The sequence below is a fragment of the Leptosomus discolor genome, chromosome 23 (assembly GCF_034619465.1).
Source record: "Leptosomus discolor isolate bLepDis1 chromosome 23, bLepDis1.hap2, whole genome shotgun sequence".
In the NCBI taxonomy this organism is placed as follows: Eukaryota; Metazoa; Chordata; class Aves; order Leptosomiformes; family Leptosomidae; genus Leptosomus; species Leptosomus discolor.
Window position 1 is genome coordinate 5,622,552 of NC_141413.1, and position 144,179 is coordinate 5,766,730.

At 44.5% G+C, this 144,179-nt stretch overlaps 3 protein-coding genes across 4 annotated transcripts in view; 1 reads left to right on the plus strand and 2 right to left on the minus strand.

Annotated features, from left to right (window-relative positions):
* Positions 1 to 12,963, plus strand: part of ADRA1A (adrenoceptor alpha 1A) — a 14,633-nt gene extending 1,670 nt beyond the window's left edge. Inside the window, exon 2 of the mRNA XM_009959756.1 lies at positions 12,452 to 12,963. Within this exon, the coding sequence (XP_009958058.1) occupies positions 12,452 to 12,963 (512 nt within the window). The remainder of the gene's footprint in view (positions 1 to 12,451) is intronic.
* A 33,079-nt stretch (positions 12,964 to 46,042) lies between these two features.
* DPYSL2 (dihydropyrimidinase like 2) lies at positions 46,043 to 97,739 on the minus strand. Of its 2 annotated transcripts, none has more exons than XM_086477177.1 (14): positions 97,389 to 97,739; positions 83,453 to 83,541; positions 81,931 to 82,115; positions 63,658 to 63,822; positions 62,473 to 62,534; positions 61,231 to 61,311; positions 60,258 to 60,326; positions 55,837 to 55,957; positions 52,340 to 52,496; positions 52,043 to 52,184; positions 51,651 to 51,821; positions 48,662 to 48,841; positions 47,060 to 47,225; positions 46,043 to 46,403 (listed from the first exon to the last, which is right to left on the minus strand). In XM_086477177.1, exons 1-14 carry the CDS (start codon positions 97,737 to 97,739, stop codon positions 46,312 to 46,314), a joined length of 2,031 nt encoding a protein of 676 aa, XP_086333303.1. In that variant the 3' UTR covers positions 46,043 to 46,311. The 2 variants fall into 2 exon arrangements, with proteins under 2 accessions (XP_086333303.1, XP_086333304.1); XM_086477178.1 differs by lacking the exon at positions 97,389 to 97,739 and adding an exon at positions 86,750 to 86,788.
* Positions 97,740 to 126,828: 29,089 nt separating this feature from the next.
* On the minus strand, positions 126,829 to 141,739 carry BNIP3L (BCL2 interacting protein 3 like). The gene is made up of 6 exons (XM_086477100.1): positions 141,612 to 141,739; positions 136,057 to 136,243; positions 134,212 to 134,284; positions 132,300 to 132,403; positions 131,358 to 131,507; positions 126,829 to 130,108 (listed from the first exon to the last, which is right to left on the minus strand). The coding sequence occupies exons 1-6, from the start codon at positions 141,694 to 141,696 to the stop codon at positions 130,060 to 130,062; spliced, it is 648 nt and encodes a 215-aa protein (XP_086333226.1). The 5' UTR covers positions 141,697 to 141,739; the 3' UTR covers positions 126,829 to 130,059.
* Between the last annotated feature and the right edge of the window lie 2,440 nt (positions 141,740 to 144,179).

Below are 144,179 nucleotides of genomic sequence, written 5' to 3' on the forward strand. Positions count from 1 at the left end.
ATAATTAGAATTTTAATTAAGCCTTGCTCAGTCCCCTTTGATACGATTTCAGGATTTAAAAGAAGAATACTAATTTCATACCTATACCTGAGTGTGATGTATGTGGTGCATCATAAAGTTTGCTCTGCAACAGCTGTAAAGTATTAGTTTTTGAAACACGGAACCTTAAATCTGTGACTTGCGCAGTTTCAGTAGCTTTTCGTATGGAAAGAGCTTATGCTGCACAGGAAAAATAAAGATTGGGTTCAAGTTTTATCTATGTACAATTAGGAAAAAGAAAAGACAGACTTAGCTAAACATGAAAAGAAAGATTTGGGGATTTTCTTTTTTTTTTTTTTTTTAAACCTTATAAAAAGCTGTTCTTTTTCAACTAACCTCTACTGGATTCACCAAGATTACCAGATTGCTTCACAAAAACCTGTTGCTTATGTTGCCATGTGAAAAAAACAGAAATACAGAATCTTTTCTGTTGGTCATTACTGGGAAGTGCTGGAGTAAGAGATGTAGATGTTTCATAAAAAGGAGCCCTGAAAGGCCTGGCTCATGCTGTCCAGGATGTCAGCGCGTTGGAATGCTGGTTGCCAAGATGTCTGAAACATACCCAAAAAGGGTTTGCGAGAACGCATTAAACACACTTTTAATCTGCAAATGTGGTTGCCCACACAGAGCTATTGTTAATTAATTTGCTTTGGATTTAAGATATTTTCTGGACCCAAGAGTGGCTTTGCATCTTTCTTTGATCCCTTATAAGGAAGCTTTCTTGAGGTTAGTCTCCCTATCTTTGTGGGGTTACTATGTTATTTTTAAAGCATATAATAAGTCTCTCAAAACCTATTTGCTGTTTTTGTTTAAAGACAAAGAACTATTAAACAAGCGGCATAAAAAAACATGTCTTCAAAAAAAATAAGGCAGCATCTCAAGGCAGGCTCTTCCACCCCGAGCCAGGGCCTCACCCAGAGATGATTGCGGGTTGCACTCTACGCCCTGCAGAACACTTTCCAAAAGGCAGTAACCACTTTCAGATCCATTCTGCAGACAGGTGAAGGTAGGCATAGGGAGAGTGGCCGAGGGCAGACCTTTCAGAGGCACAGAATATTCTGTCACTGAAACTGTTGGCAGCTGTGGAGCTCTCAACGCAGCTGGCTGGGCAACAAGAACTTGGTTGTGCAAAAGACCAGCTCTGCAGCTTTGTGGCTATGGGACAGACCTATAAATGGTCCCGTCAGCCAGGCCACCCTCAGTGAAGGCTGTCCATGAGACAAACATTCTTAAACTATGCTACATAAACCACCTTAGACAACCAGCAGGTGGTCACCACTATGCAGCAGAAGTTCCCAAAACACAAGTATATTTTACTGTGATCCGCAGCATCTTCAAGATCCCCACATCTATTAACATCGACTCCACCAGCCAAGAAACACTTTAAAAGAAGAAACACCAGGCTTGTTGAAGCGTATAACAAATGGGGGTAGAAAGTTTTGAGGTGTAGCTATGGGAAGGGCAAGAGTGATAGAAGGATAACAAGGGGAGATAAAGGCATCATATTCACATTGACAAATGCTGCTGAAAACTGGAGAAACAACCTGAGTATGCCTGCCATAAGACATATCTTAACTGAAATTGGTGTGTAAAGATGCACTGCAATCTGTGTAAGCAATGTCTGTCTTACCTTCTTGGATGCAGTTCCAGAAAAAGGGTCTGGGCAAAGACTTTCAGTCCAATACACCTTCTTCTCACTTGACTTTGATGTTTGTGGAGTAAGCCAGAGAACAATAATCCTGTTGCATGAAAATAAGTGAGGTTAAGATTTTTTTTCTCTGCGTGCTGGAGTGTGAACCCACCCTTCACAAAACTTCCATAAGATAAGAGTGTCAAAACAGCTGATTTCCCCTGGAAGAAGTCAGGTTTTCATTCCTGCATGCACTTTCTCTCCCTCTTTAGAGCTGACAAGCGGGCCTGCTCCTAGCCTCAAAGTTTTCCTGCAAAAGCTTCTTTGAACTCAACATATCTTCACAAATTATTTAAAAAAACTGTTGTCCCAACTAGACCTGCAGTCTTTGCATTCCCTTAATCAAATCTCAGTGCCTCTCTAGACAATAGCTTTCCAAGTACAACGAAAGGTCCTTTTCCAGGATAGTCTAGGAAAGGCTTAGATTGACCGAAGTGCAGAGTAAGAGGTAGCAATAGACAGCTAAGCAGGAGCTCAATCCAAGAGTCAGCAGGAACTGTAAGGGCCTTTGCCTATGCCCATTAGCCTCTATGCAAGACATGTGGTCTTAGTGAGTTCAAATTCTGTCTGTGCTCCACAGCAGTGGAAGTCAGATGGTGTAGAGTGCTTTTTTAATCTGCAATCCTTCCTTTGAATCGCAATTACCCAAAAACAACTGTAAACCCATTGCTAAATTAACTTGATTGGGAAAATTCTTCACAGACTCTTCCTATAAATGTCATGACCAAAGAGCAATCACGTCCAACACTTCAGCCCTAGTATTAAACTGTAGAAAAAGACTGACCTCCAAGTGCATCTACAGCTCTCCGCAATTGCTTCCCAAACAGAAGATTTTCAGATAAGTCCATCAATCTTTCCTCATTCTACACTAGGCATTCACTTTTCTATAAGGATAAGTATACCAGGGATATATTCAACAGAGGGTAATGTTGATCTTCTGAATAAATTACTTGCCTGTTTAGGAGCTCCGAATGCTTTCACTGGCTGCCACTTGTTTAATACAGGCTGGTGTTTGTGCCAAGCAGACTACAAGAGCATCCTACCCCATCCAGGTAGTCTATTATTCAGCCCTTCAGAGAAGACAGCTGGAAAGGACAGTTTCCCTGTCAACTTCAGGACTACTGCTCTCACACGTCATCTTGCACACCTGTTGCATCATTTTCTTAGTCTCTTGTTTCTTTGCTGCAACACTTTATCACCATATTCCCAGCTGCCAGCCACTTACGAGTGACTTGAGCTTCCCCATTTAACATCCCCTCGTGTTAATTTACATGGCAAGAATAGTTTTAAAAGCCTTTTAGTGCTGACCTTCACGCTTTGGTTACCCTGTGCTTGACTCCTTTCTCAAAACATAACTGACTAAAGCGCTCCATTCAAATAGCTAGGAGGAGTGCAAACCAGGCGTCATGAACAGAGGATTACACCCCATGCACTGCTTTACATGAACAAGACTACATCGCTCTACTGAAGGTAATTAAGACCTATGATCTAGCTAGGAGGACTAGCAGATGATAGAGCTGCATTTTTGTTTTCTACATTAGTCAAAACCTTCTTATCACTAAGTTTCTTTTTTTCCAAGTGAACTAAAATGTGAAACTCTGCTTCTCATCCCAAAGTTCTTTGAGATCTTCTTTGACATGTTGCCAAAGTTCTTTAAGCTCTCAGGGAAAAAAAAAAAAAAAAGTGCTAAAGTAAGCAACATTGCTTTTCAAATTGGAGTAAACATATTCTCTTAGGCACCAGCAAACAGGAACTACTTGAAGCTGAACTAGAAGCTTGAGAACACGCTTCTGGATAGACTTGAACATCAAGGACCAGCAACAGTAGGGCTGCTCCGGCAGGGAGGACAACCCAGGCACAGAGGGTGACAACAGCAGAGGCAGGAGCAACGCCCTCCCCAACAGCATGCACTCATCGTACCTGAGCAGAAGCAGCCAGAATTGGCACCTATGACAGGTTTAGCTGACAGTCCAGTGATCACCAAACATAAACCAACAAAACAGAGCAAGGAAATAACAAGCCTGAAAAGAAGGTTGAGGAGAAAAGCTTGACCTTATATGCAGCTCCTGGGCCAATGGGCAGAGGGGCCGTGGGTAGAGGCCACAGATGAGGCTCATCTAGGCAATTAAGGCTTGTTGGGCCCTGGCACTCTGCACTAACATCCTGCCACACAGCCTGTTTCTTCTGTTTCTAATTTTTCTTTTCCTCTTGCAATAGCTAGAAAAGGATAGAGAGAGATATAGAAAGAAATACTTAGAGCTAGAAGAGTCTGGAAACTCAATGTATGCCCATAGTCATGTAACATCCTCAACATCACCTTGGAAAGTGGAGCCAACCATCAGACCAGACCTTTCCTGTAGCTGGAAGACACGGGTTGCTCTGGGAATTTTTCAGGCAGTTTCTCAGTAGCAGGTTGACTGTAGGTGCTGAACAGAAGGTCACAGATTTCCTGTAGAATTGGGACAATTTTGAATAATGATACTGCAATGATGGGTAGTATTGTCTTATCCTGTGAAGGCAGTGTTAAAGAGAAGGTGATTACGTGATGGGAGGGTAAATAAGTTTGCTGATGAGGAAAATAAGGAAGAGAAGGCAAAAGCTTTCCTGGGAAGCAGAACTGTATAGAATTGCACCGGCCTTCCAGGGAATCAGTATCCTGGCATTTCCCCATGTAGAAAGTAAATAGCATAACTCCTTTTCATGAATCATCTCTTGTCTTCTTTGGAATCGGATAGATGGTCTCATAGTAGTGAACATAAGCACGGGATCCTCCAGTCCCTCCTACCCCTTTACTTGGAGGGCGGACAGTAAGGCAAGCAGTCCGTGCACTCCCTCAACATTGTCATGGCTGGGTTGTCTAGGTATTCAGAGAAACAAGTATCTGAACGCCCTTACTTTTCGTTGTTCAGCTGATAATAATATAATAAAATAAAATGAATAAAAGCTGTGACATCCGAACCTCCGACATAGTTTTCATATCAGAAAATGTTGAACTCCAGCCATGGAGAAAATATTCAGAGCTAGATTCTCCACACTAGTATTTCAATGTGTTCCCTCAGCGACAAAAAGAAAAAAAAAAAAGAAATAAAGATGAAAAAAAGCCTAACTAAAGCTCCAGCTCCTTCTCTGGAGCACAGGTCAGGGAAAAGAAGGGTGTTTACATGCCTTGAGTCATGGAGCACAAGTGTGTGCATCTGTGTGTGTGTGTGGTTTAGGCCATTGAATGGGGAGAAAATAAGCCACGAGCATAAACAGCCAAAATATTTCCTTGGCAAGTCTTTTTATTTTTTTGCTAATCACAAGTGGTATTTTTCATAAATGGGCTGGAAAGGCTTTGTTGGTCTAGGTTGATAACTCAGCTATGTTGAAGCCAATAGCAAAGAACCTGCTGACAACCCTGTGGCAAATATTTCGTCACTGTTACTGAGGCCCAAAACGTTGTGTCTCACTGACTCATAACATAGCAAAGCAGCAGAAGGAACTGGTGGTATTAATAGACATTTACACAGAAAACAAGAGAGAGAAAGTGGTGCCATGTTCTGTGATCCATGAATCCATGGCTCTTCTGCCTGCACTACCTGGCAGAGAAAGTTTGTCCTTGTCTTCAAAATGTTCCTGCTTTGTGTAGTCACCACTACCACGTCCCTGGAGTAAATGAACCAAGAATGTAATTTTTCACTCACTCTCAAACGTCATGGTGCAATTTAGGATTTGTTAGTGATTGAAGGGCAATGAGCAATTTTCCCACCCCCCCCATCCAGCAAATGTCGGGATTTGTCTTCCATATAGATACATAAGGGACAGATTCTCAGCTTATGCTGAAGAAAATTCTTGCATTGCTAACCCCAAGGATTCCAAAATCACGAACGACAGCTGCATAGTGACAAACTCGTGAGACAGGCTGAGTTAGACTCATCTTTTGAAACTCTTCTCTGAAACACCAGCTTGGGTTTTTTTTGATTTTTAAAGATTTTGTTGTAAGTGCGTGAATCCGAGAGCGAGGGCTTCGGGACGAATATCAAATATCTTAAAAATGCAAGCAACGAGAATCAGAGTCATTCCACTGCAGTAACAGCATGGGAGCTGGAATTTCAAGGACAATGAAATTGATTTGTAAAATGATGTGATTATTTGGGTTTACAGGGGTAACAAAACCTCAGTTTACCTTCCCATGGTTTTTTATCGGCTTTCTAAATCTGCAGCTGCCCACAGTGAATCTGGAAATAGTTGCTCACTGAGATGTTTGCTCTTTGCCAGAAATATCATCCATCGTAAGTGGGTACAATATGAAACAGAGCATAAGTTAGGTCTGAAAAAAATCTCAATAATCAGAGCTCTGTTCCCAGACTGACCCATTCCTATTGCCTGCCCTTTCCACCTCTCACCTGTGCCCAAACACCCGCACCCTCCTGATGCCCCAGAGATCTGAATTCAGGCCCTTGGGAAGAGAAACAAACTCTCGCTCCTCCTTCTACAGCTGTTTATTATGGGTCAGGGATATCAAGCCACGAAGTCTCTCTCATTTTCACCCTGAATCAGCCACAATATCCCAAGCCCCGGGACAAGCACAGCTGTAAACGTGCAAGAATTGCCAGATGCAGCTTTTACCCTTCCTCATGTCCATGAACCGCTGTTCTGCGTCGGTTGCGTTAATTTGATTGTACAAAGCCCAGAAACGTTTCCTACTGCTCAAGGGTTCTTTGATCCCATTTTTTGTTCCCACAGAAAATACTTTCCATAAGGGAGGTGCAGGGTGAGACGTGCTGGGAGAGCGTATACGTACAGAGTGCAGCTGTTGCATGTCTGCAGCAATACATATATATAGAGAGAGAGAGAGAAAGACGCTTTCCAGAGAGTGATTTCTGTTTTGACCTGAGATGTGGGATAGACTGCCAGTCTTATGGAAAAAAGTTCAGAGCTAACACTGAGCTTGGGAACACAAGACGTAACACGTTTATCAAGGTTTGTAGAGCAGACTGCCTCACGAGAGATCCGGGGTGCCCCTGGTACGGAGTTAATCTTTGTGAGGACATCAGTGCTCCTCTGTGCTTCCTCTGGGTCTTTAGGCAGTTGCTCTGGAATAGCTGCTGCCCTCTAGCTTGACCTCTTTAGGGCAGATCCCAGGACCTAAGTTTTAAGCTTTGCCTCTGTCTAAACCAGACCAGTATATCCCCAGTTTCCAGTTTGCTGGGAGTACAGAGGCATATTTCCTACACGTCAGAGGCAAGAGTTGCTAGGATTTTTGTTTGACTTCTGTGCGAGTTTTAAAATGGGTACTTCTCCTGATTCTCTAGGACACTTTAAGCCCTGATATCATAACCCTAACAAATGCTGTTTGGTTCTTGGCTCCCAAGGTGCACAGGCACTGCTGTCGTCTCCTGAGTGGAGTCTGCAGCTGCTGACCTGTGGGTGCTGCAGGCAGCGGCTCACTGCGAGCTCTGAACACAGGGGCTGACTGCTCTGCAGGTTACTGCTGGTCTCTGACCACAGCAGCCCTGATCTCACCCATGCACCGATGCAGCCGTACACCCCTGTCTGCCTTTTCCTGTGCTCTGACTCAATCACCAGATTTGTGCCAAAAGAAGTGCAATGAAAAAAGCAGCAAATGTAAACAGAGCTGCAGGATTTAGTGACGGGTATGGATTTTAACACCGCCATGGGTCCATGGGTCACAAAAATGTATGGGATCTTATTCCCATGGTGCTGACAGAGATGATACAGAGTAAACAAAGAGCACAAGTTTCTGTAGTCTGGCGGCTTCTAAACCCCTCTTTGCTGTCCATCAGTGAGACAACGCACGACATCAGTACTGGTTTTTAAACAACCTATAATCAAGCAGCTCCATAACTTCTGACAAATGACAAAGTCAAATTACATCTTTGTGACTGAATTGCCACTTACTCACCAGGAGGCACATGGAAAACTTCTCTCTCAGATCTGAAGAAACTTCGACTTGACAAACAGGAAAATAAATGATGAGGGAAGGGAATGCAATCCTGACATTTTCAGGGATGAGTGATGAAATACTTAATGGCAAAGGATCTCAGGAGGCTAATAGTACATTTTATTTTATTTTATTTTCATATAACAAGCAATTGAATTGTGCTACTGACACTTGAGAGTCCTCAACCTTTTGAAAACAAAGCAGGAATTCAAGCATCATTTAGTCAATCTACAATTCAAAGGCATTAAATGATCAGTTGGAGTTTTCTTTACTGTCCTTCCAGCACAGACTGCAGGGAGACAATGGAGGATGAAGCCTCTAAACTGTAATCAGTTTTGCTGCTATTTACCAGTTTTTTCCTAGCAGTGTAGAGGGGAAGACATTAAGGCCTGTGACTAGGATAGAGAAATAGTTTTAAGAAAGAAATCTTTTCACTTCTCAACTGCTGCTCACTATCCAGCTCTATTAGAGGATACCTGCACAGCAGCACTTGATTAATCTGTGATTATGCCTTGCCTAAAGTGAGAGAATTGGAAAAGCTTGCTCTGGAGAATTAGGTGCTATAATAATTCTGTTTTCTCAGTCCTGGCTGCAAGTAGGCAAGTGTCCAAACCCGAGCTGACACTAATTGCCAGCAGCCAAGTCATCATGGATTGAATGGACACGGACTCTGCACTGCTCAGCCCAGCTCCACCTGGTTTCTCGGTACTGCCTCGCAGTTACGTAGGGAACAGACAGTCTTATACTCTCTACCTTAAAGAAGAGAGAATTCACCACTCCGTTGTTTAATCTCATGGTTAATTACAGTCCTTGTTTAAAAAAAAACAAAACACAAAGCCTATGTTTTATTTCTACTTTGAACTCATCTGGCCTGAGCTGCCAGCCACTGCCCATTGCGATGTTTCAGCATGCTGAACAAAACACTTTATCACCAGGCTTAGCAGCGCTGTTTAAAAATTACTCCCGCTTGCTACTAGATACATCAACCACTGATACTAATCACGACAGCAACACCACTGAATATCAAAGGCCTGGAAGAAAAGAACACATTCTTAGTGTTCTGTGGGAAGGAACACGATTGCCCAAGGACTTGGCGAATACGGTATTTTCCCCTTTTGCCAGATAGGTAGCCAACCGAAAAGATTAGGGAAAGTTTCTGAACTACAGACGTAACCAGGGGTCTGCAACAGAAGGGCATTGCTTTCTGTGGCTCTTTCTGTGGGGCACCACACTTCTGTAGAGGCACGAAGCAAATACTGGTGTGTCAATAGTTCCTCACAGCAACATACAGAAGGATTTTGCTCATTAGACAGAGAAGATGCAGGAAGTGAAATTTTTTTTGCATCCTACACAATCATTCAGTGGCTCAAGGTTTAGACATGCTGATCTTGATTTATATTGCTCTGGAAGTCGAACAAGCTGTTGGCATAAATAAGAAGAGGGTCCAAATTATTTCTACTTGTATTTTTACCTCTAGCTCTGTTACATATTGGGTCCATTGACTACCAATTCCAGCCTCAGCCCTTTCAAGATGCTACTGACAATATTTCTTCCATTTGTACTGTTTCATTCACAGGACAACACACACTTGTAATGAAGCCTGGAGACTGAGCTTTAGCTGGTCTAAACTTATGAAACATCACTGGCACAACTAAACACAGAGCAGAGCAAAGCTACTGTCCTAAAGCCCAAGCTGTATCCACCACTGGAAAGAAAGTGTTAAAGACAGCATGTGATGGGTCTACAGACAGCAAAGTTTGTATGCTGTTAAAGCTACTTCGTTTTCTTTTCGCTGTGTGTTGTTCCAAGGCAACAAGTCTCTACACTGATGAACCAAAAAAGGTTACATTAATAAATTAGCGTGCAGATCCCCACCCCAAAAAAAGAGCAAGAGACAGACTCTGACACTGGCTATTTTCTATTTTTAACAGACTTTGGCAAGGCACTAGCATTCCATTTAGAGTTAGCCAGAAGTTGCAGCAAACAGGAATTGTTATTGTTTACGCATTTTTACACTCAGCCTCACGCAGCTGATGCCCTAAACCGAGATTTGTTTCACCTTTTGTCTTAACACAAAATGGGAAAGCGCCAGATATGCTGCAATCAAATGAGGAAACACAGAAAAGATTGAGCATGATTTGGGCATTTAGAAGCCTTTCGTTATTTTTCATCTGCCAATTACTTCAGCCAGAAAGTTCTTTGAGAACGTTATTTAGTTGTTTTTCACTAAAGGAAAGCAGCATTAATTTGCTGAGAAAAAATTCTGGGTCATGGATATGCCTGCTCACTCATGCTTATCTGCAAAACAGCTTTTGCTTTCTTTAGCACAACGTCTTTGGTCTTACAAACTGGATGATCGTGAAACGAATAGTGAAACTAGTCTACCTAGCTAGCTTGGAGCAATGCAGCAGCAGTCATGGAGGCAGTGGTGCTTGATGCCCAGTTTGTAACTGGGGTTGGAATCAGAGGTTCAGCTGCTCCAACACAACAAACGAGAGTGTTCAGCGCTGCTTTTGGGTTTTCAGACTCAGAACCACTTCTCTGCTCCTCCACCTTACACCAGAAGGTCCTAGGCAGCCTCTCCCAAGTCGGAGATAACCGAAAGGCTTCTCACCCCACCACAGCTCCTACTTCGTCACCGACAGCAGCGCGTCCCCTGGGCCCATCAGCTCCACTCAGAGGGCAGGAGCTGGTGCCATGGCAAGAAGACATTGCTTTGCATTTCACAGCGGAGACCGCGTCCGGCAGAAGGAGCAAGTCATTAATCACAGAGCACTATTTGTGTCTCTGGTTCAGGAAATGTTTCGATACATTCTCACACGGGCAAAAACACCCTGAGAATTCTTCTCTGGCTTTTGCCGCTTGAAAGTATTTGCTGCACTTGCTGCAGCTTTGTTTGACAAAGGTGGGGAAAAAAAGATGCAAACCGAAGTTCAGCAGCTCTCAGAATCAAATTAGAACACCCCCCCCGATTGCATTAGTAGCTTTCCCTAAGTCAGGGGAGGTGCAACGCACAGATCAATCCCTGTAAAGCTTAGAGCTGCTTACAGATGTAGTTAAACTGCAGAGGATGACAAATGTGTCGATATCTAAATCTTCCACGGTACTTCTTTCAACGTGCACAAGCTCATGATTTTTCCAGGGGGGAAGGAGGAAGACAAGCATTTGTCAGTGCTAAAAGTTCTGTTTATTATAAACTTGACTATAAAGTCTAAAACAAGCCAATTATGTTTCCTGGGAAATTATTTTTCTTCCTCTGCCCAAACTAATTACTGACACACTGATATGATAGAACCACTTCCCTCCCCCCCCCGGCCCTTTCTTTTAAAGGAGGCAAGAAAAGGCCTTTCTCCCTTGACAACACATGGCAAATATTTTTCTCTTTCTCCGGTTCAAGATTTATTTTGCAAAACTGGTCTTAGAAGTGCTGTTATCACTTATTCCCACCCCAGCATCACACAGAGTTTAGTTTTCTGGTTCATTTACATTCAGACAATATTGGTTTTATTTCCAAGCAAAGAGAAGTACCAAATAAGAGAATTACAGGATCCTGTTACAATGGCCACTTTCCAGTGTCGTTCAAGAAAAGCAACGAATTTCTAAACAATTCTCTGTAAGCAGCAGTGTTGACTCTTTGGTATCTTAAATATGACTCTGTAGTTTTATAATGACAAATCTCTGTGAGTAAATCTCTTAAGCATTTACTGACATCCCATTCAAATCACTTAAAGTTAAAAACTTGCTTATACAAGCAGTAAGGAGCTCAAGTTGTAGTTAAACAAAATCCAAGGGTTTGGCCCTAGGAAAAACCTTCACAAGATTTTAAGTCAGCAGATAAATCATAATTAAAACTTATGTTATCATCTATCATAATCTATATTTGAAAAACGATATTAGTAATGCTATTTAATTTTCAATTCGCACGGTCACTTGTAGTTGACGGTTGTTGTGCCAAGACAGTGGGGACTAAGGAATGCACAGCTCATGGCTCTGTCACTGATACGCTGAATGAGCTTTGTCAAAACGTTTCAAATGTTTTGAATGCTATCCTGCCTGCTATAGAATAAAAAGGCCCATAGTACTTTCCTTACTAAGAAGCCATCTAAGTTATTGCTCTTTGAATTGTCTCTGGCAGGTAACCTTGCAAGTATATGGCAGTATATATATATATATATATATATCTCATGCCTGCCCATGAGATCCTCTCCAGTGTTCACTGGTGTAAGAAGGAACATTTCCTTTAACTTCCTGGGACTTTAGGTGGCTAGTTAGATTTTCTAAAGGGTTCAAGGGAAACTCAGTACCCCGTACTTTACCGTTTTTAAGACTTTTAGCTGGAATGCAGTCCACTCAGTAATCCTACTTTTCACTTACTCTGACTTCCAAAACGGTGTGATTTTCTTCCCATTTGAAACCTTTTGATGACCTCCTAGATACGACTGTTATTTGGCTAACTAATCTTGGATTAGAAGTCCCGGAGGAAGCAATTTTCCTCTGTCGCTTGGTATCGGTCCTCTTGCTTGCCTCTCTGGCTGTAAATGGGAATACAATGATTCTATAATAAAGTAGATGGCTTGAATCGATTTCTGATAGAACATCCATGTAATTGTATAACACCACATATTCTGAAAGACTTGTTCCTGCAGGAATTGGGCTTTGAGTCATAAATTTTCCAAGACAGTACAGGATCTTATTTATTTTTTCCAGTGTTTAAGTTTCTTTGGTTACCTGCAATTTCTCACTGCCTCTGCCTTAACACTGTGTATTTTCCATTTTAGGTTCTTTCTTTCCTGCAATCAAACCTCCGGACACACTTTTTAAAATAACATTTTGGCTTGGATATTTAAACAGCTGCATCAACCCCATAATCTATCCATGCTCAAGTCAAGAGTTTAAGAAAGCGTTCCAAAACGTCCTGAGAGCGCAGTGCCTCCCAAGGAAGCAAGCAGCAAAGAAGCAATCCCCAAGTTTCAACCTCAACCACCCCATTAGCCAAAGCATGGAGGGCAGCAAAGGTGTGGTCCGTATCCCTGTCGGCTCGGGAGAAACCTTCTATAAGATTTCCAAGTCGGATGGGGTCTGCGAATGGAAGATATTCTCCGCTGTTCAAAGCGTGCCCGCGAAAAATGCCGTTTCTAAAGACTGTACTGCTGCCAAAGTGAAAAGCAAAGGTTTCCTCCAGGAATGCTGCTGTGCAGGCACTTCGAGGAACCTTGTCCATGAAAACTGTAAAGTGCCAACCATAAAAATACACACCATGTCCCTCAGTGAGAACGGGGAGGACGTCTAAAGGACTGGACGTGCCTAGCCGCCTCGGCTGGCAAACTCGCGGCTCTGCTAACGCGATGTTGCTCTTTTTGTTGGGAAGTAGATGCTGCAACAGTTGAAAGGATCTGGATGAAACAAGTAGCTTACTGTAAAACAGGGCCAAAGCTTTTGAGGAGTGATGTATTTGAGCGCTGGTAGCCTGAACAAAGCCCCTTAAAGACAGTGAATGGCTTCAGTGGATGGTGAGCACCCTATGGTCTTCTGAGAGACGGGCCTCTGCAAGGGATCTGCCTGACATTTAAAGGCTTTATTTTTCACTGTATTCCCCTGTTTCAAAGTTCTTACTGTTCTGGTTTAGGTGCAACGGGGGAGAAAGAACAAACTACAGAGACCCCGTGCTGATTCCAGCATGGATACTTTCCGACAGCTCCACATTTAGAGCCATTTTGTGAGTCTGCCCCCAGCAAAAAGCTAAACCTCGGTTCAGAGCTGCGGTTGGGAGGCTCAGGTCACGGGACAGTGTTTACAGATCTCTGCTTACTTTTCGTTACGGGACTGTGGACAAGAATGTTTTCCTACCATGTCTTGCCGCTTTTGTTCATGTCCAGGTCCTGGCTTGGTGAGGTCCTGCACACCTTCCTGAAGAGAACAGGCAGGTCTTTGGGTTTGCATCTTCGGCCCGGCAGCCTCACTGGTCCTCATTCCTGGGCTGCACCAGGTGGGGAATTGGTCTTCTGTAATGCTCACAAGGCTGCTTGTCCTCAACCTGTCTGGAAAGGCCGTCCCTTTAGCTCGCAGGGCATAGCAAAATCACTCTCTTGGCTCTTGCCCTGCTTGGAGTCACTGAAAGTTTCCCTTTGTGCTGTGGATTTCAGTAAAGTCTATTGCCAAGGGAAACTTGATCCAAATGGCTGCACTCCACCTAGCTTCAGAGACCAACCAGAACTTTCCCTTTTTTTGTGCAACCCACCTTCCAAATCTCCAAACAAAACCAAATGACAATTTGCATGCCTCCTAGGTTTGTTTGGAGGGTCTCTGCGCTTTGGCGGGGGTCTAATAAAACTCAAAACTAGGTAAGTTGTCATCAAATAAGGCTTAAAGAGGTCACTTTCACTCATCCATTTGTTTTCCTTATTCTGAGTCCAGCAGGGACCTGCTTAAAGACTCAATAATTCCTTGCTCAGGTGCTTGCTAAGTCAGATCAGTGCCACAGTCACTGGAAAAGCTGCAGACGTTTTGCTGCCTCCCTGCCCGGTGTTATGCTACATTCCTTTTCTGACTCCTTCAATACCAAGTTCTCTAAGTTGTCTATGAGATCCTGGGTACCCTGGAGTCAGGAACTCTACCCTCGTTCTGAGCATGTTAAATGGCTTAAGGACGTACATCCCCATGAGAAAGGGCCGTCCTTTGGGAATTTGGGAGAAAAGCATTTGGAAGCATGTTATATTTTAATATAGCTAATCCAAATAAATAAATAAATGAGCTGTTTAGCATCTGGAAGAAATAGTGGGAGGAATTCTCTGTACAATATCAGAAATAAGCAGCTCTTGACACAACTCCTCCCGAGCCTGCCAAGTAAGAATGTAGCTTCTTGAAACAACACATAAGCCTTTACTCATGCCTCAATGTCAGCTCCTGTGCTGAATAATTACTGGCTTGAAAAGGGAAAGGGATTGAGATAAAGTTCACTTTTACAGGATAGGGCCTTGAAATTATTGACAAGGAATCATTGTTTATTCATCTCTCATTCAGTATTAAGCCCCCAATGTCAAGAGGATTTCAGTCTTTATGCACAAATGAGATTTCTTTCCTCCTGCAAAGACATATTTGCAGCTAGAACTTTATCAGATAATTTGCAAAAGTCAAATCTGATCCTTGGAGTTCTTGGAATACTGTTGCTTTGCACAGACCTGGAAGTAGAAAGCATCCTCAGAGTGTATATGCGCTTCATACCTACACATGGACAGGTAACTAATCAAACACTGCCACTGTAAATGAAGTGAAAGAAAAGAGTAGATGGACCTAAGCCCATGTTTCGTGTAGACAATTCCTAGCACACCTAGGAAACCTGTTACAAAGTACCTGCTTACAGATCTTGCTAATCCTGCAGGATCAGAAGTAAAATCTGTGTAAGTAAGAATCATGTATTTGGGCAGATTCACTAGGATTTACTCAGACAACACCAGCCTGATGGAGCTGTGTCAGAAAACGAGAAAGATGTAAAAGACCTGGTAAAGTTGGCATCGTTTTTCTGGTGTAATAACCAAGAACACTTCAGGTCCCGTATGTGCTGGCAAACTTTCCTTGCAGCACTTGCTGCCTCAGATAAATTTCTTATAGGTGTTTTCAGGTGCTAATAGGTCACATTAAGTAGAAGTCTTGCTCCTCCCAGCCTTCAAACAAATGAATACGCGGTGGCAGGGAAAATGAAGATAACAGTTCTCAACTCAGCCTGCAGTGGTCCTGAACCCACTGAGAAGACATGTAAATTTGGAAGCACAGTGTTTTTCAGACCATTATGCATTGTTGTGTTTGATGGGTCAGTGAATGGCATGGTCTACCTCTTCTAATATTTGGAAAATGAAATATCTAGCTTAGCTGAAGCAAATAGTTATTTGTCCTCCCACATGAATGCTGCACAAGAAAAATACAGAATGTCCCAAACAGGTTAAAATTAGAGAAGAATTCAAATCAAATCCCTGGACCCAAACCCTTATTTGTTTCAAAAGCATGCACTCACAGACAGAAAATCTGTAGCATTATACCATTTCTAGTTTAAATAAGAACACCACCCCTTAAAGCTTTTCTTAGGGTTTTTCAATGAAGTCTAGAACTTGAAATTAAAAGTGTTGAAATACCACGAAAAAAATATTCTCATGGTACTTCAAGCCAAGACCAGAAGCAGAAAAGCTGGAAATCTCATAAGAAAGTCATGTGAGACTCGTGGCTGAGGTTTTCGGTCTCATGGGGTTCAAATACATGGGACGTTTATTTGAACAAAACCTGAACTCTGAAACATTTTGAAAAACACCCATTAAATTGAGCAAAACTATCAAGACAGAAAACCTTCACTGCACACACTTGCTGCCAACCCTATCTGGATCCTTATTTTATAACTTGAACCAACAAGGCAATTCATGCCTTCTCTGCTTTGGAGCTGTGAGATTTACCAGGTTCTCTCCAGTAATTTTCGATTTGTTGAGGTTTCATGGTGTCAGGCAAGGACTTGTTGTGGAGCTACACATAGGCTGCTACAAATGGATTCATCATTCCAGAGCAATTCTGAAGTAGCAATATAATCTGAATGTGTAAGGTGGGGATAAATAAATGCTGGTGGCAATGTCTGGATAGACAGGCAGGGATAGTCAACTTTGTGGCACAGCACTCCTGCTTGTGAGAGACAGAGGTTAGAATAATGAAGTCTTGGTCTCATCTTCATCCTTTTTTCTCTGTCATCAAACAGATGCTAAAGAACCTCTCTCTGTCCAGTGACTCTGAAAAGCACTCAGACCTCAGCATCAGGCAAGCCCAGTCCCAACCACACCTCCGCTGCTGTCACATTTGCCAGCAAAAACAAACTCATAATTTGTTTGGCTCACTCAGAGAATTTCTGCATGAAAATTGCCCTGTTGCCTTGTTGCAAGCAGGGTCATAGGCACTTGTCATCTTGATGGACGTTTGGACTGACAAGTCTCAAAAAACATAGAAGGAGCTCTAGAAAGAAAAAAAAAAAAAAGGAAAAGGCAAACACCCCACCCCCCCCCAAAGGCAGAGTAGATTTAAGCAGCCGACATTTTTCTGTTACTTAAAGTGAACTTGGCACTGGTAAAAGAGCTGCAGCCACAGAGGCTGGATGCATCTGTCTATCTAAAAAGCACCAGCAGAACAAGAGATTTCCCAGTGGGTTGCCATCTACCATCACATATAAAATCTTTCTACAATCAGGACTCAGTCAGGTGAAATACGGTAGGAGCACAGACCAGAGAGCAGAAGGTGGTCAGATGGGAAGAACACAGCAGAGTTGCATGGTTTTCCCCTCAAAGCCGCACCCAGGGGAGCACACTAGCCTGTCACTTGATGCGTCCTGGCTGAAATCTTTGAGGGACGCGTATGACAGCCCACTGTCCTCTCTGTTCAGTATTTTCTGTTGAGAGCAACAGCCGAGATTTCCATCCTGAGTGGAGCAGATAGTCCCTGCTGGAAAGAGCTGAGAGCTGGAGCGTCGTATATATGACTTTTAATTCACACAGGTTGAGGCTGAGCAGATCACCAATTTGTCTTCCTCACAGGGCAGGGAAAGTTTGGTATTCCAGTTTCCACAGTTAATGTTCATTCAGATTTACTGTCTGATGTTTCTGAGGCTTCATGAACTCTGTAAGACTACTCAGATTCCAAATACTTAAGATCTTCCCACTATCCAAATAAATGACGACTCTTTTTGTTGTTTTTTTTTTTTTAATTTTGCTCTGCCAAGTCCAAGGATAAATTACATATTGTGTAAAAGAATATTTTCCTTTGCCAGGCTTTAATGTCTTGAAAATCCATGGCATTGAAAAGAGGAAAGATAAAGGTAGGACTATTTCTTGATTTTCTACTCATCAGAGTCAGCAAACGGATTTCACAAAGCTTCTTCAGTCTAACTTGCAAAATTTTACTGCCTACCTTCTTCTGTTTTCTGAAAGGCAACAGAAAGGAGTATCATATACTGGTTGAAATCACTTTAAAAAGACCTTATTGCTTTGCTGAAGTGGAAGTTGCTTAGTTCTAGACATGCCCATTGGCCTCATGTTAACCAAAGCTCACGTTTGGATGGGGTTTTATTAGAAACTGCCCTTTAAGATAAAGCTACTGAGGCACAGAGTGACTGAGTGATTCACTCAAAGAAGATCTGAGCTGTCCCATGTCGAATTCATGCTTGGTAATCAACCCTGTATCCCACTCAGAGGTACCTTTATCCTCTTTCCTGTCTTAATATTGTTTGGATAAGCAAAGCAATGCTGAAAACCAACTCAACAGGACAGGCTGTTGACACCAATTATTTCTGGATGATTGCTTCCAACAACAGAGCCAAAGAGAAAAGCCAGTTGGTCTTCAAGATGTTGCACTAAGCTCAAGGCAGGTTTGGGACCTGCACCATGCAGTGTCAACGTTTGCCAGAACAAAAAGCTATTTAATAGCTCAGGAGAGAACTGGTATAATGGGGCAGCTTTGTGTATCTGTCTGATCTCTGTTTGCTGCATTCCTCATACCAGCTTCCCGCCACCTTCTGCCCAGAGCCTTTAAGTCTCACTAGCATATCAGCTGTTAAGTTGTTTCCCAAGAGGGCCAAGGATCTACTAGCACTTTCTGTGAATGAATCTGTCCAGTATTCATTCTGGTTCTTGCCTAATTATAATGAGACTTGCAGGAAGACTCTCCGGCCAGACTAATCTTGTCTTTTTCTATCAGTGCACATAAGTAAACTAAACCTTCTCCATCTGCAAAACAGAGCTAATCCATAAGCATAATCAACTACTTTTTGGAGGTATTCCCAAGCAGATTGTTTAATATATGACAGTATTATGAAAATCCAAGGCACTACAGAGACAGCTTGTGGTGCATTAAAATAAAGATCTTCCACCCAGCTTGATAAATGTAATTGAATCACTGATTCCCCAGGAGGAGATTAAGCATTTGTATGAGGGATTGGAGTAAAATGTCAGGCCTTCTATGCAGAGTATGCTGTGTCTTTCTCGCACTGACAGAGAAGGAGAAAAATAGCAAGCGTGAGCTAAGGGGAAATGAATTGCTAAAGAGGAGAGCTATGTATTGTAAGGAACTATCATGTAAGAAATAACGTGTCTTTTAGTTCCACAACACGCTCAAAGATCTAGTTAATGCAGGTCACGGTCTGTTACACTGAGCTCAACCCAGGCTGAGAAATATCCTCTCCTTTAGCATCACGATAATAAGAGCTTTTTCAGGGTCAAAAATGTCCGACTGTTAATACTGAAAAGTAAAAATGATTTTCCAGTACTCATTGTCTTGGACTGAATGACGAGACCTTCTTGCATTGATCTGAATTTCTTCTATGATCTGCAAAAACTTGGTCCTTGTAAACCATTTTCTGCGATAATAAAACACAAATCTAGCCAGCATTTCGGCAGTTTTCCACTTAAAAAGCAATTCCCCTCACCTAATGATGACAGCATCGTTGTTTTGTGATACAGAACCCTTGCTGAATATCGCTGAATGCTCAGTTCTCGTTCCTGATGTTACGACTGCGGGGATTGTATGCAAACTGGTTTGGGTTTTTTTTGCTTTGCTGGTATTTGGTTGCAAAAATGTTTTTCTTCCGTCTGCTGCAGCGTTTTGCCTGCACGTTGTACAAGTCTGGCTGCCAGTGGTTTTCAAAGATGTTTCTTGAAACAAGCTCTGCATTTTCTGAACGTGATATTCTGACGTCATTGAATTTGCTACATGCTGTTTTGAAAGGCCCATTGTTTATCATGCGACATGTTTGAACAGTCATGCTGGTCATTTTCTTGAACAAAACTGAATGTATATGAGATATTGCTAGGTGAACAAATAAATTATTGGGGGAAATGTGCACTTTGTGACATGTGAGCTACAAGTCTGCTTGTTTGGTTTTTTCCCCAAAAGTATTTATAAAACTGGACTTCTACCTTTCAACAAACATTTCAGGCAGAGGATCAGGTAGAGTTTCCAACCAATAGTGCTGGTCTCAGTGGGTTTTAGTAGGAGTAAGGTACGAGGAAAATAAGGGAATCAAACTTGTATTTTTACTGCAGAAAGTTAAAATTTAATTCTTTAAAAATTTTGAAAGGAGGTTGAAAAGTTCATTTGGGCCCCGGATCCTTACCATGCTTATTCAGTTTGCTTACAGTAAAACATCATGTCCCAGATGAAATCCAGCCCATTTTGCTGTATTCCTTATAAACAAACACTAAGAGAACAATCCCTGTCAACCCAAGAATGTAAATCTTCTTTGGGAAAGACAGTGCTGAATTATTATTTTCCATGATTTATAAAGGGAGAACTGAGATGCAGAGAAGGAAAGACAGATTTCCGAAACAGCTGATACGCTAGGAACCTAGAAAGCCCTGGCTGTAGCTGTTGCTAGTGAAACCCTTGGAAATTTCATCCTAGGTCTCCGGGAACCTCTAGAGAAAAACTACTATTGAAAAAACCCCAGTTGCCCTCCTGCTACTTTTACAGGTCTGTTCTTCCTCTGGCTTACAGTGTGCATTTGCCCGGTATTACTTTGTGCTGCAGTAAGGCCTGGGAACTTCAGCTGAGGACCGAGATTTGGTCCTTAGCTGATACAGACCTTGCTCTAAGGAATATCCATCTGAACTTACAGATGGACACAAAAAATATTGCAACTGTAAGTAATAACTTATTACTGAGTGTCAGAATGTCTTTGTGATTGCTAGGCTTACTGTCAGGTGAAAGAAGTTGAGGTATTTTTAATCAATGGTAGGAAATGTGCGTTTTTGCCTGGCTTTATAAGACAGATCCAGTTCAGTTAAATTACATAGGACTATGTCAGTCTGTCTTAGTAATACGCCATATAGTACATGCCTATGTTACGGGACACACTCTCTTGCTGTGAACCTGCCAGGTGAGGAGAAGAAGGAGTTACATTTCCTGACATATTGGACGAGGGTTTTATTTTCCTGACTGGGTCATGATTTTCTGACCTTAGGCAAGTCAACACATTTACACTGTGTCTAAACTCCCCTCTGCGCAATGGATGTGATATATCCCAACTGTCCCAGGAATGTTGAGCCTCATAAAATACCATCAATGATTTTGAAAAGCTGACATATGACAGGAAAAAATAAAACCTGCTAGTGCATTTGTTTCATTTCATTACAAGTACATGGATTTGGCAAATTTTTCTTGTGCTTATTTGGGTATAAACTTACTGCCCCTTTCCGGTTCCTCAGATGTCTTTGCTAGTTTCTCAGCAGCTTCTGTCCACTCAGTCTCATCAATAAACCGTCTCCGTTGCATCTTTTTATGGAATGGCCAAGGTAGGACAGAGTTCTTGCTGCTCTGCTATCGGCACAGGGAAGAAGAGCCGCTAGGTTGCTGCCTCTGCTTGTCGTAAGTGTGAAGACAAAAGGTACAGCTTTCACACGCGCCCTGAACACGGGCCAGCATAGCTAAATACTTCACTGCCAAGAAGTTCTGCTCAGGGCCACTTCTGAAGCTACTATGGATTATTTCTCTGTCTTGAGCCACCAGGGTGAAAAAAACCACATGCAGGGGTTTTCAGGAGGTCTTTGATTTCCTCCAAAATTCTATAATCAAGTGAAAAAGCAACATTTGCACTTTCCCCAGCTCTGTTCTAGACATTAACTTCAACAATAATGTCTGCTCTGCGTTACAAATGAGGTTAAACACATAATGCAAAACAATTCTTGGTTTTATGTGTGATGCATCAACAAAGCCCAGACTTGCTCAGGATTTTCTTCCCATTACAAGATGTAGTGTTATAGGTACTACAGCAGTTAAACACCCTAAATACTGTTCATACAGTACACTTCAGTCAAGTATCTCCAAGTGCTTTTAGAAACATTTCTTAATTAAGCCTTTCCACTACAGAAACTAGATTATACACATCCCCTTAAAGGTTCCCAAGCTGTTTAATAAATTTTAACTTAATGTAACTTTAAACTAACTATATGAAAAGGTAAAGTCGTCCTCCACTCTGGCGTGAAGGGAAGCATCTGGTTTAGTATCTACATTAATGTCACACTAGAGCTTTGACGAGGAAACAGCTATTTCCTTCACCAGTGAGAACTCCAAGGGAAATGCAAGCAGCAGAATATTACTGCCCAAATACCACTTGGGCCAAAGGAACACAGTCAACACAAGAGCATTTTTCTGTCCGAATGTGGTACTTAATAACCCATGGATGCGTGATGTTAATGGGACAGCTTCATCCCCCAAAGAAATTCTGCTGATGCTCTCAAGAGCTATTGAGGGGGTTTTTTGCAAGATTCAGGCCCTGCGAGAAATTTTATGCCCGTTTTAATCATGGTTCCCTGCAGGATAAAAATCTTAGCGCTGCGGCTTTTGTTTTGTTAATCTAGCTGCAGGCAAAGGTCAAAGCAGTCAGGAGCTTTATTGAGGTTCAAACACTTTTACAACAATAAGTGACTCTGTGCTGGCAATTACAAGAGAAGCGAGAGCCAGAAAACATCCCGCTTTTCTTTCAGCTTGTTGTTGGCCCAATGCTATCATACAGCAAACTTCTGCCACTTCTGTTCACTAAAGTGCCAAGGGAGCCAAACAGGTATTTGTTTAAACCCACTTGTTCACGTAATGCAATTACCAGCTGCTGATCTTTATCAGAAAGCTGCAGAATTGACTGAATGGCTCTGGGGAAAGGGTTTTTTTTCTCCCCGATATCAAGCCTCACACTGTTCTCCAGATTTGGCCTGGGCATACAGTTGACCTTATCTTTTGTATGAAGCAAATCGATTTGGAGGAGCTCTATGGACAGACTACCACTGATCTGTTGCTGCTGGCTTAGTTTAGCACTGTAATGATAAAGGGAGAGATTCCCAGATATAATTAGAAGTGGTCCTGTTAATATTAACAGCCTATCGCCCAAAGCAAGGAGAACTTGCACAAAATGCATCAGAGAGATGGGTAAGAAATTCTGCATAAATATTTCTAAGAGTTTAACTGAAATCACGGCTTGGGCTTGTACAAAACAGAAGAGATGTAACAAATAAGGAGTGGGACTGAATTTCAGCTGAGGGTCGTACCCAAACACACTTCCACAGCAGAGCACATCTTTCAGTTTTTACAGTTTGTTGTAATTGAAGAGCTCTGTTTTGTTTTCAAGAAAGCACAGTACATGATGGATAGAAGTTTTCTGGGTATGTTTTCTTTTTCTTTTGCATTTTCTTCCTGACATATTTTGGCAGAAAAGAGGAAAAAAAAAAAACTAGAAAAAATGAATGCCTCCCATATCCAAAAAAATGAAGGGCTGATCCTGTTTCCTCTCAACCCAATTAAAAATATGTATTGAAGCAGATCCAGCATTCCTTACCCATATCAAGCAGCCAGACACCGAGGAACCCCAGTAGCTGTGGCAGGACAGCTCGCCAGTGGGTTACCTTTGCCTCCTTAACCTACAGCAGAAGTACACCTGGTTAATGAAACCAAATCTCACAAAAGCAATTACCACCACATTAGTATCCCAGGCTGAAAGTCATTCTTCCACTCTTATAATCAATCCCTGGAGGTGAAGGAGTAGCAATAGCAGTTTTCAGAAATATGAGCAAGAAATGCTTGCAGATCCAAGAGTACCAAGAGAGTCAAACCGATGGTCTCCACATGTCCCCCAGCAACACGAGGCAGAAAAGCCCTTTTGTAGAATACTGAGTGGGGGATTACTACCTGTTACTTATCAGTATAAACTCTCCCCTTTCTTCATATGGAGTGTAACATCTCCTTCTAGGCAAAGCCCTGAGACCCTTGCAACAATTATCTTCACTGGGACTCCACTGGGTGTAAAACCGGGCACAATTTGACCCAGCAATTAATGAGATTAACATAAGCAAATGATTCTCCACACCTACATGCTTTATTCCCCACCTGGCTTTAATAAAAGCCTGTAATGTTACTGGCAGTGGTAAGACAGCATTTAAGTTCCCTTTGCATAGTAGTATGTTGGGATATCAGTTAAGTTCCCATTTATAGAGCTGCTGACTAAAGGGAGCAGACTGGGTACACAAACTACAGTGGTTCCTTTGCACCTCCAGAGAGACGGAAACTGTTGGTATAGTGGACAGACTGAAACCAACTCAGTGTCACTTTATTATATGTTTATGTATTATATGTAATATATAATTATATATTACATGTATTTCTGTGTATATATTATCTGCACATGCAGATCCTGCCTAACCTTAGCCCAGAGCACTCTATTCAATGTGTGAAGGCATTTTCACAGTTGAGAGTGATTGAAAAAACTAGGAGAAAAAATATAGTCTACAAGGAGTAGAATTCTATCAGTCGATCTAAAGATTTATTTTAGAAACTCAAGCTCTGTATGACATTAATTTTCAAGTAGAAAAATCTGCCCTGAACTTGTTGACCAAGAGTAAGAGCACATACCTGATTTTGCAGATTCCTAATTTGCTGCTTTTCTCCTTCATGTATCTACTGCAAAGGGAATAAAGTGTCAGAAGACTTCATTAAACAGCTCATTTGCTCCGTGTTCCCTCACTATAGGCAGCCATACGCTCACATTTGCACATGGCTCTGCATTTTTCCCCGCCTCGCCCAAACACACACCTGATTTTCCTTTCAGCAGCTGATCACTACTGATGGAGCTGGCCAAGGCTGTGGAAAATGGGGCTTTTTGCAGCTGCATCCTGCTTCCTCACTGAGTGACATGTCCTCTACTGACTAACGCTGAGGAGACAGCATTTTCACATTTCATTTCTCTTCATCAGTTACACATGCTTAAGCTCACAGAAAACAGGGTTTGCCAGGAGAGCATCTAGGGCTAGGCAGGCTGAGTTATATATAACATGTATAGCACTAGTCCTAAGCTATACAGTGGAAAGGGGAGCTGACAGCTGGGAAGTAACAACACGTGCTGATGAGTGTTGAACTCAGCTTCTGTCCAGTTTTCTTGTTAACCTACCCAGGAGCAATAATTTAGAGGAGTGAAGTGTATATGAACACAGCAACACATCCTCTGGCTAGTACAATGTTTCCCTCCCCTCAAATATCTCTCAAATACTCCTGAGTGTTCAACCATAACAGACCAGCTCCACAGGGGTGAAAACTGGAGATGTTCCTCTTGCGCCCTGAAATCCACAGCAGCATTTCAGCCCAGCTAAATGCTATACTAGAGCTCTGCTACACTAGAGCTTTTTGGTTTACTGGTTGGGGTCTTTTTTAACCATTAAATGGTCTTTTTTACTAAAATTCACAATCAGATTGTGTTGTTTGGTGTTGACGTAAAGCTGAACTGCTGCTGCCTGTTCCTTCACCGGTCTTTTTTTTCTCATTATAGCTGCTGAGATAGAGGCAGCTGGCAGCAAATGAAGCCTTCATGACAAGTTAGGGTTTTGCTAACAGTACCTCCCTTCAGTTGTGATGCTTCTTTATCATCAAGTTGCTGCTGGAAATCACACTGAGCTACTTCGAGATGAAGCATTTACTGTTTATTAGTGAATCAAGTAACAGTATCGATGTTTATTGGCCCCATGCCTCTTAAACCAAATAACCCCTATGTTGGCAGCTCCCATGATTTATCTTTGAGAGAGACCATGCTATCTGAACTCCAGCTCAGGGACTCCAAAATGCTACTTCAGTTTCAGGAATGTTCTGTGTTTCCCTTGAGAGTCATAAAAATCTCAAACTAATGGTGCTATATCCGGAGATGTAGTGGAGGAGGGGGCAGGCAGGAAGAGTATTACCAGGGAGTCTTAGGTTTTAAAAGCATTTCTTCCTTGAGCACTTGTAAAAGGGAGGGTAAACCAAATCTGGTGGTTACAAGCAGTATTGTTAAACCCAGGGGTCACTAATCACCCCCCGAAAGTAAAAGACACCAAATCCCTCTGAATATTTTATTTAGTTAGTTTTAACCCTAAGAATTAGAGAAAATCAGTACTTTTGGAAAAGGGAAGAACCCCTTTCAGTGGCAGGATGCCCAGTCTAGTGGCATCCCATACCTGAACTCCGAAGGGGCAGTGTAAAGGTGATCTCACAGAGAGCTGCTTCCCCTTCTGAAAACTGGCATTTCTGAAAGAGGCGTTCCGGCACGCAGGGAGGAGACAACCAACACTACAAAGAGCAACCTTTTCCTAAAAGACACATAAAACCTACAGCTTTTTGTTTGTATTCAGGCGATTAAGTCCTCACACCTCACGTGGATTTTTTAACGTACTGTGGACTTTTAACAGAAACCAGCCTTTTCATCCCGTATTATGTTACCCAGTGTGTCCGCCGGCCTCTAAGAAATAAGGTTTTCTCAAAAATCCTGAGAGAGATCCATTTCAGAGATCGATGGGGTTTGTTTGATTTGGGGATTATATTATTACTGTTGTTATTATTATTATTCGTATTCCATTGGCCTTACTTTTCTCTGCACTCTTAGAAAAACTGACTCCCCTTCGCAGTTTCAGTATTCCTCATTCCAAATCCCATTCCAGAGTAATCACAGGAAAAAAGATCTCTTCAGTCTGGTTTTTTTAGTACTTAGTTCAGGCACTACTGCATGGTGGCTTGTACTGAGACAGTTGCATTTAATCACCAAACTCCGTGTTTCTGCCGTTTTGCCTGTCTATCCTCCACTCCAGGCTCAACCCTGTTACTTGCTTACTTCAAGAAAGGCACTTTGCTGCTACCAAATATCACAAAACCTGTGGGCAACAAACTAAAATTGCAGTTTGCTTTGACTCACTTGATGCTGCTCCCATTAAGGAAAATAATATTTAGAACAAGTTCGGTGAAACAAGCAGCTTGTTTGGTCTCAGGATGCTAAAGCAGAACAGGCTTTGCAGGAAAACTTTGAATAACCAGGCCAGGAAGAATTTCTTTGCAAGGTTAACAGAGAACTTGTGTCAGGCAGTTTGAACGGGATAAATTCATGTCCCCAGAAAAAGCCTGTGCATTCCCATCCACTGTCTGAATAGTTATATGACAATTTATAAAGTGCATGGCGAATCTGAAAAGCCAAAAACGTGCCAATGCAAAGAAAAAGGAACATGTACTTATTTATGAGCACTGAGTCCAGACCCATAAATTTCCTCCTCCTTTTGCCAAAAGAATAGGTTTCATGTGGTTGTTACAAGCTATTTTAAGGCACTTTTATGCCTTTCACTATGTTGCTATATCCAAAGAACGTTTGATTGGGAATTCAGTTGTCTAATTCTGAATGCATGACACATATCCAAAAGAGGCAGTTAAATTAAATTACAAGGCTTGGTTGGGCTGTTGTTTCATTTGTAGCATGCCTGGAGTGTCTGCTGGCTTCACCGGGAAATGTCTGAATAAAAATCTCATCTCAAGCTATATTTACATATGGATCTGGGCACACTGAAAAGGACTCATAAGAATCATGTGCCCCTTCCTGGTGCTGCGAAGGGATCATGCCTAAATACTCCAGAACCCAGCGTTCACATCGCTGGGGGCATTTGTTGTGCTGGAAGCTATGTATAAAAATACAATTCAGTATCTATTGAAGCAGGTGGCAAACAGCAAATCGGCCAATAAATACCTGTTGCATCTGCAGTAGCTGTTCTGTGCAGCCTTGCCGTCTTGGGGGCTGCTCGGGGCTGCGAGTTTGAAAGCAAAGTTGGGGTAAGAGGATCTGACAGTGCAGTTGGGAAGAGAAAGCAACGCTACTCTAACCCATGAAGACAGGGAAAAAGCCAGGGGAGACAGGGAATTGCCCCTGATCTGTTTGCCTGCCCATTTTACACCAGTATATTGCTCCGCTGTCTGAGCTGGGACAACCAATTTGCGTCTGCAGTTCAGAGCCATGAACTTCGCTGTCAGATTTTTTGATCCCACAAGCAGTAAGGCAATAGACAGGGAGGAAAATCTACCTCCCTACTGCTAGAGGCATGTGTGGGCTAATAGAGGCATCTATGGGCTCATTCTGAATAGGCACGTGCAACGGGTGACTGAAAGGTGTCACCGGGGGCTGGGGAGGTGCCGGAGCAAGCCAGGCAGACGTCAGTAGGGTGGCAGCTTTGGAGAACTTCAGCCTCAGAAACATCAGTAGAAAATGCTTGCAAATAACTGAGAAGGGGAGGGAAATGTTAAGACAAAGTCAAGCCTTCAGGTGGAACTTTTCGGTCACTGCAGTGAGCTAACAGGGTAGTCTTCTTACCTTGTTTTATACAGCCGAGGTTCCCCAGCTCCTTTTGGATAAATTTGCTTACTCCAACAGAGCAAACCCTGCTAGTAAGGGGTTTTTTTTGGGGAAAAGTGGGTTGTGAGCAACTTGTCAGCGGAGTGCAGGTTCAGCTGCTGTAAACGGGTTAATGCCGGAGACATGAGAGCTGGTAAAGCAACACGCAGCTGGAGGAGTTTTGCTGCTTTGCCGTTGCTGATCTGTCTTCTTCTCCCATGAACTCCGGGAGCTTTAGAAACGTGTTAGCCTAATTGATGTCATTAATCTAACTAGAATCGTATCATCTTAATTTGTATTGAGGTTAATTTTTGTTTAGGAAAAAAATGGCTAGACATTTGTTTAATGTAGCTATGTATGGCTTTTCAGCTATTTTACTCTAAATGACAAATTAGAGGTATGATCTCCTTTCAGGTTTTCGAAATTAACATCTAATTATTATTAACTGAAGGGATATTAGCACTTCTTATGAAAGCGAATAACACTCTAATCTAAATTTAGACGAGAGAACTTCTCAGAAAATGGCAAAGCCAGAATTATTCAAAGACAAAAGAATCAAGCCACAGAAAAAAATCGACATTTCAAAAAAAAATAATCAGAAGACATTTTTTAAGACAACCAAAGAAAAAGGAATCTGCCTCTTTCAGATCTCTATTGGTATTATCCAGCAGCTTCCAACCCTGAGAACAGCTCAGTACAAACAGCATGATACAGCAATGGGATTTCCATTCACTTTGAGTCCACTAAGATCTCTTTGAAGAAACTGAAACTATTTCTATCTTTCTGCTTTGTTTAAAAAAGTCAATGTCTGGAAGAAAGTCTGGAAATTGGATACATTTTCTTTATTGGTGAGAGCAAAACACCATTAAGACAAATTACCAAGTAACAAAACAAATTCTCCATCTCTGAAACACTTTTAATAAGACTAAATGAGTGTCTAAAGGATATGATAGTTCAACCTCAACCTCTTTGGCCTGATCTTGGAACCAATCAGGGAATTAACCAAAGAACCATAGTTTCAGAAAAGACTTAATACTTAGGAATCTAAGCATCTTTGACAGCTACAAAACTGCAAATGCTTGTCTTCTTTCTAAGTGCACAAAGGCACAGATCATTTTTCTGACAGCTATTTCATTATTTCAGACTTTTTCTTCTAATGAGAAGCAGCATTTTATTTTGCTCTTTATTCTTAACCGCAGATTGTTACAGAGGGAACGCGGCAACCAGAAATAGGACTGGATGTAGCCTGACAACTCATTACTTGTACCTAAGGAATTAAATCTCTTTGGAGAAGAAAGGCAGCACAAGAAGGGCGCTTTCCCAGTAGGATCTCCTTATGCTTTCAGACCACACTTCTTTCCTCGCTGTCTCTATTGAAGGTTCCCAGTGAAATGTCCTTAATCTCTATCACAATAGCTCATTAAATCTCGTGTTCAAGCCAGAAAGGAAGCACTTGCCTTCCTCTCTTGGGGCTTTAGGTTATTTTCTCTTCCCTTTGGATGACAGACTGAAGTCATTCCTGCATCCTTCCATCGTGAGTGCTTGTCGCTGGGAATACTTTCACGCGACACAAAGCTAGTGGGTGAATGATTTCTGGCCCAGAGCAAACACAGATCTATGACTATGGCATCTGCAGTTTGCCTTATTTCTAAATCAAACTCATGGGGCAGGCCTGGTGCCAAGAGGTTTTTCTCAAAATAGGAGTTTCCACTCTCCCCTGATATGGGGTAGCGAACTGCACTTCCAAACTGGGAGACGTGCTAATATTATCTTCTCAGATGTTCCTGAGCTTTCTCCTAAGCTCTTTTGGTGCTCAAATGAAGTGGCTTTAGTGCTAGTGTAAGTTTTGGCAGCCCTGAAGACTGAAATAATCTCATCGCAAAACAGAGGGTGGCCAGGGTAACCAGCGTTTTTCCAACCCTTTCCCTTTGGTGACCACCATACGCCTGGTGGCCAGTGGGGTCAGGCCCGGGGGGAGGCCAGCTGGGCTCGCAAGAGAACCTCGTTGAAGCAATGGCTCTGACACAGATATTTGTGTCAGAGTTTGGGCACATTCCTCGTCTCTGCTTTCTTGATAAACTGGCAGCAATTCCTCCTCCACCCCCAAACTCCTCCTCACCTCTGCCACAGCTTGGAGGTGATGGCTTTCCCTGTGGAAATAAGGTTTTGGTGGTCCCAGGGCTTTTTTTGAACTGTTTTTTATAACCTGCTGTAGCATCCTCAAGAACCAGGGTATGAGGAAAGATGTTTTAAAGTCAGTCTAATCTTCCCACGTACGCTTCAGGTCCAATTTTTCTGTGAGCAGTAATGCTGAAGGAGGCAGTTTGTCTTTTCAGCACAGCCACGCTAAGGGAAGGCATAATTACAGGAGTTTATCTTTTCGCTCCACACCGTGTTACTCAAAAGGGCAAGATATTTGCCTAGAAACAGTGCAGTAGGCGGACAGGAAAACTTCCAGCAAACACTGTGCTCTTCAATAGCATCTTTCATCAGAGAACGTGAAAGGGCTTTATAAACATTATTAGGGAGATTTTTGTCTAAGTATTTGGCGTTGACCAGAGCTCTTGCCCCGCTGAAGGCAATATACAGTTCCTGCTGTCCTTCCCTGGGGCAGTCCGAGGATCTAGGCAGCTTTTGAGATGCTGTCTAAGCCCTATTAAAGGTTTTTAATGTCCAATTCTTCAGCTGTAAAATTAGAAAATGTGGCTTTGCCCTGAATCATACAATGAGTCAGCGAGGGATTTGTGTTGAACCCAGGAGCTCTTTATATTCACACTTCCAGAAAATATAGGTTCAGATGTACTCAGGCAGAAAAGAGAAAATTTAATCTAGTTCTCCTCATGCTCCTCCCCAGCTGTGAGTTTTGTGGCTGGGGTTATGTCCATCGCTCCCTTCTGCACGTCTTTGTGAGGGGAGACGGGAGCTCTGCAGGCACCAGCCGGGCAGGGGTCTGGGATTAGGACTGTGGATTTCCCTCTGGAAGGCAAAGCAAGATTTCATCAGCCTCCATCAACTCCCACTGCAGTCAGCGAGCTGGTACCAATGCCTATAGCCGAGCAAATGCCAACACACTCTGCTAAATTACAGCCTAAAAGTCTCTTATAGGCACTTACCTGTGAACATGAGTATTAATGAGCACCTCCAGCCCCATTACACCACCAGGCAGACACAGCTTTTCAAAGATTTAAAACAAAAGTTGCAGGGTTTTGGATAGCATCCCCTCTGTTGCTGTGGCTTGTTCATAACATGGGTATTTAAAAAATAAACTTATTATAAATAAAAAGGACCATTTAACATCCAAGTGACAAGCTGCAGTGAAATCCGAAGTGTATAAATGCCAGGGGCTTTTTTCAGTTTATAAAACCTTGTTTCTAAGTTTATATAAACCATCACGCTGGTTTTGTTGGGGTTTGTTTTAATACTAAAAGAAATCTAGGACCCAGTCCAAAGACCACTGAAGTGGATGGAAGTACTCTCATTGATTTAAGTGAGTTTGGATCAGCCTGGATTTCATACGGGCTGGCTCACGGGGAGAGGTTTCTCCAGCTCGGGCTGGGGGACTCTTGCCCTCTGCTGGCTGCTGCTCACTCTGGACAGAAACTACCAGGAAAAACTGCTTTAGAGCTGGATTAGGAAAAAACCCACCAGCCAGCCTCACTGTGCTGCAGTGACAGGGAATGAATGCCTGTTAATACCAGAGTACCCCCACAAGAGCAAAAAGGGCAAAGACTGTTTTCTAATTTTTTCCCCTCCGATGTTTCCAGATGTTGATCTGTTCAGCTGCACAAAGTGGGGCTGGAGGAAGATTTTTTTTTTTCAGAGCTGCGCTAACGAGTTCTTCATTGTTCATCAGATCAGAAGGCACTGCCCAATACAACTCAGCACCATCCATATCCACGCGTTTAATAAAGACTGATTGCCACTAAAACACAAAGCTGGTTGCCCAAAAGACCATAGGGCCCCTGTTGCAGCCGGGTTCCTCCCTCTGCAGCCCTGGGAGTTGGTCAGGGATGCTCTGAGGGTTTCCTAGATCTTGTCAGGGTTAAAGGAACTGCTCTACTCAGTGAGTTTTTAATGTTGGTGAAAGGCAGAGCAGCTCGGTCGCGAAGGGTATGGTCTTTGTTGTTGAAATCAACACTGGACTGTGAGAAGAGAGAAGAAAATGGATCTGAGCTGAAAAATCTTAAGCCCAAAGTTGCTGGTTTTTTTATTTCTGAGAATCTGATTCATTGCTCTGGCGTAAGAATAAACCTAAGTATATTTAGTTGGGTAATATAGTTCCTGTGTGACAGCTTGCATCACAAGAACTCCAAGCTGCTTACAAAGGCGGTTGGAATTGTATTTCTATTTTACAACAGGTAAACTGAGGCACAAAGCCAGCCCCAAAACCACAAACAGACATAAACATGGCACCAATTTCAAGCATCTTCAGGGCAGGCATCCCCAACTGAGTTAGATGAGCAGAGACTCTTGCTATTCAGTACAGGGAAAAAAAGCATTCAGGCGTGTTGCAGCTCATCCTAGGAGAGAAGCTTTTCACTCTTGCCCAGTCCGGGGCAGAACAGGCTTTAAACAATGGTGGAACTTGCAGAATCACAAAGCAGCACTGGGTTGTATTTGAGCTCCAAGTAGCACCTTTGGGCTGTTTTCCTTATTCTTTCTATTGAGGCAAGAAGATGCTGGCTAAGTTGTTTGTACAATAACGTGAATGCCAAAACATATTCTCTCCGCTCCTACAAATGGAACCCGAAGTGGTCCTACGGGCGCTTTAAAACCAGTGCAGCAAAGCAATGCACAATGGAGGGATGGTCCAAAGTCAGATGTGTGGTTGCAGTGTGGGAAGAACTGAAAAGCATCTCCTGCGAGAGCTGCCAGAAGCCCCTCTGCCATGGCACGTTGTTTCCCCACCTGATTTTGTAGCCACAGCTTGGCATGTTTCTAAAAGCACCTACGCTGATGCTAAGAATAGCTCGCCTCCCGTCAGGATCCAGTCCTCAGGAAGGCACAATATTCCCCCTGTATCAACCACTGCTTCGTCTTCTGACCCACGGGGCTGCCAAGCTGCAAGGAGCACGAGCTCCCTTGCTGGGTGAGTCATTGCTGTCCAGTAAAGCAGGTAATGTTCTGGGTGCTAATGTGGAGACGAGTGAAATCTGGACGAGGGAAAGTGATGATTTTAGCAGGGAAAAGATCCATAATTATTCATAGGGATGTCTCTCTCTCTGTCTGCACTGTCTAACTGAAAAAACAAACTGTTCAGAATTATTTTGAGCTGATTTGTTCTAGCTGAAGTTCCCAGCTCAGTTGTTTAGCCAGAGCTGGAGGGAGGGAGGAGATGCTATAAGCCAGGATCTGATCTCAATTACCAGCCTATGAAGTTCATTCTAACTCTTTCCATGCCAAGGATGGTTTGTACACCCTAGCCTCAGATCCAAACCCAGCGTGGATACACAGGAACATTGTGAAAATGGTAAGAGTAACAACAGTAAAACTGGGATCAAAACCTGACATGGCTCCAAAGTAGCTCTGCTAAAATAAAATAGAAAGATCTATACAGATTCAATAGATCTGAACACATGGGTTTTGGGCCAAAGCTTGTTACAATACAAAACCTTTCATATCTAAGCAGTTGGTCAAATCCATAGATCACACAGTCTATGCTGGTGCAATCTAGTGCTGGTAAGCAAATGCCTTAATGACATCCCAAGGACTGGAGAATCTGTTGCCAGTCCTGTATTCACAGTTAAAGAAGGGGAGTTAACCCAGCTTTGGGTTTGCCAGCAAGGCTGCTTCCTGAACTGTTGATTCTAGCACTTTGGGGAGCAGCGGAACTGATACCTCACGTCTTGCGAACGTAAGGATCAAGCTTTAGTCAAACCTGTGCTTTCTCTGAAGACACCTGACGGAGGTGTGTCAGGCTTCTCCAGGAAAGGTCAGTCCCCTCGAGGCTGAGCCCTGAGCACAGGGTCAGCATCACCAAGCCACAGTGTCAGACCAGTGTCCTGGCAAGGTGCAGGTCAGAATAAGTTTTATGCTTATGATTAGTTTCAGTTTGCTGCTTTTGTAGTCCCAGTACGCAGCCTCGGCAGGGTGTCTCCTAGAAACCACTGCTGCTCTGTCATCTGTACCTACTGCCTTCCCCGAACGATGAAGAGACTCGGTGTTTCTGCAGTATCGTTCATGATAAGCTGAATTACCCACTGGGAGCCATGGTTGCCCTGTAGAGCTAGGGCATGGCATATCCCATCATCTGCAAATTAATAGGGTTGGACCTTTAATTCCTGTGCTGATCCAGGTGTCTCTGAACTCGAACCCTGCTCCAGACCTATGCCCAAGAAATAAGATGACAAGGGAGCTAGCAAGGCAGTCCTTCAGGGACAGCACTCCTGACCCCAGCACAATGCTAACAGCATATGCTGTTTTCAAACACAGGGAATCGACTTGTGCTGAGGACGGGCAGATAATTCAGTATTTACACAGGATTCCAACAGAAATGTTTGAAAATATAACAAGAATATTGCTATGCCTTAAAAGCTTTTGGAGGATGAGATCCAAGATGGCACAGCAGGGCCGTGGAACAGCTCCAAATTCTATTTCTTTGTGGTGAATTTGTCAAAATGAGGTGTTGACTCTGTCAATCGCTCAGCGAGCAGATGTTGCCCTGTTCAAGACGCCAAAGCTCCCAGTAGCCCTCCAGCCTTAGGCTGCCAAATGTGCCTTTGACCTTGTGGTGCAGTGAGGCTCCAGGAGACGAGGGCAAGGAGCCAGAGTTAGGCTGAGGAGTCAGTGCTAAGTGTTGTAGCAGCCGCTTTACCTCTGCCCTGCAGCCCAGCGCTAGGCTGGCGTCAGCAAATCGACTTACCTCCTGGTGCTGCCACAGGATTCCTGCATTACCTGGGATGTCTCACTTCATCTCTCTGGGCCTCTGCTCCCCAGCTTTAAAATGGAGAGTATCACAGGCAATAACACACATCCTTTATCTATCTTTTGCATTAATGCTCCACACAGTCGTGTTTGCCTCAGACAAGGCAGAGCCCTCATTTTGGCTGGATGCTCCTCTACTGCCACTGTGTCATAGTCATAATAGCATGAATTTATAACTACCAAGTTGTGGTTCTTTTCCTACACATACTGCAGGATCCCCTTTCTTTATTCCAGTTTTTGAAGCCAGAGGCAGTTACACAAAATCTGCATTAGATGATATATGACAGAACTTTGAAGTCTGCCATTAAACCGCTATTGTTCTTGCAAACGTGTTTACGGGCTTAAAGAGACAAAAACTGCTGAAGGGTTTTAATCAGCAGCCAAAACCATGGGAAGCAAGGCAGCAGCCAGAAAACCCCCTCTCTTTACCTGGCTCTGCAATGAGAGGGTTGGTGATGTCTGGGACCAGGCACTCTGCCTTTGTGTTGGCCGTTCCCATGCGTGCTCCAAGTGCCAGCTCCTCATGGCAGGGACTCTTTCTTAATCTAGACTTCATGCTGGGCAAACGGGACAGCGGCACTCATCCTGCGTTGCTGCCATCAGAGTAACTAAGCCCAGCACCCTCTCTCTCTCTCTCTGAGAAGCTGAACAGGTACGTCGCAGCCTCGCTCTTCTCCATGCTGCTTGGCTCATCAGCTGCGTTTGTCCCCTGGCTTTTCTTCCCCACCCCTCTCCACTTGAATTTTAATCAGAAGCAGGGGCTGAACAGAAGGTGCCATTTCCATAGCTACGGAAGAGGCGTCGACAGCGAGAGGTGATGGAGAGGCTTTTACCCAGATGCAGTCATCATTAGCAGCCACCGTAATAACCTCGCCTGCAAGCACAGCCCTACTATGGCAATAAGACGCTTGGGTTGTAAATCCTTGGCCAGGCTTGTCTTTCATCACAGAGAACAATACCTTTTGGGGTCACAGTTCTAATCAGCCAATTAATCACTTTTACGCATGGCAATGTTGACATACAAGCACAGACCACTTTAAACCATGTAACGCTCCACCAGGGGTTACCTTGGCTTAGGCACGGGTGGACAATAATTGCCCTTTCTGAGGTGTTATGCATACACACATGTACGCAGCATCTACCATCTGCGTCGGGCTCCTCCCGTTGGACTGGTTTGGGCGTCTTGAAACAACACTGTTTGACACAGACAGTTTCTCTGTATTTCTGGCTGTCCCACTGAGTTATTTTGGGATGCTGGGTAGAACCTTTCCCCTGCATTGTCGCTGTTTAGCTTGTGTTTTGCCTGTCTTAACCTCCTGTCTGTCCTTCTCAAAAGCCTCAACCAGAAATATTCTCTCCCTCCAGGATCTTCACAAAACCAACACACTGTTCAGGGGGAAAACAAAACCTTGTTGTGCCATGGGTTTTCTCCGTGGAGCATGACTCAGGCCAGTTACAGTTTGTGTTTCATTTCAGGCACAAAACCTAGTCAGTGGGTGAACCAGGAGGCTGTGCAGGGGGTGTGGCATCTTCGGGGGATGTATTACAAGGGGACTGGCTCTGGCATTAGGTCAGGGGGCTCTCTGTTTTGTGCCTGTTACAGTGGAAATCTCCCCTGCAGAGCTCCAGCCTTGTCCACTTCAAGATTTCTACCCAAACTTCCCACAGAGCAGCGCAGGGTGAGGAACCGGATGAATAAGATTGAATTTGAACATGAGGGAGGGAATGCGGGTAGGAGAAAATAACCCTTCGAGTAATTTATGAGGCACGTTTATAGCTATTATTTATAGATCTCTATGGGGGATTCACATTGTTCTCTACCATCTAACATTATTTGGCAGTTTAGTGGTGCCTGCAAAAAAAATTACCCCAAACCCCCAAAAAAAAACCTGCTCCAATACCACATTTTTGATTAATAATCTCGAAAGCTCAGGGTGTCAGCAAGTCCTCAGAAAGACTGTCCCTGCTCTCCTCTAATAACTTATGGCTTAAAGGTGCAAGGGCTTGATTAAAACTCTCATCACAGTAAATCAATGGTAGCTCAGGGAAAAGAGGTCCTTTCCCTCCCCCTTTTCAGATAAAGTTTACTCACTTGTGCTTTTCTGGCATTTGATTTTGCATGCATGCAAAAATACTAAATCAATGCCATCAGTAAAGCTCTCGCTGGGGGTGCTTAGTCCTGTCCATAGCAAGCTGAAAGCATGCTTTTTTTTTATGCATGTGCCTTCAACGTTATTTTTGGAGAGATTAATGAATTCAGGTGCAGTAAAAATAGTCTACTGCCAACAAACAAATTCCTCCTTAGCATACTGGAAGGATAAAGAATGTCAACTCCACGAACACAACCTCAGTGATACCCACGAACGAGGCAAAGCGATTGCACCATCGCTGTGGCTGTTTGGGGCAGTGGATGTCTTGAACGACCTTGCCTGTTAGGAGCTGTTAAGCCTAGCATTTACCTCGGCTGAGGCAGGAGACACACCTGGAGAGGAGCAGAAGAAACATTCCAGCCCCAGTTATGTCTCTACGTGGGCACAATATGTGGATCTAATTATAGGAGTGAGGTTTGCAGGAGGGTGGAAAATTAATGCTGATTCCTCCAAGCTTCCATACTAGCAGAGTCAGGAAGGGCTCATTTCCATGCCTACCCTGCTATCCTATGAGAGGAAGTTTTTTCACTGTGTTTCTTAAAATATAAAATCTCAGGAGACTTCAAACGGACTGCTAAGCCCCGGTCACAGTGGAGCCCCCTTATCCTCTGTAGGGTCTTTCCTGCACTCAGCAGTGCGGCTGCTGCAAGTTTGCTGGAGGAAAGGACAAAATACAACTGGCTTAAAGCAAAAATGTGGGATGGTAGTTCATTACAGAATTGGCCCAGAGCCTGGGAGAGCGTGCTCCTATCACCGGGCAAGCTTTAGAGAGGGTACGAGAGCAAAGGGGAGCAAACCACAGGGTATTCTGTAGAGCTTTAGTCAATCCACAGATAATTCGGGTCTCAGCCTTGGAACATCCCACTGGGCTGAGTCCTCTGGGACTTCACGTTTCTCTCTGACCAAGAGGTAATATGAAATGGCCCAGAAAAGGCGGCCACGTTAAATCTCATGATGCGCCTGCTCTTTGAAGTTTCACACAACGAAAGCCATTCCTGGGAATTGTCTAGTGTTTGGAGCCAGAAGCCTGAGTGTAGCTGATGAGCTGTGACATTCGCATGTCATTTAGTCCCAGTCCAACCCCCAATTTCTGTTTGACTTGGCAACTGACTCACTGACTGCCCCTCACTGTCCCAGAGATGCAACGCTCCACCAAGGTGACACCCACCTCCAAACCTTTCTACATCTCCCGTGCTACACGTGTCTTCATCCTACAGGAGGAAAAAGCTACAAAGAGATGCGTAAACAAAACAGGACATTCTCCTGCTTAGCTGATGTCATTAAGGCAGAGAGATGCAGCAGTTTTCATCACGCTTTGATTGTCTTGTAACAAAAATCTTGCAAGAATCTGTCGAAAAAGCCTATGGGGTGAGTCTGACGGGGCTCCTGGAAAGTCACTAGTAAAACTATAGCTTTGCTGCAGAATTTTGCGTGTGAATTAAAAAATGTGTTGAAAACCACATGATCCCCTATTACACTTACAGCCAATTTTGATTTGGGAAAAAAAAAATAAAAGGTCATTTCAGTTGTGTATCAACCATCATCTATCTAATCTAGCACAAAGTAAAATATGGCAGGTTTTGGGGTTGAAAAGCGTAATAGATAAACAAATGCCAAGGCCTGTGCACTTTGTATTTAAGTAGGTCTGCATCTGTCTGTGGAAGAAGGAACGTGAATAGGAGGGAGAAACAGCCTCAAGAAACTAATAGAAACGCAGCTTCAACACGTGTATCTGGTGCCCTCCTGTGGAAACGAGCCACTGCTGAGGAAGGAGCAGATACCCGGGGTTTTGGTGAGCAGAAAAGCCTCTGGGGCAGGAATTACTTCTGGGACTTAGAATAAGACTGACAGAAACCAGAGCTCAGTTAAGAAATTTAACTAATCATTTTTAAAAAAACTTACTGTGTGATTTTCTGGGCTAACAGCTGAGATAGTTTCACATATTATTTGAGTAGCTGTAATAATCACATCCCATTCCTGTATCACCTAACTTAGTAAACAACAGTTCATATTGGAACGCTGAGCTCTGCTTGCTCCTGTTTTAGAGACTGGCGGAGAACAAGATGTGGCTGTTGCACAACTGAAATTGAAATTTATGTGTGTGAGCTTAAGTAAAGTTTCTGAATTCTCGTTTCTGAAATCTGAATGAAACAAAGCAGAAAAAAGGGTAGTAATCGCCACGTTTCTGAACTGAGATTCAGAAAGCAGAACAAGCTATCGTCGGACAAAGCTTTCTGGGGAACACTGATTTGTGATCTGCTTTATTTATTCTTGCATTTGCACTACTTGATGTCTTAGGAATGTTTTCATGACAGATATTAAATACAAATGCCCTCAATTGCTGTACGGGGTCTGGCTTGCCCACCAAAGCATGAATTTCTAGTCATCCCCTACATTCCAATCCTAACAATTCAACACTATTGGTTAAATGTGATGACTCTTACGGTTTGCATGGGAAAAAGGAGCAATTTAAAACTTTTTTTTGACTAATAAGCATTACTACTTTTTAAACCGTGCTTAGGGGAACCAAATATTAGCCTTACTTGCAACCTAAAAAAAGCACTGCTGCAAAAAAAGCCTCTTCATTTTCTACATGCACTTACATAGGCCAGCAAGAGGAATCCACACCCATAGCCAAACCTGAGGAACACAGGCTGGTCGGGTCAGATCTTCCCACAGTTTTAGATGGTGTTACGAATCCTCTATAGGACCACAGTCTTCCATCAGTTTGGGCCAGCTGGACTGTAGCTCAGATGACCAGCAACGGGTCAGCGAGGGGATGGCATCGCTGCCTTCATCAGCACACGTCAGCTGTACGGGCTTATGAATACTCAGGGAGGTGATGGTTGTGGCTCTGTGGCTCTCATCACACAAGGGGCCGCCACGCAGCACCTCTGCAGCAGGACGTGGTGGGATGTGGGGTGGAAGTTGGCCAGAGCCGTGCGTTCGGCTCGGCAGCTGAGCCACCCGGTTTCACCCCAGAGAAGGGTCCCACATAGGTTTTAGAGGGATCTTTCCTCTGCTGTGGGCAGGCATAACCACAACTACTGGCGAGAAATGAAAGGCGGGCCAATTCACATCAGAAGCAGGGAAAAAAATTAACTATGAAGATGATTAACCCACAGAATAAATAACCAAGGGATTTATGGCCATTTGAGGCTTTGCAAGTCAGCACTGAAAGACTCACTATAAGGTGTCTGCCAAGTTTTATTGGTTAATGGTCAAAAAAAATGCTTGTGGAAAGAACAACACACTCCAGTACATAGTGGTAAATCCACAGTTAGAGTGCCAAGGCTGTAAGTCAATCACAACTTACTGGAGTTAGCAGAGGGCGACTTCTCTGGCCTGTGTTACATGGGAGAAAAAAATAGATAATTTCCTCTAGTTGTAGAGTAGTTAGTTGGCAAAGTTTGCAGTTTTACAAGAAGGAAGAGGAATAGGAGGAGCAATAGCGAACAGGGAAATGATTCTCCTGCAGTTATTAGCCAGGAGCTACCTCTTCGAAAGAGACGGTGGCACAGCTTGGTGTTGAACAGAACTAGTTTTGATTGTTTTCAAGAAAGAAAATTATTTGTTTTTTTCTAAGTGTTTTGGGTTGGTTTTTTTTTTAAGGAAAAATTTCCTGTTACTGGTAAAAACAAAACATATCAAAAAACGTGCATGTTTTCCAGGTTCGAGAAGAAACATTAGGGAGTTTTCATATTTCTATTTTTCACTATTTTCTCCATGAGAAATGGGTGGAACAACTAAGGATAAACCAAACAATTGTTCATTTTTTTCTTCTTCTTCCCCCTCCACCAGGAGCTTCTTATGCACGGAACGGCTGCACAAAGCCAAAGAATTGTTAACCACAGAAGAGGGGCAGGAAATGGCAGGGAAGAAACAAGCATTTCAGAGGAAGGAAAACCTTGAGATTTCTTCCTATCTCTGCTCTTGGACATCATACTTTTGCAGAAAAAAAAGCCAAAATAAAAAAGAATGTTTGGGGTTTTTTTTTTTCCCTATAACTAAATTGATAGATAAAGTTTATGGCTTGCTCTGTATTTTATTATAGGAGGGTGTCTTGTTAGGCTTAAACTGCAACAGAATACACTCAGGTGATTCATATCTTTTTACCATTTAAACACTATCCAATATATTATATAATAGAGAGGATATATGTGTGTCATCTCTCTGGCACAGTAATCATAAGCCCTGTGCGTGTTCTACATTTATTACATCCTACATCATCCTTAACATGATCCATGTCCCTCAAGGGAGTCTGTCATTTTCATTTTTGCATGTCCTGCTGCCACCTAATGGCAGTGAGCTCAACTGTCACCTTTCGTGCTAACAAAGGGGAGAAAACCGGTTCTGAAGTAGTAGAAAAAGCAGCCAAAAGTACTAAATGCTTTCATTTTTAGAGTCATAAAGATCTTGGGAAATTTAAGTTAATTAAACAGTATTAATTAATAGGATTTTTGTCCTGCACAAGCCATCTGGAGTCATATACAGTACCTTATTTAGGGGTGTGATACGGTCCTAGCCCACATGAGGGTGCCAGTCATGGGACCCACACTAAGGGTTACCCAACAGTGGGCTTTTTTGAAGTGCAAAGCAACTAGGTCCACATTGCCAAGGAGCCCTGGGGGCCTGGGCACTCAGAACCCTCAGATTACTGTGGTGGAAGGTATTAAGCTGCAGAAACACTGGTTTTAGCTTGCAGGAAAACAGCGCAAATTAACACTGCTGAAAAACCAGTTGGGTCGGACAGAGGCACGTACATAGGCTTGTATAGAGATACATAATAAACACAGATATGAATGGGGTCAGAGAAGCCTTGGCTTTGAACCTGCTGCACTAGGTCTCAGCACACGCTGAAGCAGGACAGCTGGATGCAAGGACCAGTGACAATTACTGCTCCCAACGCCCTGCCACTGAGGAATAAATCAAGCCACGCTGTCCTCAGCTCTGATAACCCACCTCTCCTCACGAGCTGACAGCTAGTGTTCCAGGTCACCGAGTCACATTCATCCTCTACTTACTTACTTCTCCTGTTAGCCACTAATTCCGCATCAGTGCTAAGATCAGATTAGAGCTATATCGGGTCTTCCACGCGTGGCTGCAGACCAGTCGATGAGGGCTGCAGAGAACCACATCGGCACATACGTAACGAGCCACGAGCTGGGCCTCATTGCTGCCAGCATAAGGAACTACCTGGCTGACAAAATTTGGCTACTCCTGCGCTCTTCCGTAGCAGCAAACCAGCACTGCCCCACTGACCTGAATATTTTCCTGAGATTTCTCACTGGCTCGGTTCCTCAGTACACATTAGATTTAGATCTGGCTGCTGATGACTTCTTCCTGACCTCAAAAACTTCTATACGCTTCAGTTGGTATTTTTTGGCCTGTTCCAACATGGACCAGGTTCACAGAGTCCCTGGAACTGATTTCCTGGGGAAGAGGTTTCTTTCTTTCCAATTTAGACACTGCAAGAAGAAATAAATAATAGAATAAAAACAAATGGAGGCTCTGCAGATGTGTTAACTAAACACCAGCGCTTTAGGCTGAATCCGTCTTTCACTGGGATATTGTTGTTGGGACAAGCTAGTGAATCTTACACACAGTGACCCGCTAACCCTGCTCTATGGGATTTGATTGCATATATGCTAATATCTAATTTAAGCTGCCAGTCGAGGAATACCTGCATGTCATTGATGACAGAGCCTCGATCCCCACATTAAGCAGAAGTCTGGATGACCACTGCCCCTTTAGGAAACCCTCCTAAAACTTCCCCACTGGGTAGGGGTGCCAGTTAAAGCTGTGTGGAGAAAACTAATCCCATTTCACAGAGCACTGAAACATTTGGTTTTGTTCAGACGAGGAACAAGAGCTAAATATCATTGCAGAGTCAGCTGCAAACTCCAGCTGTGCTCGGACCTGGGGGAAGACCACCGCCAGGGCTGATCTGGTGGATGCAGGGACGCAGCAACCAACGGTCTGAGCGGCTGACAGCGATGCTGGCTCTTCCCGAGCCCTTCCCACGATCCGGTGCGATCTCACTCACAGCATCTCTGTGACACAGTAAAACCCAACCACCACCACCGAAAGTTTCACTGGCGTTTCTCCAGCCAGCTCTAACACTCCCCATTCAGTTATCTGTGTGTGGCTTCTATTTACGGCTGTACTTTCTCTCCCCTCCTCCATTAGGAGGGTGCAAGTAGAAACACATTGGAGGGCCGAGGGCTATGCCAATAGTTTTAGCTTCTTTTGCTCACATTTCTTCAGCGATCTCTGCAATGCAGAGCCAAGGATTTTTCAGGCAAATGCCTCTGCTTCGCCAAATACTGCTTCAGACAGACAACCGCCCTGAGAAGAGGCTCGCTTTTCTCTAAAGGAAATTACACTGTGGACCATTGATTCCTCTTTACCACCACCATCTTCCAAGGAACCACGGGACCTCATCTTCACCTCTGCTACCGTACAGCTCGCTCTGGACCACCATCAGCCTGCATTAGCACCCAATTCAGAGCTCTGTCCCTTTTCAGCCATTGAAGGCACCAGCCAAGGTACGCAGTTACACAGAACACATATTGCCTTGAGACACAGATGCACCTAGTGAAACAACAACATTTTGTCTTTATTAGGAGTTCCCATGGTAATATAACACAGAGTTCTTAAGGAATAAAACACAAGACTTGGGGTTGGGGTGGGGTTTTTTGCCATTGAGACAATGGTCAAATATCAGTACTTCTTTTTGTCTACACACATGATCAGCTTTAGCACTTACAGCTCCTCCACTCATGGTTCACAATCACAAATCCAAGGGTTAAATCCAGCTAGTATTAAATCCTACTTTTTTTTTATTTTTAGAGCTTCAAGTCACTGCGGTTAATTAATTAAGTCATCGTCTTTTTTTTTTTCTTTAAGCATTTACATATGACATTCATTAAACAGACACAAAGCGGACGAGCTCTCACAGGAAAAAACATGCTTACATAGCCTGCAAAAATCTTTTTTTGTGATTTTTTTTTTCCTTTTGAAGAACAAATTAAAACGAAAAAGTCATCATGAGTCAGTGAAGGAAAAAAAAAAGGAAGACTTAAGTGAATACTGAAGAGCCGCAAGTGTTTCGTAGAATTGAAACGGTTCTGCAATTCTTTTTTTTTTTCTCCCCAACTCGTTCAAATTGATTTTAACATACAGGTGAAAAAAAAATGAAAATAGCTGCAATATATATTAAGTTCACGGATTACTTAACAAACAAAGTGCAAACTCTTTTATGCAAAACGAAAAGACCCAAGGGTTAAACCTAAATGCGAAATGCATGGATGAATACGGCAATGTTTTTCTCGACTTTTGTGTTCAAAGGGGCCTAAAGGAATTAGGTGCTGAAGCTGGGAGGGTTTGGGTACCTAAGTAGCTTCCAGATCCTTTGCAAATCCCAGCATTGATACTTCATAGCAATAAATTTGGTACTTGTTTCTTAAAAGCCTTCATACATACAGTTTTTTCCCCTAAAAGAACCTGTAAACACCATTTAAGAAAATACTCACAAATATGGAAAAACAAGGTCGATGAACGTGGCAAAGTACAAATAGAAGAGCGAGCAGAAGATGCAGCCAAGCGCCAGGGCACGCAGACAGTGGAGGTAACGCTGTGTTAACTGCGGGTGGAAAAGCTCCCTGTGCTGAGACAGGCCAAGTCCTTGGGACCGCCGAGCCCTCCAGCTAAGGTTAAGTGGGAACCTAACGGTGCAGATTTCTTCTCCACGTCCCAAATATAATATAGGCCTCCAATACTAGGGCTAAAAGACCTTCAATCCCAGAAGACAGCTAAATGCCCAGATCCCGCTGACTGCCACAGAAGCTGGGGCTCCTAAATTCATTTACAGACCACTCACGGCCTCTGGTTTCTCAACTACGAGGCAGCAGGCCATTGAGGAAGGGTGGGAAACCACCAGGCCTTCTCATGAATATTTGCACAAAGGCAGATTCCTGAAGGAATGAGTGAAATTCGCACCACGAAATGAGAGATTCTCAGCTGCTGTTGACCCATCGAGCTGCTCTGAGGCTCCCAGTTACAACAGCTGGGCATCTGGACTCGAACTGGAATTGCCACAGATGCTCAGGCACACGCTCAACTGACTGGCCTTTCCACAAGAGCTAAAGATAAGCTCTCATAAAGTTTTAAATAACCACTCATGGATGGCCAGGAAGGGGGAACATGGCTGCTACAGAAATCTTTCACGCAACAAGTTGCTCTTTGCCTACGGCCCCCTGCTTATCGATTTCCACCTCCAGGAACAGCAGACTGCTAAAAACTTCTCGAGAGACTCCGTCCCAGCTCCTCAGCTGGTATCCAGCCCCTTTGTTTGCACCAGCTCAAGACCTAGTACACTGAAGCGAAGATCCTAGCTTATGAACCTGCTCCGCGACCTCCTGCTGCAGCTAAGTGGCAAGCGTTGGCTGGCACGATGCAACCTAGGGACACCTGAAGTACCAGGGTGGCAGTGGCAGTGACACTAGCGGGAGTCTGTAACTTGAATGAGGTTTGGGAAGGACCAGGAAGAACAGGGAGATCCCCCAGTTCTTAGATAAGGCTTCGTAAACACCATGATACAAACATATTAAAATCACACACACAAACATAACAAAAAAAAAAAAGTTTCCTCAAGGACCTAATCTGCAGCAAAATCCAGAAGGAAAAAAAAAATAAAAGTAAAGAAAAAACCAAACCAACAGAACCAAAGTCCCCAACGATTCTAGCTCACCCGATGGCTGGGTGCGATGCGCTTTGTCAATTCCTAGGGCTGGGTCCTGTTTTGTCTCTCTTGGCAGCAGACAGCTATTCAGTGACCTCAAAGGCGGTGGTGGGGAATGGTTACAGACAGGCTGGGATTCGTGTCCCTCCGTGCTTGCCTAGCTATTCTGCTGGAACACAGAACCCTACAGAATATCCAGTTTAAAACCCTTGAACTACTCTTCTGCTTGACATTTTAAAAAAAAAAAAAAAAAAAAAAAGCTATTTTTTACATTTATTATTTATTTATTCCTTTTTTTGTGTGTGTCTTAAAGGCAGCTCCCGGGAAATTCACTTTATCCTTCCTTTATTAAAAGAAAGATGCTGAATGGGACAGAGGCCACATATCTCAAACATCCTCTTTACATTTACTTTTGCATGTCAGAGGTGTCAAAACAGGGTTTATTTCTTTAAATGTGCAGGGGCTGAGGGGGGGAAGTGAGAGGGGTTGGTGAAGATGAGGAGGGAATCTGAGGGGACTGAAAGAGGCGCCTTACTTCAGCCCCCCCCTCACTGGTTGCCCGCAGTAACTGTCACAGGCTCTAAAAGAATCAAAAAGGGTCTCCAGGTGCCCCCGTCCCCCGGTCCGCTAGGCGGGCACAGAAGGGGTCGGTCCTTAGCCCAAGCTGGTGATGTTGGCACGTCCGCCGGGCGGTGCCACGATGCGCTGAGTCGTGCGGCGTGGGATGTTGTCGTCGATCTGTGCCCCTGCGGGAGAGAGAAGCAACGTCAGGTCCCCCTGGTGCAGCGAGAGGTTGAGGTGAGCGAGGACAAGGGAGAGCGCGGCTGCGTTGAAACCCATCGAGTCCTCTTAGGCCGGGCTCCAAGTGTGCACCAAAACACATCATCTTTGGAGGAAAAGCCCTCACTGGCCTCCGGCGCCTTAATTCTGCTGAAACCTGTTCTGCACTAACATCTCCGCAGCCAACGCCTGAGCCACCCAGCCCTGCACCGGTAAGATTTGGCCGAACGGTCTTCCCGTAGCGAGCCTTTTTATTCCTCTTTATCCCAGCACTGAAACAGCACGCTGAGAAATCAAATCTGCCACATACCAGAGCCACAGCTGGTCCCAGCTTGCAAAGCTCTGCTGAAGTTGGTGCCATCTGCCCGCTTCAGACGCCCGGCTGAGGACCGAGCCCAGAACACAAGGGGGTAACTCAGCATTCGTGCCACGGCATGGAAAGAAGGAGGACTTTGTGACAGCTCCTATACTGCTCTTCTTCCTTTCTAAAGGGATAACCTCCAAGCTAAGAACACATCTCCGTGTCTCTCATTACCTTCCTGTTTCAGTAGAATTAATTCAGACTAAGGGAGTATGAACAAGCCGTGGTTTCGCAGCCATTTAGCCCCATAAAAGCATGTACCAGACAAGCTGAATCCAGACTGGTGCAGGTTCCTCACGGGTGGGGCCTGCTGTTTGGCAGGGGACGTCTTAGCTGAAGACGCCGGTGTGACGGTCTTCGGTGTCACCGACACTTCGCAGACGGGTCCGTCGTAGAGGCCTCGAGGCACACCCCGCAGCTCGGCCAGCTGCAAAACACAGAAGCCGGCAGCCGTCAGGGTCAACACAGCCTTCAAAACAGAACTAAACAGCTGGCCAGAAGTTGCTAAGCCAACGACACACATTTCCAGATTTGTCTCTGATAAGAGGATTTGAAAGCCTACGTCATCTCCTCCGTACTGATCCTCGGGTGGAAGCTGGTGTCTGAAGCAGCGTGGATAAAATGAAACGTGCTCCGGACTGCTGTGGCTCCAGCTCGTTGCTAGCTGGTGTGAGCAGCCTACAGAAGACAGCCAGTCTGTCCCCTGCACCACAAGTTCTGTCGTTTAATCATCTCAACCTACCTGTCGTTGTATTAGAGGCTCCTGACAACTCTTAAATGAAATTTATCACCCATCCCCAAAAATCAAAACAATGCTGAAACAGAGGCAGGTCTGCAAAAAGAGGAGCCAGGCCAGCCTCACATGGCCAGCTAGGCAGCTTTAGACTGGGTTAAATGCAATTATTCCAGTTGAGATGCTGCCCAATTGGATTTATAGGTCACACACGTACTTCTGTGGGAGACAGCAGAAACCATGGATCTGTTCTCCGCGGTGCTCAATTATTTGAGGTTGTAATTTTGATAACTTGCAATTTCTTCAAAAGAACAATTAAGGAAAGACCATTTGCAAGGAACAGGACAATTACCGATGGTCAGCAGAACTAACACAGCTCTGGTTTTGTCCAGGAGAGGGCAACACTTCCAACCTCAAAATGCTTTTCTCCTCTGAAATCTGACTTCATCAAGAAATAAACTTCTTAAATTCTCAGCAACTAAGTTGCAGCCAAGCTCAGTGTCATCTTCTCTGTCAGTTTTTACCAACTAAAGGCATATCAAAAGGCGGTTTCTGTTTTGAATGGGTGTATTTTACAAAAACACTTTTCCTACAATTTTAGCCTCTTAAAAATAGAAATTTCTCACTTTTAAACAGTCAGTAGGCTGTGCCTGTGACTCACCAGTCACCAGACAAGAGCATCTGATCATATATGACAGAAGGGAAAGTAGCATAACGTATCTATAACAATAAATCAGAATTCTAAATTCTCGCTGAAAGCTTTGATGTATAAATATTATAAATAATTTATTTTGGTACTTCTGTGACAGCAGAAGCCTGCTGGGTTATCTGCAGACTGACTCGTATCCAGACTGTACAGTTCCTGGACACACACTCCAAGTGTCCCACGACAAAGAAGAATTAAAGAGCAGAAAAATTAAATTGGCAGAAAAGCCAAAGCATATTCCTGTAGTGACTCAAGTGAATAGCAAAAATGAAAGAAGAATGAGATAAATATGGCTCCTACCCAGAGAACATTTTCTGTCGCAGAAGCGTGTATCTGCGAGCCAGGGGACAGCATCTGTTTTCCACCCACTTCACTCCGGAGTTGCGGTGAAAGAACAAACGCGCGTCCAACCATTTATACTCACCCTGCTCCTTGCTTTGATGCGCTTGTAAACGAAGTCAGGGAACGGTTTCCTGGGGATATACCGACCAGATCCCTCGGTGACATGGAGATTCCCATCCTCCAGCACGATCTTCCCTTGGCTGATAACCACCAGGGGAGACCCACGGCACTCCATGCCTTCAAAGATATTGTACTCCAGAGACTAGAACAAACAAAAAGACAACATGAGGCAAACCTGTTCATCCCAGCAAAGCCGGCTGCGCGTTAATTAGCATTCACCAGTCATGCTAATTGCCAAAATTTTAAGGACAGATGGAAGCAAACTCAACAGCATTTACCCGAGTTGTATACGCTGCGTGTAATAGAAAGGCTGGTCTTTATTATCAGTCTGAATTTATTAAGGATTTACTCATGCAAAATTTCCATTGCAACTCGATTCATAAAGAGGAAAGATATTTTCAAATGAGAATATCACAATATCACTCCTGCCAAAATCCATATAAGCACCTATCTCTTTGGAATTGTGGGCGATTTAGGAGCCAAACAAAGTTTCATCTGAGTTTCATACTAAAAACGATGGTAATTTTGACAAGCGGTATTTCAATCCAGTGTTTTGGTTGATGGGTCAGGGACCAGGACAATCTTGTTTTACTCTAATGGGATTGCACATCCTCAATTAACAGGATTGGAAACATTACACCACGGAAAAAAGACAAGTTTTAAAGGAATCACTGGTAAACGTCCCACCCATGAAGCACCTTGAGTGAGATCACTACAACCGCGTTATTTCGGGACTGTTAACTCTAGTGACCATCTCTGAGACATACTCAGGTCTTTTTTCTGAGTTAATAACGGAGGTTGCTCTTGAAGTGTGTTATAAGTATGGGTAGGCTGACTGCAGATTTACAATTAGCTAGAATGGTGGTTAAACTGACACTGAACCGGGTCTACTCTGAAAAACAGTTGTGGTGGCAAAGGAGGAGGCTCGGTTAGAAGCTTATGAAGTAGACTGTTTCCAAGAACAACACTATCTCCCTCTCTAGCTCCTAATGTTTCCTTGCCAGACAGTGGCAAGAGCAGCGTGAATTCTTGGAAAATATCCGTATGTTGCTCTAGCGTTTAAAAAAGTAACAATCATCTGATGCCACATAATCACTACGTCTCCCTGTGTCGCAGCAACCGCTCTGCCCGACTTTCAAAGGGGCTTTTGTTTTATACTTGAACAAACCAGGATGCCTTAACTCTAAAGGCATCACTCATACCAATTTCTCCTCTAACACAAGGCACTCTGAAGGGTGAGACTCTGAAAAAACACCCCAACAGGTGTCCTGCCAGGTATAACACACGGCACAATGACAGGGGAAGAGGTTAGAGCTGGACGTGTTAAGAAAAAAAGCTGCTGTTCCTCAGACAGCCCTTCAAGCTCTAAACCAACTACTTGAAAACGAGAGCCTCCTTAGCCTTGGCACAACTTAAAGATGCAGCATTTGGCATCTGACCGCTGAGGCCTCTTACACGGTGCAAGAGTTTCAAGGGGATCTGCAGTCCTTAGCGTATAAAGTATGTCTGAATGGTCGCTCCACGGTGGATCCGGTTCTCCTTCCGTCTAGCCCAGATCCACAGCAAAATCATGGAGTCAGTCCTGATCGTACTGGAGCATTTTCACAAAAGGTAAAGTCTCTGAATGTTGTGTTAGGAAATGTATAGAGTGCAATTCCTAAAGACAACAGCCATTAAACGGCAAGGACTTTCAAGTACTCCAGCCAGCAAGCTACTTGCAGCTCCCTCAGCCATTCATAAGCACGAGCCCAGGTTCAGACCACTAATTTGGCACCTAAGAGCAGTACATCCCTGGGGTCTTTCCTCTAAGTCCTTCCTCTCCAGACTGGAGGTGTGATGAGTCTGGAAGCACCTCTAAGGTGACTGAAGTGACCAGACTCCTGAGTCTGGATGCCTCTTGTTAGACATCTAACCACAGGCAGGATGAATCCAGGCCGTCTGTGGCCAATTCTGACACAGAGTTAAGTCACAGGGAAGTGAACCAAACCTTTAAAAAAAGTTTCTTTGTGAATGTGCCCAAGGATCCAAGTGTGGAAGAAAATTTTGCTCCTTCAGCTCCAGTGAATGAAAGCATTCACGGAAAAAAGAACAAGGAGTTTTTTTCCAGGGAAACATTCCATAGGTTCATCGCCAGCAGTGAAACAAGTTGTCAACAAATGCAAACAGTGGTTGCTTTCTCTGAGACTGTGCTCGAATGTCACAGGGAGACTCCAACCAGCCCTTTGCACTGGGACCATTCTTTAGTTTCCCACAGGGTGGGACAGCTTTTTCACTGTAGGAGCCAGGTATAAGACATGGGACACAGCTGTGGGCCACAAGCAAACAGGGCCTCTAACAGTGCCACCACAAAGCTGCAGAGGAAACAAGGGAAAGGTCTGGTTAGTCTGGGCACTGCCTTGTGCGTCCCCGTGCCAACTAACACTGGGATGATCACCAGTAAAACCATGTTTGACTCCAGACATACGTGCCGGATCAGTACGTGGTGTAAATCCAGACTCATTGATCTGGATCGGATCTCCAGTGAAGGTGTCCACGAGCTGACAAGCTTCACTGACCCCAACTAGAAAAGGGGCAGTTCACATTCCCACTGCTAGCGAGTCAGAAGGTCCTAAATGACACATGGCGATAAGAGGCCTTTTGATATTTTAGAAGATTTAAAGAGCTTTCTGTGTGCTCAGATCCAAGCATTCAAGACTCAGAAAGAGCAGACAACCTCTTTGCTCCGAGGGGAATCTCTGGGTATTCATGTGATTTCAGATTTGGACTCGATCGTCTTCCCTTCTGCTCACACAGCGGAGCTGTACTGGGTGTAAGACCACAGAGGGCTTGGGGCATCGAGAAAACAAAGCCCTGAGTTGTCATGAGCTCCAGTTGTTGGCAGCACAGTCTGGCATTGAAGGAAGAGAGGAGGAAGCAAGCAGCAGAGCTCACATCGTAGAAAATACCCTTACTATGTTATGAGTCTTGGCAGAGATTGTCTTGACACTGTCAGGATCCCAGATAACCAGATCAGCATCTGAGCCCACTGCAATACGGCCCTTCCGCGGGTACAGGTTAAAGATTTTAGCTGCATTTGTGCTGGTCACAGCAACAAACTGGTTCTCATCCATCTTGCCGGTCACCTGGGGAAAGACAAAAGGAGTCACTGCATTAGCCAGGTGGGGCCTGCTCCAAAAAGCAATCAGCTGACAGCACAGCAGATCCCAAATGATCTCTCTAGGGGCAAAAACCTCAAGCATAAAGACCATAACAAGCGTCTGGGAGGAGATAATAACACGCTGCTGCAGCTCTTTCAGCTCTGAATGTCTAGTTGCAGGCTAAGCCTATGACACATGTGACATACCACTGCCTTATCCCAGATGATGGACATCCTCTCTTCAGTCCCATTGGTTCCTTCAGGGATCAGGGTAAAGTTGTCCTTCCCAACAGCTTTCTGAGCGGTGTTGAAGGTGCAGTGGGCACTGCCAGTAACCTGGAGGTCTCCACTGGAAAAGACAATGACAGGTACTTAAGATATTTTATTGTCACAGGTTTACTCCTAAAACAGCCTTTTGCTTGCTGGCAACAACAGGTATTATTTTTATCACCAACTTGTCTCATGATGAAGCACATGTCGTATGAACACAAAAGCTCTACTCACCAGGACAGTAGTGAGTTGAGAAAATCAGGAGTGGTTGGGTCAGGACTCAGTGGTGGGGAAGTAACAAAAGCTGCTGCCTTAGCCCAGTTCTTGCTCCAGTAATGAGATCCATCCGTACCCAAGCTGGCTGTGATGGGCTCTCCATACACCACAGTGCCTACAGGACAGGAACACAGACAAATCCACTGTGAGCACCAAGCAATATGCATCTCCTTCCTGGCACAAAGCATCCTTCTGAAAAAGGACAAGTTGGGTAAATTATGCCAGCATCACACACTGCAGGCTTTCTTAGTACTTCCCCTTAAGAGTGTGATCACAGAGACACAACATCGGACTGAATTCACTGGCCTGCCTAACCAGATGCTCAGACATCACTAAACTCCTGGCCTGTTCAACGCTCCTCAGAAACTGTTATGTTACATGGGGCATGTTTTCACAAGCAAACAATTTTACCTGCCTTTCTTGAGGTTTCTAAAGGAACACTGAGCATTTTCCAAAAACCAGTCCCTTGGACTAAGTATTCAAACAACTAAATACCTGAGTGTTAACTAAAAATAAAGATATTGCTCCTGATAAGAGCTTGGAGCAGCAAAATGTGCACAATGCCTCTACACAATTGCTGAGGTTGGCACTGATAAATTGTGCCTGAAAGGGTTACTGTAAAGATTCACTGTATTGTATCCTGGGCCAAGAACCTTATGAAATAGGCTGAGGGGAACTGGAAGAGCTTGAGGAGATCCAGTCTGATGTAGAAAGGATGTGGAGGAAAACGAATTAAAAAATAGCACCTGCAATGTTTTTATAAATGCGTAGGTATTAAAGATGTAACAAGGCTGGGTTTTGGAGCAGGCTCTATGCAAAGATCAGGCAAGAGAAAACTCCTCTCAGGAAAGTTTCCTGCCTACAGAGAAAGCCCATCGCAGAGGAAGTATTGGTGTTTCTGGTTCGCAAATGCAGCTCAGGGAAACAAAGTGATTCCCCCAAGGATACACGGTAAATCTGTGGCAGAACTAGGAAGTGAAATTGGATCTTCTGACTCTGTCCAGTGTGCTAACCACCAGTGCATCCTTCCCCTTCATTAACATTTTTGGAACCACATGAAGGAACAGCAAATCCTTAAGGCCAGGATACTCTGCAAGCTGGAATGCACCAGCAACATCTGCACACCAAGCAGATGCAAGATGCTGCAACTTCAAAAGCAGTGCAAGCTGTCAGCCCCACAGATCTGCTCACCAAATGCAACCTTCCTGCAGGTCTGTTAAGTGCCTATCCATCTGGCTTCCGAGCCCAGACACTTCATGGATTTGCATCTGCCTGCAAAAGGCGTGGGTAGTTAAAACACTAACCCTAAATACTTCAATCAGAAAAGACTGGCAAAGGCAACGCCAGAATTGGTCAGCAGGGTCTTGCACACCTCACCACACAGAGTAAAGAAAATATGATCTTTCTTTCACCATATTGTCTGAGCTACTGTTCTGTCTACAGGCTCTCGAGCTAGCCGGGAAAGAGCGCGTTAGCTGAGGCAGAACGACGCATTAACCGGCTTCATGCTGCTTCCAGGACCACACTGGAACAGGAGGTGTAGGAACAGCCTTTGTCAGAGGGGATCCACCAGCCGAGGAAGAGGCTGCCTGACATCACTTGCCACAAATAAGGTTACGAAATCAGAACAAGGCAAAACACACGCTGGCTATTAATGGGAAGCCTGTTGTGGGCCAATACATTGGGAGGCTTGTTCTGCAGGGAGCGATGTTTTGAGCTCCCAGATCTGCCAACGACAGAGTCTGCAGGGAGTCTCCCCCATACAAATGCCACTGGGAACATCTGGCTTTAAATAACATTCGTTCTTTTCCATTTAGCAAGTCAATTCTGTTTTGTTTTCGCCTTGGACAGTCTTCAGTTATGTTTCCTCTGTTGCTTGGGAGGGCAAGACTAGTGTGTGTGGCCCTCCTGGGTTACCCAGTTGGGTAACTGCACAGCATTTACACTGAATTATTTAAATAAAGGAACAGAGAATGGTGTGCCACTTACACCCCAAACTCTCCATATAAGGAGAAAACGCAATCTGAATGAAAACTGCGTATGCTAGTTCTCTCAGGAGGCTAAATAAAGCGAGTTCTGTGGATCATTCAGCTGGGACAATCCCAGCACCTTTCATACGCAGGGTAACACCCACCCAAGTCACGTTGTGTTTTATGGCTTCTGCAATATAAGTGTATAGTCCCTCACCCCAATGCTCCTCTCTACTTGCCAGCTAGTGGTCTCGGAGGACAGTGAACATAGCAAGAAGGTGTTTTTGTTGATGCTCCATCTCTGTGGTGCATATGTCTCCAGTACTTTACCTAGAAATAGGAAGGGATGCTTCCCTGGCTTATAGGATTGAGCTGCACAACGGCATCAAGTTGTTTTCTGGGGTAATGCAACATGCAGCCACTTTGCCATGTCAACACATCCTCTCATTTCAGCATGATCTCCACTAATGGGGCTAGGAGAGGAAGGTTTATCCCAAACAGCTTGAGCTGCTTCCACACCACGAACAGAAAGAGATGCCTGGGAAATCAGTCCTCCTCACCAACTCTGCACTCATTTAACAGGAATCATGGGACCAAAGTACTTCTGAGCCAATACACAAACACAAATCTGTTTGCTGCGGTAAGAAATTAGCTCTTCTCACACCAAACACCCAGATGGAAAGTGATGTCATTTGTATATCCATTCAGGCTTATTTAGACTGCATAAAATTAAATCCAACCCTTCTGAGGAAAGAAGGGGGAAGATCATCCCTCCTCCTTACTCACCCACCCAGAGCCGCTTTAAATAGAAATGAAGGGTTTAGTCAGAGAATAAAGCAGGGAGACAGGCACTGACTATGCTTTGTAACCCTTGCTCCCTGGGGACAAGGCAGCAGGCTCCCTCACAGACCTCGGGTAGAGAGAAGAGACACGGCAGAAGCATCCACAGCAGGTCTGAGTCTTGCTTCTTGCAGCATCCTCAGGCAGAGTTATCAGAGGTGATTGCAATTCCCAGCCTAATCCAGACTAGTGATCCCCACTCCTGTTCAGATGCAGGCTGAGTCACAGCACATAAGGAGTATCTGTTTCACAAGCAAGGAGCTGAGGGGACAGTGGAAAGCACCAAGGAAAGACCAGAGCAGCTGGAAGGAGGACACAGCTTGCAGTCTCCAGGGGGATTCACTAAATGGAGACAGCGTGGAATTTCTCTGCGATAACATGAAGGCGCACGGCTCAATGTGGTAGGATGAGCGTGAAGAGAGAGGCTCTAGGCTGAACAGAAGAAACAGCTCCTGGCACTGATACGACCACTGAATACTTGTCTGTGGGAGATGAGACAGAAGCAGTTGCTTGGGACCTTTTAAAAAAGAGCCTGGACGATAACACTGGAAAAAGAAACCTTTCCTGTAGGGATGAAGCTTATGTTGGCAAGACGTTGAACTGCATGAGCTAATAGGGCGCTTCCATCCAAGGGAAATAACTTACCCTTTTTCCTGGCTTGAGCAATGACATCAGCGGCACTTTTGCTCATCACCTTGGTGATGTAAAGGGGGCAGTTGGTTTGGTTGGCGATGGTTATTGCCCGGTTCACAGCCTCTGCCTCCACCTGAGAAACAAAGTCAGCAGCAAGTCAGTAACATCCCACGTGTCAGTATATCCCATTCAAAGGGTCACAGGCTCGGCTTTCACGGGAATACAGGGTGTACAGAGCCAAGATGAGGGACTCTCCATCTCCCCAGTTCTGAGCCAGAAGAATGTACAGTGTAATCATGATAATTAAAATGACATCAAGCTGTGGTCCTCTCTCATTACCACCTTTCCTCCCAGGCTGCTTCCAAGTTTCTCTTCAAGCAAACTAAGTCCTAAATAACACTCCAGGTGCTCAAGGTCAGAATGATTAAATCCCTTCTACAACCTAGACAAAAATAAGCAACTAAATGTTGACTCAACAGAACTATTCATGTTCCAGCCCACGCAGAAGAGAGATGCTTTAGCCACATACTCTGGTAAGCCACGTTTGCAAACAAGCCTCCTAAATTGTACCCTCCGCTACAGTATCTGGCTTGGGATCTGACAAGAGTGTGAACCACCCCATAAATCAACTACTTTTTCTTGCATGTGTAGAGAGATAACCTCAGCAAGACGGAGGGTCACTTTGTAACTACACCCTCAGAACGAACATCATCACTCTGCAGACTATTACGGATCACATCTCCTAATCAAAGCAGGCCAGATGACAGATTTAACAGCACAGAAATGCTCATGGTACCTACTGCCATGGAGAACGGAGCCTGCAATACCACAGACATTTTTCAAGCCAACAGCAGAGGAAACAAGCCAGAGCATTCAGCCACCTGATTCCCAAATGCAAGAGGCTACCAGCACCTCCTGTGGACTCCAGGGGGATTGGTACACACACAGCACTTGTGAAAACCAGCTCTATAGTGCCTCATCGCAAGCCAAGTGCCATAAATCATCAGTCCCAGAATCAGAACACGTTGACTGCTGGCTCCTAGCACTGTGCTTGGTCCACCAAAAGAAGTGCCTGGGATTAGGGACCCATCAGCTTAGGAAACCCTGTATTTGCCAGACTAATGCTCTGCTCACACTGCCGAAGCCACCCCTTGTAACACTGCTCTGTTTGCGGCTGGACTGTGCAAGAAAAACAACGTGACAACAGCTGGGAGTTTTTAAAAGAAAACCAGCCCCCCAGACCCAGGAGGTTGGTCTCTAGTGCCAAAACGGTTAAAGCCCTAACCTGTCACCAAGCCAGGGCTTGTGACTAACCCTCTCCAGGCAGGGTGACGGACAGAAGGGGACGTTTTCTGGCCCAGCTGCCCTGCGCAAATGGAAAAGGCTGCAAGGAAGGGTGTTTATTCCAGGACGTTTGACTCGAGTATGCCACAGCCAGCAGCACTTGCAGGGAAGACGGAGGCTGAAAGGGAGAGCCAAGAAAAGCAGATTTGTGCCTCCTGAGGGACAAGGAGAGAACTCAGACAGGCCAATGCTTCCAGGCAATGGCATCACTTTGCAAACTGCCCATTTAAAGCAGGCCTGTGCACAGCTCTGTCGCTGCAGGTCCTGTTTCCATGCTGTGCCTTAGTTTCCCCACTTGCAAAGCAGGGATAAAACACCACGCATCCCTGGACTTTCAACCAAAAGGCATCTGAGCAACTGCTAAGCAGGAAGAGAATATTTTCTGTGCAGAAGAGAACAAGGCTTCTGAATTCATGCCTTGTGCCCAGATGCTATGGTGACAGGCACATAACAATAACCCAACGACTAGTCCAAAGGGGAATGTTTGCAATTACCAGGATGCATTAGAAGCCCTAGCACAGCAGTTCTCTTGGAAAAAAAGACAGACATTTCCTGAAGCACTTGGACTGCTTGTGCTTTCAGCGTTTTTGTGGCTAAAATGAAAACAAAAAATGATGGATCGCTCCGAAAAGTCATCACAGAATGATCTGAACTATGAGGGGGAGAGTTTTCCAGAAAGCGATGGGTGATGCTGACTTGGGATGGTGGTGTCCTAACTAAGGATCCCTTTGCTAGCTGGAACAACGTGCTAAATACCGTCACCTTGGCTCAACCCAGGTTACTGAGGTGAGCAAGCTAAACCTATGAGTCAGCAGTGAAACTTAAGCCTTAATTCATGCCTTCTGCTCAACCTGGGAATTCAGAAGATGTGTACGCTCCGAGTAAGACACAAACGCACATGGCCAGACTCTGAATGCTTCACCCTGACGTAAGCCTCATTGACTTGAGTGGGAGTTTTGATTCAATAAACATTTTAGACTTGTTCAGCAACTCCTGCTAGTTTGCTGCAGATGGAGGTCTGAATTAAGCAGCTCTTCAGTAAGATGACAACCATCACACAGTCCTTTGGACAGGTTTTACACTCCGTAAGGGACAGCGTGAAAAGCCAGTTCTAGTGTTAACAGCACCCCAGAGGGACACGGAGACACATCCACTCCTGCTGAAGTCAACAGGAACTACGGATCTGCTGCCACCCTCAGAATCTGGCCTTTATCATCAGCCAGCTTAAAGGAAGTTGTATGTTTTTAAAAACACAAAGTTACTCCCTCGTTGGAGAAAAGGAGGGGAGGGAACCAGATGACATAGTTTCCTGCTCTGTTTCCTATGACTTTCAAGGAGGAGAATTTTGGATCAAATGCTTCCACTCTGGGCAGACATCACAGCTGAGTTCAGCTGTGCAGAGGCTGCCCAGTGACACCGGGAAGAGGCTTTACTGATCCTCATTTGAGGCATCACACGTCCTCAGGGAGCCTTCCTCACTATACCGAGAAAGAACACATTTCTGCACAGATGTAACAAACCACCCAAGCCAGGGAACCACACAGTTCACACTTTAAAGCTCCTGCTCCACTAAGGATGAGCTCTGAAGTAGCCAGACAAGACTTGGTTAGTTTGATGGCCGGATCCTTTAAGGTAAGGAGCAGCCTTCCTTTGAAGTCAACAAAAGTTTAGGGGTACTCCACAGATGAGCCTCAAGTCTCATGTCAGCATCTGTTCCCGCTCTCCTGATGCAAGCCAAAAAATATGTAAAAAAAAATAAAATAAAATGCAGGGGTGGGTGGATGGAAAGCTCAGTGCAAGTGTTTGCTCACAACCTTCAGGAAGCAAAAAATCTCAGCTCCCAGAGCCAAACACAAATTCTGTGAGGATTCACATACTGCCCAAGTCGAGGATTTTTTTTCCCCTTCTGCATGAAGCAACTGAATGATTTATATTCCTACTGAAATCTATCTGGATGCTGCTTGTCTGAACCAAGGGGAGGAAACAGAGAGGGAGCATGAGGGGCACGTGTGGATGATCTCACACACCCAGCTTCCAGCTGCCACATCTGGCAGTCAGCAAAGCCCCAATAGCTTAGAGGAACAAAAAGAACTGCTTGTACATAACAGATGGACTTCACAGACCCAGAATGCCATGGCGAGATGTCTAGCTCAGAGATACTGAAAGACTGGAAATGAAGAACGCAAGGGGAACCAACCTGAAAAGCAAAGTTTTAAGGGTCATTCTCACTTTTGAGATTTATTTTAAAGGTTTAGAGGGAGAGAGGGGGATTGGGGTGCTTGACCCTAGAGAAATCAATGGGGAAGTATGGAGGTTAACTATATTAAAGTGCTAGGCTAAGATTTGAGAATTAGCTCCCCTCTCTGGTATGATGAAGGACGAAGAGAGAAGTCCAAGAGATGGGATCTAGAAAAGTCAGTGGCAGAATCCCTCCTACATAAACCAAAATTCTGAGGTCTTTACTCACGCAAAACTCTACTGAAAGCAATGGGAAACTACAAGAACTTCAGGGTCTAGCTCCATAAAGACCAACAACATCAATCGGAACACGTAACTCTTCAGAGACTCCATCTTAAAAGTGTTCCTGTGCCGCAGCTGAATCAAGGAATTGGTGATTCAGGTGGACTGTGCTCTACCTGTGCGTCAGGTTCAACACTTTCTACGCCTCCTAATGTAGGATCCCAGTCTGGGCTGTCAAAGGGCTGAACAGAAGACGTGCTAAGTAGCAACAGTTCTTTGTGTCTTGAGTGCTTATCATGGGCTCTGCGGTTCAAACACATCTCACCTCACTTTAGACACCTGATGTGTGAGCAGAAACTAATTACTCCCTGGAGATGACCCCGTCTCCAGTACAGAAGCTGAGGCAGCTCCTCAATTCCTCACATGTACCCATAGCAGTTAGTCTCTAGAAGGGACTAGTCACTAGTTAGCCCCTAGTTAGCCTCTTCCCTTACCCCACGCAGTAATAATGTTTACAGCCAGGATGAAATTGTGTTTCCAGCCACATTCATCCCACTATGAAGTACCTGATGGCAATGCAGAAATGTTATAAATTGGGGGAGCAAATGCACAGGCAGTAAAGTCCTCACCTCTTCAGGTCTGCTCAAGACATGCCCTTCAGGGCCTGTGATCCCCAGTTCCAGGATCCTTTGCTGCTCCTAAGGCAGAGAGAAAAAAAGAGCAGGAAAAAGATTTAAAGCCACACACGTTTTTTTCTTGCAGCAATCACAGCTGTTTAAAGAGGTACAAGTGAGATCCTAGGCATCTGTGCTAGCTAATAATCACATGGGGCTTTACACAAGGGCCTTACAACCAGAGTCCTGTCCAACTTCCCTCATTGAGAATAACCAGAGCTCACAAAACTCTTGCTGATTTGTTCACAGGAGGTCAGGGAAACCTTTTATGTTGATTTGCTTCACACAGGGTTCATAGCCCCTCAACTTTCACTACTCATTTGCGTCTATATAAAATAATCTCTAAGATGTGGTAAAACGGCATCTCATGGAAAAAATCATCCTGGAACCGCAGACAACTGGGCTCAAAGGCTCAGGTGGGCTCTTCCCCAGTCAGACAAAGCAGAAATCCTCTGCAACACCAAGTTTTGCATGCTCAAGTCATAAAAATGAGCTGGAGATCAGATTAAATCCAAATACACTATTAACTTTTCTTCCTTGTTGCTGTTTACAGGATGAAGAGATACCAAACATCAGCATCCTGGGTACTGTATGAAGCTATTTCCCTTCCCACTCACCCTGGTCTTAGTTACCACAGAACACTTTGTTGCATGCAGTGATAGTCACAGCCAGACACAGCCTTTCACTTATGGGGAGAAAGGCAGAGATGGCTGATATTCACCACGAACTGCAAGCTGCCAGGAAAACCTGCTTTATCAGTTGTGATGAAGGGGATAAGATTTGATGTACAGCTCTGCTTGCATCCTTGATACAGCTATGCCATGCGTTTAAAAGTCTTGGTGATTTTCTGTTCACAAAGAAGGAATTAAGAGCTTAAATCCCACCCAGCATTTTGAAGTTAATAATCCACAGAATAAACATAACATACCTCAGCAATGATGTCACCATTCTCAGCATGCACTTGAGCTGTCGCGCCAATATCCCGGATTACACTCAGGACCTCGTATATCTGGAAGACAGAAAACACACATTACAATATACCCTGAGTGCACACTCAGGTACACACCGATTACAAAGTATACGCTCCAGATTTCCTTCAGCACACAGGATTTTGCAGAATGAAGAAGAGAAAGAGAAGCATTAAGAAATATAAGAGGTGGTTTGCTGGATAGATATGACCCATTTTCCTGCCTATAACTGCATTTCCCAATCTGTAGAGTCAGATGCTACTGATATGGCAAAGCAGCACTATCCAAAAGCCAGGTTTGGTCTATTTACCACACCAGAGGAAGAAACAGCAACTGCACAGGCCTACATCTGGTGTGACTTTAAAGAGCTCACAGAGTTGCACCTGTTTCATGCCTTCATTTACGGGTGTCTAGCATGAACAAAGCCCCTCACATTTCATTTGCACGGAGAACCTGCACCCACCCGTCTCGCTGCCTGGGACAGGAGCAGTGTGACTTCCCACTCCAGCAGCCAGTTTGAGAGGGCTCAGGGTGAGTAACCCACAACTGACGCTGGCTCCGTCAATGGCCACTCATTAAAATGCTTACCAGAGTCATTAGAGATAACTGTCATACACCACTGCCTCCTACACTGTTCCAAAGGACTCCCAGGCATTCCTCTCCTCCCACCACGTTTAGAAATACAAACTGCCCATCTCAACAATTACATGTACCCAAACGTACACACCAGAAGAGCAAACAGGAGGCCAATTCCTTTTTAAGGTCCCAGCGATTCTAAGGCTAAAGCCAGAAACCCACTTCTGGGCCAGGATCAGTTTCAGCTTACGAGCAGAAAGAGCAGCTATGCCAGAGAGCTCACTGCCCTGCCCTGCGCCTAGGCATAAAGCAGCAATTTATAAAACTGCCACTGCTTCCACACCAAAGGAGCTGGAATAAAACCTCAGATCTCTCAAAACGAGGGGTTTGCCATCGCTTTCCCCAGCCAAGCCTTCCAGGGTTTGTTGTTGGTTGGGGTTTTTTTATTTAAAAATAATCTTCAAACCAGAGCTCTGGGTGCTGTTGCAAACCTTAGGTGCTGTTACGCATGCAAAGACTGAAACCAGAAGAGAATGTCAGATCCCAGCGTATTGAATTTAAACCCTTACATGTGACTAATGCACAGCTTGCAGTGACAGAAGCATGTGAACATTAAGCCCTCCTACCTGAGAATCAGTTAGCTGAAAGCGATCTTTGAAAGCCATGTAAACCAAGAAGGAGTTCACACCTGGGAGAAAGAGAGCAAAGGAATTATCTCTGACATTCAAACTGCAGGCACAGATAAAGCTACGAAACACGCCGTTTCTCAGAGAGAGAAGACGTCCCCCTCCATCAGCCCTCCAGCAAACAGTAATGATGGGCAGACAAATAAATCACTTTAATCTGCTGTGAAATGTGCACACACATGTGCGTGCACACGGACACACGGACTCCCCACAGATCACGGCGCAAAGCCAGGATCGCCTCAGCCATGTGGCGTTTGTTAACACAACTGATGAGAACGGATGAGCCTGCACTCCAGCCGTGGGGACAGCTAAACCCCTAGGCTTCCACTTAACATGGAAATAAAAATACTTCTGTGGATTCAGCACCGTAGGAGGTTGAGTAAAATATATAAGCAAAATGCATCGCAGACAAAAGCAGAGACTGGGCCTGGCTGTCTGATCCCCCAGCTCCCTCCTGTGAGAGCGATGGGAAATCTGTGTCTGTAAGCATGCCCTCGCCCACCGTGTTTGTACTGACCAAGACACGGGGAGGGCTCCTAATTCGGCTTTCCCTCTCCTGCCTTCTGAATCAGTAAAAACTCTTACCCAGCGCGTGTGGGAAAGCGCTCATTAGGATGTAAAAGGTTGTTTTTTTAAACCAGAAACAGGATGGAAAATTACTCTAGCCTAAGGATGAAACGTCAAGGAAATTAAAGAGGGGAAAAACCTATGAGGTCATTTTATTCAGCTCTTCTCCACTTTTAGCAACCAGTGCTGGAGTGTTCCTTCTGGGCCTGGTTCTTCCTTGGTTTACAACAGTTTAATGGCTGAAGCTATCACCTACCTGCACTAACGAAAATCAAAGGGCCCCCACTGAACAAAGGGGCTCCTCTGCATGGCAGCAGCAAGAGATTCATCTCTGCAAAATCAGTGCTCACCCACCTAACATGCTGCAGTGACAGCAGTGGGTACCATCCCCCTGAGCCCTCTACCACAGTGACTGTCCCAACCTTCACGAATGGGCCAAGTTAATGTCAGGGCCCAGAAGAGCTTTACTGGGATGTAACAGTCAAATATTTCACAAGAGCCAGTCCTAAGAAATAAGGAGGGGAAAGGCTTCCCTGAACTTTCAGTAACTGAACTCACCATGATCTTTAACCAGAGCTTCCATCTCCTCCTGGACACCTTTATGCCACTCGGTGATATCCACGTGCAGAGAGTAGTCGCAGCAGGATTTGCTGTCTGCCCATTCTCGCCACTGGTCAAATGCTGTCAGCAAACTGGTCCCTGGCTCAGGAACCACATGATCAACTGGGAAAGACAACCAAAGCAATGGTAAATGGCTGGCGCAGTAGCTTTCCTAGATGTCCAAGACAGAAAGCATGCTTTGCAGAGGCTGCAGCATCCCTTTCCCCTTAAAATACCTGAGTTCGAAAGACCTGGTTTCTAAAGCCCCACATCTGACAATGCAGTCAGGAAGGGGACTACGGAGCAGAAGCTGAAGGAAATAGTTCCACTACTACAGCCTGTTTACTGCAATTGTTTGTGAATGGAGCAAATGGAACTCCTAGGGCAGCAAACACAATCCACTGCAGAGCGCTCTGTAAACACCACTCCCCTGTTCGGTGACAAATAAACAACGACACAGACAAGCTTCCCTGTGAGCATCAGTCAGCAGCTTGCAGTACTCAGCACCTCACAATCAAGCAGTGCCTTTCTCGGTGCCTCTGGACGTGCTAGAAAAGGTGTCCAGAGTGTAGATGTATTACTGCTGGCACGTACGCAGCCACAACCAAGGACTCCACGCATGGATAAGAGCTGCCTTGTGCTACACCTCCCACCCAAGAGCACCTTCCAGAGACGGCGTACGAGTGAGGAAGACGCAGGACCAACAGTCTGTCGCGGCTGCAGAGACACCTCCTGACAACAAGATGGTCCTGACTGCCTCTGGCATCTGCTCAATCTGATTCTTGTTCCAGCCTAACACATTAGGTCCAGCAGCAACTGGGTTCGTAGGCAGCTACAGGATACTCCACCAGTGCTCCAGATGTAGAACAGCCTCAAAGGGTAACAAGAGACATTTGGACCTGAAGGTTTTGTGTTCCTCCCAGTAACACGAAGAGCACTCAAATTTTTATTCGAACACATGGGATCTCCAAGATCTTCACTAGACAGAATGAAATAGAAGAAGCAAGCCAGCATCTCAGAAACTGAACTGCTGCTGAAAGAGTAGGAAAAGCCTGTGGGACTTCAGGGGTCACAAACTGGTCAGGCATTGTTGGGGAGGACGAGAGTGCCCTGGCTTGATTTTATATCAAATCACATACAAAAAAATTAAAAAGTTGCTTCAATTATCAGCAGAGACATTCAAGCAGTTTATTTTTAACTTTACTGGCGAGTATCTGGGCTGCCATCAGCTCAGCAGTTAGCTCTAAATCACAACTGGGATAAGAGACAAAGTCCTTGGGCCCTACTCACTCTCAGTGAAGTACAAAGCTTTGCTTCGCCCCCACGCAGACACATCAGCCTAGATTTACTGGTTTTGCACTGCCTTAAGAGCTGGATTTACACCAGGAGCTCTCGACCCGCCGCAAAAGCAGTATAGCTCTCCTGAACGACCCACGAGCCTCAGCCACCCAAGTTGGTAATGACATCTCCACCGTCTGAGACATGCAAACACTGTAGAAAGCAGAGAGGATTACCCAAAACATCCTTCCCACAAAGCTCTGCCCACCCTCGCTCCCTTTTGCAAAAGTGGCTACGTAGCAGGGAGCAAAACAGCAGTTAAAATACCTGTGCTTTTCCAAAGGGCTCGTGTTTGCCCCTCGAAGCATCACACTAGCCTGCAAAGGGCAGGATGTGATGTACAGTTCTTTGCTGATCCATCGGCAGTACAGCTGCAGCTTGGACCAGCAGCGGCTCAGGAGTGGCTAGTGGCCTTTGTTCACTCATAGCAGTGTCTTGCTCATCAGTGAAATCTACGCTATAAGTGAAAGTTCTGAAATTCGCCTGGTGACTGGCATCAGACCAAGGATGTGCTTTTCATCACCCTTGGGAAAAGCAACCCAAATTTAACCAGACGATAAACTGTCCTGTTTTTTAAAAAAATCTTCCAATTTCTGTTCCATGATCTCCTCCTCCCCAGTGGTCAGAAAACTTCCACTAACTTCCAGGCTGAATTGTTTCTTGGCCAGCACATAGCCTCTTGTCACTCTGCCAAAGTTAATCTTTAGCTTAAGTAGTATGAACAACAAGGAGAAAAACAACATTCTCTCTGCGTTACCAATGGGATACAGAGAAAACCCAGGTCTTCACAAACGGCCAGTGCCTTAACACAAGAGCTGTCTTCCTTAGCCCCCCGCCTAATTAAAAAGCCAAAAAAAGCCCATTTCATCTCTAGCACATCAGAGTAATAAATCCATCTCTACTTGAGACGAAAGGTGCCCTAAGAGCTCTATCAACCCCAAGATGATGCACGGCTTACGGGCATTAGGAAACTCTGCCTGGAGGCACCAAGGGGTTAACACAGTGGAGTCTTCACAGCCCAGCACGGAGCCCCTAGGAATGACTCTGGTGTCTAGGATCAGAGCTTTATCACCATCTTATTTCATGCGCTGCCCAAGTATGACTAATGGGAGTTTGTGGAGGGAGTGGGAGAGGGGGTAAGGGAGCTCTATCAAATCTTCGACAAAGTCAAACCACAGCTGGTTACAATAAGGATAAGGGATGGAGGTAGTGGTGCATATGTGCATGAAAGTCAGCTCTGGGGATTAGGAATATCTGTGCCGACACATCTCATAGCAGCTCCCTTGAGCTCACCGATAGCCAAATCACCCATCATCCCCATCAAAACAGAACACAGTTTGTTTCCATAGCAGCTTTCTGCCAGGCAAATATTACTGATCAACCACTTCGTTATATTCACACGGAAGAAGTCAGCAAGAAGGCGGCCTGAATGTGCAAGGTAAGCCAACAGCCTTCAAAAGCCTGTAATTTAACTGGTCCAAAGAGACTCAGGGAAGGAGCACTGTGATAGACCACACCATGGGACAGTCATAGCGACAGGGACATCCCTGAATGGGGGTCCAAGTGCTGAAGGGCAGCTGCAGCTGCTCACCGGTTATACCTGACACACTCTGGAGGAGGAAGGATGCTGTGTTGCCACAGCTGCAGGAGCAGAAGCAGCAGATGCTGCACATAAGACATAAAAAAGGTGGATGTGACTAAGTGCTAGTCTACAGGTAATTCAGAAACAACTGTAAATGTGTCCTCAATTTCACCATCCCTTGTTACAATGGAAGGGGTCAACTACATTGCAAGATCATGGCCTACATCCCTGCGTGCTAGGGCTGGGGTTTTGGGGAGCCCACATAAGTAAGAATGAGCTATAAAGGAGAAGAGTCAAGATGGACTCTTCACCTGCTGTTAAAAGAATTGAGCATTGCAACTACTCCTACCTATTGGTATGGATAGGAATAGCCCACATGCAGCTCAGAGGAAGTTCTCCTTCCAGCCCTTCGGCACAGCTCAAGAGCTCAGAGTAAAACAAAAAGCTTTTTCTTTAGGGTCCCTGCACTTCAGAGCAGTACAAAGCAGCTGATGAAAGCTCCATCCGCTGCATTCCCACAGCCCTAGGTTCCCGAGATGACCCTTGGGTATGATCTGCCACAGGACACGGACACAAGGGCTTCTGACCCACCGGAGCACACAGCAAACCCAGCTGTGGAGATTACCCTGGGGGCTTCCCATGCGAAAAGCAGTGCGTTGTCCTGACCTCACTGAACCACTTCTCCCTAGGGAACCCAACAGCTTACTGCCCCATCTTCCGTCCCTTCATCTCAGAAAGCAAGAATGTTCCACTCCTGCAGCCGCTAGTGGCCTCCTGTCTGCAGGACACACTCAAGACAAACTCTTGCAACACAGACTCTTGTCACCCCTTACTCTCTAGACCACTACAGCCTTGATCTCTTTATGCTTCCAAGCCCAGATGTTTTCTTCCTGTTGTTGATTATTGCTGTACAAATGATGTCAGCTGCTGAGGTCTGAAAAGGAAGTTGCCAGCTCAATTTAAGCTCAAAGCTTGCTCCAAAAACAGAAACAAAACTAAGGAAAAAAAAAAAGAAGAGAAAAGGAAAAGATCATTTAAGTATCACTTCATCAGTACCAAAATCTTCAAAGGAGGAATTAAAAAGCTTGTGGTCCTTGTAGCAGCTCCTTGAATCAGACTGAATTTCAGTCCTAATCCTAATGTTTCTCTTTATTTAACATACACTCTCTGCAAGTTACATGGCAAAGCCAAGATTAGGATTACAGTGGTTTCTCAGCTATGAGCAGAAAACATTCTGTAGATTCATCTTTTAACCTCCCGAGATGCAGAATCCAAAATGCAACAGCGTATGGCTTAGAAGCAAGCAAGGCCATTTACATCAGCAAAGTAACTGCTTTTAAAAAAAAAAAAATTAAATAAAAAAAAGGATTTTGTATTTTACAAATCATCTCATTTTTCCCTTGGTAAAATATTGACGAGATTCCAAAATTACTGGAGAGTCTGTTTATCTTTTTCCCAGGCCAACCAAGCATTCACATCCCTCTGCAAGGCACTGGGATGTGAGCACCTGCATACCCACATGCCACGATTGTTCCAGCCACAATCACCAAGAGGCATAATTACCTCTTCGAAGTGCCTGGGTTTGCTCTCCTGTCATTACACACAGTTTCACATTGCTTACAAGGTGCATCTGCTCTTACTTCCAAGTATTTCAGCTCCCACCCACTCATCATCCATGGCTGCTTTTCTGCCTGTCTCACTCATGATCCTTCGCTCCTCTTTGGACGGATTAATCGGCTCAAGATTAAAGGCAGACAATAAGCTGAAGTGAGACGCCAACACTAACCACTGTTAGCTTATCTCTGTGGCTTCTGTATACCAGCGCTGGCATTCAGCCACACTGAAAGGATATGCATCCAATAAGCCAAAATGGTTAAATGCTGGGGGGGGGGGAAGAGAGACAACAGCCACCAGCGCATCAGGCACTCAGGTGTTAAATGGAAGGGGAAGGCAAAAAACTTAGAGGAATTGATTTAAAGGGAACTTTCCAAGTGTGGGGAAAATAAAATGTTTTAATACAAGCATGAAAAACCTACGTTGGGTAGGAGACATGACAGCATCGCTTTATAAAGCACTAGCATTCACTACCACCACTGGTCAGTGCACGTGCGAAGGGCTGGCTTTAAACATATCTTTGTTCTTCATGCCATTACCTCTTCTCCCTTACTTTAAAACCACTCCAACCCGCTAGCTGCACAGCACACTTAAAATGGTGCCGGTCTCAGCTTTAAACAGCGGCTTCCTACAACCTTGCATCACATCTTGGCCACCTTGGACCGGCGCGGATACACTGCGGCTTTCTGGTCCTTAAGAGCTTTTCTGCAGCTGGGGGATATCTGTGGCTCTCGCTCAGGCCCTGAACAAGTGCCCAGTTCGAGAACGGAGGCGGCTATTCTGCATGGGCACGAGGGATCACACACAGAAGATTGGGGAGTTTAACCAACAGCCTGCAGGATGCTTTGAGACTGAAGCCGTAAAAAATCCCATATAATCTCTCTCTGGCACTTTGAAGCTCTCAGAAAAAGAAAGGCAGTTTAAGAGCCATGCCTTGGTATTTCTGAACCCTCTCCGAGCTCAAGAGAAATTACTGCTTCAGTAGCAGGGCTGAATTCAGCTATTAGCCTTGCCTTGAAAACAAAACTTTACTATTTGGATGCTCATGGGTGGGGATTAATGGGTTTTATAGCTTCCTGGTATTGTGGCATGTTCAATTTTTTTCTTTCTTTTATCCTGCCTCATTTCAGCAGGCCTTGGCTTGCTAAAAAACCCTTCCTGGAGTTTCCATTAATAGCCCTTGGTTCCAGCTTTCCCCTGTAAAGGTTTTTTTTTTTTTTTTCAGCTGGTTTAATTACATGTCATCTAAAGCATGCATGAAATTTTTCTCGGTCTTCAGCTAATGAACACCACTACCAGGAAAGAGAAAAACTATTTGATACAGACAATATAAACGTCAATTAGGGTCAGATGTTACAAAAATTGTGTATGTAATAAAACCATGTATGCAGGGTTCCAGTTGCTATTATAAACTGCAGTTTTACACATTATTTCCTGCTCCTACTAGCATTAAATGTGCCTATTGTTTAAGAGGAGTTTATAAGGTGAAAATCCTTAACATTTAATCTTAACTGATAGCAGGCAGATTTCCCCTACCCAAAACTTTAAATAGCAGCTTGATCACTATAAACACATCTGCCTTTTTAATACTACTTAATCTTCACAGCAACTGCATGTGATGAAATCTGGTGAATTTATTGAGTTGTACATTCTGTCACAAGCCATTTTATTGAGAGGTTGTAATTAAATTCAGCCCTGGTAATTGCACAGCCCCCTACTTAGAAGTCTGGAGTTGCTGCTAGTCTATGGCTGCAGTAGTATTCTCCTGGCACTGGTGTGAACTGGGAGCGATGCTATGAAAAAGAGTAGAATAAAATCAATGTACGTGAACCGAAAGTCAGACTGATCCAAGAAGCTTCACAGAAGATTATCCCGTAATCACAGACCTTATTTCATCCAGACTTCAAACTCTCAACTAGTAGAGTACCACAATCCCTTCTAGTCTTGGTTATACCTCACTACGACCCTTTTACGTGTCAAGAAATTGAGCTACCAAAAGCTGCCTTGTCCAGTAACAAAGCTGCTCAAAAGTGAAGCCCCCCAGCAACAAGACTTCTGCATGAAATACTGAAACACAACCGCCAGCTCACCGGTTCTGCACCAATTTAGGCTAGAAAGAGACCTCAGCATTTCTTCTGAGCTCAAAAATCCCAAATCAAGTAACCTAGAAGAGCCTCACATCTATATTCTGATTTCATGCCCAGTTCTTCCTCTAAACCACACTCTGGGTCAGGTTTTCGATCTAGGACAAGAAAGGAAAGTGCCAAGATTGCTTTTAACGTTATTCTTTCACATATCTGATGTACCTAAGCCAATATACTTGAAGGTAATGAAAAGTCAAATTCCTTAACATCCTGGATCCAGCAGCCAGATTTCAGCTTTACATATTTCTGGGGATTTATTCCCACATTATTTTATTGTTGTTGGGTTTTTTCCCTCCAAGAAAAGACACTGAAATAAAGAGATTATTCTGCAGAATAACAACACTCTGCACAGAATAGCATTTACTGTGCTAATACCACTACACAAGGACTGCTCGCTTCTATGTGTCTGCCAAACTAACAGAAGAAAAGGCAGGCTAAATGACATTATATGTTGTTTTCTGTCAGTTTAGATCCAGTTTATTAGACTCCATGGAGAGAATCAGAAAACTGGACCAGGCTCAGAAGAATTAGACATATCCACGCTACACTGATTACATTTTCAGACTGCAATGTTCTGTTATTCCCTCATTGATGTCATGCAGATATTTCACTTGTCTTTTTAGTTGATTAGATCCAAAATATGATTAATAATTTAATGCCAGCTGGACACAAATGTAAAGAATAAGGGTCTGTATGTCCAAACAGTAATTAATAACCCTCTCCAACAGCTGCAATGACTACATATTTAGACCAGATCAAAAAAGGGCTCTTTTTTTTATTTTTTTTAATTTTTTTTTTTTTTTTTTACAATACAGGTTCATTGTACACCCAAGCTATGCTTGTATCTCAGGAGGTCACTGTGAAAGAGGAGGTGGGAAGCCAAGTTCAAAAGAGCTATTTAAGTGATTCCAAGATTTATTCTTTCTTTTAAGCGTACTCCACACTTGAAGCACATGGAAAAAAAAAAAATACACAGGACTTCAAAGACCTCCATATAAATTGGCCTGTAAACCTTGAGGGAATGGGATGGAGAAAACCTGTTCGTAGCCATGGATTTCAAGTCAAGGCAAAACACAACTGTAACAACACATCCAAGGGGCGAAAGTTTGATCAAAAACAAGAGGACAAAAGATCAAGTGCTGTAAGCCAGTTCTGTCCCTCTCAGGTCAGTGGAGATGTACCCTGCCCGACAGGCTTTTTCCACTAGCCAGGAAGTTGGAACAATCCTGGATTTGCATCATTGTTGCCAAGACCAGATTTTGGCTTCTTAGCTTCATTTCATTGCCCGTGGTTGTCTCAGGTGGGCGTTGGAGATGAAGAGGAACACAACTGCAGACGGGGAATTTTTACAATGGAAATTTGTGATGGTTCTGAGAGGGCTTTATGTTTTCAAGACCAGAAAGATGAATTTATTTATTTTTTTAACAGCTTGTGAAGGAAATGGGGAAAAAAAAATAAAGATCTGCTTGGTGAACCTGTCCTTTCCCTCTGTGTATTTGTCATATAAATATCTCCCCTTGCTGGACATGGACCAGATGCTTCCTCTTCTTGTGGCTGTGATGAAGTGACGTCACGCTTTGAGGAAGAGGTTTTCATCAATCACCACCATACCACTTCCACTGCCGGTAAGACACTAAGAGTCCCCATTCTGTTCAGTTAAGCCACTGACTTTGATGACTCTCAAACAGAACTATGGACAAGGAAGCAAGGACTGAATCAGACCCAAATGTCCATGTGTCCATAGAGAAAACTGGTGGGATCCGATGTGGAGGTGCAGTAGAACCTGTTTTCCAAGAAACCTATTGCAGGACAGAGATCAAGCAGCACACTCACACGGCACACATCCTTTTTCTGACTACAGTTAGCCACCTGCCAGTTTCCTATCGACTTGGTAAGGCTAATTTTGCCTGCAAAACTAGCTATTAAGATCACTGTAATAACAACCAGTAGTAGGCCCTAACTAGACCATCCCTAGTTTAACCAGGAATTCTGTGACACCGTCCCAAACTGCTGAATTTCCTTCTTCCAGGTTTGAAACAGCCCTGTCCAGCCTCTGAAGCAGTCTGGTATCTTCCCAGGCCCACGAAACCCCAGCTTGTTTTGGGGCCACAAAGCGCCACATCTGAGGTCGAAAAGGACGCGCTCCTGGGCATCGCCAACCCAAAGATGGACACTAAGCCTATGGCTCTCCCAATCCAGGACCCCTACAGCAAACTCGTTAGGAAAACTCATACATACCAGATGTTACCTTTTATTTTTGCCGTGCACTAAGCTTTTACAGGCAACTCTTACATTGTAGATCCCAACTTAATTACCTGTCTCACACACGAAAGCCAGACTGATCAACAGCCTGAATTGCCCCCGGATCCATGCTGCGGGACAGCTCAGTGCAAGTCATTTCCATACAGCTGCCATTTCCCCCTTTTATAGAGTGTTTGCATAGCAAAAGGACCAACTGCTTCACAAGGCAGCAGAAGCAAACTCTGCTCGTGGTACCACGGCCTCACTCTACTTCACGTAAGAACATCCCGCACATCTACATTTTTCTCCGGCTACCGTTGTGCTACAAAGACTTTGCAAAACTCTTTCAGTTCACAGTGGATAAAGTCTCTGCTTATCAGTGTGAAAAGTACTTTGTACCCCATCAGTAGCTGAACTCTTCTTTTTTGGACACTGATACAAATCCAGGGAAATTTTATCTGAAATAAAGAAAAGTCTGTTGGGAAGTATCATTAACTGACATGCATTTCCGGAACGAGATTTTTGAAGCAATACTGGGTTTCATTATCTCTTGCTGTGCTGTGCTTTGGGAACTTTCCCCCTTCTCCTTTGCACAAGAGCAGTGCTGTGCAACAATACCGGATCGTTGAACTGCTTTACCAGCTCACTGTTGCCTGTAGGCTGTGCCAGGGAATTTCATTCATATGTAAAACACCACAGAGTCCCCCAGATTCCAAAAATATACACACTGCACATATGTAACTGCTTTCAGGAACAAAGCAATCTGGTGAAAATATGCCCTAGAAGCAGTCAGGAAGGGGAACTTCCAAAAGCTCGGCCTTTTTTGATGGGCTTTGAAAATTCACTGAGAGATTTCCCCGTTAACATTTGCACATTAAAGTCTAATGGTTCCTCCTATTACTTAAAAAAGGCTTTCAGGATCCAGGAAGCCAACAGCACTACATGCACTCAGCGTTTTTTCCTTTTATTCCTACCCTGACAGTAACCAGAGCTGCAGGGACCGAGTGTCCGCATCCACACGGACCCAGCTGGGAGGGACAGGTACTGCCTTACTGCGAGGTGGCATCCAGGGTTTCACATGTCCGGCTCTCAGGTAGCTCTACATAAAAATAATCACTTTGTACTTACAATGTGAGGGTCTAGGTGAACTCAACTAATCCGAATTAAAGCTTACACCCCCTCAGCAACAAACCCACCTCCCATGATGGACAGCTAGCAATCAGCATGGAGAAATAATATGACACACCCATGGTCACAGAGGTAGTACTAATTGCAGTGTATCAAAGGAAGAAAAGGGTTTTCCCAGAAGCCATAACTCTAAAGTGCCCATCACTGCATTCCTTTTAAATGCACACGGCTTCCATGGGAGTTAGGGTTGTGCAAAGATGCAGGCACAGCCCCAAGCTGGTAACAACTAGCAATTTATAAGCATGATTAAAGTATGCTAGACAGGAGGGGCTAATTTGTATTCCTTAAACATTTCTGTATTCCTTAAACATTTCTCTCACCAGAAAGATTTTAAAAAATCCAGTTCTTAAGAAACAGATGGGACCTCTGAACTGAAGGCATAGAGGCTGAAGGAAAGATGGAAAAACACTCCGCTAACCCAAGACGTCAAATTCCACTCTACAGACAGCACTTGCCTGAATCCACCCAAGCAAGAAATACTGCTTTTAGTTTTAGCCATCACTTCTTTCAAGCATCACTTGCTTCCTTCCCCTGACACGCAAAGCTAATTCCCGATGTGGAAAGTCAAAAGTTCCTGTCTGACAAGGATGGTTTCTGCTGAGTCAAGCTCACAGGAAGGTAAAAGAAGCCAAGGGATTGAACACTGGTAGGAAGGCAAAAATTCGTGCCCAGAAAAACAAGCCAAGCAAAGAGCTGGAGGCACCATTTCCAACCGTTTAAGACCTTGTCTCAACCTGAAGGTGATTAAGACAGTTTATCTATCAAGATTTAACACACGTGCCCTGAAAACCTATCACAGACAGCTAACGACGTTACATTAACGGAGGCGGACAATTGTATTTTATTTTTTTAAGATTGCTTTTCCACCTACAGTAGACAGGCTTTAGCTGGAGGACCCCACTTTTACACCTGCACCTTTCAAAGTATTGCATGCATTTTCCAACGATGTAAGGGGCTATGTAAGGCACAACACACTGGTGATATCTGTTAGCTCTTTACTTCTCCTGCATGTCTTCCATAAGGCATGTGACTTGAAGATGAGAGCATGTGAAAGCAAGAAAAGCATTTAAAAGCAGCTCTTCAAACAAAAGAACATGAACTCTTCTCCATGCAGTCAGAAAGCAGCACTACTGATCCCAACCATTACATGGAATAAGAGGGATTAAGTGCTATTGCATAAACAGACAACATGGGTTATGTCTCCCGAGTGCCAAATCCCTCTTTTTTGGATGCACAGAAAAATCTAGGTCAGTCACATCTGCAGGAAGGCGGCTGCACTGTCAGTAGTGTTACCATTTCAACATTCATTTGTTCAAAACTAAATCAGAGTCTCCAGGCTCCAGCACGCGTGGGACAGCCTCCATCCACTCCTTCCTCCGCAGTGACAGGGGCGGAGCGGATCCAGAGCAGAACGTGGCAAAACAGAAACAGAGCAAGGGTCCTGCTCACGCTCTCTTTAAAAAAAAATCAGTGCTCCCAAAGAGGCAGAGGGCTGGGAGAGGAGCAAAGGCCAGGCGCCAGAGCAGCTCCGGGGAAGGCAGAAGATAGGGAAATAGGGGGGAAAAAAAAAATCTCCTGATTTTTTCTCCACTGCAGTGGTTCCACGGGACTCCAGCCCAAAACCAGACCCTGCTGATTCCACCTTTGAGCACTAAGAAGGAAAGATGGCCCAGCTGATAGGCAGTCATTAGCCTGAATATCTGACAGCCAGGGTTACAGACACTGTCACACCACAGGCCTCCTGCACAACCTCAGGCAATGCTACACAGCTCCTGAAGTCCTCATCTGCTCCTCACAGGAGCCTCTTCTCTCAGCGGCAAAGAGGAAAGGGGAAGGCAGCCCAAAGCGGGGGAAAAATAAAAAAATAAAATGCACACAATAACGCACAACGTATGCTGAGGACTGAACAGCTGTTTCCTTCTGTGCTAACTGGCAAGAGACATCAAGGGCTTGGCAGATTCGTTGCGTTCACTTCCAGCGAGACCCCTCTGGAAACCCCAGCAGAACAATAGAGGCGATCCCATCTGCAGAGAGTCAGCGTCGCGGGGACGGCTGGCAGCAGAGCCGCCCCAGCAAGGCAGGCTGCGTCCGTCCAGTAGCTGCACACACTACTGCAGGCAGAGATGCCTAATGGACTTAGAGGGGTTTAAAAGCTTGAGAAGAGTAGCTCGCAACGGGGGAGTGCCCATCTCTGTTTACGGACCGACTTTCCCATTAATGATTTTTAAACCCGCTCTGAATGAAAGCAACAAACACATCAGCAGGAAGCTGGGAGTCAGTGAAGCACACAAGATTTAGCGTGAATCAGTGCAGAGGCTGAAGAGCGTGGGGGTATAAAAAGCACCAAGGGGAGCTGGGGAGAAGAGAGAAAGGGCCAGAGGGACTCTGCACTCCTGTGTGGTAATGTCATTATCTTAATAACAGAGTTTAAGGAAGCCTCTACCCCTATAAATCACCAATAACCTTTTATACAAGCAAGTGGACATTTTCATTACATTTCTAGAGAGTTAAACATTTCTTTGCTGCTAGAAAGCGAAACAAGCCATACACCCCAGCGCAGCCCATCTGAAACACTAGTCCCCAGCCACAGTTCCTCTTTTATCTCTGCTGCTGGGTGCAAAAAGAAAATTCAGGCTGGTGTCTGCAGAACAATGCAGTGCTGTGTACACAGAGCCACAGAGACTTGGTGAGACACTGCAGCTCTGTGGTCACTGCCCTTGGACTCAAAATGCTTATTTCATACTTCCAGCTCACCACAAGTTACTGCACGACCACTGCTGTCACCTCCTTCTGCGTCTCTGCTTCCATCCTCCTCCTTTGCCAACCATTTAGACTCTTGCTCTCTTTCAGGATAGGGCTAACCCTGACAATATAAAATAGCAGCATCCAGTAGGGAAGAATAAAGAATCACAGGATGGTTTGGGTTGGAAGGGACTTCAAAGCTCACCTAGTTCCAACCCCCTGCCATGGGCAGGGACACCTTCCACTAGACCAGGCTGCTCCCAGCCCCATCCAGCCTGGCCTTGAGCACTGCCCAGGGAGGGGGCAGCCACAGCTTCTCTGGGCAACCTGTGTCAGCGTCTCACCACCCTCACAGTAAAGAATTTCTTCCTAAAATCTAATCTAAGTGTACCGTCTGTCAACCTGAAGAAGAATGAACGAAGAATACGATCTAGTCTTCAGTAGTGGGTCTAAATACCACCCCATGCCAAGTTGCCCTTGCCCCAGAACACTGCCTAACCCTTTTCTAAACCCTGTTCTAAGCTCACGCTGCAGTTTAGACGCTGATCTCCTTTACGGCGGCTCCATTCTCTCCCAAGTCATACTCAGTTCGAAAACCAAGAGGTGATGAAGCACGCTAGACTGGAAACATCTCCTTCCAGCTAGGTGGTGATCTTCAAGATGACCCAGGAGACCTGGTGTCAACTCACTCCCAATTTGATTGTAGCTGAGCAGCTAACACGCTCCTGAAAACCTCTGCCATCCGGCACACAAGCTGTCTCTCACAGCAGGGTAAGGCATTAGGAAGCAGACCGCAGCCCATGTGAAGCTCCCCTTCATTTTCTGAACCTCCCAAGATACAAAGGCTCATATCCCCAGCGTACATTCTCCATGTTATTAGGATAACTGCTAGTCAAGTTCAAAAGGCAGCTGGCTTCCAAGTCACCAAGCCAGAAAGAGCTATAATTTCTCTCACTGTAATTTCTCTCTATGATTATAACAGTGGTTGACTGAGTCAACGGAGGCAATGTTGGCAGGCGATTTCACTCAAGGGCAGCAGATACCCAGGAAGAAGTACAGTCTTCAGGAGAGGGGGCTGAAATGCGTGTGGAGCTGGCCCGGATAGACGCAGTTCTCACTAGGACATTAAACAGGCTAGAGGATCAGAGAGTCAGTAAACACACACAGCTTTGCTGCCTCCTTTCTGAAGGGAGCAGAGAAAGACAACCCTGCCTCTAATGAAATCGGGGGGAGTTTTACCATTGATTTTGATGGGGATTTCACACGTCACAGTTAATAAGCGACCAAACCGCCACAAGAATTGGAGAGGCCACCCTGTTCTTAGCAGTGATATCTTCCTTCTCTAATAGCTCCAGGGACCCTTTTATACTCCAGGGCATCAACCTATCTCCAGTTGGGACAACAGGGGCTCAAAAATGCCATCCTTAGCTCAACAAAACTGTGGCTCCATGGGCTCCATGGACAAGAAAGAACCTCTCGCAAAGGGCGACTTCAGACTCCTTTTCCAAAACTGTGGAAGGACTGTTCTCTTCCCATGGAATACAGGGGAGCTTAGGAAAGCTACCCTGAACGAGCTGGAGCCTATCTAATACTCCTTTCTCCTCCAAAGTCTTCTGCGGATCATCCTGGAATCCTCCTCTCAACTTAATGCCCAAACACTGCATTCTGACATTTCAAAAGGGCGATAATCCAAGTTTTTTCCAGAGTAATGTTATCCTAAAACATGCGCAGTGCTGCTCGCCCTCGGCTGACATACCCACACTAATACTGTCTTAAGGTAGGGACAGAGAAAGGATTATGCAAATTGCCGTTTCAGAAAAACAAACCATCGTTATCACAATACATCACTGCACCTCTCAGCAGCTCTGCGCAGCAAAACCAACTATATTTTTTCATACGTTAGCAAAGTCAGCTGGAGTCTTGCCTTTGGCACTGAAGAGGGTAGAGACAGAAGGATCATAGCTGGCATTCCTGTTCAGATGACCTCCGTGGAACGAGTAGCTAGAAAAAGAAATCAGCCCTAACTCCTGAGTGCTGCAACCTAGAGGAGGGCTCAGGAAAGCAAGGACTGGGGAGCCCTACGGGAACACAGGCGACAGAGCAGAAAAGGGCTAATTCAGATCATCACCACCAGCCACTCTCCCTCATCCCAGCTGACCAGGGGATGCGCTGGATTGGAGCCAGATCTGCTTCCCACCAGGATAAAACTCCACTGGTCCCACATGGAAAATAGGGCTGCTCTATTTGACACCAGCTGAGAGTCAGATTCTCCTATCTCTGATGCTGCAGTAATGAACTTACTTTAATGGCGAACGGAAGTAAATGAGAATAGGGCTTGGAAACAATGGGTTACGTTCTTGAACTCCTGTGTGCTGCCCTTGGATGTGTTTGCCATGAGAATTAAAGGAACAACATTGAATTTGATCTGAGCTGAAAATGAAGTTCACTGAAACCAAACCAGACATACAGGGTGAATTCCTGGCACTGCTGAGGTCAACGACAAAACCCTCCGTTACCTCGCCGAAGCCAGGATTTCACCCACAGTTTTTATAAAACCAACAATCAATAGAAACCTACCCAAGATTCTTGTTTTAATTTCACTGAAAAAAGTACATAAAACAAACACTGCCCTACAATGACTGTAAACAGCCTTAAAGTGCCCTCCTGCATGAAAATGTGAAACAAATTGAAGCATGAAGGCCAACTAACCTGTTTTCTTGCTGAAAACAAGGACCATGTATAAAAGAAAAAACGGATGGAGTAAAGGTATTTGTAAATAAATAATACAAAGTTTACTTAAAGCAAAAATGAAGACACATGGGTGTGTTTTTCCACAAAGCTCACATCCATGAGTCCAGCTTTTCCAAAAAAGCCCAGAGAACAGAGGCACACAGCTAGACACATTTCCAAGAGAGGAGCATATTCTCTTTTGAAAAGTCCCAGGCACGGTATTTAATGACATAAACATTAGCACATCATTTTCAGGCTGCAATTTGTTTGTAATACTATGAATCTAGTTCACTAAATGTTGTCCTATTTATCACAAAAGAAAAAACCACTGCCATCAACCACAACCCCCACCTGCTTTGGGAAAAAACAAAGGCCACCCACCAAGAGCGTGTTCATGAGGGCAGTTCTGCGTGCTTCATTGTGGAAAAACGTCTTTGCAAGCGGTATAATTTTGCTAAGAAGAGAACAGCTGAGCTGACACAGAGCAGAGCCTCCAAAGCTTTGAAGCCCAGTTGGACTATTTATCCTGTTTTCCACTGTTCAGCTCCAGTTGCCGATACTCGCCCATCAGAAATGTCTCTCCATCGTCCTAAGCAGTTCAATTACTGTCCTTGCTGCTACGCTTCAGGAAGATGGGTTTTGTTCAGAGATGATTGTGTATTTTGGTATCTTAATCCGAGGCCACGTTTAGCCACCAGCCTCCTCTACATTTTGCCCCCGGCCATAATCTACATCAGGCTCATTTTTCATGGCTGTAAAATGAGAATTTATAAAATGGGGGACTCTCCTCCAACCTCCCTAACTTAGAGACATGTTACAAATACTGCTAGTGAGACACTCAGATACTACAGTCATAATGACAATATATGTGTAAGCCTATACAGAAAGGTCCAAGCATTTTGAAGTATGAGGCTCTGCACAGCTAAAATTGGGCAATCAAAGTAAAGGGCTACTTCAGAACATTTTGCCTAAGTAATTTCTGCTTAAAATGTTTTTAAAAGTGCCACTGGGGGAAATAATGCCATTGGCAAGCTCAGATGCAGATGACAGAGAATGTTATTTTGATCTAATTGAACTTAACAAGGAAGAACAAAACGATTATTCAAGTGTGAACCAGGTGTAGCAATAACAAAGGAACAACCAATGAAACAAAGTCAGTGAAGCTGAAAAGAAATACCATTTAAACCGACAACAAAGATTTGAAGAAAAACTGGATATTAATATGCACAATGAGAGGATCCACAGCTACGCTCCCACTTCTACATCCTTTGTATGTGTGAGGTTATCCCCATACTCTGAAGTGACAACATTACGAAAAGTAATTTCCTGGGTTATTTTAAGGTTATTTATTTGAAGCATCAGACCAATTTCACAGGCCAGACACAACCTCTTTGCAAGGTCCAGAGCCAGACACCGATTTGTGTCTGAAACACAGACACTCTAGCTGCGTTTGGAGGACTGGCTCCTACGCCCAACCTCCATGTCAATCAATCCGAGTCCGCCCACCAGGCTGGGGATCAAAGATCGCTCGTAACTGTCCTCTAAGAGATGAGGATGTTCTAGTCCATAAGGAGCTAGGTTTGAACTGAGGAGAGGTAGGCTGATCCCTGGCTGTGCCTAAGATCTCTCTATATCCGTGGACTGGACAATAGACACCAGTACCTGTTCTGAACCATGCTCTTTTATTTCTCTGTACCTTGGCTCCCTCAGCAGCGCCTCACGATACATGAAAGAAGGCAAGATGCTCAGATATTGTATCACTTTACACCTTTATCCTTGATCCCCACATGCGGCAACAGACTCCAGGGCGCCGTGTTACGGTTTACACGTGATCAGCTGCACTGCAACAGAGGTTTTTAATTTTTTCTCTAGCTCAAACAAGGTTAACAACAATGACTCACTTACGGAGTTTTAAGATCCTGACTCTGACAGCCAAGCATCTGTAGCCAACGCAAGCGGGGACAGATAGCCTGGAAGTCATTCATGAGGTATTTTAGAGCCAGAGGGGAACACCATGAGTGTCTAATCCTGGTGTCAGCACAACAGTCAGTCTGTCTGTCTTTTTATTTTGAGAGATTTTCATTTCCCAATTTCTCTCTTCCTCCAAAAGAGGATATGAGCACAGGAGGAACAACGCTAACAAAAATCCTGGTGCTAAAGCTGCGTGCACAAGTGGGCATGTGCAAAAACCTTAAATGGCCCCATTTTCAGACACATAGTACACTGGCATCAAGCTTCTAGGTGTGAACCATATGACGGACACCTATCCATAGACATCACGGAGAAAGGAACCGAGGCACAGGAATGGGGAGAATCTGCTACTCATACTGGAGCCAGAGGTCAACGTGGCTCTGGTTTCAGTAAAAGCAGACCCAAAAATCTGGCCAAGTCACACAAGTAGCAAAGTAAACGCTGCCAACAGAGAACACAAGAGCGAAATGACTGACAGCTGCAAGATGTGGAAATCCGGGGGGTCCTGCTTTCCCACCCCTACACAAGCTTTTTCTCAGCAACCTGGACAGACATCAGAAATCTCCCACTGCTGGTACCTGGTCCAAAGCACCACGTGACTTACACAGCCCACTGTTTCCATACTTATCTGAGAAAGAGGAAAGCAAAGCTTTCTTGGGAGAGAAAAAACAGCCAGCTTACTGATCATGGTGGTGCCCCCAGCCAGTGCAGCCTTGGTCCCTTGGAAGAAGTCATCAGCAGATGTCATCCCCTGTTCTGGCATCTGGAAGCGGGTGTGAACGTCAATCCCTCCGGGAATCACCATCCTGCCGTGGGCTTCAATAGTTTTCACTCCCCCTGGCACAATCAGATTCTCTCCTATTTGCCTGGGTAAACAGGTTTCAAACAGCAAGTCAGACACAAACAAGGCAAACAGCCTGTAAATAGACACCCCTGTGCGACTGAACGTGGTTAGTGTTTTCTTTTTCCACATAAAGCATGTACAGGATCAGCAGACATAGCCGACATTTTATTCTTTCCCTTGAAGCAGTTGCATAATTGAGAGCAAAGCGTGCAATTACTTCAGGACCTCGGGGCAATATTAGACTTAACAGGAAGGAAAAGAAGGAGCCACACTGGCAGGCAGCTGGAGAAGGGACCATCATGCAGACAATCTGCTGATCACTGCACCAAACACAGCAAGAGCCTCGTGAGCAGCTTTACTGGGACCGCACTGGGGTTGCCAAGTGGCAGTTCAACACCTAATTCTAGCCATCTTACAGAAATTTAGATGTTAGCATTGATTTGGGAGCACTGGAAGAATTTTTGCCTCTGTATTGTCTACTTTCCTTTCATGCATGAATCCTACATAGTCTCTGCACAGATATAAACCCATGCAGACACCAAATTCCTGACAAGACCCTCAAAGGTCTCTCCAGCCCAGATCTTCACAGACCTACTTTTAAAAGCACAACAGTAGATGAGACATTGCAATTAATTAGCTGTCTTTGGCTGGTTCCTTTAACTTTTAACCTTGATTAACAAAGCACATGTGCTGACCGTTTAGCCAGAACAGGAAAATTTCTTGTTTGTAAGCTCTGGCCCGTCCGTTTTTTTCCTAAGAGTAATTTTCCAAAGAAATCTGTAATATATTTAACTTGCCAGAAACGCATGTTTCAGGACTTAAAACACAGAAGCATGCTGGAAAGAGGTCTGGACCTCAGTCCTTAAACTACAGGATCATTTTTAACTTTATGGGGGTTTGGATTGATCCCTGCATCATAGACTCACAGAAGACAGCGCTGCAAGAGACCTCAAGAGGTCACCTAAGTCTGGCCTCCCCACCCTAAACCAGAATTAACTGCATGAGGATGCTGAACTCTGGATTCAAAATATCTTAAGTCATAACTCAGTAAAATGCTACAACACAGATAACTTCAAACATATGTGTCATCTCAGCATGGGGCTGTTCACATGGCTAAAATTAAGCACATGTAAGTACCTCCTCTGACCCACGCTTTAATAACAATGGGGTTCAGGCCCATTTGTTTATTTAATTTAACATCTTGTTTTTCAAGTTCCTCCATCAAACACCAGGATATATGTGAAACGTTCAGTTTTCATTGCAATTTAATATAGCTCACTGAGACTAAGTTATTCCTTGCTAATCTGCAGTACATTTCTGTACATTTCCAATCATAACACGGTATCAGGCTTCACTTACTTTATCAACCCATCTTCCATGTAAATGTCTGCATAGAAAGACTGGTCGTCATTAACTATTTTACCACCTTTGATCAAAAGACGATCGCTCTGCAACAAAGAAGCACACGACAACACATAATTATTCTGTGAGAACGCTGACAGTCTGCAGTGTCACTTCAGAGATAAAAGAGTAGAGACGGAAACAACCTCTGCATTATTCAAAGGTGCATGTCAAAACACAAGTCAACTGCTGCACTTTCAACTGGAAAGATAAAATATTTTATTTCATCTGCAAGTCCTTTCATCACGCTAATGATCCAAAAAAATTAGAACGGAAAAGGAGTTGGGTTCCAGTGGGCTTGTCTACTTGGCAGCTTCACTCCTACCTGCAGCTTGCCACCATCACCTGCAGCAAACGCGTCAAGTAACACTTGGAGGGATGCGTAATGGCCACCTCTCTCTTATTTCTGCCTTGGTCGTATGCAAAGTTTCCTACACGCACCCACACAGCAGAGTCAGGACTTGGTGAGTCAACTGCTGTCAGGGAAATGGACCAAAAGTCTGTTGCCACAGGTTACACAACACAAACAAACTCTTTTTGTCCAACTTAGTGATGTTTCGATGCACTGGATACTTGTACTGCCTTTCCAGAGCACTACTGCATAATCAGATGGAAATAAGCACATGTTGGCAAATTCAGTTTAAGGATTTCAAAAACAGTTATTAAAATTCCCTCCAATTAGCAGGCAGCTTGGCAGGAACAGAAAGGTAATTATAACAAGGCAGCTATCAGGCAACATGCTTTTATTGCAGCCCAGGTTACACCTCGCTTTTGTGAGATTTTAGGGCAAAATCAAATTTATCTTTTTTTGCAGTACCCACAAACAAGAGCAAAACACACCCTGCAGAGCTCTGGATGGGGCAGAAAGTTAGAAGTGACTGCTACGTTCCTCTGGTTCCTTCATTCCCTACATCACAGACACATATATTCAAACCAAAGCACATCCATGTTACGCAGCGCTCAATTTAAACCTTACCGTAGCCCTTATATTTGCACTTATACTTCAGTTCTCTCTCCTCCTCCCAAAAACATCTTTGTAGGAGAACAAAGCAATACCAGCACTGCATAGCCAGGCTGGTGAAGCCAAATGTTGAATTCAAGAAGGGGTAGAAAGCAGGACTTGAACTTGGTGGTTGCCGTGAACTGAGAGCAGATCCATCCAGGACACTGCCAGTGGTGCTCAGGGGCCTTATTTTGACTGGGACTCTGCTGGTCCCCCAGAAGTATCAGGCATTTTCCCAAAGAGCTTACAATAAAGCTGAAGAGTTGGAGTACCTGATTCTCAACTGACACAAGCCGACATGGCTCTTCTAATGCCAAAAAGGCTACTTGAATTGCATCAGCTACTGATTTATACCATTATATCCACCTTTTATATAACTGCTAAGCATCTATGAAATATTAAGTGTCTCTCCTTCCCCCTCCTTTTTTTTCCCCTTCTCCTTCCTCCTACTGCTGCAACGAAGTTTCCCTGAATAACGGCACCAATTTAAAAAACAAAGAAAACCCCAAGATTTAAATTTAGGATCTGCCGTGAATGCCAATAAGCCTGAATGAATTAACTTGGGGCGTGAAAAACCCACTTGTCTTTCAACGCCAGCCTCTACAGCAAACTGTCCTACATGGTTACCATTTCCAGAAACACTGCAGTATTTATGCCCACCTCTGGTGCAGACTTCTTGTGCTACTGAAAAGGCCGGCTACAAGCAAAACCAGCTGGTTTGGCCACCAATGTCACTGACAGCCCAAGTCCTACTGCACCGAGCATCGATCAGGAAAGAAGAAAAATACATATACATATATAGTGACCAACAAAAATGCGGTCTGGGCTATTTTGATGATGCTCTCAATGCTCCTGCTAATAAACAGGTCTCCTGCTGCGGCTGTGTGGTGGGCTCTGAAATCGCTGCGAATCCTTCTGCTCGTTTCAACCACCTTGGAGACAAAAGCGCACGCAGTTTGCAACCGTGCGAGGGCCTGCTGCTACCCCACTGATGCAGCCAAAATAGACATTATCCTGCTTCTCCAAGGATTAATCTCCGTAGATCAATTCCAGATTCATACAACAGCAAATAAGACCAGAATCTGATTTTTTCTATCCCTTATCTTTACAAGAGAATTGCACGGGGTGCACGCAACATCAACCAGAGCACTCAGTCATAAGAAAAATGCGTCATACTACTTTTGGCCTGTGACAGCGATTCAGCAGTAACCTTCATCGTTATTTAAATGTAGGCATCTTTTTAAACTCTCCACCAACAGACTCTTGGAGGGAAACTATTCCCCACCACCACCCCCCAAAAAAAAAAAAAAGGATGCTCCGTTTATCACATCACAATTTTGTGCATCCCCTGCATGTCCTAAACATCACGTAAAACGTAACCGCACAGCCCGGCGGCTCCTGCACAAATGTCACACTTCAAAGCCCCATTTCAGAGCTCACTTTTCTGCCTCCGAGGCTGAGGAAGGACTAGGATGGGTGTGTCCGTGGGGCTGGGGGGAAGGAGCCGCTGCCCGTAATGAAAAACTCTTGTGTCAAAAAAAAAACCCAATGGCTGTAACAGCCCGTTAGAGGCGAACATCTCGCCTTACGTAACGAAAAGTTCGTACCCTTGGATCCGCAATACCTGCCCTAAATCGGCTCCCACAAGGAGGGAACCAAGGGAGGGGTTTATATAACGGCTCCTTCCCTTTTCCCCCAGGATCGCAGCGAGGAGCGGACCGGAACGCCCGCCTTGCGAGAAGCTTCTCGGGGAAGAAAAGGAAACCCCGCTCCATCCCCAGCCCGCCGGGGCAGGGGGCTCCGGCCGATCCCCCCCGCCCTCAACCCACCCGGAGCCGCCCTTTGCCGGGCTGGGGCAGGACGGCGACAGCGGGGGGGGGGGGGTCCATCCCCAAATCGCCCCACAGCACACCCCCCCACACCCCCGCGAGCAGGGGAGCCCCTCCTCGGGGCCGTGGCCAGCGGTACCGCAGCTCCGCTCCGCGGGCGATGCTGCTGAACCCCCCGCGCCCCGCTCAGCATCCCGCGGGGCTCCGCACCCCACCGAAACACACACACACACCCCCGCTCCCCCGTCCCCGACCCCCCCCCCCCCCGGCGCCCAGCCGCGCTGCAGCGCAGGAAGCGCTGCATTAGACCCTGATCTCATTATCCCGCACGAACCCCGGCCATCGCCCTCCGCGCACACAAAGGGCTTAATCCCCGCGCACCCCTCCCCCTTCCCCGCTTTTATTCCCGGGCGCTCAACTCACCGTGATCCGCGGAATATTTTTCTTCCCCTGATAAGACATCTTGGGAAATCACTCCCCTGGTTGCTTATTTAATTAATAAATCTTTTTTTTTTTTTTTTTTTTTTTTTTTTTGGAGATGCGGGGCGGTTGCTGTATCGCTATTGTCTCCCTTGCAGCAACTGCTCCCCGACCTCCCCTCCACCGGAAAAAAAAAAAAAAAAATTAAAATAATAAAATAGAATAAAAATAAAACCCCCCCAAGCCCAAATCAATACGATCGCAAGGAAAGGGAGCGGGGTAGGGGGGGGAAAGGGTCCGCCGGGGAGGGCGCGGCGGGGAAGCGAGCCCTGCTCTCCGCAACGGCAAGAAAGGGAGAAGCAGCCAGCCCTGCGCGTCTCCCTTTCTTCCCTCTCTCTGCCCGGAGCCCAGCCCAGCCCCGCGGAGCCCAGCCCAGCCCAGCCCGGCCCGGCCCAGCCCAGCCCGGCCCAGCCCCGGCCGCGCAGGGAGGGGGCGAGCGCCGCCACCAACAACAGCGCCGTCGGAGCGGGGCGACGGCAGCAGCGCATGCGCCCCGCGGCCGCTCCCTTTCCCGCTCCCCTGCGGAATGGGGGGGCGGGGGTGGGGTGGGGGGGGCCATGGTGGGCGATGCAGCTCGGGGCGCTATTGGCTGAGCGCCTGGCGGGGATGCAAATGAGAGGCGGCCGCCGTGCAATGGGGAGAGGAGAAGGGGCTGATAGGCAAAGTGGCGCAGCGGAGACGTCAGTGTGGGCGCGGGGCGCGCGCGCCTGGCGGCGGAAGGTCCTCCGCGGGGGGAGCGGGTGTCGCCCCCCGCCCGGTCCCCTCAGACCCGCTGCCGCCCCCGGCCCGGTTCCCCCCCCCCCCCCCCCCCCGCGCTGCAACCGGGCCGCCACCGCCCGTTCCCCCCGCCCCGCGGCGGGGCCGGGCTGCTGCAAAGCGGCGGGTTAGCGGGGGTGGGAGGCGGCGGCCGCGCCCCGCAGCGGGCCCGGCACCTGCGAAGCGACCCCCGCGGTGGGCTGCGGGCCCCCCCCCCCTCCTTCTACCCGCAGCGGGAGGAGAGGGGGCTGCCCACGGAGCCGGTGCGCAGGAGAACGCGCTGCCCTCCATCTTCTTTGTCCCACCCCGCCCTTCTCGGCGCTACCGGAGCAGGAGCTGTCGGGAAACATCAGCAAATTGGGGGGGGGGGGGGGAACGAGGTTTGAAGCCGCTGCCGGCCCTTTGGTTTCCCAGCATGTCTGCCATGCTTTGCGAATGCCCGTGCCCGCCTCTCCTGGGGCAGAAAATACAGCCCCGATTCCAGCCCCCCCGCAGTGGTCACTGACCTGAAGCTTTAGGGCCGGGGCAACGTGGGATCAGAGCCACGCAGAGGCACAGGGGTCCGCGCCCGTCACTCGCCATTTCTTACTATTCCAGTGTCGCAAACCCCTGTTCAGTGTTTCAGTCACACTTCCCATCATAAATTTCTCAGTCCCTGAACTCCACAAGCTGGTACTTCAAGGAAAGAAATGCATTAAATGGCACAAATACTTCCTCGCTATTTAGAGGGCACTGGCCCCGCTGCAACGACGAGACATGGGATTCATGGGCAGAGTGTGGGACAACCGTTCAAAACACAGCTGTTTACACCAGTTCCTCTTACATCAGTTGCCCTGGGGCAAGGTACAAGACACCCTTTGGAGAACTCAGAAATAGCCCAAATCCACTTCTGCTTGAAGGTGATACCAGACAATCAATGTCTGGTGATACCAGACAATCAAGACTTACCTTCTTCCCTCAACCGCGAGCGACTTCCACATCATACAAGGCAAACTGCAAGCTTCTCCTATCACAAACTGTAGTGACCTTTACATACCCGAGTAGTTCTGTGAAACACACGGTGCAAAGCCCATGAGAAATTAAAACCTTCAGCATGTTACTGCAGTAAATCGTTATATAGGCAACATCTGTTCAAACAGACAACGAGCAGGAACTCTTATGTACTTCAGTTCACATAAGGAAGAGTGAAAGAGCTTTTCCTATGTATAGGTAGGACATCAGGCAACATTTAAGTAGCTAATATGCCCATCAGTTAATATCCAATTAGTAGCAAATGAAAAAGTGGCTCATTATGACAGTAGCAAAATGATTAATTTTGTTAGCCTGTAGGGTTTTATTTTGATTTAATGATTAGAGTAGACAATGCTAAATGAGTTATCCTGCCCCTCTCTGATCTGTGCTGGAAGAAGTTCTGAAACCTCAGCATATTTTTGCTCAGAACATGGAAGAAAGCATCCACATCAGATTTCTAAATTTAGACAGTGCAACTGTTCCTTTTTTCCTCTTTAATGCTAGCTTTCCTCCTCAATTTTGTATCTGACTGGTTTCTTGCCTTTGCTTGCTAGGTAAAAGAGTGTCTTCAGCTACCAAAGAGGAAACACTACCTGAGGGTTTGAGATAGCATCAAAGGCCCTTGGGCAGCTGATCTGAGATGTGCCAAGCCCAGCTGCCATTTCAAGATCCTGCCCTGGCAGCAGCAACACGGTTACGGAGGAAGGACCACAAAGAGGGTGCAGAAAGCATCCACCTCCAGTACTGACTTGCCTCCCCGACCTTGGGCAGGTCACGTCTCCATGTTATGCTAAAAGTTGTGGAAAAGCAATACCGGCAGAAGAAACAGAAGCACCGTCAAGGGGATGATGTCATCAGCACACTGATATTTCTAAAGCTACTCTCATCTGCTCAAAGATAGCTATTTAATATACTTTTTTTAAAAAGAGCAGTTCTTGAACTTTGAGTACATTCCATAACTTGAATCCAATAATGACTAGGTTCAGAGAGTAATAACGAATCTTCAGGTGACACTTAGCTTTTCCTTCCCATCACCATGTTGCAAGAACCTAAGTAGTACAGAATAAAATAAATGAAGACATTAAAGGGCTGACAAACACAGTTTTGTTCAATATTCAACATCTACACAGCACCAAATTTTAAAAATTTCCATTTGATTTAGCATGTACCCAAAGGACCAGAACTGAGCTCCCAGGTGTATCGTCTAGCTCCATTACACCAATTGCCAATATGGCCCAATTTTCTTCCCTTTTAGCGAGGAGCTGAAAGGTTGTCAAAATAAATAATTTGAAAGTTATTAATGAAGCTGCAAACTGGCTTATTTAGCCTTGCTAAACAAAGGCAAGGAATGGATATTATCTGTTGTATAAACACACGTGAGGGGAGGTGATCAGGAGGGAAGAGGAGCTACTGAAGCTAAAGGACAACGCTGGGATGAGAACAAGTGGGGAACAGAGTCAGAAAATACTGAGATGTACACCTGCTTTTTTTATTTTACAAAAGCTGGTTCGTTCCCCTGGTAAAGCTATGCTTTATGTATCAATTCCCCTCTAAGTTAAATGAAGAAAGATAACTACTTATGAAATGTCAGGGGCAGGAGTCAGGTCCTAGGTTAAAAGAGGAGAGTTGAACCTACTTTTCAGATCCTTGCAGGTTTATATCGAGCCCGGCTGTCACGCAGCAGTGCCTTTACCTGCCAAGGTATTACGGGAAGTGATGGGATTTCTAGATAATGTTGATGTACTTTGTCTTCCATAGGTCTATTAATGCTCACGGCAGGCTGAGCAGGCTAAAATTAGAAGGTGCTACAGAGAACAAGCACTGCCAAATCTTCCTTGCCAAATGTTAACGAAGGCAAGCGATGAAGGATGGCCGGCCAGCCCAACCCAGCGCCCTGACTGCAGCCACCACGACAGGACCAGCAAGGTTGCTGCAGCCAAGTCACGTCAGCCGCAGAGGAACAGCGAAAGAACCTAAATCTCTTCAATGACGCTATCTCAGCACTTCTGAGGGCCCTGACATCATTCCCCAAATGGGGAACCGGGGAGGGCAAAATGCACAAAACGGAGCATTATGCCCACATCTGCACTGCCGGCCTCTACCCACGCACAGAGCTGGGCTCGGCACCGGCTGAGCGTCTCTGGCCCATCCTCAAGCTTAGGGTAGTTGGGGGTGTCTTGGCCAGTGGCTACACAAAATCACCATCAGCCACTTCCGCACAGATATCGGCTGGCGCAGGACATCTTGTGCAGGCTGTTTGCAGCAGAAACGCATTTCACGTTAAAGGAAGGACTATGTCTAAATTTGTCTTTTGGAAAGGTCTAGAGGGAAAATGGCACAAGAATATGAGAATCTCTGTACAGTGATAATCTATGCTAAAATAAATCATCGCAGGCACCAGTGGAAATCAATTTACATCAGCTCTGAATCTTAACTTTACAGATTCTGTGGACTACCATAACGCACTTAGCAAGGAATTTTATTCCCACTGTGGAGTTACTCGATGGTTGGGAAAAGGACTATTAAAAGAGTCTCTTTCTCTGCGGAATTTTACTATAATTGCAACAAACCCCACAGAATTTCTGCAACACCAGATTGCTTTTACTCCTACTGAATTCCTAAAGGTTTATCCACAAGGATATTTTGCTATGAAATTATAAAACCTGGAAATGTACATTTTAAAATGTAATGAAAAGAGGGATCAGAGGTGGATTTAAAGCATTCCTGGAAGTACCTGAAATTCTAGCAGTACGGCATCAACAAACTCTAGATTTCCTTTTAGGCTTGTCAGATGCTAATAATCCCCCTCCCTATTGGGGAATCACCCCCTCCCAAAGTCAGTCAGGCTCTTGGTTTTGCCATCAGAGGCAGCAGGACTGGGCAAAAAGAGCTTTCCGGGGTTCACTGATCAGGCCCTAATTTTATGTCACAATTCTGCCCGTGCCAATTGCTGCGTCAGCTCTAAGTCTCAGTGACTTGAAAGGAGTTTCCCATGGATCCAGCAACCCCCTGCATCTTACAGAGTGCTGGGAGCATTAAGTACAGGCTGACACGTGCCAGAAGGAATACATCTGTTCTTCCCAAAAGATGATGAAAGAACTGTCCATTATTAATCGCTATACATTAAACTACAGAGAGGAACTACACTTGCCAATGGGCATCTTTTGTTTGTTTTATTATCTTATAGGAGAAAACTAAAATAGTCATGATACGGAAATGACCACAGAGGTCAAATGTGAGACTATGAGGAGGTAAAAATCACACAACTTGCCAGAGAAACAGAGAATCTTTTTTGAATACAGACTATTTTAGATTATGAGGGAGAGATTCACTTTCTAGCCACACAAACAGGTCGATAAAAATGTACATTTGATCTGCAAATTAAAATTAACATTCCAATCGATTTTGTTTCTTTTAAAATCCCAGGAAACCTTGAGAAGGTTCAGAAAGAACTGCTTAAGAAGACTGTTACTGTTACAGTGTGTTTCTTAGAGGAAATGTCCTGAGCATTTCAGGTGCACTACAATCTTAATAGTCCTTAAACAAGCCCGAGCTGCTGCTCCATAGTTAATGTTCTATCACATCATGTTGTTGGGAAAGAGACAGCCCTCTTCAGGGTTCTAGACAGGGATCACTGTCACGGGTAGTACAATACAGAGCAAAAAGTGCTCCCCTCTCTAAACAGCTTACAGCCTACAGCCATGCTGTGACTTCACTTCTGTTAAATACAGCATTTCTGGAACAAAGGCATGGGACATTTGGGTGCATTAAGAAGAGTATGGCCAGTAGGTTGAGGGAGGTTATTGTCCCCCTCTGCTCTGCCCTGGTGAGACCACATCTGGAGTGCTGTGTCTAGTTCTGGGCCCCCCAGCTCAAGAGGGACAAGGAACTACTGGAGAGAGTCCAGCGGAGGGCTATGCAGATGATGAGGGACTGGAGCATCTCTCCTACGAGGAAAGGCTGAGAGACTTGGGGCTCCTTAGCCTGGAGAAGAGAAGACTGAGAGGGGATCTTATAAGGGCAGGTGTCAAGAGGATGGGGCCAGGTTCTTGCCAGTGGTGCCCAGTGACAGGACAAGGGGCAACGGGCACAAACTGGAGCACAGGAAGCTCCGCTTGAACATGAGAAAAATCATTTTTACATCAGCTCCAAACTTGAGTGGGGAGACCTGGCCCCAGGTGTTTAAGTTTTCCCTCCAGCTGTTAGCCGAAATAAGAAGTTGGCCCTGTATTGAAGCCCTCGCTCATTGCTGCATGAGAGAGAGTGGTATTGGTAAATTCCTGACACAACACGAACAGGCTTCTCCACAAGACCCACTGGATGCATGGCACGTCCCAGCTATGCAGACTGATGGCTTTGAGAGGGATCTAAGAAGTTAAGAGGAATTTGGCATTTGTGCTCATTATTGTTAGTTTCTCTATGGCGTGGGTTTTTCTCAGTAGTCAGACAAACTGTTGTGATCCATTGGAAGAACACACAAGTCATCCTCCTGCACGATTATTTTGCAAGCAATGATTGTCAAAACAAGGCTAGAAAAATGGCAGGCCTTGTAACAAATTAATCTCAGAGCCGCATTTCCAGCTGTCTGGAACAGCCTCTTTGTTTTACACAACAGTTCCGTTAATGTTCCAGTGTCTATGATTATTTGAGCTCTCAACGACATCCTGTTATTCATTATTTCTCTCCAGGAGTGTACAACCATGATCCTGAGAGCTTTGAGGCTTTAGCAAAAAGTCCACTCATGTCCAAAGTTTCATGACACTGTGTTTTGCAAGTGATTCCTCTCCTGTCAATTCTAAAATAAAAATATTTTCCTACTCTTTGTTTATTCATTATTGTTAATGATTACAACAGGACATAGTTTTGTTGGTTTAGACCAGTAGTTTACACCCAGTGCTCTGCACTTCCCAAAGGTCCATGGACTGTTTCTAAGGGATGCAAAAAAAGTTGCAAAGAAGGTGACTGTTGCACAGTGGAACCACCTCAGTCACTGGAGTAACGACAAGATGGCAATGGGAACTTTAGCTAACAACTTCAGAAGAGATCTGGGATCCCAGAGCTTGTGCTTGTGTAGAAGTGTCTTAGCACCTACTCGGACTCTCTATGCAAACTAGATTAAAGCAAGCCCCAGGCTTGCTGATCCCTCTTGCAATCAAACCTTGCTTTTCCCTAGAGACGTTCCCTAAAAGACTGTCTCTGTCCCAAAGAATCTCAACAGAGGAGCAAGACAGAAGGAATACCCGTTATACACATGGGAAATCTGGGAAATACACAGAGAAATGATGCAGGTCAAGCAAGCAACGGCCAAGGTTTTTCAACACCCAGACGAATGCAGGTGTCTCAAGACTGTTCACCTAAGGAGCAGAGGACAAATGCGCTGGGAAGCCGCTGCATCAGTCGCCCTGCTCTGAGAGAAGGTACCTTGCAGCTTCTGCACTGACTACTACAAAGCAGGGCCATGAGTAAGCTCCGCAGGTCCCTGCCCTGATGCTATCTGAATACCAAACCCCACTGTAGGAAACAGGCTTGCAGGTGCACAGCAATTCCTGAAAGCCAGGCCAAGTGTTTTATTGTCTAGTTCAAGAAATCCCAGGTTTGAACAGGACATTCTTGTTAAAACACTGCAGCGATGGCCCAGCTGAGGTCAGGGCCTCAAAGCGCTAAGCAGCACTCAGACATTGAACAAGTAGCTCCAGGACCAGGCATTAACAGTCTAACCAGGGAAGATGACACAGTTTCAGATGGGAAATGGAAGCACAGTTAATTCTCCAAGGCCTGCCAGCTGGGAAGGAGCAGAGCTTGCCTCAGATCTGCTGAGTTGCAGACCTGTTGAATAGGTCACACTGCCTCCAGAGGCCTAACTGTAAAGAGCTGCTTAAACTAAGACAGAGAGCCTTCCTGGTGCCTCTAGAGATGATCTTAACCCTGAATTATGAGGCAGCATGGCCCAGAGGCAATAAAGCGAGGCCATGATAGATGCCTATAGAATACCCTAGACAGGCAGACACAAAGAGATTTGATTACCCTTATCTTTGCCTGCAGAACAATACATTGCAATTTAATGTGGAATAATTACATCCCTTTTTTTTTTTTTATCCTCTGGACAGTTAAGAACTCAGAAAAATAAAAAATAGCTTGTCCATCTTGCTTTGTTAATTATTTCAGCGGGGATTAATACAAGATCTTCCTATGCAGTGACAGAAAGGATGAGTGTTTTAAACTCACTTTGGATCCAGTCACCAGCCAAAATACTCCCACCTATCTCCGTTGCCTGCAGTTGATGGGCACCCGTTCCCATCAGCTTACGATACGGTCCTTCAGTTGCTGAAACAGAGCATGGACTGTCCTGTACGTTGATTGTTACATGTATTGATAAAAATTGCAATCCTTGTCAGCCTCAAGCTAAAGAAAAAACCACAGTAAGATTTCTAGCCTATTGTGAAATAATTCATGGAAGGTATAAATTCAAGATCCTATAAATTAGCAGATTGTTCCTTTCCACTATAATTCATATTCCTCCCACATGGAAATAGTATACAGTCTGTCCAGGGAGAAACTATTTCAGATGTGTAACTAAATGCCTAAGACAGAGGTTTGAAAATAATGGGCCAAGCTCAGCTGCAAAACTTCAGAAGCCTTTGAACACCTATCTGAAATTATTTTAATGCACTGTTTCCTTTAATGCCACTTCCCGCAACATTATTTTTCTTTACCTTTTTTTTTTTAAAATACGTTGAGCTTTGATTATCATCATAAACACTTTTCTATTAACTACGCTGAAGTAAAGCCAGTTTTACCTGCTGAGGATCTAACCATTGATTCAAGCTATAGATGCAGTCAGCTGGAAAACCATCAAAGCTAAAACACTCCTGCAATAAAGCGCCAATCCATAGTAAGACATTTGTAATGAAAGACTGCACTTACCCAAATGCTCATCACCCCTCGCTACACAATCCATTGGCATCAGTGTTATGCAAAGCTAATGAGAAACAGCTCAAATGTTTTGCACTATCCCATTATTGCATACCCTCAGTTAACATTTATACGACAATCTTTAAAAACAGAACCAAAACCCACAGTTTTTAAAAAATTTGATTAATATTCTGTGTGGACTTCTGATTTTTCACTATATTGTACTTATGGTTTTTTATTATACCGGTAACCTTTAATCACAAAATAATAGATCTTTTCAGAATTAATATATCACCTCTTTATACTTATGTCCTGCAGGACATCACCGCATCAAATTGTCCAAAATGAAAGTGTCCTGAATTGCGAAACCTTTGACTCTCCAAGATGTAAAGGTGTATGCCCTTTATTCTGAGATGCACCTTGGCTAGTCCAACAAGACTAACTGATCATGGAAAGTTACTCAATTGGTTGGCACTTCAACAAGGTCAAACCAAACCATAGGCACCTGTAGTGATAAACTTTCGCTTAGGCTTAGCAAACCAGGTTTGAGGTGGTGTGGAACATACCCCACTCCTAATGAAATACTGGCACGTAGCACTTCTGAAAATCAGGGCCTACCTTTGCGATCTCACCGTGAACGGCAGTTGCTCATGCCTGTAAACAGGGCTGGATGGAGCCCTTAGGTTACCGTAGCAGGAAGAGGCACAGCAGGGTCTGATTTGGGGAGGAGGAGCCCCCAGTCATACTCCTAGTAATATTTCACGTTTCTGGAAGCAGCAGAAAGTGGCGAACAAGCCCATATTATAAATTCCTGGCAGACTTCTGCCCTATATATGCAATCCATACCATTAGTCAAAATCAGGAGGCACCTCCTAGAAACAGTTTGCAGAAGGACGGACTGCTTTGTAAACCCGCTGGGGGACTACTCACAGGATCTCTCTCCCAGTATGCTACGAGTTTATCAGTTTGCTGGTCGGTGCTTCATTCATTTCCGCTCTTCCAGCCGATGCACAGGAGCCAGCATTGTCAGAGGAACGCACAGTGTATTTCATGGCTCAGAGCTGAATAAAGCTTGCTTAAATCTATTTATCGATGAAAGCAAACGTGCGTGGTCAGCTAGACCTATGGGTTGAATGGGTTTTGCCTCAGGAAAAGGATAGGCTTTATTACACCACGACACACGCAGAGAGTGAGAAAATAGCTTCAGGAGTCTTAAAAGACTGGGAGGAGTGCAGTGGGTTTTCTAAGAGAACACCACATTCCTGTGAAAGTCCCAGATCTTCCGGAGGCAAAAATTCCCACTGTAGCCAGAGGCCTTGATCAAAATTGGTATTGAAATACAGCTCCCAGGGGTCACTCTGGAGTCTGTCCTCCCCTGGGAGGAAGAGGTAGGAGTTTCCCCTGGAAGAAGCCCGCAGGGATTTGATCCCTGTAGGTGGAGGCTCATTGATGCTCTTTCGCTAACAATTGCATTTCTGTTCCCGTGAGCTGCATTCACTGGCTGGGTGGGGCATTTTGCTACCGTTGTGTTGGGGGGGAATAGCCTAAGAAACAACAAAAGTCGGCCTCTATCACCAAATATGAAAGCAGGGCGGGGGAAGGGAGGGTGTTTGTGGGTATGGGGGCTCCTTTCTTCTTCTGCCCTCCTCCCTGTGCACTTACACACACACCTGCAGAGAGCACACGGATAACATTAGAGGTCTGGCAAGAAGGCTGTAGGAGAAATGCTGCTTCTTAGAGGAAGACGTTGGCTGCCACATACATGCAAGTGACATAAAAGCAAGAAACTGCAGGGTGGAAAGGACACATCCCTTCTGCAGCGTGGAAAGGACACATCCCTTCTGCAGCCTATCGCGTGTTCAAGTTGCATCTCTCACACACACACAGACAGATATGCACCCACCTTGTCATTCAGATTCTGCAGCGCCTCCTTCCCAGTGGCACTCCTGATCTCCACCTTTCTCCCGAAATCAACAGATGGTTCCCCTCCCTTCCCGCTCTGCCTGGAATAGACGGACTGAGCATCTGGACCCAGGTGGGCAACATCCTTCTGCTTGGCCACGACTTTGTTAGATCCGCGGCCCACCGAGAGGGAGTCGAAGTCGATGGTCTTGTTCTCCAGGGAGCCTTCCACCGGGCAGAACATGCCACAGAATTTCTGCCGGGGCTTGGGACTGCCCGAGCCCAGGTTTTTGAAGAAGGCTGGCACTTCTTCTTCCTCGCCCTGCCGGCCAGACTGCTTTCTCTCAGCCATGGCTTGTGTGGTCTCCCTGCTAAGGGAAAATAATAACAGCGGTAACCAGGAGGATCCTTCACACACACACAGACGCACACACACGAAAAGAGAGAGGGGGAAAAAAAAGAGAGAGATCGCTCTGGGTCCTAGAGATACAGCAACATCAGTTGCAAAGGGCTGTGCCTGGCAGATCCCCTGCCCCCATCGGTACGATATCGCCTGTGGCTCGCTCTGTTTCCTTCGATGCAGTGCAAAGTTGAGGGGAGGTTGGGGCAGATCCTGCTGCAATCAAGGGAGGAGGTTTCAAGTTCCCAGAATCCAGATGGGGAGGGAGGGAAAAGGAGAGAGAGGGGGGGGGGGGGGGGAGAAAAAAAAAAAAAAAAAAAAAATCTCCTCACTCTGCAGCAGAAACTGAGGACTGATCCGGAAGTGATGCGACTGGTGAATTGGCAAATGGACTCGATCAGGTTGGAGCAACAGCCCCCATCACACACACCCTTTCCCCCCTCCCCTTCCCCAGCGTGCTGCGACTGCTACAAGTTGCACAGAGGTTGATGGGGACCAGGCACCCCCCGCACCTCCGGCTGCTCTGGAGGCGTGTTCCCAAGGCAGGGGAGAAAGGATCTCTTCCTTCCTCCCCCCACCCTTTCCCCTTCCTCCCCCAGCCCCGCAATGGTGGAGCCAGGGAGTGCTCCGGGAATCCCATTGTTCCTCACTTTTCTCAAAGCAGCGGAGCCGGAGGGCGGGGAGCAGAGGCGATCGCGGTTGGGTTAGTGGGAGGCAGAACGCTGACTCATCTTTCTGGGTTTTGGGGCATCGCTGGTGCCGTGACTCGGGTAGACCCTCTTCAGGGGGTGCAAGGGTTGATTGATGGCACTGGAGAGAGAATGAGAGAGAGACACAGATGGGAGAGGGGTGAGGGAACCGAGGGAGAACGGAAAATGAGCCGTCAACCAGGACTTACCTCCAGGAGCCGAAATTAGTGACCTTGCAAGTCAATTAAGCCTCTGCAATGCCAGCAGCCCCCAGTCCCTCCCTGCGGGCGATCAGGGGAGGCAGCCGAAGGCGGCTCCGGCTGAACGCAGGTTTCTAGAGGAGGAGACACAGCCGCGGCCCCCTCGCCTCCCCGCTCCTGCCCCTGCCGACAGCCACCCTGCGCCGGGAGACGGGGGCGAGGCGGCGGCGAGCGGGGGGGCAGAGGAGCAGGGCCCGGGGCGAGCCCCCCTCCCCCCCCACCCCGGGCCGAGCCGAGCCGGGCCCCCCCCGGGCCGAGCCGGGCCCCCGGCGCTGTCCCTTCAGCACCACCCGCCGCCCGGCCCCCTCCGAGGGGGACAGCTGGACCCCGGGTGGGCTCGGAGCCAGCGCTGGGGGGCTCGCAGCCACGTCCAGGCACTCGCCCCACTCCCCCACCCCCCACCCCTAGCCCCCTCTCCGCCACGCAGAGCCTTGGATGAGCCGCTGGGCTCTAACCCACCCTCCTGCTCCTCGTGGCTGGTACAGCCGCTTGTGTCAGGGATGCTTTTTTTTTTTTTTTTTTTTTTTAACTTATTCTCTCGGGTTTGTACCCAAATAAACCGCCCCGGTGGCTGGCAATGCGGAGGGAGGGCTGCTTGCCTCAGTCGTTTCTGAAGGGCTTGTTTCAGCAGAGCGCACCGAATGGCTCTGCGAGTCCGGCCGAGGCGGCGTACGCGGGAGCAGAGACATTTTTATCACAAAGGTAAGCGGTGGAGCAGACAATGGGTTTAGCTTGGCTGTATCCACCTGATACTTGCTATTAACACCGCTGATCTGGGTCCTTAAGGCTAATCCATATGCAATATCGCTCTGAACCAAACCCAATCACCAAGCTGTTTATTGCTATGCATTATTCATTGATATGCATCTTTGCACATGCATACATTAAATGTTAATTTAGAGGCATCTGTGTCCAAATGGTTCCCAAACACCTTCATAAGAGTCAGGCCAAAAAAACAACACCAAAAGCAAAAATTAAATAAATAAAAATCTCGGAGTCCTCTCTCCCTGCAAACCACACCCAAATCAACATATTTTTACTAAAAGGTGGAAGAAAATCCAAAACCATGGTCACAACCAAGTGAAGCCCTGTAATAAATGCACATACAGTGATAAAAGACTCCAGACTAAAAGGAAAGAAATAAGCCTGGAGCTTGGCCCTGAAGGATGAAGATGATGTGCTCTGGAAACTAATGAAGGAGAGAGAAATCCAAAGACAGAGGCCCTCCAGGGGAAAAGCTCCACCTCCTTCCCCTTCTGGGACCCTTAACAGTGGATCAGCCAGGGTTGTAGCCACACTGATCTCAGGTGCTTTGTCGGGGATTGGAGGCCAACATATGGTCTCTCAGGTATACTGAAGTCCTGTATTATTTAAGGTTTATAAATATTAATAGTCATAGCATTGCTGATCAGGCAGTCCACAGAAGCTGCAGAGAGTGCTGACAGAGGCTCCAGCAAGCTGAAAGCCTTGAAGCGACCGTGTTGACACGTTCTGCAGTTTGCTGAAATGTACGCAGTGGCTTTCAGGGATAGCCTTAAATAAAGCTCATTCATCACTTGGCACATCCTTGGAAGATGCTCAGATGGCCACGGACGCAGGCCTCTGTGGAGGCATGGAAAGAGAATGATCTGCCAGTGAGCTAGCCTAGAGGCTGTGCAGGGACTGAGACAAGAATGAAATCCTGCAGGCAAGACTACAACTTCCACGTGTTTCAGACCTGATAAAGGTCACTGCCAAAAGCTGAGGCTTCCTACCACCCAGATCTGACTCTCTTTTCCAATAAACCCTCAAAACATGGACAACAATCTTATATTGAACAGCCATCTCCAAGTATTTCCCCTTTCCACACACACTGGAGGACACTCAGCAGTGTCTCAGTTATTTTGTGTTCAGCTCCACTTGTGCTCATGGGAAGTCTACCAAAGACACCTTACCCCAGGCTGATCTGTTGACTTCTCTGATTGACCTCACATACCAAACCAAAGATGATTTCAGTCACCCACGTGGAAACTCAGGGACTCCAAAATAACCACTGAACTACTAAAAGGTGTCCTCCTCTGACTGTATTCTCCTTTTTGCGTATTTCACAGAGTGTTTGTAAAGTACTCTGTCTTTATGGTCCTCTTACGGACACTGAAAAATACTGAGGTATTTTCAAAAGTGTTTATTCCAACGTGTGAAACTCAAGTATCAGATCCTGAGAAATGTCCAGTTGTAACAAATTCTACTCATTCTTTTTGTTATACTTGAACTGAAACATTTTGGACACACCTATATGACTCCACAGCTTTATTCCTAGGATATTCCTTTTCCTTCAGCAAGACTGCTATCATGAGTAAAGCTCAACCAGCCAATGCACTGGGAACTTAGACCCCCCCCAAATCACTCTGACTTTGGGACCAGCCATAGAAACTTATTGCCTACGTGAGTCCCATTGAGCCTCTATAGTGTCTGACACACAGGTCGTCTTTAAGATCCCAGAATTCCCAGCCAGATGCACCCAATTCCTCACCAACTTTGTTATCATAAAAAGAGTATAGGCTGATACAACTCACATTTCAGTTTGAGTTTGTTTACAGCTAGTTAGCATGGCACAACTCCTGAGTGGTAATATATTAAACCAGCAATGGACAAGCCCATGCTCTAAGCGTAGAAATAACCAAATTTTGCTGAAAAATCACCAGACGCTGATAATCCATGTGTGCTTAATAATCCCATAGGGCATCTATTTTCACTCTGAACCACACAAATTACTTTGAAAATGACACAAACACCTAAACCCAGCATCAATAGGAAAAGTTCCTCAGATAACACCAAATAGTGACATAAACACGACCTGAGAAACAAGTCAGGCCTGTTGGAGTTACACCCATAGCCTTCAGCCTCCGTGCAGCAGACTTCATACTCCGATCCTGCAATGAGTATTAACTGGTTCTTGACATATCCCAGCGATACAGGTATGCAGAGTAGAATAACTAACTTGAACACTTATTTGCAGAAAACTATTTAGCAATAAGTGAAAAATTAGTTAATTTTATCAGTTAATATTATCCACACACCGTACAATAAAAGGAACAAACCAGGGAAACTGAGGGGAATCACAACATCAGGTTTTAACATCACAACACTCTGGACACTTCAGGGTGAGTGAGTTCTAGTAGTATCTCAACACAACAAAAAAGGAAAATGATGAATAGAGCGCTTGCACAGCCTGCCTGAAACTGCAGAGGAAAGCGGTGGCAGAACTCACTTAATTTAAGATTCTTTTATGCTGGTGCACAAAAGTCCGAAGTGACATAAGTACTCACTACCTTCAGCACTGCAGTACCACATGACAAAAGACAATCCCTGCCTGGGGATTTGCCCTGGCAAAGACAAGAAAAAGGATTGCATGAAGAGCACGAGGATTTCACGAAGATCCTTTTGCCAAAAAAAAAAAAAAAAAAAAAAAAAAAAAAATTATATAGAGAGGGAAATGTGAGCACAAAGATATCAAGTAGGCAGGCTCCTCACCAAACAAGTGGAAAATTAGGTGTCTCTACTTACATACTAGTACTCCCTCCGTGCCACAGGGCTCTGGTATCTGTGGCCTGCCTAGAAAAACTCGGGAGCATAGAACTGCTTCACTAACCTGCGCTGCATCAGTGGCTCTAGTGATTTCTGATCTCCTATTCTGTCTGGCCAAGACACGCCAACTTACTTCTCATGCATAAAATGATGAGTGATGTTTTATTACATTTCACTGCCATCGTTACTTACACGTGCAGGGTAAGGCTGAACAACCAACCCTGACTTGAATTAGAAACAATGCAATCTAAGCCCTATGTTGCTTTATTTGCCTACCGTCCTTCAGTGAGACTATTTCTGCAAATCCAGAATTTTCTTCATTATTTAAAGATTAAGAACCCAGCCAGATATTACAGCAGAATATTCTGCCATTAAATTGCCATTATTAAAATAAGTGACAGCAACTATTTCCAAATCTGGGGCTCTTCCTATTGCAAATAATTAATTATTAATGCTTCCAGTGGGTGCAAAATTTATCATGCAAGGCAGGATCCCATTGAAATTTGGATATTTGCAAAAGCAGAACTCCACAAAACCTACATTCCCCAGTAAAAATGAGCAAAGAAAGAGACTGGTACAAGCCACCATGCCATCCTAAGGTACGGCTTACAGAACTCTAGCCAGGACCCCCGTAGGACAGGGCCCCTAAGCCAGGGCCAGGGTTTTCAAGGCAGCTAGACATCCGTACAGGTATCTGGCAGATAACCACGAACACAACAGTCGAGGCATCCTGCACAGGGGAGATTTACCTGTCCCTGGCTGCAGAGGCACCGAGCTCAATGCCTCCAACATCCGAACAGCAGCCCCAAGGAGCACAGGTCAAAACCTTCCCAGAGGAAGCTGCAGCTATCCATACAAGTAGGTGTATGCGCCAAAACACGGGCTTATGCCAGCTGAAGCACAGCTGACAGTCAGGAGCAAATTCAAGTGAAATACTACAACACATTTTCAAGTCAATGACAGTCCTTCAATTAAGTTTCATCGAGTCACAATTTAAGAATACAGTTTTGTCCTCAGAATTACATCAAGATGATGCCGTGGTTTCAGCTGGGTCCAGCAAAAGGAGACTCCATGCTGAAGTTAGCTACTGCTTTTACTGAATGTACAGGAAAATCTTCATGATGCCTGGGAGCATGGGGCTAAAAGCAGAGATCCAACGACCACTCTTACATACACTAGCAAGTGACTTTCAAAGAGAAGCTGAACAAAGCCTGAACATAAATCCACAACCAAGTTTCAAGGATGCTCAGAGCAAGGCCGAGATAGCCTGTGCCAACCTCTGCAGCCATCACTGCTTACAAACTGATGCAGCCCTTAAAAGTCCAACTTGTTGCATGTGCCACAGCAAGAGCCTGTGAGTTTCCCTGCCTGACCACAAGCTAGGAAAGCCATCTTTCCTCTCTCTGCTTCTTGCCTTACCAACTGCCAATTCCTGCATCTGACCCTGTAATTTTCATTTTCCAAAGTGCAGGCTCAGTATCAAGAGGTGGCAGTGAATAACTATGTTTCCAGAATATTCCTGGAATATTAAGAATCAAACCAAATCCTAAAATGCTTCATTGGGTTGGAATTGTTCTGGCATAGCACAAAAACTGAAAGACCAAGTTGTCTACACAGAAATCATTAACCAGCTTCCCTTTGGGATATGATAATTGCTGGAGTGGTTGACAGCTTTTCTTGGCGTTGAGCACTCAAAGACGAGACACATTATTTCAGAAACATTAAAGACCAGAAGAAAGTCTTTTGATAAATGAGTAAAGTCCATTCAAATGCTGAAACAAAGCTCATTTATTTCCATGGTCCTTTTTATTTCTGCTTATCCTATGCCTCTCTTCCTTTATGGCTTTGTCCTCAGCAACCTCAACTAATGTAAACCAGCCCTGGTGAATTTCTGCCAATCAAGGTTTGTTGCCAGTCGGTTTTAGTCCATGAAAACAGATGGTTTGAAAGCCACATTGTGCCACCATGCCCACAGCCGATAGTACAAATATTTAGTCAATTAGAAGGGGATTTTCCAAAGGCACAAATGGAAATTAGGCACACAACTCCTGTGGACTTCTAGAGGGAGTGGAGAGCCTCACCACTGCCTTCAAAATCTCTCCTTACTAATTCAGTCTTTATAAAATAAATGCATGTGAAAGGTACCAGCCTGCTCTGAAATCGGACATTCTTCAGCTATTCCCAGGACGATAATAACGGAGAGAAGCAATAGGAATCTCTCTGAAGTGTTCCACATTTAAAACAAAAGTTCCAGCAAAACTGCTGATTTCATTAAGGTCTGTAAATGCCCTGTGACATTTTGAAGCCCCAGCAATAAGTTCTGAGGATTGATTATGTCCAAGGATTGAGGTATGCTTCTTCCAGACAGTGTCATTAAGAGAACTCACCCATCTAACCACAAAAAGGCATCATTAAATATTAACATTTCCTCTGAACACCTCTCTAAGAATATGACAGCTACTGGCTTATCACCATTAAAATCTGTATGGAATTGGGACTCAACAGGAAATAGCTATTGATTTGTGGACTGGAAATTATTTACAATTTTGCGAGCATTTTCCCAGAAGGACCAAAAAGGGACAATGTCCATCTACTATTGCAACATGGCTTAAAATAGAGACCTTCCAAGTCAGGGAGCTCCGGTGAAAAAACAAAGGAGAAGAATGGGTGAATATTACCGTTTCTGTCCTGTCACTGGGATCTCTTAGACCGCTCTCTGTCTCTCCAGGTAAGATCTTTCCATTGCAAGCATGCCAGAGCCGTGATGCACATGGCTTCACACACCTTCTAAGCACTGTGTTAATAAATAATGACGACAACAATAATAGTAAGGGTCATAAAGCATATCCTGCTCTATGAATGATTCACTCATTTGACTCTGAGTGCAGCTCTCTGGTTTCCTTTAAGACAGGACACAATGGCACTAAAAATAAAAGTCAGCAGTAAACTTGACATGAGAGTTTACTCCCAGGCTCATGATAAAACAAATGTTACTTGGCTTAACAGGCTGCTATCGTGTCAAAGATGCAGTCCAGCCTCACCTTCCCTTTCAACTGCTCCAGAATTGCTCTCTCCTGTCCCTGCTATTTCATGGCAATTCCTGTAGCGCTTCCCACTAAGTGGAACTGCCTCCCCATTTATTGGAATGGAAACACTTAATCCCACAGCATATCCTGGGACATCATCTGCTCCGTTGCACTCATAATATAGGATGATGGGCTCAGAGGCAGCTTCCTTGGACACCAAAGCCAGTTTTATGCACTCACAGGCAGCGATGTAATCCACGCTTGGATCAGAACTGTGCTTGGAATATTCATCACACATGCATGCACACATGCACGTCCCACAAGCACAGCAATTTTTCCCGGATCAGAGACTCAAGACATCTCACTGCAGAGATCCGAGCTATCCAAGTTAAAAGCAACGAGAGGGAGGGCACAGCCAGGGCCCAGGTAAAGAAGGATGCTGGACAAAAATGCTCAGGGGAGTCCCGAAGATGTCACTTATGCTGATGGTTCTGTTTACGAACACCACTGGATCAAAGCTCTGCCGGCTCATAGCACGAAAGCATCTTACCCTTAAGCTGCATTAAGCAGCTTCACCCCGTGGGCTCTGTGTTTGGTGATGGTGTTAGGGCCTATTTTAAACACACCACCCCAGTCTGCACAGGTAGGCATTTAGAATACAGCTCTGAGTACACTGTTCATGTTTACACACACACAATGATTGATTTGGTGAACCCAAGAAGAGAGAAAGGGGAAGCCCATTGATGAAGGTAAATAGGCTGTCATGCTTCATTCTGCAACGAAAATGCCAAACAGACACAACAACAGAGAAGAGAGAATCACTACACTGGAGAGCTAATGAACATTATGGCTAAGCTGGGCCACCGTGCCAGGCTGATACCATTTCCAACTGCAAAAACAGGGAATAACCCAACTAAAGCAAAGAGATTTCCAAGTAGTGCAACACTTTCAAGTGAAACAGATAGAACTAAAGTTTCCCCATATGCTCCATATTACTATTGCAGCATGTCGTGTGCTATATAATATCACGAACACACACAAAAGATGCAGCCTTTTCCAGAGGTCTCCAGCAAAGATTTTCTTGATGACCAGCATTTCAAGGGGCACGCTGAATTGGATTTGGTTCAACAGCAGAAATAAGAATGCGAAGGACAAATAGTCAAACTTCAAAGCAAAAATCCAATCAAGTCATCAAACCCCACATTTTGGAAAGCATGAAAAAGAAAACCTTCACTTTTCTTCCTTGTTTTTACAAAGGTTTCTCTTCTCTCCAAGTGGGATGTCTGCAGAACCAATGCTAACTGTTAAGACGCATTGGTGTTGCTGAATTTAAAAGTTAAGCTAAGAAGAAAAAGCTTCAAGCAGAAACCTCCTCTGGGCTGTCTCTGTACTGCTCAGTTTCTTCATTTTACTGACATAGCTTGAAAACCTCACCAGGCCATACTGCTCAGCAGGAGAGAATTCAGTCACTTCTGAAGACGCCTTCAGCTGAGCACCCATATGAGGCACTGAAAATCATTTGTCATTTTTGAAAGTCTCATCTCATTACATTTTCAATAGACAGGACGGACAAAGGCAGCATTATTAGCCTCACTGTACACATGGGAAATGAGGCATAGAAATTCAAATGACCCACCTAAAACCGCAGAAGCCACCTGTCACGTGGAGCAATAGCAAGACACTGGTCAATGCTCTTGTCTGTAGTCAGCCCTATTTGAGGATCCTCCCAGCCACCACCACTGCTCTGTTCACTCTGCCCTAATAGTTTTCAGCCCTCCTTTCTAGGCAGGGGCAGAAGCAGGCAAAAGCCAGGAATAATAGTAGTAGTAAGAAGGCTAAAACCAGTAACAGCAATGCAAAAACCAGACCTCTTTGTGCTGCTTTGTGGAACCCATTAAGTCTGGGGGCATTGCAGTTGCTGCTAACATGAACCAACATCCTCATGTTGCACTTATTAAATAAATCTAATCTTATTAAACTGCATTACAAGCTTTTATTTCATAAATCCCTGTGCCTCCCAGATCACCCACAGAATTAACTCCTGAATGGACTATGCCTTTCCTCCCCACAGCCTTGCAGAAGGCGCTCCCGACAAAACCCTCACCCCTGCCGATCACAGCGCTCCCAAGGACCAGAGCAGGCTCGGGGCGTCCTGCCAAAGCCCTAGATGCAGCTCACTGCTTTGCAGCTGCGACTGTCAGAACGGGAAACCCCAAGCAAGCAGCAATGGGTTCCCTTGAATTAGGGAGGGAGGTGACAGCATGGAGGGTGCTCCGGTGAGGGGACGGGAGAGGCCCTTTGCATCTTGCTGCCATCTGCAGCATACTAATCAGAGGGCTGCCAGCTGCTGCTTTTGAAAGGAACAGCAACGTGTCACCAGCACATGGAGACCCCTCATCCTCCTCTGCCCGGGTATCCCTGCACAGCCAGAGACATATGCCGGTGTCACACCCCACCTTCCCTGGGCAGGATGAGGAGTGACAGACAGAGCGACTGTCTCCCCCACCAGGGAAACGCATACTCTTTTAAACAGCAAGGCAGGATGGGAGCATCTAAGGTGCTGCTTTGACACCCACATAAATTTGGTACTGGTGTTTCAAAAGGACTACAGGTTGTATACACTCCAATACGGGCTGTATATGTGGAAATATTTCTTTAAAATCATCCCAAGAGCCCGCTGTAATGCAGTGAACCTGCAGGATATTACTAACTCTTCCAGAAGAGCAGTACCAAGAGGTCAGGCTCTGTGTTATACCCTGTGCAAAACAGCCTTTCCTCCCCTTGTATGCTGGGAGTTTGTATTAATGATCCAAGGTCAACATGAAACGATTTGTTAAACAAACTTCAGTGAATCAAAATGTAACATTTCAGACTGACCTGCCTTCCATCTGATATAAACCATCTCAATTGGGGGCTAAAGAGGTTTTTTTTAAGGCTGAGTTGTACTTTTAGTAGCATCAAAGGAAATGTTTGCATTCTGACTTCAAAATGAAGAACTGCAGTTTTTCAAGAACCAGCATGAATATTTTAACCCTTTAAAAAGAAAGAAATTCTCTCTCAAACATTTGATGAAGTGTTCAAATCCATTTTAAGCATGGCCCAATAGATAGGTTTGATATTCCCTTCACACATTCAAGAACATTCACAAAGGGCTTGCGCTGTAACCACTACCACTCTCTAGCATGGACAGTGCCCAGACCCAAGCCAGTTTAGTGGAGCTGACATCTGGAAGACACGCAGAGGCAGGGAATGCCGCAGGGATCCCAGCGCTGCCAACACTGCCCCACTGCAAGTGTAAAATCATTTCCAAGTGACGGGCATGGCTTCAGTATCTAACTCTGACAACAATGCTCTAAGGAAGAAACACATTTCTCTTCAGCAGCTTCAATACTGATACTGATATGCAAAAGAAAACGGATCACACCTACATCTCCTGACTGATCTGTGCATCTCCTTGCAACAGCCAGCCCAGATTCAGAAACATCTGATACCCTCAGCAGTACTGGCAGAGCAATTCTCCCACTGAGATTTAAGTTACCATTCAGGTGTTTTGCAGAATTCAATGCTCCACACTTTAAGTCTGAGCCCCAGAATGTGGCAGAATTCCCCCCAGGTCCAATAGTGCCCAATTAGTTTTTAATCTGGATCAGTTTTTTGTCTGACAGAGGAAAAATAAACAATCAATCTCCCTCAGATTACTCACCATTTTCTTCCACAAACAGAAGTCATCAAATTAGCATTACAGTGGGAAATATGCATTGGCTGCTCTACAGTTTCTTGTTTGCTTTGCTAATGTGTGCAAATGTAAGACTTCGGCAGAGGACTGTAATCAGGAGGCTTCTTTGGCGAGGTACCGCAGTGAAATAAATACACAGACTTGAGTGAGTTTTTACAAGCAAACCAGCCTACTTCAGCACGCTTAACTTCTCTGCTCTACACTGCATCCCAAAACCTGTCAAGAGAAGCAGCGGTGTTAGTTGTCTGCTGTACCAGAGGGGGAATGAAAACTCAGGCTCCCCACTTGGCTCCGCAACGGACTCACTTTGTGACCTTCGGCCTGTCACTTCGTTCACCTGTGACAATAATACTAATTATCTGCAAAGACGATAGATTAATTAACTCTTTAGTGAGCAGAAAATTATTTCAGATGTGGGATTAAAGAACAAAAAAAAAAACCACAGTAACAAAATGAAATTACTTCAGCGGTCTACTGCACTAACTAACCGGCATCTCAAAAATCAGGTTTGAGAAATGCTAGCGTTAAAGTAAGCAGTTATTTTCTAATACAAACGTGGGCACAACTTAGCACAAACAGCGTACCCACCATCTGAAAATCCATGGAAGTCCAGTTCAGAGGAGCAGGATTTTAAAGTACCTCATTTTTCAAAGGATCAATCTCCCTCTATTCAAGGTAGGACAGATTCTGGAAATCTAAAACATATTCACACCCTAGAACAAGCAGCAGCAAGATTCAAGTCAAGGCAAATCTTGAAAAAGGTTTCAACAGCACCTTAGGCAGCATAGGGGGGATAGACTTTTTAGTCATGCAGAAAAGATGCTCTAACTGAGGACAAATTGCAGGGTGCTGGGAGGAAATGGTTACCGCTATCGCTAGGAACAATAATTAAGTTGGAAAGCTGGGTTTGATTCCTGCCTGAGAACACAAGGAACTCTGGAAACTTGTCTCCTCACTGCAGACAATTCAGTCTCTCTCTCATCTGTGACTCTCCTCCACCATCCTTTTTTTGGTAGCTACCTGGATCTGTATAGCCTCGAGCACATTGTCAAGGTCATGTCATTTCGGTACTGTTCTAAACAAAAACTGTTAATGTGCCAGCACCCCCAAATTCCCGAGCTCTTTCCCCAGTACGTTCATGCTTTTGACTGCAGCAAACCGCTTCCTTCTGTGGGACCCACCTACACATTTGTTAAATGGCAGCGATAACATTGACCTGCTGCTCACAACTGGTTAAAGAATAGATGCACCCGTGCTTTATGCTGTTTTCCATGGTAGCAGCAAGTCCCAGAGGGTGAGCGTGCTGGCAGAAGGAAAAGAGCTGCATTGTGTCTGGAGAGGGGATGCCTGGATCCTGATAAAGGAAGACAAAGTCACCCTTCAGAGCCCAGCAGCAGTAGCTGCTGAACCCCACTGGCAATAGTTCATCTTGCAAAAACACCACTATAAACTGCCACCTCCCAAAAAACGCCCAGCACTCCCTCCTCCAAAGATCCAGACCCTTCCCTGGATAAAGCTGCTTGCTCCAAATTTCTCCTCTTTGTGTACAACGGACATATGGTGTGTTGGTGAATGCACAGAGACAAAAGGAAGGAAACACAGGCTCACAAAGGAACCCCCAGCTAAAAAGCACCATCCAGGCACGGGTTAAAAATGAAAGCAAGCCTTGAGGATGTTTGAAACAGCAGGGTATCAGCTGGAGCCTGCATGGAGGCTTTTCCCATTGCCATTCATAACAAAATCAGGAGGCAGAAAGTTACTATAGCAATGGCAACAGAATGCAGAATGGGTGCTCTTCAGAGGGCAGGGAGAGCTCCAAGAAACGCAGGGCTCTGCTTCCCTTCGTCCTTCGGGGCTGCCAAACGCAGATCAGATCCAGGTTCACCAGTACACCCCCCCTCTCTCTAACTCTTATTGTAGATCACTGAATATTAGCTTCAACAGCTTAAACAACACTGAAACGAGGCCCAGATGAAAACAAAAGACAAGCATCCACCCACTTGCTCTCCAGGTGCTGAAGCAGCCAAAAAGTAACCCACAGCTGCACGATGAAGAGGCTGGGCTCACTTTATATGATGAAAAGCACTGGGTGGTAAAAACATCTGTGGCTACAGGCCCCTCCACTAACGCCTTTGTTCAGACAGCTTATCAGGCATTTCGCTTTGGAACAGATTTGCCCATTTCCAACACGTTGAAGTTCTGCTGGTGGATGGGTGTGATCACACTGGCCAGCAGCGTGACAAGGGCACTGCAAGGGATTCTGCAGCACAGATGTTCAGGAGCAGATTCGAACCTTGCCGTCAGATTACCTGCACAGCTGGACTCAGTGACTGACTTAACCCCTACAACAGCATTGGGCACTGCTAAGGCTTAAGCAGCACATGGGTCCTGGATGTGGCTCATCTGAAAGGAACACGATATTGTTGGTTCAGCTCTAGGGATCAAAGTTTCCATACGAGCTGAGGCAAAACTAAGCTCATCTCTTGGCAGATCCAACTGCCCAGACACAAACACGGAAAAGCCCTGGGGAATACTGGATCAGAAGGGCTGACTGGGCAGAGACCAGCCCCCTGCAATTGCAAGCAACCACACGACAGAGGTCTGGTTCAGATGCATCCACACAAGATCCTCTCCCTACACCACAGATCATTTTCTAATGACCTAAAATCACAACTGAAATATTGACCAGGAGAGAGGCAGGGCATGTTGAAGGGCCATTAAGTGAAAAGAAAGAGACTATCAGCAGAAGAACATCACATTATGAATGTAAATTAAAGCAGCCATAATACCTGTTAACCCCCGGGACTTTTAACAGATGATGGGAGCACAAAAGTGGCTTAAAACGGTCACTTGTGTCTCCCTCCCATTTATCCCCATGTCAAATCGAGCAATTAAAGACAGACCTGCAGGAATTTTCCAATTCAGTGAAGGCTTTGGGCTATATTTGCACCCTCTGTTACAACAGTTGCAGTCTGAGTTCTGCCACAGACTCACAGGGCGCACTGCAGCCACTTTTACGTAAAAACTTTTCCTTGCAATCTATATTTTCATTTCTTGACCAGCAGCACCAGTCTCTCCGGCCACTCACAAGGCAATGATCAAACCAGCAGTGAACATCCGTCCCCACGTGGTGCCTGCTTTAATGTAGTCAGCTAGACGGCAGGCGCTCCTGACTGCCTGACAGCTTTGTTTGCCTAATAGATCTTACCTTGTCTTCTCTAATTTTTAATGCTGACCAGTTCTTCGCACAAAATGGGGGGCTGCAGCAAGCGCTTATTTCAAAAGAGGCCTCGTTGCCTTGGTTACCAATCATCAAGCCTAGGCCTTTGCAAGCTCTGTCGAGATCTACCTTCGCCTTGGTTTTGTCCTGTTTTTTGTATTACTGAGAGATTTCTGCTCTCAGGCAGCGCAGCAGAAAGCTGGACTTGAATGAATAAATTAAACAAATAAAATACCTGAGGGAAATTAGCGTGGATGTGCATCATTCACGAGGTCATGTATAAATCACAAGGTCAGTGAGAAATAACAAGACCAGCAGAAGACACGCCACAGTACTAGTTCAGCCACAAAGACTATGCAAGTAGGTTTCACAGCAAAATACTCTCAGCCTACGTCCTGAGGAGCTGGCACTCACTCCGCTGTCAATTAGCGGTGGCGACGAGACAGAACAGAAACTGGGGCATCACTGGTGCTGTGTGCCCCTAAAGTCCTCGGCAGTCCCTGCCGCCCAAAGCCCAAAGCTTCGCAGTCCAACGATGGAAAGGGAGGAAAGAAATCCCGTTATGCCCATTTTACGGAGGAAGAATGGAAGCTCCGAGGCAGGATTTCTAAAGAGCGCAGCAGATGGGTCTGCAAAGTTTGCGAAGTGAAAGACAAAGGCAGGAGGCAACACGGCTGCAGCCGCCACTTCAAGATCCTCAGCAGGGGCACACACTCAGTCACTTTGTGCAGCCTGTCCCCCTCACCCGAGCCTGTTTTGAAACCACATCTGCTCAGTCCTCACCCGGCACCAGATCCACAACATCAGCCTCCCCCGCTGTGAGCAGCCTCCTCTTCCTCAACAGGTAACTGCTGACACGTGATTTTTGTTCTGTCGAGAAGAGCTGCCTGTAGGCCTATGCATTATTTCAACCTACTCCAAAAGGCATCTAAGTCAGAGCTGAAGGGTACACACGGGTCCTAGGCAAGGGGTGGGGGCATGTATTTGGCTTATGCACTCAAACCAGCTTGGATTAAGAGTGCTGAACACTCATCAACATAGCACAGATGAAAGTTTTCAGAGAGATTAATCAGTTTGACAAACAGATATATTCAGAAAACCTTGATGTGTCAATGGATAAGTCTAAAGAAGAAAGTGAAGCTCAATCCAATGAAAACAATACTTACTGTTTGTTAACTATTCTCCTGTTCCTAGAAGCTAGCTATTTTCTCTATCCACCATTACACAGCAAAAAAATAACATCTCATTTTATTTTTTAGCACTGGCTGGGAGAATCGATTCAGAGCCCACTGAAATGTTAATACATACTGAGAAAGGTCTCTGCATTCTTCTGCATAGAGAGCAAGTTAGATTCAGTTAATCCCATTTTTGGAAAGTACAGGCCACATTCCCAGCACTGTAAATCAATGGGATCCTGTTAAACAATCATTCCTATCTATGTTTATGGTATTTCAAATTGTCACACCATGTGCAAATTATATAAGAACATGAAATAAATAAGATATCATGCAGCTCTCATGCTCCATCTATATTGAATTGAAAAGGCCACCTCTAACTCTTTACTGTCTTTTTCAGCATTGCAAGCTTAATTAGATCTTCCAGACAGAAACAATCCACCCTACACACAGGAGTGCCAGAAAGGAAAAAGGACAAGGAATTTTAATTACACTGTAGTCCTTTCAGCTATGTTTCTTGCAAACACTGCATTTCAGGGACCTAACAGACTAGAACCGAAAGCAAAATTCACTATGAACCTTCAAAAAGAAGACACATTAAAATAAATGTGATCTGCAAGATCCATAGACTGTAATCTCCAGGCAGTTGGCCATGCTGTAGTTTAATGTAAGGAAGTAACATAAATTAAACTATTTGTCACCCTTAACTGAGTGGGAAAAAGGAAACAGCCAATTTGTCAGCTGACTTTGCCTTCATCGTAACTGCTGTATCCATCTTTCCTGCTTCTCTGTACCTCACAGGCGATAGTCCAAACTGTCAGCAGTTCTCACGTGATTCTTCAGATCATCACTTAGAAAATATTTCATTCTATAGTTCATATATCCTGATGAGAGGCCTATAAATAGACACTGTTTTCTACCCTTGTTACTGTGCTGCATCCATCACCGTAACAGCAAAATTACCTTTCAGCACCGCATTAAGTCAATGGTTCTCCAACTACAAAGCACGAACATCTATGAGGCCACAGTAAATGGTCCACCGAGCCACAGTGCACACTAAAGTAAACTACATTTTCGTTATGAGTTCCATTATGATAACAAGAGTGGTCCCAATCTCCGCAAAATATTCAAGGTTGACAACAGACTGCCAACCCAATTACTGACAATACAGCCAAAGATTTCCCAAGAGGACTTAAGATCCAGCTCCCATTTCGGTTTCTGGGTGCATCAGGCAGTGCTCTGTTGTACACTAAAGCGTTGGGAGGATGTGCATTGGCGCGGCTTTCTTCGGGAGTTCTTCAACTCTAGTCTCGCCCGTTGCCCAGCCTCTGTCAGAATCTCCAACACCACTTCAGTTCGGCAGCACTTTACTCCAAGCCAGGCAGAGACTACGGACTTGTGCCCGTTTGCTACATTCCTCCCAACAACTAAGCTGCTCCTTCATACAAACAATGCAGGCTACATCACTCAGCTGCTGAGAGGCCTCTGAGCTCTTCCCACAGCTCTCCTCACACACACAGCTCCTTCCTTTCACTGCCGTTTTAAAGCAGTTTACAAGCAGCATTTAGTTTTGATGATAAAGATGTCAAAGCAAAAGCCCCACTACCTTCTAAAGACAGGGTCCTGACAGCAAAGGCCTTCTGCCAGACATACAGTACTAGGTGGAGCAGTTTAGCTGTGCTGCTCTTCCAGGTTGACTTGGGACTTCAAAGGGGTTTTGTGTGTACGTGAGGGTGTTTTGCAACCCCGGTGAAACTCAAATTGCATGTGCTCGTTGTGCTTGTCCCTGATTGCCCTAGTTAATGAGGTTTTAGTGCACTGAACCCTACTTAATACATTGCTTAATAAAATGAGAGTAATTAATCAATTATCCAAAAGGGCCCAGCTTATGATCATTCTTACGCACTTATCACACTGGCCACAGTCCTTTCCCCTCCGCTCTCCTCAGCATCACAAATCACCCCTTCTTGGTGACTGGCCCCTAGACACAATGAGGGACCTCTCTTCTGCAGGGTAGTTGCAGGCCGGGTGGTATAACATGGCTGCTGGCCACACTTCGTTCCTGTTGGGTGGACAAACCCTTGACCACGTTGCCAGTTGTCCCTTGTCAGGCTGCTCTCGAACGGGCACTACTGCTCAGAAGTCCCAGCCAGGACCGTGCCACAGAAAGCAGTTACACATCCACACTCTGCGATCCGGGCTAGATCTTCTTTACCAAATCTGAACTCCGCCGAGCTGTGCTGCCACCAGTTTGATGTTAATGTTTTCACTGCAATTGTTTGTATTCTAGTTGTGCAATGCAAACCCATTGCACTGGGTGCTAGACAGTCCCTACTGAGCCTGCTCCAAACTCATCATCTAAAGCTATCATTTGCTTTGATGCATAAGATTGCCATTGCTGAGAGCGCTCCACATGTTTTTGCTGTTCCTACTTGCCTCTTTCTTCAGACTATCGCCTACTGCTGTCTGACCTCGATGGATGCCAAGTCTCCCTTCCTACTTTAGCCCACTGAAGCTTCCGACCTTCTTGCATGTTCAGTCTTCAACTCAGGTTGCCCCACTCCCATGGCATCACATCAGCAAAACGCTTGGAAGTCATCCTGAAAGAGGAACTACTGTAAACGGCCGCACTTCGCTATTTACTCCTCAGAGCTGAGAAAAAGAAGTGTCTAAGTGGCTTCTTTTATCTTAGAACTAACAAAATGAACTAGTGCTCACTATCTGGGAGGGTAAAAAGGATTTCTTCCACCTTAATGAGAAATACCGTTTCACTTCAGGGGGGCAGGGACAGAAATCCTAAGCAACCCTTGGAAATCTCCTAAGGCCTTCACACTCCTCACAATACATTTCCAAAACACTCTGGGAGTTGCTACTCTTTACTGAACTCCACGGTGAACAGCTCCAGGGTACATCTGATTTGCCTGGGATGTAGCCCACATGCAGGTTTCCTTTTTTGTGGGAGGACAAGGCAGCACCTACATGGCCACCTAACCTTAAAACTCGGAGTGCAGGAGGGGAATAAACCTTGGATAGAGTAAAGAAACAGAAGGGACTTAAATATCAGACTTCCACTGAAAAAAAACACACCCTAATTTAGGCAAAGATCATTACAGAACTTCAGACCATTTCATTTCACTCAGCTATGCCTGGATACATCTGAATACATCAGGGTCAGGCCCTGCCAGAACAATTCATCCAGCCTATGACTCACTCTGTACTGCCCTCCTTCCCTCCTCTCGCTCAGACACAGGCAAAGGAGAGGCTCTCGGCTGGACAAGTCCTTCTGTCAGCTCATCCCTGTCATATGAGATGGGGGTCATCGAAACATACAGTCCTTCATAATTCCATGGGGTTATGGAAAGAAAAAAAAAATCCTTCACCCCTGAATTAACACATAAGCGCGAATAAACTCCACAAGAGCGCAGAACCAGACACAAGTCTGATCAAGGAGTGCACAGCAGAACGAGCAAGCCAGTGCAAACAGACCCACATACCAGAATGGGTGGATCTACTGTGACACTTTGGAAATATTGGGTCTGACAGCCAGGCTGCAGCGCTGGAGGGCAGCAACTTCCTGCCACAGTGTTTGTTTTTCTTATGATTTCTGAACCAGGAAAGTCAGGCAGCTGATCCTAGAAATAACAGTTGGGAGCAGCCCAGCACTCAACACCATTGTCATTAACAGCTCTGCTGAAGATCCTGATGTTAAAGGGAAGGTGCAGAATAGAAATCCACTGGCCAGACGCCCGTCCTGAAAGGAAAAACCCTGAAGTGTTTACAGCAAGGATTTCAAAAGTGCTTAGCAATTAAGATTCCCAACTTGATACGTCTTAGGCCTAGACTATTAGTGTGCCTGCCTCCAGCAAGCTGTGCACCAAATTTCCTGGCGCATGGGAACAGAGAGACCTTCTCATCTCTGTTCAAGAATCAGGGAAGGAAGAATGTATTGCTTTTTTATTTTTATTTATTTCCCCACCCCCTTCATTTGTCAGACGGAGACCCTGAAAGAGGTAGGAGGCGGCCACTAAACAGAGGCCTCAGCTGCAGGGAGCTTTAAAGCCCTGGAGACAACCTTAAATGGTGGTGAGAGTCTGTATTGCTTTACTAACACAGAAGGCAGAGAGAAAGAGGAGTGCTAGCAATGCACGTGGCCTAGTTTTGGAACAGCCCTCAAAGAGTCCAGCTTCTTCAGTAAACCCAAAGTGCCTTAAAATTACTACCTAGGGCCTAACAGGTTCTAATCTACAGGAATCTATCTATAATTTTTCCTGTAAAGTTCTTGGAAAACTACCTTTCTGAGTCAGAGGTATTTTAATACTCAAGTAGTGAAAGAACAGCCTACAGCAGGACCAGTGCATTCATTGACACAGAATAGTTAAGAGATGCTCTTCAGGCTGGAGCTGTCTGCAAGCGCCTGTGAAAGCACAGAAACTAAAAGGTGCTTATTGCTTAAATCTAGGGAATTCTACGTCCCTCTTGGAATGGACAGAATAATGCAGGTGCTTGGAGCAACAGGGGTGGGAGGATAAATACAGCCGCAACTCAGGGAAGACAACAGTGATTTCTTTTGAAATACAAACACATTGCTTGATTGCTACCTGGCCGAGCAAAAATAAAGAGAGGGCAGTGGCAATACATGTCACCGTATTTAAATGGTTACCAAGAAACTGGCTGAAGGGAAGAAAACAAAGGCTCCCCAGTGGACCGACAAGCAGAACAGAAACTCAACTGCATTTGAACTGTGGTTTTACCAGCCATTACCTGCACCCAGACAACAGCCGCTTCCTAGCTGCTAGCCCTCCCTCTGCAGACTGCTTTGTGAACCTGCTTGGACCCGATTCATCTGACAATCCAGACAATTTCTAAAGAAAGCCTGCCTTCACTTATGCCTGCAATTAGGCTGGCCGTTGCTTTCTCATCAGATTAATCCAAAATTATGCGGCTACCAGTACTCTGAGACTGCAGCTCAGCACACAGACAGCTGTTGCAAGCTTTATGCTCAACATATGTATAAAGGGCCTTATAAAAATTGGTGTTATCCCACCCTGGAATGTTTAGAGAGGAAAAATATGCAGATAGGAAAAAATACAACTTAAAGAGTAAAACATAAGGCTGTCCAGGCTGCTGTGATTAGATGCTTTACAGAAGCATCCTTAGGCTAAGCCCTGTTCCTTATTTCCCTGGCTGATCCTAACACTACAAATGTGTACCTCCTTCTTTGCTCATATGACCATTCAAATAGATACAGATTTTACTCCTTTTATTCCCTTTCATCTTGGGCCAAATCTCCTTGTACTTATACTCAAAGTGAATCACAATATAATCTATGCATTGAGTGAAACTTTTTCTTTTATCTTAAAGAAGTATCCCCCCACTCAAGACGGGAAAAAAAAAAAAAAAAAAAAAGACTGCAGACTTCCTTTTAAGCATTTAACAGTAAAATGTATCTACAGTTCTGAGAAAAAAGAGTCAGTTTTACCTAGGCTATAGGTGATTTTTTTTTTGCAAGCTTTTCAAAATTACAAGCCAGATGTTGGGCTTCCTTCACAAGCTACACAGGACCAACACACACACAAAGGTCACACGACAAAGAATCTGTTCGTGGATTTAATTTTTTTTAAAGAATCAAGGTGGGAGGAGAGAAAAGTGTGGTTTTCTAGGGAAGCTCCTGCTTTACCAGGAAGGGTAGGGTGCAGCTCCTGGTTAATCAAGCTGCTGAAAGGTTAATTATCTGTCAGAATACACATGGGGTGGAGAAGAAAGCCCTGTGAGGCACCGAGTTGCTAGGGAATAGAGGTTTCAGGAACAAAAGGCAAACGGGTGCTTGGGGCAAGGAATCTCAGTCTAAAGCATCATGTGCATCTGCAGCACGGTATTAAGGACAGCTAATAATAAACTGCAGTGCTGGGCACCTGCTAGACTAATTGCAGCACAGCATGTTCGAGTGCTGTGTGGAGAGCATCTGGAGACAGAACGGAGCTCAACGCAGCGTAAGAGCTCACCGAAAGAAGCGTGTTAGCAGGCCGGCTCCTGAGCGCCAGACCACCACAAAATCTCTGCTTCAGGCTGGGGAACGCAGATCGCTAACAAGACGGCAGAAGGAATAGCTGTCAGACAGACTGCTGTGCTCCGTCCCTCACCGCAGCCTGCAGAGCCCAGCGGAAAGACTCGCCCTGGCTTTGAGTCAGGCTCTCTGCCACTAATATGCCGCGTGGCCATGGCAACCCAGAATCGCTTGGGAGGTCACGCCGCTGGAGAAGAGCTCTGCCTTCGCTTCACAAGAGGTCTGAGTGAGGTTCACTTCTGAGCAGAGATCTGGCGGAAGGCCTAGGCAGCACTTACGTCCCACAAAAGAAGGCCTGTACATCGGGAACTTGACCCACACCTCTTATCAGCACAGCCGATGAATTAGAGCTGCTTACATTTCATACAGTCATTCTTCAGAAAATAAGCCTTTGCTTGACCCTGCTGAAATGTGCAACTCCCAGTGAAGGACAAGGCGTAGCACAGACTTGGGTTACTGTAACTCTATTCCAGTGCCCAGCTTGCCTAGAAGCCTTGGCCTCTCTTCCCGATGCTTTAGACCGGTCCTCTTTCGACAGATGCAGGGACACTGGAGAGCATCCACTGCTCTTCCAGGACCCTCGTAGGAACTTTCTCTACCCTGACCCTCCTTGCCCCAGCAGCTCGGGTGTGTGAGCCAGCTCCAGCACATCATCTGTCACGCAGAGCCCTCTGACAGCACCATATCACAGTCTCTAGAGAGCAGGACTTACAGCCAACACAGTCCTGCATGGGACAGTTCATCCATCCGAAAGCTGTTGTTCCAGTTTGCTGGCAAATTCAAGCAGAGATGACAGAATCAAATACATTTAGCCAGCTTTTAGAAGCGTGACCAAAAAGACAGAACTTAAGGAAAAGGAAAAAGCAGCTCATGATTGAATATAATCACTGTTCTAAGGAAGAAACCAGTGGCACCAGCATAGTACATTTGAACATTAATCAAGCCCCATTTCTCTTAAAGTCAAAAGAAAAGACATTTAGTGGTTCATTGGAGAAAAGCCTTCAGGACATTTAAATTATTATGTCCAACCAATATTCTAATCGCTCTGCCTAACCTCTAGAGATCATCATTAGGTTTCTGGCTCACTGCCCCATTGCACGCGATAAAAGCATTTCAGGCTTACCAGTGAGGTTTTCATTGCTCTCCATAGGAGGTCTGGGAAGGCCACTGGATTCTGCCTGGAGAACAATGCAGATTTCCTTGCTGATAAAAATGGTAGGGAATAGGTTATATAACAGGCTGTGGACATGCACTGAAAGAGAAAGGATCTTAACACGATGGCACCAGTCATCCCACTGCTTATCATCGACATTCTATGCACAAGTACGTCTACAGGCTTCAGCGATGCTGCACGACATTTGCCACAACCCCACGGTTTGGTTCACGCAAGTTGATACCCACAGATACTGAACGCAGACCCACTGCTCTCCAGGGAGGCTCCATGTGTATTAATTAATTGCAGAAACAAGGCAATAGATTTTCAGATCCCGATCCTCATGGTACAGTTCATACGGCAATCACATTGCCTGATCACACTGAACAAATAGAGGGTTGTACTGTATATGAATGTGAAGTATTCACATTGCACTTTATCCACCAAAAAAGAATTAAAAATACGCTAATTGACTCGGCATGCTAACATGTGAGTCCAGTTATTTATGATTAAAGACCATCACCTCATTACTTCACTGAGATATGGCCCACAAAAACAGCTCACCAAAACTCATTGAGTTCCACACAAATTTGCGTCTCATAGGAATATAAGTCTAGTAATTGCTTCAAGGGTCATCAAATCTGGCCTTATAAGCTGAGAGAGACATACCATATAATCAAAAAACTAATCACACCAGAACAGGTCAGAGAGCACACATCAGCATACCATTTGCTGACACTAAAATTATCTACACTGGCTGAGAATCTGGAAAAAGTATCATTGGTGTTTGAGATCTTTACACAAAAGGATTCTAGAAATCCTTTGCTTTTAAATGGTATCATCAACACCTTTCTATGGTAGGTTAGTATTTCCATTTTACAGATGAGGACCGAGTCACAAACACTTTCCTAGAGCCAATATTAAGTCAGTGGCATAAAGAAGGCTGCTCCTTTAAGTACTCATCCTTGAAAACAAACCCCCAATTCGAATTTCCAGACCAATTAAGAAAAAAAAAAATCCTTCATGCTTGGAGAACAAATTCAAAGTAAACCACGTGTAAAAAAAAAAAACCAAACCAGTCAAATTTACCAGAAGGGGTAAAGAGTAAAATAAACTGGTAAGAAAGAGGCGTAAATGGTGAAGTGGTATAGCTTGTGCTGGTTTGGCGTTCAGTGGGTGTGTCAATTATGCACGCAAATCTGCACGCTCAACTAGGTGTGTACACCAGGAACACACAAGCGCGCTGGGGCAGGCACCCCGTGTTTGTAGAATTCAGTTCCCAAGACCTGACCAGAGCCTGTCAGGGATACAGCTGAGAAGCAAATCTCTGCAGTTCTGCCTTTTCTCCTTTTTTTTGTTACCCCCATCCAATTACCTACTCGTAAACGCTCGTGACCAACACAGTACTGCCAGTGCCACCGCGTGTGTCTCCCTCGGGCATTTATCAGCGTGAGTATTTCCGGCAGCTCTTTGCCTACTCTGCAGAAAACCGTAACTCTCGTGCAGAAACACCGAAATCTAACCCCGCGCCCCCTCCCCAAGTAGTTCTACACTAACTTTGCTCTGACTGCACTCCTAAGAGCAACGGCAATGGTTTACAGGCGACTCGCACTTTCGCAGAAGGCAATGGAACATAGCACCTTTCTCTCTCATACACATTTCTGCTGAGAAATAAAAGCCCCAGCCCGAAAAGTGCCAGAACACCCTCCCGCGAATAGGCCTGCCGGGGTGACATCACTTATCATACCACCACGTTCCCAGCCAATTGGGGAGGTTTCTCAGGCAGCCGCTATTTCTCACCTAGCAGGGAAGCCTATAGGAAAATGTTACAGCGCTGGGAAAGGACTCACTCTGCCATTGTGGATGCTTATCTCGCCACACCTCCTCTCTCTCCCCTTCCCCTCTCCAGCGTGCGTGCGCACACACAGAAGACACCGAACACAGCGGAGGCAAAACAAGCACAGCAAAGCCCATTTCCGAGCATTAGGGTTTTGGCAGTGATTCACTCAAGAACTTCCTGCTGGTTCTGGAGATTCACATTTTTGTTCAGCAATCTCAGTGGGAGGAAGAAGCTTCCTCTTCTAAGTCACTGATCATTTTAACTTATTGTTACGACACTGTGCAGCTCACTGTCTTTGTATTTCTATCCTAAACACATTAAAAGCCATTCATCTCCAGCCAGATAGCCCCATCATGCCTGTAACCCTGTGCAAAGACAGCAGAGAATTTAAAGCTAAGGCTATGTTCTGACTTTCCCCAGTTATGTGTTTAACTAGACAGGATGCAGTTCTGAGCACACAGAACCAAAGCCCAACATCAGATCAGGGTACAGTGCAGTGCTGCAAACCGAGATACGCCAGATACTTCACTGCAGCTGCCGTCTAGGAGGAGAAAGAGGAAATGGGCACATAATACTGTTCACGAGATGAAGCAAGCCATTAAAACAATTGGTAGGAACTCCAGAGATCTCTTCTACCTGTCAGACAGTGCTCTTAAAGAAGCAGCTGTAATTGTCAATTGCTTCTCACTCTGAAATAAACTGGCAATTGGTACCTCAAGTAAGCCAGTCTGTACTGTCTTCTGGTACTGGTACAGCCTACTCAGGCAAGAGTAAAAAAAAAAAACCAAACAGGCCCTCTCTGCGAGAATTCAAAAGGAGACTGTAGGTTGTACTCTAGGCACAGAGCTTTAAGCCCAGCTAACTCAGCAGCACCTAAAAAGCCTGTGAGTACAAACAGATTTTCATCACACTCACTACAAAAATATCTGAGCACTGCTCCAACTTCGGATAGCGGTCACACATGCCACAAGGCTTTACTTCCGAGTTTGCAAAGATTAAGCTGAAAAATCCAGCTCCAGTATCAATCTTGCTTTTATTGACTCTGATAGGAGCATTTGTTCCTACCTTATCAGTATTTACAAAAATATCTGTATATTTAAAAAGCAGAATCCTGCAACTAGAGCTGACCAGATAACCCCAGGAAAAGGAATGCTGTGTTTTTCTCCCAGCGCCAGGGCTGCCACGCTGTCCCAGGAGGCGTTTCCGCAGCTCGTTCAGACCTCGGCTGTTCCTCTGCACCGCGAGGCACGGGGAGGGATTATTGCAGACCTCTGCCCACGTGAGCCAGCCCGCAGAGCGCCAGGCAGACAACTGGGACCTTTGTCAGCACCTGCTTGGTTCACTACCCTCTCACCAACACCTAACCAGCCTTTCTGAAACTCAAATACAGGCAGCCACGGCTTCTTCACCTCATCTCCAACTGGCAGAAGTAGTGACCGACTTCTGCGAGCACCCTTCTGTACAAAATTCAGAGCTGTAAGCAATTACGTTTTATCCAGCAGCATGGGAAGCGAACAGTGTTCACAAAGCATCCTCCAGGCCTTCAGGAGGATTTCTCAGAAAAGTCCAGAAGATGATTCCAAGATTGGATATGAATCCCAATTTAGCTTACTTATTACAGACTACTTTCTTTATAACCTGCTTCCTTTGAGGTGAAAGCGAAACAGTGACTCTCAAACACACACCCTCCTGGGCTTTACTAGACCCAAACACACAGATCAACCACAGATGAAGGGAGTGCAAGATCTGAAGCTGTGGGAGCACACACCTACCTGAAGCAATGGCAGATCTGGTGGAACCAGGAAATACACAACAAAACACGGCGTTTTGTCCCAGTAACTGAAACTCCTCATGAAATAGGTGGGTACACAAAGAGACCGTGCTCGCTCGTGTTATTTGACCAGAAACGAGAAGCAGCACGAGAACACAAGCAAATGAGGGAAACTGGAGGAGCACTCGACAGAGAAGACTGGGCAGACCATAGGAGAGGAGCGCAGTGAAGCAAGATGAGAACAGAGGCATCTAAAGCAATGAACTTTACGGTGAATGGCAAAGCAGAAGCAAGAGGTTTGCAATCAATAGTAAACTGCAGATCTGTCAGAAGGGTCCCACAAGAGCTCTTTACACAACCTGAAGGACAATCAAATCGCTTGCCCTGTTCACAACACAATCTGGCAGAACGAGTGCAGCTTCGGTCCGAAATGCCACACACACATTTTATATTTGGTTTGGTCAAAAGCTGATGTAAAATTTTTAAGGTGAGGAGTTTTGGTTTGGCTGGGTTTGTTACTGTTGATTTTTTGTTTGTTTGTTTTTGTAGGAAAGGAGGGGTAAGAAGTACGTTTCATTGAAGATTTTGCACACATAATTTTTCTGTTGGTCACAGAAAAACAACTGTACTTAGATGCATGTTACATGAAAATGCCCAGAGAAGATCTGTCTTAAAACACAGAGATTTTCATTAAAAGACTTATTTAGGAGACACAGTCTATCAGCAGTATGCACCTGAGAGCCAAAGGCTCCTTCATCTACCACAGAAAGGCACTGCATGATCCCATGGCTGAAATTTAAACCTCAGTCCGAAGCAAGATGCAATTTAAACGCTGTAACAGCCCAATCAAGTGGGAGATCCAGCACAACTCCATACACTGAAATCATTGCAAGGATATATGCGTCCTTCTGTGACCTAAATTGTACACCTCAACTGTAACAACTTAAAACGGTTGCAGGACTCGCTGCTCTTCCCTTTCATTATACACATCAGAATAAGCACTTATGGTATTTTCTGTCCTTAAATTTCATTAATTTGTCTTAAGAAAACAAATTAAACAGCACCAGTGGAAGGGAAAAAAAAAAAAAAAAAAGGGTCTCAAACTCCACAATCTTATCAGACAACTGTTAGGAAACAGTTTAAACCAGAAAATGCTAGTTTCCATACTCTCAATTTTCTGGCAGTAACTCAGAAAGTTAAGTCATGTTTACTTTCCTTAATGGAAAGCCACCCCTCGCTCTCCCTCTAATGTCAAGACTAATCATGCTTTAAGTACTGCAAGCAGAAGTTTGGCTGAGTCAGCTGTGCTGAGCCAAGCTGACATGCACTGCAAGACACAAAGGGTGACTTAATGAAACAAATTAATTTATCTTTTCCTTTGTCATGTGGATGCTGTACACAGCACAAGATTTTTGCAGGAGTATCTTAAAGTTTTAGCTTTGTTTTTGAAGTGACGACTGAACTATACAGCATAGTTCAAGAGTCCTAGCATTTTATTTGGTTTTCAAGACCCAAAACACAGTCTTCGTATGCAATGAAATGCAACGCAAAGATCCTGCAAACACTTGCACAGAATCAGGGATTAATTTTTAGATATAATTTTACATGTATGCACACACACGCAAATGTATAAATAACATTTTTATATAGAAACAGAATTCAAAGCAAATACCGATTTTCTTCATACGCATACAGCCAAGTCTGAAAACAGTGTAAGTAGGACCAACAGCCCCGGCCGGTCTCGGGTGAACAGCTAACTTAGCTAAACCTCCAGGTGCACTGGAGCAGTAAAGGTGGAAGGTAACTTTCCCAGAGCGTAACATGAAACACACTTCTTGGGGCTGATTACAGAGGAAAGCAAGACACTACGCAGCTCCTTTGCCTAGCTACATCCCACCGAGTTGAACAGATAAGCAGTATCACTATGCTGCTCTAAACTAAGCACACAAATCCCTTCTTCAGTCTTCATTTGAACACTGGTACTAAAATGAAAAACACCCAACTGGAAGACAGCTCTCAAACTCCATCAGAATGTGAATTATATCAGAACAACCTTAGTGCAAAGATACTCCTGCTTTACGCAGTATTATCTTGCATTTACTCTTTTGCAAAACACTGCATTACAACTAAAAAGTTTTGAAGCACACACTTTTTTCCCCTGCAACACCTGCTACATTAACGTGTTTATCTCAGCTGGCTGCAGAGAAACAATCTGCTCAGAACCCTCACAACACTGCTCTCCAGAGCAGTTTCAAAGGAATAACGATTCAAAACTTCAAGCCCAAGTTTCACTGTAAGTCCCAGATATCTAAACTTTCTGAAAGTCGGTTTTGTAACTTCAGCTACCTCACTGCTCTGAAAAAATAAACAAACCCCATTTTCACAAAGTTCTGGATTTTTACACCAAAAACATGGAAAAGAATCGCTGTGTAACTAAAACAGGCAGTAACAGTATCACAATGACAACATTTCACACTTAAGCGTGAACCACTCTCCACATGATACTCCTAGAAATAACCAGTGCTCCTGAACCAAGAACATGGAGGCAGGTTAACAATTAGGGTTTATGTCCCTTATTCTTTAATCTGCAAATTTAACAGAATTAGGAAACAGAAGAGAAATACAAGGAGTACAATAGAGTTGACCAATTATACAAAATCTCATCGATTCTACTTTACATTTCATATGCCACTACATTATTTTGCTTTAAAAGTTTTCCTTGATGAGGAGCTGGAGGACTTGGCGCAGGTATACAATGCTGACAATGGAAATATTTTTATTAAGTGCTTCAGGAAAAGAAGCAGATGATCCCAAGTCACTAAAAAAAAAACCCCACCCAAAACCCCAAGCGATTTTTCAAAAAATTATTCCAGTCCATAAACAGCAGCTTCAATGTTCATATAACCCAGAACACAATAGTTTCATAAAACATTATACAAAGCAGTCCTGTAAAAATAAAGAAAATAAAACAGAGAAGAAAGGCGCAGCATGAAGTAATTTCAGACAACCAGTTTTGTGAGAGCTTTAATGGCACAAAATGTTTATAAGCTACAACTTATACATGTACTGTAAACTGTATATAATGTTACAAAGTGCTAACTAATTTATGAAGAATGCATAATCACTTTGGCTCAGTTAACTCCAATATTTCAAATGTCAATTAAAAAATTTGAATTTCTAACAATCTTCAGCTTTCACTTTTTAAAACAGTAAGTAAATATGCATTTGCTGCAGTTAAGTTACCCTGCTGCATTTTTAATGTGCGAGTTTATGCATTTTTTTTCTTGATCCTATTTACAAATATCCTAGGCCAGTTTTCACTGAATAAGAAAAATGAAGCCTGCATTTTTTTTTCCAAAACTGTAAACAGGTATAAAGCTTTTTAAACAACATTTGTCTTAACAAAACTTCAACTACCAATAGTTGAAACCCCTTTTCAAATTACACAACAATCTGTTTCTGTTCACTGTAAAACCAGAAGTTGTAGACTTTCATCCAAAGCTTATAGTAGGGTATCAATAAATACTGCATTGTATCATAGCAAGTGTTACAGTGATGATGTATCCACTCCTCATCTATAGCTTCCACAATTTTTACTTCACGGCTCCTTCAAATATCATAACCTGTGTTGATACTCTAGACACAAGCTTGCAATATTGTTTATCAGATATTCTGAAGAACTACCTTTTCAGTTAGAAAGGGGTAATTTTATTTTTTTATTTTTTCAAAGTATTCCGTACTTAGTAAAAATCTGGTTTTCCACTATTCCAATTTCCATACAAAACAAGGTGCTGTAATTAGAACTGAAAGTGTTTTGGCCTTTCTCCCATCCCCTCAGTTTTTAGGGCTGTAAAACGATGTACCTGATACTATCTAAAACACCCTTCACCACTTCCCCCTTCCCTCCCCCACCTTTGGGTGAAACCCAATATCCACGCTTGAAACAAATATGCAGTTGTAGGCAACTCAAGTGCCACTAGTATTCACAACTAAAAGAAAAAAAGCAGATTATCTTCAAGAGAATTTTTTTGTTAGACTGCCCTTTCACCCTGAAAGCATTCTCTAACAGCATTCAGAAGGAGAAAATAAAAATAAATACAGCTTAGCATTGGATTCATACTTAACTTTTTTTTTTTTTACTTCCTGGGAGCTAAGTTCTTTTAAACCAAATCTCAATTGGGATTTAGCTTCTATGCATCAACTGTTTCAAGCAATCACTGCTATATCAAATAATCAACTTTATGAAGTCTGATGCAAGCAAACAATTACAGGTAGCTGTCTCTCCAAACTGGCTGACCATATTTTCTTACAATTTTCTACAAGTCAGCCTACTAAAGTTTTTATTTAAATGAGACTTTTGCTAGTCTTAAAATTAGCATTGGTTCCCTAAATACTTAGTATTAAAGTCTATATCATTTTTTTTTTTATATATTCATATATATATAAAAAAGAGTATTCTATCCTTCAGAGTCATGCTACATGTTCTGAAATCCAATAAAATCTATTTAAGGACATGACTGTCCCAATGCTTTGTAACAATTTGGTACTAAAGCTTCACATTTTGAAAAGAAGTGTCACTGAAGGAGGACAAGGCTTAATGTTCCCTAAGATAAAAGTTCAACAACATTAGTGAGAAGTCTATCTAACATGAGACATCACGACTGACTTTCAGGTTCCATGTATCCCCGAAGGAGATTGTACAGTAAACAACAAGAGATAGGAACATTGAAAATTCATTTGCAGAAGACATTTCAGAGCTTTACAACTTCCAAATCTTTACACACCTGCGAGATTGTCCCCCTTAAAGATAAGTCAAACGTTTTACCTTCTGAAACTGCCATATCATCGTAATTGTAAATGGTTCCACAACAAACAGAATCATACCCTTCTACACAGAACCTAACTACACCTACAGCTGTTGGGTTTTTCCTTAATTTAAAACTACTTTTAAAAGGAAAATTTCACATTTAAAATTCTCCCTTAAGAAAACAGGTAAGGAAAAGAAAAGCTTCTTCACATGCAAACAATGCAATTTTTCTAATACTTCCTAGGCATCAGACAGGTTTTCCTACAAGGAATAAGGAGCTGACTCCATAGAAAAGACAAGATTACAACAATTACCTAATATTAAAATATGCTGATGGATTTAGTTATCCTACTTTAAAATTTATGCAGTCTTCGCCTCCTGCAAATCAAATGGTGTTAGCCAATACAAGGGGCCAGGTAAATTCCCCCGAAAGCTGATTTAAACTGTTTTTTATTGCCAGTGATGTCTTAGTTTATTTCACAACCAGCTTGTTTTTCGGAAGAAAAATTCGTTTTCACTCCAATCAATAATTTTCTTCCGAAGAGACTGTTAATTTTATCACCATAATACAGTCAACATTTATACCATGCAGAACTGCAATTTAAGTCAGGTTGCACTAAGGAGGCAACAGCATCACTGATAAAATTAAAACTTGCTGGTGGCATTTTGCATTGAGAGAAGCCCTTGCAACATATAGACAGCTGTAAACTCCGTTCAGCAACTCTGACGTGTCTTGCAGGCCAAGAGGCAGGGGAATGGGAGGAGAGAGGAAAAGAATGTGGATAGCGAAACACCTCAACAGAGTTCCAACACAATACTGAATTCCAGAGTTAGCGAAAACCTGGATATGTAAGGAAAGGGTGAAGTCAGGGTCATGCTTAAAATGGTCTCAAGTCAAATGTACTAAATGAGACAGTAACACCTTCACAGGTCACGTGGATTTCCAGGTTTTGCACTCCATCGTTCAATAAGTGCTGGCTGAAGGTGTCGTCAGTCGTTTTCCAATGTAGATGCTGAAATAAAAAGTATAAGGCATATCGTAGTTCACAGAAATACTCCCTGTTTTCCAAAGAGTCCTCACGCTGAATAGCTATTCTAATTTGTCTTTCAAGTAAGTCTGATGAGATTCTTCCAGGGACTTCTCTTCTATAAAATTACTTGAAGAGTGTGATTTTTCAGATGAGCCTAGAAGGACTGATGCTATCAACGTTCAGTACAAGTGGGTTTCTTCCACTCCCAAGCTCATTTGAAAACCCCAGTCCAAAAGCTTTTCTGTTTGTAGAGTACCTGACACAGGGGCTCTTCAACAGCCAAGCAACACCCCCAGATTATTATGATAAAGCAAACGAAGTACTGCCTATAAAGGGAGGGGGTGAGCTTTAAAACACTGAGCATTGCGGATCTACGCAAATACTGACCTCTAACAAATAAATCCAGGCAAGATTTAATTTGTCACAGAAATACACTATTTTGCTACAGTACAAGTATCTTACAATATAGTCTCATCTATTCTATCCTCTTCATTTATCTGACAGTTTACAAGAATTTAAAGAGACACTTGAACTACACCTCCAAAAACAAATATGAAGCTAAATAAAAACATATTTTGACTACATGTCTTTGCCCCCATCACAGAACATAAGATGGATAAACGCAACGTCAGGATTTAAGCAAGATGAGAGATTATGTCGGATTACACAGGCAATGAAAACGCTGCTGAGCACAGTCGTAGTTGATCTTGCAGGACACATCCAGCATTTCATGTATCTCTAACCCTGACTTTCAGTAGTATCACACAGCTGCAGCACTAGACACTGAAAATTACAGAGTATGTGCCATACACACAGAACTTCAGCATAGTTATTTGTACAACACGGTTTTGGCAGTACAAGTTACAGCAGTCTTCCACCTACTCTGTTCTTACTTTCCCTACATTATAACCTGAAGCATTTAAGTAGAAGGCGTGGATAATCAAATGACATGTTATAATTGCAAAGATTATTTGCAAACTCATGATAATCCCATGCAATCTCAATACAAATAAACTTGATCTATTCTAGAAGTAAAACATAGTAACGACTGCAAAGTTTTAATTGCTGCAAAATTTTCCTGCACTTCAAGAAGCGCACCAAGTCTATCTTGAGCAAGGTGCAACAATAGTTGTTCCAGATAAAGCCCTCTTCAGCAGGCACTGACATGCAAGTGAAGTGGAAAAGCAAAGCCAGATGCAAAAGTCAAAGTAAGAATTAGGTTAATACTTACCCTAGTCCCAAAGCCAAAACATGAGATATGAACAGAGATGGAATGAAAACCTTAAGAAATTCTGCAGAGAAAATGCCACCTTTTTTCATTGCTCCACTTTTTCTCATACTTAAAGACACCGAACGTTTAGGATGTCTGAAATGAAATTCCCTGAAAGAAGAGGGGGAGGGGGGAAAAAATTCAACAAGATGATTTTATTTTGTTTCTTTTCTTTTTTTTTTTTTCCCCACACAAATTCACAGACCTCTGTAGGAACACTTTTTTTAAAAGTACAAAGAGCTAGAGATCAAAGCAAGAGATTCCTTACACAGAGTAAGGAACCAAAGCGAATAATAGGAGGTATTGTGGAGAGACCACTTACACAGACAGTATAGAGACAAAGGGAGCAGTAGCTGAAGAGAGAGGTAGGTCCAGAGAGGGAATTTCAGGATGTGATTTGTTAGCAAGAGCCTCATTTTTTGTTCCAAACAGAGATACAGAAGTCTGCCAGATTTAGACAGCATCCTCTATTTTAATAAAAATGCTTTGCATTCAAGGATCTCAACGTTTCCCCTTCCGTGGATGAACATTACATATTTTACATAGAAAGAAAAAAAGGTACAGAGAATTTAGGAGACTTGCTCAACACTATTCCATTCAATAAGCCAAAACTAAATCCCATGAATCCCAGCTCCAAGTACCCAGCTCTCCAATATTTCTAATTTTATCAAGAAACCTTGTAATCAGCTTGCTGTGGATTTATATTACTTTCAATAAAAAGGTAATTCTGTCGCTATTAAGATTTTCACGCTTCATTTTTTTTACTTTTTGTAGCTTCCTCAGAGAAATCTATTTTTTTCCAAGATTATCTTATTTGGAGAGCCAGAGTAATTCCATGCAATTGTGACTTAGGATTCTCCTTCATATAAAAGAACATTGATTTTAAAGAAGAGTTTAACTCACTTGGGAGGAATGTTTTCAGGCCTACTTGACCAGTCTGACACCCAGTCAGCACTTTTCTTCAAAACTTCCAACTCTTTCTCTCCTTCTACTGCTTCTTCTTCAGACTGAAAATATACATGGGGAGAAGCCTTGTAACACTCACTCAGCTCCTCCTTATGGTGTTAAGCTGAGAGCAACAACAACAGTGCGAAAATGATAAGCACCAAATGGTGGCACCTGATAAACGAGCAAGTGTTCTCGGACTGATTATTTAGAAGAGATTTTATTGTGCTAACAGAAAGATCTGCAGAAGTCAGTATACCACAAACTTTATTACTATATTCAGGACTTCCACATCATTGTAAAGCTGTATGTTTGCTTTTAAGCTAACAAAAACAAAGGATTATTTTCATCCTAAATGTAAGAAATGAGCTTTATGCAAAAATATTAAACAAAGTTTTTACAAATGGCAAAAACTTTTAAGTTGATGGCATTTGATTTAAAGCATACAGAACGTGGCTAAAGCACAAAAAGCCAGCCAGATAAAAAGGTTTCAAAAACAGTATTTTGACTTTTTTAAACGTGTTATTAGCAATTTAAAATTTGTACTTGCAACTACCAGCTTCTACTGAGCGCGTCCCAGATGCAGTAAGGAAAGGCAAGCGCTCGCTACAATAGTCTTGATCCAAAGATTTAACATTACATCATTAGATACAAACGGTACCATATAGGGAAAAAATAAATTAGAAATACGAGAGAACGCCACCAACTTTGGTACAAGCTCCTCGTTAGTATTAACACAATATCCTGAGTGACCCTTAGTAAAATAAGACAAACCACTTACAACATTACAGTAGGAACCATACCAAAACCAGGAGTAACCAAGTATGACGGTCACAGAAGTGAGATGGCAGAACTAACCAACTTCATTCCCATCGTTCTGGCTCTACAGGGCAGAACTGCGACAGTCCTACTGTTCGGCCAGGTCTTTGACAAAATTAAATGCAAGGTTTCATTCTTCCAGGAATGCTTTTTATTTATACTGCTGAAGACAGCAAATTCTATTAAATGATCAAACTAAGAGTTCAGCATTAGTCTCCTCTCAGTTTGTATTATGGAGATTACTCACTGTCATGTGAGCTGACAATCTGCAGAGCAATAAACTGAACACTCTGAAATCTTGTGCAGAAATACAAACATTTCAAAAACAAAACAGGTTTGACACACACAGTGCAAGCAGTGTTAAACAATAATACGACTGCTGCTCAACAGGGCATTTCTCAACTGTACACGAAGCCTCATTTTCCCCTCACTCTGAAGCTATTAATCTCTACAAGTCAAATTTCAATTAATACAGAATATAAGCCTAAACACAGTTTACTACCCCTGCCACATTGTTAAAAATAATTACTCTGGAATGTGTTTAAATTTAATAAAACTTTATTCTGAAAATAACCCCTTAAAAGAAAAGACAATTCAGTTAAATGACATAAATTTGAGTTCACAAGTTATTTACTGTACCTATTTACAGGCAGGTACTATACAAAGCTCTAACAAATAAAAGAAGATTGAGTAAAAGCCTTCATGAACAAAGTACAAGACAAATAAACAGCCTTACCCAAATGACTAAGGGACACCCCAAATTTTTAATAAATACGGTTTATATAATTCATTTGCTTGTACTGCAGCTATCACCCAAGTTTAACGTCTCAGAAACAAAAAAAAATTTGCTAGCAAGTAGAAGTTTAATGGATATTTTACCACGTAAAATCTACAACATTTTAGATCTTTTGACATGACAGAGAGCTTGCTCTACCCTTCAAGCACTCCCAATGCTGATTTATACAAACAGATCATCTATATACAATATCCACAACCGTGAAATATATTTTTGTAAAAGGAAATCTATTTTGAAGGTTAATGAAGAAAATACCTGAGAACTACTGTCTTTACTTGTGTGCATTTCCACATCAAATGTTATCTGTCCGTCTTCTTGAGGTGAAGGGCTAAAGAAAAATTGATTTCATTATGTCATTTTGTCATACCACACTCTGCCATCCGAAGAATCATTACTGTAAATAGCATCTCAGTTGAATCATTTCCACATGCTCTTCTGCACACTATTCAGATGAGTTACAGGCTACTCTACCCAGCAGATCACAAATGTCAGTATTAGAAAGTCTTCTAAAACCTCTCATCTTTTCAATTTTTATTCCATTTATAATCCTACCTTTCTCAACAGGGCTGACAGTCTTTCCACTGAAGCAAAGAAAGCCTTGCCTTAAACTTCAACAGCTGCACAAAAGGCGTAGATCCCTTCCTTCTCTTAGATAGCACTGTCAGCGTGGGGAATTGTACCTCTTTTTGTATCATTACAAGCGGAAACGTCATACATCAAAATACCTTTTAATGCTTTGCAAGAATATACACTCTCCTTGTTAGCCTCACTTTGAATATTAAAAATTTGGTAATCTGCTTGAGAAATTAATCAACTATCGCACCTCAACCAAGGAAATGCTAGAAAATTTAAGTCAGGAACAATACAAAATGCTGTATGATGCACCAGTGCAGGTCGGTCTCATTAAAACACTACAGCTACGTTTTTAACCTGACTGAAGCTTTCACGAAAAAGGTGTATTTTAGAAATATCCCAAAAGAACCCAAAACACTACATTTAAGAGCAACTTACTGTTTAGAACTTTTTGAAAAGAACAAAAAATATCAAAGTACCTCCCCTTTCTTGTATGTTACTTTAAGTGTCAAAAGGGGAAAAGAATTACCAAAAAGTTAACAAGTGGAAAATTAAGGTTTTGTTGGGTTTTGGTTTTGTTTTGTTTTTAAAAAAAGGAATCTGTCTTCATTCACTTAAAACATGGGTAATGATCACAAAAATCCTGGGCTAGTAAAAGAAACCATACGATCATCATCTAGCAAACATTCCTGGTTGGACTGGAAAACACGAAACTACTCACTGACAGCTAGTTTTCTAGCAACACAAATGTAACAAACTATTTTCTATGAACGTAACCATTCTATTTGAAGTACTCGTATGCATTATTTTCAGTCTACTGCATTCAGTAATTAAATCAGGCCTAATTAATTTTAAATAGCTTTTATATCTGATCAACCACTTATATAAGCTACACAGTAGACGTGACAGACAGCATTCACCCAGCAGAATCAAAGGAGGCATGAGCAGAAGGACAGCTAAAATTATATCTAGAAACCGCTCAAGATTTCCAAAACTGCCCCTAAACTTCCTAGGAAAAAGGTATAATGAACATGTAAGAATATCATAATGGTCACATGTGCCTCGAAGGATTATATTGTTAGGTAAAAAATATTTTGCCTTCACAGGAAAAAAAGTAGAATACTGAAAGCAAGGAGTACAAATTCCAAGAACATCTTTTTCTGTTAAGCCCAGTAACATATTTTTATTATGTTTGACTAAATACGAAGCACATGTACATAACATTATTATTATTGAGCCAGTAAAATTAATTAATTTTTTTCATACCATATATGATTTATGATAAGCTGAAATTTAACTATGGTGTTGATGCGGCTCTCCTGCTCCCGAATTCTCTAGTTTTCTGTAGCCACGCCGCATTTCTCAAGCCAGATGTCTTATTTGATAGCCAGTTACCACGAGACAGCGAGCACTCCAAATACTGGAGCATGACAAACTTAAGCCTGAGAAAAAGCTTTATGCCTCCATGAACATCCACAGGATAAAAACTGCAATGAATCGCATGCAGGAGAGCAAACCTTTCTTTACCTGTCACAGTGGGAACTACCTCTTGAACTGCTCTGTCCCGATTCATGCTGGGCGTCCAGGAGAATTTTTTCCATGTCTCCATTGTGGATGGAGGATGACGAAGGGACATGTTCCAGACCTCCGTTTTTCCCATTGCCATTATCGTTGCTATTGCCGTTGCCGTTCATCTGTAACTCCACCCAGGAACCTGTTGGGCCAGCCACACGTCATTTCATTAAAAGCAGTGGAACTAAAACCCTCCTGAAGTTTATCAATTACACACAGAAAAAACCATGAATATGGTGAATTCAGATAACACACACTGCTGCTGGGAGGAAGCTCATAAACATGTACTGGAGACAACAGCAACACGTTTCTTCCTCTTTGAGCAACAAAAACACCCCTAAAAAGTTACCTGTGTTGCTACCTATCCCAGAGCTAGCCAAATTAAGTGTCCCCGCTCTCCTCAACTATTAATACTTTAACAGGCCACGTTTCTCTCTGCAGCTTGGAGCTTCCATTATCTATGTAGCACTCATTTACACTAGTCACCCTACTTCCCTTTCCGAAACAAAATTTTCATCCCCTAGCTCCCTACTATACAACTCCTCCATCTGCAATTTTACATTCTCCTTCTTGCCTCTACTTCCAAGGCCCTGAACCAACCTCTGGCTTTTATATACATCATGCAAGCTGCCATTCTAGGCCTCATCCAACTTTCTTTGCCCTGGCATACCTGGGTCATACCACAATTCAAACCATCACAAGCCTGAGGTGGGCACTATGTGTCCTCACACAGCTGAAGTCCCATGCTAACATACATTTCATTGCAGTTAGACTAAAAGATTTCACTCCTAATAAGCCAAAATAAAGACCAGAGTAGCATGAGAAATCCAGGGTTGTCCCATGTAGTAACAGCTAATAATTTCAATGCCATCACTTCAGCCTCTTTTTTTTTTTTTCCCTTCCCCTTTTTAGGCAGTGAAGGCCGTATAGTCTACAAGTTGAGATTCACTGGTTTTTCCTCTTTTTTTTGTAGTTATACCTATGGGATACCCACGTGCGCATTGAGATTTGACAAAAGACCGTGAGTGTATCACAAATAATAAAAGCATCTGCTAAAAAGTTCATATACTCTGCAGTTAAGTTGAGTTTTATTTTTGTTTTTAAATGTCTTCACTAGTTATTTTATGCGCAGATTAACTAAATGCAAAACAATATTTACCGGTATGTTCATTAGTGACATGTTTCAATGGAAAACAAATAGGTTTTGGAAATATTCTCAATCTGAACACACCATTTAATGTCCTGACGGGTAAAGGCAGACAGGCTTCTACTGCTCTATCTGTTCCAAATACTGAAATACCTTCCCACTCCAGCTGCAATTCGAACCTTCTCATTAAGACACACAGCGAGAAACATTTGGCCATACAGCCACTTTATTACGGAGGAAAAGATCTCCAATTTCTCAAAAGCATACTGTTTTCAATGCAACATTATTTCCCCTTATCAGTCATGATGTCACATATATATTATGTCATCACAACTCTTGTTTAATTTAATTTATGCCACGTAAGCACTTTCAGGTTTTTTGTAATTGGCTGATTTTTTTTTTAAAAGTTCTGACAGCTTCACCACTGAGGTAAAAATATCCAAGAAAGAAAAGAAAGCTGAAGATACAAATACAACAGCTGAAACTACTTTTTAAACATTATTTGTACAGGTTCTAAATTTTAACACTGATTTCTTGACTCCTGAAATGCACCTTGCAGTGTCTGCACTCATGTTTTATAGCAAGGTTTTGGCTCCAGGAACTGTATCAGCGACACAGGAAGGGATGTACATCATAAGGAGTTCACCCATTTTCAACTTGATTTTGTGAAGCTGAAACAGAGTTTATCCTTCGTACCAGTTATTAACTACGCCATTATACTGATGACCATGGAAGCATCATACTGTTAAAGTGTCCTGGTGGTTTACAGCCTGGTTTCCCCAAGCTGTATTCACAAACAAGGAATTTAGGGTGTGCACAGAGCTCCTGTGCACAATCACATGACGTACACCGACTCTGTACTACACACTGGGCTTTTCAGATAATGAAGTGCTAACTGGGAAAAGGCAGCCTTTGCTCAGACTAGTCAGCATGAGACACAGAGACCATATTATTTCAGATTTATGATGATTGCTGGTGTCTAAATCTCAAAATCAGAAGGCCAAACTGTAAGAACTCCATCAGGAAGGTAGATTTGCCTTATAGCAACACCTTCACAGCAAGAGGCCGCATCCGCAGAAAAGCACGTGGCAGCTGCAGTTAGAAGACAGTTAGGCCAGAAAGCTCTGTGTTCCCCAGTAACCATCTGGGAGTAGAGAGCATCAACTGGGAGGATTACAACGCTCAGGATCTGCAGACATCTGTTATTAAAAAATCAGCAGCGAGTGACAAACAACGTGAAAAGAACTGGAGGGGTCGAGGGTGAAAGGGGACGTCTTCCTCTGACACCAAGCATGGGCTGAGAGAAGCCCAGAGGAAGATGATCAGAACTGGTTGCTCTAGAATGCAGCTACGAAACACACCCCCACAACACTTAAGATTATGCACAAATAAAATCCTTATTAATGTTTATCCCAGACTGACAAAACTTGCTGTTTATCTAAAACATGTTGGGGCCATCCTAGGAAGAACACTCAAATTAAACTGTGAGTAAAGAGGCCCAACAAGCTGAGCAGTAGTTTACATGACAAGCAGCACGTTCTCCATCTGACCTCACTTTTAATGAGTCAAAATACATTCAAGGAAGCGTAATCTGACATCAAGCTAAAACATGCTACTTACTCCCACTGGCAGTCACAACCAGTTTGGGAGAGGGAGCCAGAGTTTCACAGACTCTGATTAGAGGGACAGAAATCTCTGCTACTTTAAAAAGATGCACAGGAACATATTTGAGAATAAACTACCCAAGTAACAGAGAGTGCTTTCTGCCCCAAGCTTTCTCCAAAACTAAGGAAGTTCCATTAATCACCCACATGAGAACTCTGAATTTTAGCATGTTTCCAGCTGACAGTAAAATGGGAAATATGGTAGAAACAAGAAATACAGCAGAACTCTCCCTCCTTCACAAATCACATAACATGCACTTTGGGGCGGGGGGGAAGCACAACTCTTACATGAATGGGATTTTTCTCCAAAATTGTTTGAATTTTGGCAATGCTCTAAGGCTAATTTCACTAAGAATTGATACATGCTGACTCTAATTACATGTTTTTCCATATCTGGCGGACTGTTTAAACAACAGCTAAATGTGTGGGGGAAGAGGGGTCTCAGTTTGCTTATTCACTCTGTGATTTCACTTGGGGGGGGATATCAAGGACAATATATAAATTGTATACATATATACACACTATATATATATATCTCTATGCATAAATACTCCAAACCAGTAGCTCACAAGAAGTCTGAGCCCCAGTCAACTTTAATAAACCAAGAAATAGCACTTTTACAATGAAGTACACCATTAAACAAAAAGAAAACAAAAAAAAAAAAAAGAAGAAAGAGAATGAAAAGAAAGCTGTTCAGATTCCCAGAATGGTAATTATTAAGCAGATTTTCCATGACAGAGCTAGATGGTTTCCTGCCTAAGGTGGGATTTATTCTTTTTGTCAATATGTAACAGAGCTTTATAATAATTAAAATATAGGAAGCATCTAGAATTCCCAGAGCAAGCAAGTTTTGGGTTTTTTATGGTTTGTTGGGGTTTTTTTTGTTTTTGTTTTTCCTTGTTGTGAACCCAACAAAGCATAGGTTCAGTTATCAGTTTTAGTCCCAGGTCTTCTGACCTTCGATTCAAGTGCTAAGGGATCTTTGAATGAAAGGCCCTAAACACACACAAATGACATACAAAACAAAAAGAGTAAGTGTCTAAGCTCATTAGCCTGAAAAGGTTCACTGAAAAGCTTATATAATGGCAGAAAATGTACCTATAACACCAAAGCATTGTGGAGCGGCTGAACATCTGAAAGCAGCACTAAGCCTACGGGGAGCTGATCGGTTGCATTTGTTTTGTTCCCGGAGCACAGACTATCAAACATTTCCTCTCATACCTTGTGCTCACCACCTTCAGTAATCACATTGATTTTGCTAAGCCTTTACGTGCTGATCCAGCAGTAAGATCTACGTGGGCAGATCCAGCACAGGCTTATAGCACACTCATCTCTTGTTGCTCCTATCTTACAGCAGATTAACGTGTCCCACAGAGTAAGTTAACACACCGACAGAAAACAAAAAGGAAATATTGAAACACGGAAGCCTCAAAGATCACAATTTCTAAACTAAGCAGAGTTAGGCACTAGGCATGTCGCAACTTTAAGAGAGCATGATTGTTATTTAAGCATGCCAACAGCCCTGAATAGTTTGCTAAAAATGCCTCTTTGACTCAGGTGAACGTTGTTGTAAACTGCCATCGTTATCACAAAATGTAGTGTTACCATAACACAATAGTGGTGTTATGAAATGGGCACAGTTTATTCTTCTTTAATACAATTCCCACTGAGTTACAGGAGATCAACCAACCAATATACTTCGTGGTCAGTTTAACTTCATTGTAAACCACGAAGGTAACAGTTAATCATTAATGCAATTTATTCACCTCTTCGACAGCGTTATCCTTAACAATTACAAACAAATGAAAAGACACGTTGAAGTAGCTGTGTAAAACGAGAGAAACGCATCTGCCAAGTAATTACGAGAGTCCACATAAAAACCACCGATGTGCCTTACTGGTGTTATCCCAGGAACAAAAGGATGCAGCAGAGCAGCTGACATAGATGCCGGATATAGAGGAAAATAGCTCACGTCAGTGGTATTGACTCAGCCACTGAATAAACTCATTCCCACAGTCACGCTCCTCCCCCTACCCTGCTGTATCCCCATCTTAGCTGTTAATACCAGCCACCGAATAAACTCAGTTTAACCACGAAACGAACCTGCTCCTGCTCTCCTCGCCTCGCACCGAGCCACGGCGCTACCGCGTTCCTCCAGCTCCGCTCCCCGCGGCCCATGCACTCCAGCCCCGCCGGCTGCCGCCTCAGCCGCCACCGCTCCTGGGAGGAGCGGCCCGGCTACGAAACCCACCGGCCATGGCCCTCCCCACAGCACCCCGACCGCTCACCCCATTTTTGGCGCGCAGCCCCCCTCAGCGCAGCCCCCTCCGCTTTCCCAGCCCCGCATCCAGCGGCTCCCGCCGCCCCAAGCTCTGCGGACACCCCACCGCCCCCTTCCCAGCCCCGCTCCCCGCCGCGCAGCCCCCGCTGAAGCGGCGCCCCCCACACACCCCCCCCGGGGCCCCCTCAGGCCTCACCACCCGCCTCTTCCTCACGGCCCCCCCGGCGGCCGCCGCCGAGCCAATTACACCCGTTCCGCCGACCGATTGGCCCCCGGCGGCTCGCGCGGCCCCGTCCTCCGCCAATCGCGGCCCAGAGAAGGGGGGGAAGGGGGTCGCGGCCCCCGGGGCAGCCCTTGCGGCCCCCCGGCCCCCCCCCTCCCCGCCCCGTTTCCGTGCGCTAACGGCGGCCGCACTCACTGTTGAGGCCCAGCTCGGTGTGCGTCCCCTCAGCCGGCGGGTTGTTGTTGTTGTTGTGCTGCGGCGGCTCCTGAGGGCTGGACATGGCGGCGCGGGAGCGGCGGCTGAGGCGACTGAGGAGCCGCTGGGGTTGGGACAACAACAACAAACCCGGACTCCGCTCCGGGCCCGGCCACCCCGCCTCCTCGCACTGCGCAGGCGCGGCCCGCGCCGCTCCCGCCCTCCACCGCCGCGCAGGCGCCGCCCGCCGCGGGGCGCGTGCCGCGCACCATGGAGCTCACCGTGCTTGCGCACGTCCCGCCGCCGCCGCCGCGCGTGCGCCGGGGCCGGGAGGGCTGTGAGGGAAAAGGCGCGGGAGCGCGGGCGCGCCTGCGCGGTGGCGGCTGTCGGTTTCTGCCGCCTCGGGAGCCTGAGGGGCCCGGCCCTCCCGGCGCCATCGGCCGTCGCCATCGGCCGTCGCCGTCCTCGGGTCGCGTTCCCGCCCCCGGCTGGAGGCTGAGCCCCAAGGCCTCCCGCCTTTTTCCAGGCCGTGGATCCTGCTGCACCTCCAGCGAGGACGAGGTCGGCCTTCGCAGCTCTGTGCTGTTAAATCCGTGTCGCCGCACCCATGGAGCCTCCGGCTCGGACGGGTGTCCCCGTGAGAGGGTGCGGCAAATCCTCCTCCCTGAGCACTGCGGGTGTGAGGTAACCCGTCAAACCTGCGTGGCACAATGGCACCAGGCTCCAGATGCTTCTTTCCCCTCTCATCATTTGTTTTGCCTCAGATAATTTTAAGTCAAGAAAAGGTTGAAATATAGTTAAGATGCTCTGAAAGAACTAATGTTTTTTAAGATCAATACCCGTCTGAAATGATAGTGTTTAGCAAACCAACCTCGTGCATGGCAGGTTTTTTTTAATGACTGGCAGTTAATATAGAGAAGATGGCATCCGTGTGACAAGATGGGGCTTGATCTTAACTGCGATGCAAAACTAGTGCTACAAAAAGTGAAATTATGAGTGTGCACCACAGTTTCCTTCCAATATGAAAATGAAGAGGCAACCTCAGGCTATTTACGCACATGCTGCTGTGCTGAGAGTGGCAGGAACACTGAATTTCCATGGAGGAGACTTTCAAATGCAGTGAGGTACAGATGCGAACATCCACCTTACCCTGCTGAGGTTTCTTCAGTCATAACGTGAGTAGCTTCTGTACCAGTTATCTATTATGAGATGGTCATATATAGAAAATATGATGCTTCTAAATTATTAATTTCAAGGCAAGAGCCAATTTTATCTTGAAAATCAAGCGAGTCAGTTCCTCAGGGCAGAGAGACTTTTCATAGGCACTTGGTATGGCAGTTAGCGGAACCTTTACTAGGATTCTTCTGTGTCTAATTTCTTTTTTCACTCATAATCTCTAACAAAAAGAAACAGTGAGACTAACTTCCTCACAGATTATTATTTAATTCAGCTTCAGAGCTTGAGAAATCGTCTTTGCTAACTTTACTCCATTTAACATCACTTAGGCTTCAAGGTTTATTTTGAGGCCTGGAGTCTTTTTGGTGTCCCATCTCACACGCATATATATATAAAAAAATATATATATACGTAAGCATTTTACTTCCCAAGAGCGTAAGAGAGCCTTTTATGTCATAAACCCCTTCCATCAGGAGCCACAAAACTACAAATTATGGGGTTTTTACATTACTGTACCCACAGCAGGAGTTCAGTAATACCATCAGAGACGGAAGTCATGCAGATATGTTCCCATTAGTGTTCTTTCTTTCGTTATCTCCCCATTACCCGTGCAAAGAAATCACTTTTTTTTTTCTGTTTGTGTCAGAACTATTTCAAGCTAGAGAAAAAGCCCAAATGTACAACTGTCATAATTGTCCCATACTAGAACACCAGCTTCAAATGTTTTTCGTCTTCTGTTCATCCGTGCTGTGTTGACAAGCGCCCAAATACTGAAGTGTGGACATTTGAAATCCGCCTTTCGTAACGCTGACCTTTCTTACCAAATGGACTGCATACCCTGCGGGACTGTTCCGAATGTTTAATCCTGTGGAAAATCTGAGTGTCTCTGGTATATCACTGCAAGAGAATTAGCTACATGTAGTAAAGAGAAAGCAGTCATTTAAATAATTTAATAAAACAGCTGTTTACAGGTAGAAGGGCCACAGATACATTCCAGATTGGAGTCAGAACAATGAGCTACTTATGATTTTGAATAGAAAACCTGCCTAGGTAACCCTACCCTCCTTCGCAGCCCTAGCAATCACAGGCTAGCATCATGAGTGTTTGTCATGTCCGTCATTCAGGAAGCAGTTGCCGTAACATTTGTGGTATGAATATTTATCAGTACAGTGGGACTATTAAAATTTCTGAGTCAGAAATAAATTGATCAAGATTATAGAGTGAGTCAAGGCAGAGCCAGAAATAGCATTCGCAAGTCCTGACTTTCAGCCCTGTGCTCTAACCACTACACAGGTTCCTTCAGGCAGTTGAATGATGTAATTAGCGTTGGTAAAGTAATTTGAATCCTTGGATGGAAAATGCTATGACAATAGCGGGGTTGGAGGGACAGAA

Excerpts from the sequence above, each read along its gene's own strand:
- DPYSL2 (XM_086477177.1), bottom strand. The coding sequence starts at position 97,739 with ATGGCTGAGAGAAAGCAGTCTGGCCGGCAGGGCGAGGAAGAAGAAGTG. Across the intron at positions 82,116-83,452 it reads ATGGAAGATGGGTTGATAAA|GCAAATAGGAGAGAATCTGA; the intron begins GTAAGTGAAGCC and ends CTGTTTACCCAG. Across the intron at positions 52,185-52,339 it reads CTCAACTCACTACTGTCCTG|TGGAGACCTCCAGGTTACTG; the intron begins GTGAGTAGAGCT and ends TGTCTTTTCCAG.
- BNIP3L (XM_086477100.1), bottom strand. The coding sequence starts at position 141,696 with ATGTCCAGCCCTCAGGAGCCGCCGCAGCACAACAACAACAACAACCCG. Across the intron at positions 131,508-132,299 it reads CCTGAAAACATTCCTCCCAA|GGAATTTCATTTCAGACATC; the intron begins GTGAGTTAAACT and ends CTCTTCTTTCAG. Across the intron at positions 130,109-131,357 it reads GTTTTGGCTTTGGGACTAGG|CATCTACATTGGAAAACGAC; the intron begins GTAAGTATTAAC and ends TTTTTATTTCAG.